A 144179-nucleotide genomic window follows, 5' to 3' on the forward strand; every position below is an offset into this window, starting at 1 on the left:
ATTTGAAAAGTCTGAAACAAAGGTACTCGTGGCATTGGCAGTTAGTTTGGTGTGATTGTCCGTACTGTACCTGACGCGGTTTCTAAGGGGTGTTTAAAGACTGTTTCTTTCATTTGTATGCAGATCGGTTGTTGAAATTACACTGAAAAAGACGAGCTGTAACACTGTCATGCAGCATCGAGCAGCCTTTAATCATTTGCCAACCCAAGTTGTTGGCACTTTGTTCCCCAACATGCCAATATAATTTCCCCTAACAGGAGATGTGACACCAACTATTGGCTTTTGTTGAAGGTGTACAGTATGGAATAACACTAAAGTGACTTTAAAATATGCGACAGAAAAACATTGAAGCTGAACACACATTATAACTGTCTATTTAAAAGATGCTCCATGTTTAAATCTAGCTAGGACTTAACAGATTTGAATCAATTTTGTATTTTTGTATAAAACTGTAAATATGTTTTTTAAAGAAAAAAAATGTTGCAATGACTTTCTTTTGTAAAATAAATAAATAAATAAAAACAAAAATGTTTTTTTTTTTTCTCTCTCTCTGCTCAAGGTTTACATGATTAATTCCAAACCTTTGTATATTTTGGAGCTGTGCGTCACCTTCAGTCTTGTATTTATTTGAGAGGGGAATAACATTGTCAAAACTCCATTATTCTATATCTAATTCACTTCAACAGCTCATCAGGCTGCTTTGTAACTGTGCATAGACAAAAAAAAAAAAAAAAGCCAATAAATGTGACTGCATTGAAATGAAACACCTTTTGTGTGACACGTCATTTGTTAAGACCAAATGTAATGAGGGAAATTCTCCAGTAGATGGCGATATTTTTGTTTAGTTTCCAAAAAACGCGCCCTCTCGTGGGCGGAAGAGAACATTCAGCATTGCAGACAGTGGAACTACATGCATACAAGTTACCGATATGAAAATTATAAAATTCAAAATTACAAGGTTGCAAAACATGAGAACAGCAACATATAGATTTTGGGCTAAGCAAGTTTTTTTATGGGGCAAAAAGTCATCATCTAGTACAATAATACTTGATCTTCAGTAAATTTTTGGGGAAACAAATGCATGTTAGAATTCATCACCTTTTTCAGGTTGGAAACATATATTCATTCATGGTCTGTACCCACTTACTCCAATCAAGGGTCATGTTTAGGGGCAGATGCAGGGGCAACAGGACACCAGTCCATCACAGGGTCACATATAGACAAACATTCATGCACACCTATGGTCGATTTATAGTCACCAATTCACAGAACCTGCATGTCTTTGGAAGTGGGAGGAGGCACCCCGAGGGAACACACTGGGAGGACATGCAAATGCCACACAGAAGGGACGAGGTGTGAAGCGATCCCATGACCTTCTTGGTGCGGCAACAGTGCAAACCACTACTCCACCGTGTCACCCCTGGAACCATTTAGACTCACTGAATCCATTTAATGATATTGGTCATTTGTGATTCCCACAACTAAATCTGAATAAGTGAAGTCTGTCTGCAAAACAACATGCTTATTTAGGGTCTGCTTCTTTCTCTGCCCCTGATCAAGGCAGCATCTCTACCCACTGCAGTTGCATTGTGTAATTAGGATGGGTTAAATGCAAAAGACACATTTCACTGTATGTACAATAACAATAAAGGCTCCATTCTACTCTAAATATTTAGTTATTACAAACTAGCCATGTCTTGTTCATCAGTCATTTAACCTTTGATCTAGTACTAGATGCTTAAATCATTTGGTACATCTGTTTGACTCCAACATAAGAAAAACATTATCAATAATAATAGTCTTACCTCTGACAAACCTCTTAAAGCCACAGTGCATCCAGAAAGTATTCACATCGCTTCATTTTTTTCCCCACATTTTGATATGTTCCAGCCTTATTCCAAAATTGAGTAAATTCATTTCCCCCCCCTCAACATTCTGTACACAATACCCCATAATGACATGATTTTTTTTTTTTTTTTTGCAAATTTATTAAAAATAAAAAAAGAAGAAAACACATGAAGAGTTCAGATGCAAAACCCAGGTTTTTTTTTCAAATGGAGAATAATGCAGTTGAAAATGGAGATTTAAAGGAAGCCCTATTCGGAAATGCACAGACTCATCAATAAAATGGAAACAGTTTGTTCAAATTCTTTCATATTTTGCACACTGATGGTCCCCTTGACAACCAAGTACATGTTGGCCTCAACTAAAAATTTATGGTTTTGGAGATACTGGGTTTTGCATCTGAACTCTTCACATGTACTAACACTCTTTGCTTAACACTTTGTTGATGCAATTACAGCCTCAAGTCTTCTTGAATATGATGCCATAAGCTTGGTGCACCTATCGAACAGTTTTGTCCATTTCTCTTTGCAGCACCTCTCAATATGTCACGTCATATTCAGTGTACGTAGACATTGTTTGACCTTTACTTTGGAAACCAAGCATTCAACACAGACAAGTGAATTCCATTTATCACCATTCTTGCTGTTTTGAACCCCATAACATTATGCCATAGATAGTCCAAACTATACCTTTTTGGACGCTTTATGAAGGATCTTTAGGAAGGTTCCCAGTTGCAGTCCCTCTCATTTGAGAGTAAAATGTATGATCTGAGCATTCTGGATACAGGAAACTGGTCATCGACACCTGACATACGGCATGGTGAGGCACAAGCCAAACAGCTGTGCAAGTGGTTCAACCTTTGTGAAGAGCAAGCAGTTAATGGAATGTTCTGTAATTTGTGTTTGTAGCATGGCCCAAGCAGAGTGTCACCCCTTTGAGTCTGGTCTGCTTGAAGTTTCTTCCACAGAGGGCGTTTTTCCTTACCACTGTTGCTCTTGGGGTTAGGAAGGTTAGAACGTGCTTGTGTGAAGCACCCTGAGGCAACTCTGTTGTGATTTGGCGCTATATAAATGAAGATAAATTGAAATAGAAGTTTCCTGGAGAACCCAGAGAGTGAGCCTGAATGTCTAAAGGCACCTTGACACATGCATTTAACTCCCGCTCTGCCACGCAATTCGTTATGCCAATGCGAGCCGCTTTGTCCTGCTGGATGCTGCCTTATAATTATTTTGCAGCAGATTAATCACTCTCAGAACTTGGCTGATGAAACCACCTCCAATCGCTCCCAGAACCACAGAGGAATTTTCTACAGCTGCAGCTTTTCTCATACACTTCATGACATGGAGAAAACATTTGGAATCGTCTCAAAGGTAATAATTTATATTTATGTTGTAATTCCTTCTTATGACTATTTGTAAGGTTGTGTTTATTATAGATTCAACCTATCGTCATAATCGTTCAGATGAGCCGCGCTGTGATGTGCTGCGATGCGTTGACTCATCGACTCGCCATGAGTGTTTTTGAATAGGTTACGCAATGTTCACGTGTAGTTCACAAAATGCGTGCCAGAGATTATGAACATTTCAAAATTTTCTTTGCGCACTTCCACTCAGCCATGCACAGTTTACAAGTTTACTCTCTGGCATGCCAGTGCAGGGATCAAATTCCTGCAAATGACAAAGTATCTTAACACCACTCGTACAATGCATGCAGACCATACCTTTTGCAGCACTGCTGAACGTGAAAGGGCCTTCAGTCTCATGAATTATATTTGCACAGATAAGAGATCTACACTATTGCTGTCTAGTGTTAGTAATTTGATGATGATCAGCATCAATGGACCACCTGTATCACTTTTGCATCCTTGTGGCTGATGCTGCCTCCTAACATGCCCTAACATCACCAGTCTTTTAGAATGCTCTCAAGATGTATACTGCAGGATGGGCCTGAGTGAATGGGATTCAGAGGTTTTCTCAGTACATGAATAAAAAAAAAAAACCTTTTAATCTGAATCCCATTGACTCATGCCCAGCCTTCAGAATACATCGAGAGCATTCTGAAAGAGTGGTCATCAACATGTTAGGAGGTAGTATCAAGGTGATGATGGTGCTTATGAGGTGTTGCTCCAAGATGGCTGTTGTTCTGAGATATGCTGCTCTAGGACGGGTGAGTACGAGTATAGAGACAGTATACCCACTACAGTAAAAAATAGGCAATACCACTGGTAGCAACAATGTTGATGTTTGCTCGTTTGACATCTTGCTTAGCCTTTGAGGCAGTATTGATGTTGATTCCAGCATTCATTGCCCACTGGGTGTCACCAAACACCTGTTGATGATTCAGGTTTTTGAAGATGTCACATCCTTGGCTTTCCATATTGATTTCCGTTGGATACAGAGTCACACTTGTATAAAGGGGAATGAAAAGATCTATCAACCAGGTAACGCTGCTCCAGCTTGAGGTGGAGACTGTTCTATGACCATATTTGTCCCACCGTGCATACATCTGTAAATATACTAGGACGCAGTGGCAATGCTGCTGGGACAGTCAAGTGGCAAACAAGATGCGTGATGGAAATACCCTTCCGATGTATCTGGCAAAGAGCAAAGTTCTTTCTAAGTAGGTGTCGTATTGGCCACAGTTGCTCTTTTTGTTGAAAGGTGAACTTGCCCCAGAACAGATTTTCTTACTGCCTTTTTGCACCTCTAATGACCAGGTCCAGGTACTCACCGACAGCCTGGATATTAGTCTTGAGTATTCGCCCTACTAGGATGCAGCTGATGGTTAATGGTGTTAGGTACAGCTTTCGTCGCTGAGCAACAAGCAACTAGTACTGAATTCTACTGAACCTGAGTCCTGGAAGTACCTTATCTGGCACAGAGAGTAGTGTAATATAGATATGTTTTTTATTGAAATCTAGAAGCTACCATGGTGTCCTTATATGCTGGGGTCCCAAACAATAAAATCATGTTAAAAAAATGTTTAATTGTGAGAATACATATCAAACATATTTAAACTTTTTTGTTAGCTTACAGTAAAAACTTGTATATACACGCATGAAATGCTGTGGAGTACTAGAAGATGACAAGGCATTAAAAGTACAGTATACATAGTTGGTTATTGTGCAGTCGACGTCAGTGCTTCTCGACCGGCTCCATACAACACCACAGTTTCCATTTCTCCCTGCGTAATCCAAATATAATGACCAAATCAAGTGTGGGCAGAGCCGGGAGAAATGGAAAACATGCAATACTTGTGGCCACGAGGAGCACAACTGAGAAGCACGGACCTAAATTGTAGTAATGAATGTAAAATGCAAATGATTTAACACTTCTAAGATACAACTCCTACTAAAACCTGAGTTTCACAATAAAGCAAGACAATTTCAAGTATTAACTTATTACAACTAAAGGAGAGTAACAGTATGAACGCTACAGTAGAAATGATTTGGTTTGAAAATGTTCTGAAATGTTCAGAAAATCTGTAATTCTGCCATTAAAAACAGATAAATACTTTGAAAAGAGAACATGTGACAGCATCCTGGTAGACGGAACACAAACATTACAGGCAGAAAACATTTGATTACATTTAACGCTCGACACAGATTGATACATTATGTTACAGTATAAAATAATAATAATAATAATAAAAACTGGCTCGACTTTATACAAAACAACTTCTGTAATTTTCTCATGACAACTAACTTTCAGTACAGCACTACCGAAAGTGATATAGTTTAACAGTTTTGTTATCCAGTTGTTTTTAATGTATCCTATCAGAAAATCAAAAATCATAAAAACAGTGCAGCCAAATATATGCTTAACTGAAACAAGTATATTTGAATGTCTGAAAGCATATTGGTTTATTGTGTGTGTGTGTGTGTATATATATATAAATGCATCCAGAAAGTATTAGCGCTTCACTTTTTCTGTTTTTATGTTACAGCCTTATTTGAAAATGGATTAAATTAATTTTTTCCCTCAAAATTCTACACACAATACATCATAATGACAATGTGAAAAACATTTTTATGAGATTTTTTTGTTCATTTATAAAAAAAAGAAAAAGAAATCACATGACACCTAAGTATTCACAGTCTTTGCCATGAAGCTCAAAACTGAGCTGCTTCCTGTTTCCACTGATCATCCTTGAGATGTTTCTACAGCTTAACTGGAGTCCACCTGGGGTAAATTCAGTTGACTGGACATGATGTAGAATATATAAGGTCCCACAGTTGACAGTGCATGTCAGAGGACAAATCAAGCATGAAATCAAAGGAATTGTTTGTAGACCAAGACAGGCTTGTCTGAAGACATAAATCCGAGGAAGGGTACAGAAACATTTCTGCTGCACTGAAGGTCCCAATGAGCACAGTGGCCTCCATCATCTGGAAATGGAAGAGGTCTGGATCCACCAGGACTCTTCCTAGAGCTGGCCGCTCTAAAATGAGCAATTTTGGAAGAAGGTCCTTAGTCGGGGAGGTGAACAAAAACCCGATGGTCACTCTATCAGAGCTCCAGCATTCCTCTGTGGAGAGAGGAGAACCTTCCAGAAGGACAACCATCTCTGCAGCAATCCACTGTTTAGGTCTGTATGGTAGAGTGGCCAGACGGAAGCCACTCCTTAGTAAAAGACACATGGCAGCCCACCTGGAGTTTGACAAAAGGCACCTGAAGGACTCTCAGACCATGAGAAACAAAATTCTCTGGTCTGAAAAGACAATGATTGAACACTTTGGCGTCAATGCCAGGCGTCATGTTTGGGGGAAACCAGGCACCATCCCTGCAGTGAAGCATGGTGGTGGCAGCATCATGCTGTGAGGATGTTTTTCAGTGGCAGGAACTGGGATTGAGGGAAAGATGAATACAGCAATGTACAGAGACATCCTGGATGAAAACCTGCTCCAGAGCACTCTTGACCTCAGTCTGTGGCAACGGTTCATCTTTCAGCAAGACAATGACCCTAAGCCAGGGGTGGGCAATCATGTGCCATGAAGGGCCAAGACACAGCAGGTTTTCCTTGCGATCAATCACCTCAGCTGGTGATTTCATTAATGATCAGGTGTTTATGTTCAGGGGAGAAGCTCATCAGCAAACCTGAATATCTCTGGAGAGATCTGAAAACGGCTGTGTACAGACGCTCCCCATCCAACTTGAGGTGCTGCAAAGAGAAATGGGCAAACCTGCCCAAAGATAGGTGCACCAAGCTCATGGCATCATATTCAAGAAGAATTGAGGCTGTAATTGCCAAAGGTGCATCAACAACGTATTGAGCAAAGTGTGTGATTTCATAGTTTTTTATTTCTAATAAATTTGCAAAAATGTAAAAAAACAAACAAAAAACAAATCCATGTTGTCATTATGGGGTGCTGTGAGCAGAATTTTAAGGGGAAAAATGAATGATTCTATTTTGGAATAAGGCTAACATAAAATGTGGAAAAGGTGAAGTGCTGTGAATACTTTTTGGATGCACTGATGTGTGTGTATATATATATATTTATAGACACACACATGCACAAACAAACAGTATTGCTAAACATTTTGTTCCAAAATAAGATATGCACAGTTTCAATATGTATGGTGTCTGGTCTGTCAAATCAAAGGTGTGCACAAAATTCAGAAACAGAGCTATTAAAACACTGCATAAATGCTGTCAGGCACCCACTTTTTTAAACAGCATTTTGGAAAAGACCTCTATTTGTAAAGCAGCACTCTGGCTGATCGCACTCGTCAGTATTAATGCTCAGAACTACAATTCACCAGCTTTTATAAACTAAACACGACAATCAAGAAGCAGTCACAAATGTTATTGCATTAAGATGCAGCGTTCACTGCCAATACCTGAACTTATTTTCAACTGAGGGTAGATCATCCAACCTGAAATCCTGTCTTAGCTCAAGTATTGCAACATGACTTCCCCATAAACAAACATCGAGCAGGAAAAAAACTCCAACAAAAACAAAAATATCCTGGGAATTAGTCTTTGCTTTAATTCCAAGGGTTACATGAGAAAATGGTATCAGTCCCCTCTCAAATGAAGATGGAACAGTTTGGAACAGTTTGTTTACTATAAACGAGCCAACAGCTAGCCTCATCTGATTAAATAAAAATGAACAGTAAGTTCACCTGCACTCTTCCATAACACAGTCACTCTGAGTAATGTTTAAATGAAATGATGATGTCTTTTTAACAAGACTAATCTTATTATTTACTTAAGCCCATAAAATAAATATGAAAGTTATTTTACATTTGAGGTGAATTACTTTATTGTATTTTTTTTGTATAGTGGTTTCTTCAAAAACCCTGTCAAACATACTGCTCAATAATAATTTGAATTAATTAATTTAACAGTAAAGACAGAAGTCTCATACCTTGACTGTGGGTGATGGTAAACTTAGTGATGCTAGCTAGCCAAGTGAAATGCAGCAGTTTGATAAATCAGAAGGCAAAACTGAGTATTCTCTGAGAATTAGTAATGAGTCCCCAGATGAACGTCCAATCCTTGATATTTCCCCAACTGTGTTTGTTTCTGACTGTGAGATGGGTGATGCATTTATGTACGACTCTAAAGACACTGCAGCATTTCCACTTACAATAATCAATCACTTCCATAGATCACACAATTTGTTTTTTGTCTTAATTACAGATGTGAGCACTATCTTACTTGGATTCAATTTATCCATCCTCAAGGTTATAGTGCCACCCTCTGTGGTTGAATTGAATTACACATTATTCAGAATGAGACTAGTACTGACCCAGTCATAGGTATATTGGTGATTCCTGAAGAATTGCATTACACAGCTGGTATCAATTAAAATAATTCAGTAACCAGTGTAGTCAGACTTCTTAAGACAAATAAAATACCACGCTTTGCAAAAGCAGCAAATTTGCTTTTCAGAAGATGATCAACTTAAGTGATGTCTTAGAGTTTTTTAACACTTACTACTGTAAAGTACTTCATTTAATTTCCACAGTTATACACATTGCCAAAAATAATATGAGTAATACTATAATAATGAGTCAATACAGTGCCTCCAGGTTTTAGTTATATTAAAGACATTCCATTTCTGTTTTATTTGTGCAACTTTGCAGTGACAGAGAAGATGCCCACTAACAATGGTGTGAATACAGTGTGTGAGTGACTGTAGGTTGACATACTCAACAACTTCAGATTTGTAATAAAGTCATAATTAAGCAAACACATTTTGGAAACAAGCCTTAAGATGCGTATAAGAAGAAGACCTGGCAACACTGTTGCCATCATGATGGAACATTTGATACTTTTGTGCATTTGACCAATGATGACTTGTGTCAACAGTGAACCAACCCCCCCCATGAATTTATCTGATACTCAGCTTCTCAGGTTCTTTTTGGAAAGAAAGCAAATACGCAGGTTGCCCAAAATGTTGAACTATATAAAAACAACCATATCTGTGCACAAGGAAAAGAAGCAGGTAAATAGGTGAAGAAATTATGGTTGCCATTTGTTAATCATGAAGCTAAAAGGCATCAAAGCCCTTTTCAAGCATGCACGGTGGATGCTGGGAGCATTATTTTTTTCCCCCCCTTTCATTCACACATACAGTTCATCTTTCTAAGAGCAAAACTGCCTCACAGCTCTGCTAAATTATGATTATTTAGCAGACAAGTTAAAGCTACAGTGTGTAGAGTTTAGGGGTGTTTATTATTTGAAATGGAATACAGAATTCATAACTGTGTGTTCATTCTTGTATAATTAGCAGCAACAATGAACCAACGTCTTTTCGTAAACTTAACATAAGGCCTTCATATTTACACAGGAGTGGGACTTCTCATGGAGGCACTGCCACACTTGTAAAGTGTGGACAAACTTATTTCATACTTTCCCATTTTGCAGCGCAGCAGAAAGAATAAAAGAGAAATCAGTGGTTGCTGCCCTGTACACCCACTCCATTGGTTGCTAGTGCAGGCCAACAAGTTTGAGAACCCTCATTTTGTGAAATGAAGGATCATACACTGCTCATCAGAACAAAAGGTAAAAGAGCATGAATCCTGTTTGGCAAAGAAGCCAAACCTTAGAGCGAAGCAATATTTTGATCAGTATTGGCATAATGCAGTCTGCAGCCTAACCACTAGATGACACTAAATCCTGCACACCGTAGCTTTAAAAGCGTCAATGGACTTGTGTGACTGGTTGGGTTACTGTATGTAGCTGTACCATAATCCTACATGAACCTTTATCAGCAACATGACTGCATTTATGAAATTCAGTCATCACAGAGTTTGAGATAAATATCACACGGCGTACTGTAATCTCCTTTGACATTATCAGAGGAAGTAAAATGAGGAAAGGATGGCTACAGTAGCATGAAGTGAGTGCATGCCTGAAAGGGCTGTCTACATAATAAATATCCACAATAAATTGCTGTTTATGCTCATGTATCTGACACTCATGTATGTGTACCTACTTGAATGTGAGGAAAATGATGCTGTAAATAAAAAATACATAGTATTCAGGTGGGTTTGTACAGCACTACATCCCTGTGGTGTAGACGAGTGATTGCCGGCCAGACAGCGTGACTTCCATCCTCCTCTATTGTTTGGACTGTTTCAGCTTCTCAATGTGATGACAGAGCTTGAGCGCCGGGCCCAGCTTCAGTCCCATGTACTTCATAATGACATCACTGCGCAGCAGCAACAGGGCCTTGCCATCAATCTCCTGCGGAGAGACGAGCACGCCAACAGCTGATTGCAAATCCTCTGAGGAAAAACTCAATCAAAATGCTGACAGCTTGATTATGTTTTGAAGGCTGATAAATGCAAAGTTATTTGTGATAAAAAATGAAGAGGAATCTGAGTGACACTGTAGAGTACAATTTAAAAAGTACCCCACCGTTTCTGAATTTCATTTTATTTAGACGTGGTGGCAGGGATGCAAGTCATATCCCAAGTGGTAGTGGCTGCAGGTAATGTATGAACAATATATTGCACTACTACTATTATTATTATTACTAACCCAGTAGCGCCATGCAGTAATGATCCAAATCATATCAGTGTTTTCACTTTCTGTGGCTACAACACACAAGAGAGATCTCACAGGATTTCTGCCATACCAAGATGGTAGTGTTCATGGCAGTATGAGCAGCCACACGTCTGTTAAAAGTGATGGATTTTCAGTTTTCAAACTGCCTTTTTTTTTTTACAAACGAAAAAAAATGACATATTTACAAATATATTTATTTGTAAAACCCACCACACGTATCAGTAACTGTGTGTTATACCAACCAGCCAACCACTGACGTTAGGAAAATAATGTACCCATAATGCAATGCGGCATGTGTGTCTCAACCATATTATGAACCAATAAACCAATTGTTTGCTTGTCTGTGTATTTTGAAAATTCAAGATTTGGTGGATTATTTTACGATACAGACCATGAACAAAGTTGTTTAAAATGAGGGAATTCAGTTATCATTTGCAAGGAACACATATTCGAGAGAAGAAAGATTCAAACTGTGGTTAAAAGTCATTGTATTTCTGTAAAAGGTGTTAGAATCTGGAATAATTGTTCTGATAGTATTAAATCATCTGGTACATTGGTAGGTGTCAAAAGACTATAAAAAACACGTAATTTCTTACTATAGTACGCTATATTAGGCTAACTGATTTGTGGTTCTTTTTTGTTCATTTGTAAATCATATTACAGATTGTTTTGTTCTGTTTGTTACGTTATTTTTCTGGTTGGTACTTTGTTCTGAGTGTATTTAAATGTGTATAGTAACTGGTGTAGGGGTGGGCATTTACAGTAGTGTTCAGAATAATAGTAGTACTATGTGACTAAAAAGATTAATCCAAGTTTTGAGTATATTTCTTATTGTTACATGGGAAACAAGGTACCAGTAGATTCAGTAGATTCTCACAAATCCAACAAGACCAAGCATTCATGATATGCACACTCTTAAGGCTATGGAAATTGGGCTATTAGTAAAAAAAATAGAAAAGGGGTGTTCACAATAATACAACCCCTGGCAAAAATTATGGAATCACCGGCCTCAGAGGATGTTCATTCAGTTGTTTAATTTTGTAGAAAAAAAGCAGATCACAGACATGACACAAAACTAAAGTCATTTCAAATGGCAACTTTCTGGCTTTAAGAAACACTATAAGAAATCAGGAAAAATAATTGTGGCAGTCAGTAACGGTTACTTTTTAGACCAAGCAGAGGGAAAAAATATGGACTCACTCAATTCTGAGGAATAAATTATGGAATCACCCTGTAAATTTTCATCCCCAAAACTAACGCCTGCATCAAATCAGATCAGATCTGCTCGTTAGTCTGCATCTAAAAAGGAGTGATCACACCTTGGAGAGCTGTTGCACCAAGTGGACTGACACGAATCATGGCTCCAACACGAGAGATGTCAATTGAAACAAAGGAGAGGATTATCAAACTCTTAAAAGAGGGTAAATCATCACGCAATGTTGCAAAAGATGTTGGTTGTTCACAGTCAGCTGTGTCTAAACTCTGGACCAAATATAAACAACATGGGAAGGTTGTTAAAGGCAAACATACTGGTAGACCAAGGAAGACATCAAAGCGTCAAGACAGAAAACTTAAAGCAATATGTCTCAAAAATCGAAAATGCACAACAAAACAAATGAGGAACGAATGGGAGGAAACTGGAGTCAAAGTCTGTGACCGAACTGTAAGAAACCGCCTAAAGGAAATGGGATTTACATACAGAAAAGCTAAACGAAAGCCATCATTAACACCTAAACAGAAAAAAACAAGGTTACAATGGGCTAAGGAAAAGCAATCGTGGACTATGGATGACTGGATGAAAGTCAGTGGGCTCGACGTGGGCACAAACACACCTCCATCACTGCGTGGACCATTTAGAGGAAAACTGTCCGTCCTTATCCGCTCAGCTCCAAACAGAACCGAGCCAAACAGGTTATTCGCAGCAGCACAGAGCAATAAAGAGACATGTGGTATACAAACCGTTTGGACTGCAGTCTCCTCACTTTCTCTCAGATGCAGGCCGCCATGTTCCCCGCAGCTCCGCGCATGCCCGCCCACCGCCGTGCGGCGCCGTAATTCATATTTAATCACCGAGTTTCGCAAACGCACCGCAGACACGTCGTTAAAGAGAACACGGCTGACGTTTGATTTGTTTTGTTGTTGTTTTGTTTTGTGTGACTGTTGGGCAAACGAAAATACAAAGCTTTTCATAATCGCAGCAAAGGCAAAACATACATTTAATCAAGTGTTATTTATTATTATGACAATATTACGACTTTATTCTCGTAATTTACGACTTTATTCTCGAAGTCTTAAAAAAACTCAATGTGGAAGGTTGTGGGGGTTTTTTTGGTCAACCTTCGTGGGATATTCTTGAACAACAGTTTTAGATGTGAATTTAAAAGATGCACTGTCCCTCTAAATCTGTGGAATTATATTAGTTGATGTTTCTATTTTAAATAAATGAAATAAATGGGAAAAATCCATTATAATTTTAAATTTTCAATAATTCAAATCAATTTTATTTATATAGCGCCAAATCACAACAAACAGTTGCCCCAAGGCGCCTTATATTGTAAGGCAAGGCCATACAATAATTACGTAAAAACCCCAACGGTCAAAACGACCCCCTGTGAGCAAGCACTTGGCGACAGTGGGAAGGAAAAACTCCCTTTTAACAGGAAGAATCCTCCAGCAGAACCAGGCTCAGGGAGGGGCAGTCTTCTGCTGGGACTGATTGGGGCTGAGGGAGAGAACCAGGAAAAAGACATGCTGTGGAGGGGAGCAGAGATCAATCATTAATGATTAAATGCAGAGTGGTGCATACAGAGCAAAAAGAGACAGAAACACTCAGTGCATCATGGGAACCCAGCAGTCTAAGTCTATTCAAGACTTCATGCTTTACTCATTTAAAACACAGCACTCCAAACATAAAGTCACCTTGACACTTGCACAAACTTGATCCCCGCATTTCTACAAAATTAAACAACTGAATAAACATCTTCTGAGGCCCTTGATTCCATAATTATTGCCAGGGGTTGTAGTAGCATCTGCTGTTGACGCTACAAACTCAAAACTATTATGTTCAAACTGCTTTTTTAGCAATCCTGTGAATCACTAAACTAGTATTTTGTTGTATAACCACAGTTTTTCATGATTTCTTCACATCTGTGAGGCATTAATTTTGTTGGTTTGGAACCAAGATTTGCTCGTTCACTAGTGTGCTTGGGGTCATTGTCTTGTTGAAACACCCATTTCAAGGGCATGTCCTCTTCAGCATAAGGCAACATGACCTCTTCAAGTATTTTGACATATCCAAACTGATCCATGATACCTGGTATGCGATATATAGGCCCAACACCATAGTAGGAGAAACATGCCCATATCATGATACTTGCACCACCATGCTTCACTGTCTTCACTGTGAACTTTGGCTTGAATTCAGAGTTTGGGGGTTGTCTCAAACTGTCTGCGGCCTTTGGACCCAAAAAGAACAATTTTACTCTCATCAGTCCACAAAATATTCCTCCATTTCTCTTTAGGGCAGTTGATGTGTTCTTTGGCAAATTGTAACCTCTTCTGCATGTCTTTTATTTAACAGAGGGACTTTGCGGGGGATTCTTGCAAATAAATTAGCTTCACACAGGCGTCTTCTAACTGTCACAGCACTTACAGGTAACTCCAGACTGTCTTTGATCATCCTGGAGCTGATCAATGGGTGAGCGTTTGCCATTCTGGTTATTCTTCTATCCATTTTGACGGTTGTTTTCCGTTTTCTTCCATGCGTCTTTTTTTTTTTTGTCCATTTTAAAGCATTGGAGATCAATGTAGATGAACAGCCTATAATTTTTGGCACCTGCATATAAGTTTTCCCCTCTCCAATCAACTTTTTAATCAAACTACGCTGTTCTTCTGAACAATGTCTTGAACGTCCCATTTTCCTCAGGCTTTCAAAGAGAAAAGCATGTTCAACAGGTGCTGGCTTCATCCTTAAATAGGGGACACCTGATTCACACCTGTTTGTTCCACAAAACTGACAAACTCACTGACTGAATGCCACACTACTATTATTGTGGACACCCCCTTTTCTACTTGTTTTTACTAATAGCCCAATTTCATAGCCTTAAGAGTGTGCATATCATGAATGCTTGGTCTTGTTGAATTTGTGAGAATCTACTGAATCTACTGGTACCTTCTTTCCCATGTAACAATAAGAAATATATTCAAAACCTGGATTAATCTTTTTAGTCACATTCTGAACACTACTGTATAAGCTTTTGCTTCAGCCCATACCCTTTCGGCCGCATCCAATTGAGAAACCGTTTGAGTTATTGTTGTATTTTCTTCTGTTATTTTCGATTTGTTTTGTTAGTAAGAAATTCTTATGTTGGTATTTTGTTTATGTGCGTGCTGGATAAAACTTATTAATTCATTCATTCATTCAACGCTAAAACCTTCTAAATTAGTGCATTACTTCAAAACTAAAACATAGTTGATATTTTCACTTTGGAAAACGACAGACGTGACATTAATTTCAATAACTTATCATGAATTAGTTTGTTTAAAATTATAATCATAAGTCAAAACTGTCTCCAGTGAAATGACCGGCAGGTCTGCATGGTGTGAAGAGAAATGATCTTTTTTTAAAAACAATTAGACAGTTTAAATAAATAATTCATTTGTAAAAGGGATGTCATGCAACATATCTGTTTTATTTGTTCTTTAAACGTTTTATCATAAACTGTTTTTCAAATAATGCTAAAGGTTCCATCTACTGTCCTGTCCTCTGTTAACCATTCAGGGCTTTTTTCCCCTCTTTCTTTTTTAAAAGTGAGGACAAAGTGCACCCCAAGAGAGAAAAACTCACATGTTTCCTGAACAGTTCAATGTGAGGGCCCAGAGTGTGGGGGTCGGCCTCCTGCACAAACCGTACGACATCGTCGACTGACCAGGAAGAGGCGTCACTGCCTGAGCTCTCTTTGTCCTGCACCACGTGGTCTGGGCCTGTTGTTGAACTGGGTGCTGCAGATTTGCAAGGGCAAAAGAAAACCAAATCAAATGTGATTTATACACCAATGAACTGACAGAAGCAATCAGATAAAGAAGAAACTAACCACAGTATTTTGATAAAATGTCTCCTATAGAAGTAAAATGCTCGTAAGAACAGGGTAATTACATTTTGGCCTCTTACATCCGTCTCTGTGTGTGACACTACCTTCTACTCTTCTGTGTGAACACAGTGTGCCGAGTTCAGCTGGATTGGAGCTGACGCGCCGCAGGGGCGGAGGCGTCCGTGTGTGTCCTGGGTAAAATGCTCGGTCCTTCTGTGTGATTCGGTATTCCGGTGCAGCGTGAAGAGATCGGGTGGTCGGAGCAGGATCCTTTTTGGAGTCATCATTGGGCAGGCCATTTTCAGTGATAGGCATTGGCTCTGGTGAAAATTGCCAACAGGACACAAATACATTAAAAAAAGAACACGTGACGAAAGCAGAGTCAACATGAGGTTTAAACTGTAGAAAATACCTCATATAAAAGAATAACTGAGGTAACAACTACACAATTTCTTGATAAAAAATTTGAGCTGGATCTGAAGCCATAAACATTGGAAGGATTTTATTTATTTATTTATTTATTTTTACAACATTGTACAAGAACAAAGGTCCAAGTCTTCAGAGTCCTGGTGCTTCTGGTCCTACTTGTTGGGTGTAAGACTTGGACCTTAACCAGTGAGCTCAGGTCTCTCCGGTGGTGAAATCTCATGTCCTGCTGGAATACGTTTGTGTCAAATGAGTAATTAATTGTGAGGGATTGTCAGCTGTGACGCTATGGCCATGTTAGATGTGATCCAGCACACAGGTGCCTCATCGCCAAGTACACCAACAAATGTATCATCTGTCTGTGCGAGACACCGCAGATCAGGGTTGGGCAATGAGGGCCAAGACACTGCAGGTTTTCCTTGCTGCCAATCACCTCAGCAGGTGATTTCACTGATGATCAGGTTTTTATGTTTAGGGGCTGAAGCTCATCAGCAAACCCACCTGCTGAGGTGATTGGTTACAAGGAAAACCTGCACTGTCTTGGCCCTCGTTGCCCACTGCTGCTGTAGATGGTTACTTCAAGATGCTACTACTGGATGGTTGCTAGCCAGGACCCAAAGAGTTTTGGTTAAATTATGAATGCAGCACCAGTGCATGTTCCACCTAGAGCTTGGATAATCTGAGCGATGAGGGCAATGCACCTTTATGGAGGTGTATGCACTCATCAGTGCTCTTCTAACGGTTTTGGTAAAACGCATGGGGTGTTGATTCTCTGTATATAACTGTCCAAAGATTTACCAACCTGACTTGGTTCTGTCGTAGAAGTGTGTGTTGCTATAAGGGCTGAAGGGCTGCGAACTGAACAAACTGTCACTCTCGAGATGCTGACACATGTTCTCGAGAAAACGTAGCACAGAAGAAGCACTAGAAGCAGAGGGCAGCTTCACGTACCGGATGCCATGTTCTGACCGCACTGAAGGACACAAAACAAAACACACACACAGACAGATATTTATTAAGCCATGGTAGTAGCTCAGTGATGATTGTTCCCGTTTTCATGTATACCTGTCTCACACTCACAACTGTAAGCTGCCCAGTACAGCCTTAGTCCGATTTGTTGACCAAAGAGCAGTTCCACTGTAGATGATCTGGATTAGTAGCACCTATGTGGCGTAATCACGTTGGGACACATGCAGTTTTTCCCCCACCTTCTGCAACCCATGACAGATCACATTTTCCACCGTCCGGTCACATGGCTGCATCTATAACCTTTATGCCACCACCACTTCAACATGGCTTTTTTGGTCTGGGTACATGCACATACTGTAAGCACAACTCGGTGAAAACAGCAGATGGCTTTGGGCTAGCACCCTCCCTCTATGAGCTCAAAATAATACTTTCTGCCCAAACAGACAACGAACCCTCCCATCCAAGCCACACGTGCACAAATGCTCAATTTATAACCCCTCCCCACCCAGCCTTTCCCAGCTCAATCCCCGAGGGAGATCCAATCCCAGCATCCCAAACCAGGTTAGACGCACATGTCAACTCTAATTACAGACACAGCACTCGCATCAGCTGCTGCCCATGGCACGGTCTTTCATTCACTTTCTCCTCTCATTCCTGACACTTGCGTACAAACAAAGTCCCATGAGTGTATCCTTAAACCAATTTTACCAAACTTAAACGTACCCAAGTTACATAACTGACCTCTGCGTTTAATAAAGGAGTAATGAAACACTGAAATGAAAAACATAGTTCAAGTTTTTATCTCATTTCTGTACATATATATATATATATTTCATACAGTCTAGTCCCCAAGCAGAGTAGACAGTTGTCTTGGACAGGGAATGCACTACCAATATACTGACCTGGATTCAATTCCAGGCTTCACAATGTCTGTCTGTGTTCTTGGACAAGACACTTTATTTGCATTGTCCCAGTCCACTCAGCTGTAAATGGAAGCTATACTCAGCTAGTGTAACTCAAACTTGGAGATAAGTACCGGCCCGATGCGCATTAGGGCCTGTATAGGTATCACCTTTATAGGTCTTACATGGAGTTGAAGTCAAAGACAGATGTGTTTGTAGTGTGTACACTTTTAGCATTCAGCATTTAGGAATTACAGCAATTTTTAGACTCTGCACTCAGTAAAGCAACAAAGCAAATAGAACTGTTATGGTATTTACTTTGTTACTTACTAAGTGCCAAGTATAAAAATTACTGCATCACATTGCTAATAAGGTTAGACCTTCCCTTGTGAAGCCCCCTGGGGTGACTTATGTTGTGATTTGGAGCTATAGAAATAAAGTGAATTGAAATTGAATTAAACATCAAGTTTACAGTCAGCTTGCTTTGGTCAAGTGGACGATGAATGAATGGCAGGATTCAATGATAGCAGTTGTCCGACTGTCTGGCACAAGTAGAAAACTTTTTCGGACAGTAGGGAATACCTTATTATGCTGTCCAATTTGAACAAGTGCAGTTTTTTTTTGTACTTTATTTTTAGTATCAATTAGTTGAATACTTTATTCTATCAGCATATTTAACACGGAAATTGACCCATGCAAGTGCTGGGGAACTGTGGGTACAAGGCCAGAAGGGCTATCATCATTTTGAAGACGTGACCAACAAAGTGCATTGCGATTTGCTGGCAAAGCACAATTGCATTATGGGAAAAGCAGTTTTAATGCAATTTGGCCGCAGAAAAGTTTTATGAAATTTCATTTCAGACCATGGCTGATGACCTTGAGCAAGGGGAGTGACCGGAAGCAGTGCTTCACGATGGATTTAATAGTTCATGTGCCTTCAAAATGACTCGCATCACGTAACATGATGCTAAGGGCTAACGTTAACGTGATACGTGTATCTGTGTTTCCTCTGCTGCAAGATGCAGAAATCACTGTAAAAATCAGGGCCCATATTTAATCAAGTTTCTCAAGGTGCCATTTTACTCCTAAGTGCTGTGTATTAATGAAATTTACTCCTACTTTCAAACTTAAATATAAATACAAGTCAGCAAATTTCATAAACAAAAGAATGACTTTTATTCTCCCAGTTATTTAAGATAAAGTAGCATGAGAGGTCTCATAAGTAGTAAAACATTGCCAGAGGCCTATGACAACAGTGAAGAGACAGAGTCATACAAGAATCTTTCAGGAAAGTATGACTGTTTTTGAATTTTGAAGCACAGTTAACAACATTTAATTGATTGATTGATGGATTTGGCAAAAACACGATATAACAATGACAATATACATGCACACCACTCTGCATTTAATCATTAGTGATTGATCTCTGCTCTCCTCCACAGCATGTCTTTTTCCTGGTTCTCTCCCTCAGCCCCAACCAGTCCCAGCAGAAGACTGCCCCTCCCTGAGCCTGGTTCTGCTGGAGGTTTCTTCCTGTTAAAAGGGAGTTTTTCCTTCCCACTGTCGCCAAGCGCTTGCTCACAGGGGGTCGTTTTGACCATTGAGGTTTTTACGTAATTATTGTATGGCCTTGCCTTACAATATAAAGCGCCTTGGGGCAACTGTTTGTTGTGATTTGGCGCTATATAAATAAAATTGAAATTGAAATTGAAATATACTCGCCAAGGACGGCACGAAAAACCACAGACTTATTTCCATCCTGGTCTCCAATATAGAATAATTTGAACAGAGTAGGCATCATCTTTGTCAATGACGGACATCGTCTCACTACTGACTTTATGCAGCAATGCATTTTCAGCTGAACCGAAGGTGGTAATGCTGCTTTATTTCCTTGCCACAGGACAAATGGAGTAATGCAATGCTGGTGATTTGGGGCCATCACACTCAGCGATAAGTTGAATTGTCATGGAAACTATTATGAAACTTACAGTTCCACATATTGTGACATGCTTCATTACTGTCACAACAATATGCCAGTGTAAATCTAGCGCCAAAACCCAAAGATATACATAATAATACATCATATTTGTTAATTACTTGTACTTGTAGTTGAATTACTTATAACTAGTATAGCAGTGTTCGGCGGTATTATATTGTGAGCTTATTCGCAGATCTCCAAAACATTTTCTGGTTTTATTTTTGTCCCTCAGCAAATTTGAGCAATTGGAACGAGATGAAAAAAGCAGTGGGCGAGAGGAGGACAAAAATTGAGAATGGGAAAATGAGGAGTTTTGTGCTCCAGCCACATGGAGTGCACAGCCAGGAGAGGCACTGAATGAAAGTGAATTAAGCTACATAGTCTGTCTGCTATTGTGCCACCTCTAGTGCTGTGACAATCAACAAAGAACCTCCAACAGAGCCGGAACAGGGGGAGAAAGCAGTGGATGCACACCTGTCGCTAATCATTTGGGATAAGATCAATACCATTGGTTTTTGGACTGTAGCTGACAGAACAAAACAACAAAATGTAGGCTACAAGAAACACACACACACTAAATTATGGTGCAAGTGAGTACTGAGTTTATCATCATTTCTATGCATATTTTCCCGAACCCAAGCTATATAACCCAAAATGCTGATTTTGTTTAAACATTGTCAGTTGAAGTGCATTTAAGTAATAATGAGCATAACTATTAGGCAGTTTCTTTACATCAAGAAAAACGGGCCAAAAATATAAATAAATTTGACACTGAAAAGTCCAAATTTGTAAAATTAGTTGAGGAATTAAAGCATGCTGTTTAACGGCTCAGATATAATGATAGATAAAATCCAAAATCAGGTTCTTTGGGTACTAGAAGCATCGTTTAAGGCAGAAATTGTACTTTTGGGTATCAAAAAAAAAAAAGAAAATCAGGGTGTTAAAAAAATTTTGGCGCTGACCAGAGTGTCCCCGGACCCCTCATTTTGAAGAAGAAAAAAAAAAAACCCCAAATGATGCATTTTAATGCATTCTGGAGAAATACTATATTTTGACCTTAGAAATCTGATTAGATTTTGCTTCTTTACAGTAATATATTTTCTTTTCTGCCTGACATTATTGTTAATGCAACCTATATCGTTTCTTGCCTTGTTTAAATGTTATTTCTTTAGTTCTTTTCAGGTAATGGCTTCCTTTCTTTGGTGAAGGTTTCCAACTTTCCATGAACCTGTACCTGTCCTGTGCCTGACTCAACTCCCTGCCTGTGCTTCTTTTTTAATCCCTTCTAAGCCTGTATATCTCATCGATGGGAAATTTCACTTTTTATTTATGAGATACTGACAAGCCAAAATGAGGAGGGTGGTAGGAGGTTAAACCCCCTCTAGCTGGCACAGTGCTTCTTTCTGCACCCCTAAACTGTGCAACAATGTAGCTTCTGAATGTTTTTATTATCCTATTCTTAGTCTTTAATTGGACATTGTATGTTTATTTGATTTCTGCATGTTAACAACCTAATCAGCAAATTGATAAACATCTCTTTAAATCTTGCCATAGCATGTGCCACCTACAGCTAGGTCCCAAGGCCTTAGTATGTCACACATACTTAAACTGGTGAGGGAACAAGCATGACTGTACTTTTTGAATGTCAATACTAGTATCAAAATCAACCATATTTAGTCATTTTAATTTTTATTGATCAATGAAATGAAAAACAAGAATTATTCACAGTATATACAAATATGTGTCTACAGTATGAAAGTGAAAAATTCAATAAGTCATGAAAATGATTAACCTGTCAGTCACCCCCCCCAACCACAAAAATAATAATAATGATAATATAAAAAAATTGCAGGCTACCATGATTGCAATTTTCCAGCATAGATGATTCATAATATTGATAAACACACTGTGCTTTATCTGATTTTTACTAAAATAATTGTGAATGATTCGACTGATTCATGAAATGATCCGGGTAAAAACGGAAATGATATGTGTAAAGTGTTGACTACTGGACCGAGCTGTGAAAGAGAATGAGAAGTGGAAAAAAAAAAAACTATGCTGAACTAAAAGATGGACATACAGCATTCTTTAACCAAGGACCACAGAGGGTCCTAGAAGACAGTGAAAGAGAGACTGAAAGAAACTGAATTTCACAGTTACGGATAACTCATGAGTTGCGCGTGCTGTTGTTAACAATAATAAACACTCTCTAAGGAATGTTTAGCCTATACTTGCATTTTGTGCATAAAGTAGGTACATGAAGTTTTTAAATCCTATTCAGTTGCCCAATATTAGAGGTGTATTTAAACTGTGCTCACATGTGTTTAGCCTGCGCTTATGGTACAGCCTTGCGCTTTGGTCACATAAGTCAGACATTGCTCTTTCCTTCTCAAACTACGTTATAATTGCATATTCAACAGTTCAAATTTTTAAATATCCCAGGGGAGAAACCCCCAATTAAATAGGACTTTACATTGCTGGACTAAACAAAAAGTGCCCCCTACCTCCCAACAATGCAAGGCGCCTCCGCAAATCTGTGTCTGGAACAGGGTCTGTACTGATGTTGGCTATTATAGGTTTCCCTGCTGTAAATATCTAGACTAAAACCAAAACAGAAACCGTTACCATTACTCCAGTAGTTTGCCATGATGTTCAAGGTCACTGAATACTTCTCAAACGTCAAAAGTGTTTGTTATACTAAATTTTAGTTTTTAATTTAGCTGTATAATAATTCTGCACACCAACAGTTGCCTAATAATTGTGCAGTATACCATAGACAGTGTAAATAATCAAACCAAAGGACACCTGGTATCACGAAGCAAGCAGTTATCCCTCTAGTATGTTGTATCCTTCACAGTATGTCAGATTTACCTCTGATGACCTCTCCTCCTGAGTGGGACTGGCTCTGCAGGAAGGACAGCAGCACAGACGGCTGGTAGGTACAGTCCACACAAGCCTGGACAGACTGTTGAAGGACTGCATTCACTGGAGCTGGGCCAAAGTGATCTGGGAGCTGTTGTACAAGTTTTCTATCAAGATGCGGCCCGTAGTTACCGTGTTTGTTCACATAAACGCACACTGGATGACACAAATGGAAGAAATTAGTCAACTCTGGTACAAATAAACATGCACAGGTATTTCTGCACTCACTTCAGCACAGTGAAGTAACAGTTACTTTGTTGAATGTATCCAAACGTCAGCCACTGAGCTGCTACAATAAGGTAGCGATGCACATGCTGAAGTGTGTACGCTATTCAGCTTACCTGTGCAAACAACATTTGAGCCGTTGCTGTGGTTGGTCTCTGTGGAAGCGTGGCCGGAGCTCAGTCTGGTCTCTGGTGGTGGTGCTGGTACTGATGACGCTCCCAATGGTTGCACCCCCCGGGATTTCCTCTGGAGCAAAAACAAACATAGCCTGTATTATTAACTACATAATCTACAAAAACTCTGAGCTCACAAGTCATTACCTCTACCAAGGATGACAGGTATGTCAGCTGCATTTGTCTGATAGATGGCAATATTATTCAAAACATAATAAACCAATTTTCACTCAAATTTAAAAGAATATACATCTATGGGTAAATAGAACAGAAATGATTAAAATTGGGTACAGATGTTCAAATGGGAAGGAGTCAGGAAACAAGCTTTTTTCCCCCTATCAAGGTAGACCATATTTACAAAAACAGGATTAAAAGAATTAAAAAGGCACATGAAAACAAAACATGTCGCAGTGCCACTAGGTATTAAAAGCCATTTTAAATAAATAAGTCCTGAGGTATCATTTAAAAAGTGCTGGGTCAGAAACAGTGCGTAAATCGGATGGTAACTTATTCCACAGTTTGGAGCCAGCAACAGCAAAAGCACGCTCAGCCCAGAGTTTATATTTTGACCTCGGAACATCTCAGTAAAGTTAACCGGATGACCGAAATGTCCTACTGGAGGTGTGGAGAGTAGGATGGTGCAAAGTCAATAAAGAAAGCTGTAAAAGAAACATTAAAATTTTTAAAATCAATTCTTAAATGAACTGGAAGCCAGTGGAGTGAGGAAAGCACAGTGGTTACAGGAGCATGTCCAGAAGCGTGCAAGAGACAACTGGTTAAAACCAGCATAAAGTGCATTATAGTCATCAAGTCTGGAGCTGATGAAAGCATGAATGGCCTCAAGATCACATCTACTGAGAAAAGCCATTATTTTTGCCAAAAGACGCAGCTGGAAAAAAAAAAAAAAAACTTGTTTTGACAAGAGTTTATCTGTTGATTGAACCTCAAACAGCTGTCAAATATCACTCCCAAATTCTCAACAGCTGATTTTTAGCCAGATCACCAAAGTTTGAGGATGTTCAAACACAACTATCGCAGTTTTACTGTCACATTTTGAGACAGCCACTGCTTTACATCATAAATACAATTAAATAATGAAGTCAATGCATTGTTTCCATTAGTCCTCATAGGCAGATAGATTTGCAGATTATCTGAATAACAATGTGCTTGATTGTGCTTGGCTATGATTGCCCCTCATGGCAACATGTACAACCCCTGGCAATAATTATGGAATCACCGGCCTCAGAGGATGTTCATGCAGTTGTTTAATTTTGTAGAAAAAAAGCAGATCACAGACATGACACGAAACTAAAGTCATTTCAAATGCCAACTTTTTGGCTTTAAGATACACTTTAAGAAATCAGGAAAAATAATTGTGGCAGCCAGTAACGAATGGGAGGAAACTGGAGTCAACGTCTGTGACCGAACTGTAAGAAACCGCCTAAAGGAAATGGGATTTACATACAGAAAAGCTAAACGAAAGCCATCATTAACACCTAAACAGAAAAAAAACAAGGTTACAATGGGCTAAGGAAAAGCAATCGTGGACTGTGGATGACTGGATGAAAGTCATATTCAGTGATGAATCTCGAATCTGCATTGGGCAAGGTGATGATGCTGGAACTTTTGTTTGGTGCCGTTCCAATGAGCTTTATAAAGATGACTACCTGAAGAGAACATGTACATTTCCACAGTCATTGATGATATGGGGCTGCATGTCAGGTAAAGGCACTGGGGAGATGGCAGTCATTACATCATCAATAAATGCACAAGTTTACGTTGATATTTTGGACACTTTTCTTATCCCATCAATTGAAAGGACGTTTGGGGATGATGAAATCATTTTTCAAGATGATAATGCATCTTGCCATAGAGCAAAAACTGTGAAAACATTCCTTGCAAAAAGACACATAGGGTCAATGTCATGGCCTGCAAATAGTCCGGATCTTAATCCAATTGAAAATCTTTGGTGGAAGTTGAAGAAAATCTTTGGTGGAAGTTGAAGAAAATGGTCCATGACAAGGCTCCAACCTGCAAAGCTGATCTGGCAACAGCAATCAGAGAAAGTTGGAGCCAGATTGATGAAGAGTACTGTTTGTCACTCATTAAGTCCATGCCTCAGACTGCAAGCTGTTATAAAAGCCAGAGGTGGTGTAACAAAATACTAGCGATGTGTTGGAGTGTTCCTTTGTTTTTCATGATTCCATAATTTTTTCCTCAGAATTGAGTGATTCCATATTTTTTTTCCCTCTGCTTGATCTAAAAAAAGTAACCGTTACTGACTGCCAATTTTTTTTTCCTGATTTCTTATAGTGTTTCTTAAAGCCAGAAAGTTGCAATTTGAAATGACTTTAGTTTTGTGTCATGTCTGTGATCTGCTTTTTTTCTACAAAATTAAACAACTGAATGAACATCCTCCGAGGCCGGTGATTCCATAATTTTTGCCAGGGGTTGTACAATGAAAATAGAATAGGGCCAAGAATAGAACCATGTGGCACTCTACAAGAACGGGAGCATTTGATAAGGAGAGTAAGGTCTTACTCGTTCGTTTTAGTGAAGAAAAATCCCTCTCTGGCACTTTGCGCCACAGTTGCACCATCAGATCAGTAAGCGGAGGGAAGCCTTCTCCCCCCACCCATCCACATCGTCTTGGCGCAACAAGTCGAAAAAGTCACAGCGCATCATTAACGTCTCATTTACCACAGACACCATCCGATCCTGGCTGCATGCGATGAAAAGTCAAGAAAAAGTTAAATTTACTCAGTTCTGCATGTGGAGCAGAGACACCATGCGCAAGTTGGGTGACGTGTGCATCAATATTTATATGTAACACTTCAGAGCAAAAAAAAACATTTACGGTACTTATTTACGGTAATTAAAAGTTAAAAAATCTTCCTGTCTAACATCTTTCTGTGTAAATATCTCATGTTACAACCGCAAATCCAATGAAGTTGGGACTTGTGTGAAATGTAAATAAAAACAGAATACAATGCTTTGCAAATCCTCTTCAACCTATATTCAATTGAATACACCACAAAGACAAGATATTTAATGTTCAAACTGATAAACTTTATTGTTTTTGTGCAAATGTTTGCTCATTTTGAAGTGGATGCTTGCAACAGATTTCAAAAAATGCTGGGACAGTGGCATGTTTACCACTGTGTTACATCACCTTTCCTTCTAACAACACTCAATAAGCGTTTAGGAACTGAGGACACTAATTGTTGAAGCTTTGTAGGTGGAATTGTTTTCCACCTACAATGTGGAGACCCACGGCTTATAGACAAGTGCGGCTTATTTGTGTACAATTTCTTTTTTCTTTTTAAAATAGGTGGGTGCGGGTAATATTCAGGTGCGCTGAATCAGTCCTTCAGTTGACATTACGCCGGAGCAGCTGTTGTTTTTGAGGCTGTTTATTGGGAAAATGCTCATTTCTCTACGTTCTCCTCTTCGCTGCTTTTCAGAAGCGGTAGGTCCACAAGAAATGAGAATCATCCTACAATTCCATTCCTGTTTTGTGGGACTAAGTGCACAGCTCCAAACACTGTGCAGCTCTCTGCCGTGCAGATTTCGTTCAGAACTAATAACTTCAAAGCGAATCTTAAGGTTGGTAAGGTTAGACCTTAATTGTGTGAAGCACCTTGAGGCAACTTTGTTGTGATTTGATGCTATATAAATGAAAATAAATTAATTTATTTAAATTAATTTATTTACTTTAAGACTCAATAAAATGTTGTTGACATAGAAAACCTGTAAAGCCTACTTTTAGTACACAGAAAATTCACAAGAGGTATTGATAAGGGAATCAATATGAATAAAATCGTATCAATACCCATCTCGTGTTACCTTTTAACTGGTCGTACAACTGCTGGGAGTGTTTTAACCGGTTCAATACACTTGTGCACCTGCTGGAGACCGATGGAGAGTGATGGCAACCAGGAGGGATATTTGTTCCAACCATGGAGACCCCACTATGACCAGTCTGCAACCCTGGTGAGACCCAGTGAGCGTGACGGCGAGCAGATCGCACATCGGTCGTGGACTCGGTGTAAGTAGCTATCAACACAGCCACATGACACAGGGCATCCCTTTGGTCTTTTCTAGTTGCTGGTGTCTTTAACACTGACAGTATGTGGGATCATGTCCAGAAAGGTGCGCCACAAAGTCAACCAGGCAACAGATTAGCATCCAATGTTCAATACAGTAGAACAGGGAGCACAAGGACACTAAGGTCTTGGACCTTTGTTCGCCTGCAAAGGTATCGACATCACAAAACACCTCGATCCAAGGACCACCCGAGTCCATGAGCTCTTACCAAATGTGCCTTCACCTCAAAGGATGAGGACCCAAAAACAATGACTGCCAATGGCGAAATAAGTCAGTTTCTCAAAAAGTTGAACACTTCAACCAAATCTTAGTTGGTTCAATTCAACTCTGCTGTGTTCAGGTATAGAGGTAAAAACGCAAAAATTCTGCAACTGTTCAACTACTTATAGATCTGACTGTAAGGCAAACTACAACCCCTGGCAAAAATTATGGAATCACCGGCCTCGGAGGATGTTCATTCAGTTGTTTAATTTTGTAGAAAAAAAGCAGATCACAGACATGACACAAAACTAAAGTCATTTCAAATGGCAACTTTCTGGCTTTAAGAAACACTATAAGAAATCAGGAAAAAAAAAAATTGTGGCAGTCAGTAACGGTTACTTTTTTAGACCAAGCAGAGGGAAAAAAATATGGACTCACTCAATTCTGAGGAATAAATTATGGAATCACCCTGTAAATTTTCATCCCCAAAACTAACACCTGCATCAAATCAGATCTGCTCGTTAGTCTGCATCTAAAAAGGAGTGATCACACCTTGGAGAGCTATTGCACCAAGTGGACTGACATGAATCATGGCTCCAACACGAGAGATGTCAATTGAAACAAAGGAGAGGATTATCAAACTCTTAAAAGAGGGTAAATCATCATGCAATGTTGCAAAAGATGCTGGTTGTTCACAGTCAGCTGTGTCTAAACTCTGGACCAAATACAAACAACATGGGAAGATTGTTAAAGGCAAATATACTGGTAGACCAAGGAAGACATCAAAGCGTCAAGACAGAAAACTTAAAGCAAGATGTCTCAAAAATCGAAAATGCACAATAAAACAAATGAGGAATGAAAGGGAGGAAACTGGAGTCAACGTCTGTGACCGCCTAAAGAAAGAAACCACCTAAAGGAAATGGGATTTACATACAGAAAAGCTAAACGAAAGTCATCATTAACACCTAAACAAAAAAAACAAGGTTACAATGGGCTAAGGAAAAGCAATCGTGGACTGTGGATGACTGGATGAAAGTCATATTCAGTGATGAATCTCGAATCTGCATTGGGCAAGGTGATGATGCTGGAACTTTTGTTTGGTGCCGTTCCAATGAGATTTATAAAGATGACTGCCTGAAGAGAACATGTAAATTTCCACAGTCATTGATGATATGGGGCTGCATGTCAGGTAAAGGCACTGGGGAGATGGCAGTCATTACATCAATCAATCAATCAATTTTTTTATATAGCGCCAAATCACAACAAACAGTTGCCCCAAGGCGCTTTATATTGTAAGGCAAGGCCATACAATAATTATGTAAAACCCCAACGGTCAAAACGACCCCCTGTGAGCAAGCACTTGGCTACAGTGGGAAGGAAAAACTCCCTTTTAACAGGAAGAAACCTCCAGCAGAACCAGGCTCAGGGAGGGGCAGTCTTCTGCTGGGACTGGTTGGGGCTGAGGGAGAGAACCAGGAAAAAGACATGCTGTGGAGGGGAGCAGAGATCGATCACTAATGATTAAATGAAGAGTGGTGCATACAGAGCAAAAAGAGAAAGAAACAGTGCATCATGGGAACCCCCCAGCAGTCTACGTCTATAGCAGCATAACTAAGGGATGGTTCAGGGTCACCTGATCCAGCCCTAACTATAAGCTTTAGCAAAAAGGAAAGTTTTAAGCCTAATCTTAAAAGTAGAGAGGGTGTCTGTCTCCCTGATCTGAATTGGGAGCTGGTTCCACAGGAGAGGAGCCTGAAAGCTGAAGGCTCTGCCTCCCATTCTACTCTTACAAACCATAGGAACTACAAGTAAGCCTACAGTCTGAGAGCGAAGCGCTCTATTGGGGTGATATGGTACTACGAGGTCCCTAAGATAAGATGGGACTTGATTATTCAAAACCTTATAATTAAGAAGAAGAATTTTAAATTCTATTCTAGAATTAACAGGAAGCCAATGAAGAGAGGCCAATATGGGTTAGATATGCTCTCTCCTTCTAGTCCCCGTCAGTACTCTAGCTGCAGCATTTTGAATTAACTGAAGGCTTTTTAGGGAACTTTTAGGACAACCTGATAATAATGAATTACAATAGTCCAGCCTAGAGGAAATAAATGCATGAATTAGTTTTTCAGCATCACTCTGAGACAAGACCTTTCTGATTTTAGAGATATTGCGTAAATGCAAAAAAGCAGTCCTACATATTTGTTTAATATGCGCTTTGAATGACATATCCTGATCAAAAATGACTCCAAGATTTCTCACAGTATTACTAGAGGTCAGGGTAATGCCATCCAGAGTAAGGATCTGGTTAGACACCATGTTTCTAAGATTTGTGGGGCCAAGTACAATAACTTCAGTTTTATCTGAGTTTAAAAGCAGGAAATTAGAGGTCATCCATGTCTTTATGTCTGTAAGACAATCCTGCAGTTTAGCTAATTGGTGTGTGTCCTCTGGCTTCATGGATAGATAAAGCTGGGTATCATCTGCGTAACAATGAAAATTTAAGCAATACCGTCTAATAATACTGCCTAAGGGAAGCATGTATAAAGTGAATAAAATTGGTCCTAGCACAGAACCTTGTGGAACTCCATAATTAACTTTAGTCTGTGAAGAAGATTCCCCATTTACATGAACAAATTGTAATCTATTAGACAAATATGATTCAAACCACCGCAGCGCAGTGCCTTTAATACCTATGGCATGCTCTAATCTCTGTAATAAAATTTTATGGTCAACAGTATCAAAAGCAGCACTGAGGTCTAACAGAACAAGCACAGAGATAAGTCCACTGTCCGAGGCCATAAGAAGATCATTTGTAACCTTCACTAATGCTGTTTCTGTACTATGATGAATTCTAAAACCTGACTGAAACTCTTCAAATAGACCATTCCTCTGCAGATGATCAGTTAGCTGTTTTACAACTACCCTTTCAAGAATTTTTGAGAGAAAAGGAAGGTTGGAGATTGGCCTATAATTAGCTAAGATAGCTGGGTCAAGTGATGGCTTTTTAAGTAATGGTTTAATTACTGCCACCTTAAAAGCCTGTGGTACATAGCCAACTAACAAAGATAGATTGATCATATTTAAGATCGAAGCATTAAATAATGGTAGGGCTTCCTTGAGCAGCCTGGTAGGAATGGGGTCTAATAAACATGTTGATGGTTTGGATGAAGTAACTAATGAAAATAACTCAGACAGAACAATCGGAGAGAAAGAGTCTAACCAAATACCGGCATCACTGAAAGCAGCCAAAGATAACGATACGTCTTTGGGATGGTTATGAGTAATTTTTTCTCTAATAGTTAAAATTTTGTTAGCAAAGAAAGTCATGAAGTCATTACTAGTTAAAGTTAATGGAATACTCAGCTCAATAGAGCTCTGACTCTTTGTCAGCCTGGCTACAGTGCTGAAAAGAAACCTGGGGTTGTTCTTATTTTCTTCAATTAGTGATGAGTAGAAAGATGTCCTAGCTTTATGGAGGGCTTTTTAATAGAGCAACAGACTCTTACAGAGTTTAAGTAGCTACTCTGCACTGTGTTGGTATATGGCATTAGAGAACATAAAGAAGGAATCATATCCTTAAACCTAGTTACAGCGCTTTCTGAAAGACTTCTAGTGTAATGAAACTTATTCCCCACTGCTGGGTAGTCCATCAGAGTAAATGTAAATGTTATTAAGAAATGATCAGACAGAAGGGAGTTTTCAGGGAATACTGTTAAGTCTTCTATTTCCATACCATAAGTCAGAACAAGATCTAAGATATGATTAAAGTGGTGGGTGGACTCATTTACTTTTTGAGCAAAGCCAATAGAGTCTAATAATAGATTAAATGCAGTGTTGAGGCTGTCATTCTCAGCATCTGTGTGGATGTTAAAATCGCCCACTATAATTATCTTATCTGAGCTAAGCACTAAGTCAGACAAAAGGTCTGAAAATTCACAGAGAAACTCACAGTAACGACCAGGTGGACGATAGATAATAACAAATAAAACTGGTTTTTGGGACTTCCAATTTGGATGGACAAGACTAAGAGACAAGCTTTCAAATGAATTAAAGCTCTGTCTGGGTTTTTGATTAATTAATAAGCTGGGATGGAAGATTGCTGCTAATCCTCCGCCCCGGCCCGTGCTACGAGCATTCTGACAGTTAGTGTGACTCGGGGGTGTTGACTCATTTAAACTAACATATTCATCCTGCTGTAACCAGGTTTCTGTTAGGCAGAATAAATCAATATGTTGATCAATTATTATATCATTTACCAACAGGGACTTAGAAGAGAGAGACCTAATGTTTAATAGACCACATTTAACTGTTTTAGTCTGTGGTGCAGTTGAAGGTGCTATATTATTTTTTCTTTTTGAATTTTTATGCTTAAATAGATTTTTGGCTGGTTATTGGTAGTCTGGTTGCAGGCACCGTCTCTACGGGGATGGGGTAATGAGGGGATGGCAGGGGGAGAGAAGCTGCAGAGAGGTGTGTAAGACTACAACTCTGCTTCCTGGTCCCAACCCTGGATAGTCACGGTTTGGAGGATTTAAGAAAATTGGCCAGATTTCTAGAAATGAGAGCTGCTCCATCCAAAGTGGGATGGATGCCGTCTCTCCTAACAAGACCAGGTTTTCCCCAGAAGCTTTGCCAATTATCTATGAAGCCCACCTCATTTTTTGGACACCACTCAGACAGCCAGCAATTCAAGGAGAACATGCGGCTAAACATGTCACTCCCGGTCCGATTGGGGAGGGGCCCAGAGAAAACTACAGAGTCCGACATTGTTTTTGCAAAGTTAGACACCGATTTAATGTTAATTTTAGTGACCTCCGATTGGCGTAACCGGGTGTCATTACTGCCGACGTGAATTACAATCTTACCAAATTTACGCTTAGCCTTAGCCAGCAGTTTCAAATTTCCTTCAATGTCGCCTGCTCTGGCCCCCGGAAGACAATTGACTATGGTTGCTGGTGTCGCTAACTTCACATTTCGCAAAACAGAGTCGCCAATAACCAGAGTTTGATCCTCGGCGGGTGTGTCGTCGAGTGGGGAAAAACGGTTAGAGATGTGAACGGGTTGGCGGTGTACACGGGGCTTCTGTTTAGGGCTATGCTTCCTCCTCACAGTCACCCAGTCGGCCTGCTTTCCCGGCTGCTCGGGATCTGCCAGGGGGTAACTAACGGCGGCTAAGCTACCTTGGTCCGCACCGACTACAGGGGCCTGGCTAGCTGTAGAATTTTCCACGGTGCGAAGCCGAGTCTCCAATTCGCCCAGCCTGGCCTCCAAAGCTACGAATCAGCTACACTTATTACAAGTACCATTACTGCTAAAGGAGGCCGAGGAATAACTAAACATTTCACACCCAGAGCAGAAAAGTGCGGGAGAGACAGGAGAAGCCGCCATGCTAAATCGGCTAAGAGCTAGTAGCTACGCTAAGCTAGCGGATTCCTAAAAACACGCAAAGTGAATAATGTGTAAATAATTTAGAGGTGATTCAGCAGAAGGAGTGCTTTAGTTAAGGCACGTAAAGATTACACTGGGAAACAAATCGTAATCTAGATAACTAGATCAATCTAACTGCGCAGATTAAACAGCTAACAGATACAGAAAAACACCGCTGTGCTCCGGAACAGGAAGTGATACAATACCGCAGTGAGAGCCAACCACCAGTAGAGGCCAATAAATGCACAGGTTTACGTTGATATTTTGGACACTTTTCTTATCCCATCAATTGAAAGGATGTTTGGGGATGATGAAATCATTTTTCAAGATGATAATGCATCTTGCCATAGAGCAAAAACTGTGAAAACATTCCTTGCAAAAAGACACACAGGGTCAATGTCATGGCCTGCAAATAGTCCGGATCTTAATCCAATTGAAAATCTTTGGTGGAAGTTGAAGAAAATGGTCCATGACAAGGCTCCAACCTGCAAAGCTGATCTGGCAACAGCAATCAGAGAAAGTTGGAGCCAGATTGATGAAGAGTACTGTTTGTCACTCATTAAGTCCATGCCTCAGAGACTGCAAGCTGTTATAAAAGCCAGAGGTGGTGCAACAAAATACTAGTGATGTGTTGGAGCGTTCTTTTGTTTTTCATGATTCCATAATTTTTTCCTCAGAATTGAGTGATTCCATATTTTTTTCCCTCTGCTTCGTCTAAAAAAGTAACCGTTATTGACTGCCACAATTTTTTTCCTGATTTCTTATAGTGTTTCTTAAAGCCAGAAAGTTGCCATTTGAAATGACTTTAGTTTTGTGTCATGTCTGTGATCTGCTTTTTTTCTACAAAATTAAACAACTGAATGAACATCCTCCGAGGCCTGTGATTCCATAATTTTTGCCAGGGGTTGTAAGTGAAGTGGTCCTCAGATCTTCTAGTGTTCAAAACCAATACAAACGTCTCCCTCCTTTCTTAGGATAAAAACATCATCTGAGGGATGGTCAGATAAGCACAACATAACAGATGACAACTCTTGTGACATCTTACCTTGCTCCCAGGCTTGGGCCCTCTCTTCTTGTGTGGTCTGGGGGCCAGTTGAGCCCCAGAGCTCGTTCGAGCAGGACTCTCTGATGCCCCATTTACTGATGCTGCTGCTGCTGCCTCGGCCGCTGCCTTCAACAAAGCTATGGTCTGAGATTTGGGACGGCGACCTCGGACACCCTTGCGTACAGGGAGGGGTGGCAAGGGATTGGGAAGTCTGTAGGAGGTCTGCATGGAGATGGAGCTGGAAAAGGAGCGACGTGTAGTGAGTGAGGATGAGGTTGAAGAGACGGGGGTGAGGAGGGCACCAGGAAGGGTGACTGGGAACATAAGAGAGAGAAGGGATGACAAAAGAAGAGAGACAAAAGAGGGAAAAAAAATTATTTTCAAATTGTAATCTGCAGGAAAGAGATAATGACAATATTTTATGTAAATTATGCAAAAACGAGTGCCAAGCAGCATGGAAATCCATTTGGGGAATGTCCAAGGTTACATTGCTATTTAACAGGTCACACATGTCAGCGTAAATGAAAACTGCATGCAAAGGGGCAGGTTAATACTCCACATTATTCAGGGGTGTTTTGTAGGCATATCATATGCAAACTCATTTGAGGTTATCACATGAACCATCCATGTACCGAATTTGGTGAACCTGCTGTTATTTCTTCTCAAGTTATGTTCACCAAGATGACCTGATGCAAACTGATGCAAGCGTGGCTGCCATTCTACGCCTACAGCCCCTCCAAAACAGGTGAGGAGGGTTAAGTGACTTACCCAAGAACACAATAGCAACATGCAGATTTTTGACTGGCTGGGAGGTGGATTTGAACCGCCAACCCTTCGGTCATAAGATGGCTTGCTTTACCAACTGAGCTACTGCCGCTCCACCTTGAAAAGTAGATCATGCAATCCATATGCAAACTCACCCGTGTCCCTCATAAGAGACACCTATACACAAAGTCCAGTGGGCTGCTGTCATGTGTCCTCAGGTTATCGTGTTCACAAGCTGCGTGATGGATGGACAGACGGACAGGCACATGGATAGACTGAAGGATGGAAAAGCAATTGCTGTAAGCCCGTCCCCCCTAGAGGAGGGTTTGTGATTTTCATAGACAGGATTTCATGGTACAGTCAGGGATTGGAGGGTGTTGAGTTTGAAAGTCTACAAATGACATCTGTGCTTTTTTGCGGAAGATGTGGTTCTGTGGCTTAGACAGTGACCTCCCAAGTACACTGGGCAAGTTTGAGGCCAAGTGTAAAGTGAGTGGGATGAGGACCAGCATCACCACATGTGAGGCCAAGGTCCTATGTTGGGAAAGGGTGGACTGTCCCCTCTGGCTCAGGGAAGCGTTACTGCACCAAGTGGAGGAGTTCAAGTATCTCAGGGTCTTGTTCATACATGGGGGGTAAGATGGAGCACTACACTGATAGACTGATCGTGTTTGACGTCCTGCAGATGCTGTTCCAGAGGACATAACCCACTTCCTAGAGGATGGCATAATAAAATTAATAAATTTTAAAAACCCACTAAAAAAGCATTTACAATGTCAATGTTTCTGCACCTGTGGAGTGTGTTTGAAAGTATTCATTAAATGACCACTAAAATGATCAGTACTGAGGAAAGAAATCCAATACTATTTCAAGTTGTGACGCTGTCGCAATGGACTAAAAGGAGGAAAAAAAAGCATTAAGGAGAGAGAGAGAGAGAGAGAGAGAGAGAGAGAGACCCACATTAACAGCGTCACCACCACTCTTCTGTCTTCATCCTTCTTTGGCTTGACTGTGTGCTGTGTGATATAATCACATAATCAACACAGTGCATGTGTGTGTGTGCACAAGAAGGAGTGCATGAGTGAGAAAAAAAAAAAGAAAGATCTGCATCTCCTGTTTCAATACAAACATATGGTGAGGCATGAACAGGGATCTGGGTGCAGACAGAAGCTCCCATGGGGTGGAGGTGGCTTTCATTCGAGCTGGCACGGCTAAGGCGATATGGGGAGGTTTAAGGCAGTCTGTTAGCAACCAGCCGGGGATCTCGAAAAGCTAAGAAATTGGTAAATGAGTGAAAGTAGGTGTAGAATGGAGTAGAGTTTTGTTTCAGGGGGTGAAGGCCCACTGAGTAAAAAGAAGTGGTCACATTTGACCAGACACTCTAATCTACATGCACACACACACACACACTGATGGCACAACCACAATCGCACCAAAATTTTGTCTGAGTACCAATCGACAGCAGGATTGTTTCTCTTTATTTTACAGTAAAAACAAAGACAAAAACAATTATATTACAGCAACATTACTGAACATTTGACGTCAAAAAAGCAAGACTCTTTGGCTGCTCCCTTGTTTTTTTGCACTCAGGGTTGCCACAGCAGATCTGAGGAGGATCTGCATGTTGAATTGGCACAATTTTTACACCGGCTGCCCTTTCTGATGCAACTCCACACTACATAGAGAAATATGGCAGGGGTGAGGTTTGAAACGGGAACCTACCGCACTGAAACCAAGTGCACTAATCACACAGCCACCAACATCTGATCTCAAAATAATGGATTCAAAATTATTTTGACAGCACACCGACTTACAAATGCAAGCACAGTGTGTCTTTCTTTACAAAGGCACAGATTGAGAGCTTGACATAGCACCGTGTAATTTTGTGTGCTGGGTGGGAAAACCTCTCGCGAGAACTGTGTTTTGCTTTACAGCATCCTGTCACACACCAACAACCAGATAAGAAGATGTGTCTCAGTACAGACATATTGTGGCAGAGCTAGACACTGGATAGATGTTAATCTCTCTCTGGCTTTTGCTGTAGCTTTTGTTCAGAAGACTGTCAGATGTTGAAAAGGAAAGGTGACGTAACACAGAAGCAATTTATGCAGAGTTTACAATGCTTTGGAACATGTTGCAGGTGCCCATCAAGGAATAAAAGTATTTTTTTCAGACTATCAACTATGTTTTCTCTAATTCTTTCAAAAGTAAAACTCCTGTGCAGGGTCTACCCCGCCTCACGCCCTGTGACTGTTGGGATAGGCTCCAGCCTCCCCAAGACCCTTGATTGGATTAGTGGGTATAATAAAATGAATGAATGAATGAATATACCGTCTTTGGTGGAACTGTGGTTTGTACTAGTGAATCATCTAACATTGTAGAAGATGTGTTTTTGCTTAACAAAAAAAGTCACTGCTAAATTACTACATTTCCTCTTGCAGAGAAAATCTATTTACAAAAACAATGTGAAAATAATGATGTAATTGAAAAATCAATCACCAAAAAGTGAGGGACTAATTGTGCTCCATGTGAATGTGGGCTGTTTGTATCCCAGCCACTGTAGGGTGCACAAGCCAGTGCATTCCAAGTACCAGTCCAAAGGCCGGATAATCGAGCCCGACTGCAACAGGAAGGGTATCTGGCATATATTGTGCCAAATCAAATATATACACTTCACAGATCTGATTTCCATAGTGGATAAGTCAAGGCCCAGATTAGTAAATACCCACCAAACGTACCATTGTACAGCAGGCAGAAACTATGCTACTGTCAGGTGAGGGAGCAGTGGGAAGTGGAAGAAGGCTGGATATACTGTATGGGGGCGTGAGTCTTTGGATGTTGACACTATGGTAAAGCAAGAGAACTCACTGATGTGATGAAAAGGAGAAAGGTAAACATGTACAAGTGGGCCAAACTGAAGAAGAATGAGGCCAAGAACTATTTGCAGTGCACTGTTTTTAAAACGTCCGACCCCATTATGACACACATCTACGAGACAAATACGTCAAGGTACATTGTGGAAAAAGGTGGGTTCACCCCTAACAGCTGAAGAAACTCAAAGCATAAAAGTGAAAGTTTACACATACTCATTCTGAACATCAATACCACAGTGATGATTGGCCAAGTGGTGACATGGTGCAGCCACAACAGCCTGGACCTGAACGCTCTAAAAACAGTGGAGATGGTTGCAGATCTCACAAGGAAACCAGCCTCACCTGCAGCCAGCACAAAATCATGTCTCAGAACCTCATGTGGGAGCTAAATATCAGCTCCCACATCAAGAAGGCCCACAGAGGAAGCACTTCCTACAGCAGCCAAGGAAGTATGACTAGCAAAAGGCAATGACTTTTCACTTCTACACTGCCATCATTGAGTCCATCTTCTGCTTCACCATCACCATCTGGTACACTTCCACTGGGGACAAGGGCAGACTGCAGCGTATCATTCATTCTACTGAGAGGGTGACCCCATAAGACCTGTACACTACCAGGATCCTAATGCCTGGTTCACATGGCAAGATAATTAGGCCGATATTGTACCCGATCTTCCCCTTCTGGCAATCTTAAGGACGCACTGACAATCGTGATGACGCTAAAGATAATCTTATCGGATATTCCTGCCGTGTATGGTGTGTTAAGAGCACTCTGATCTGCTCGGAAGGACGTCAGGAGCGCTCCGATCGCAAATCGGAACATTCAACATGTTGGATTGTCTTGGCCCGATATCACAGCGTGTGTGGTGTCCTCTGACCACAAACGAGCACACAGCCTGCTGAATGTGACGTGCAGCCAATCAGGAAGCAAGATGACGGATGCACAGAGCGAAATCTAAAATTAAAACAGCTGTTATGGCTTACCAGAAAGTCCAGTGGTTGTGCTGTCTCCACTCCTTTAAAGAACACCTTTTCTTTTTCTTTTTGTATCGTTTTTTTCCCTCTGTTGTAAATAGTCCACAAACTCTCTGCGTTTGTTTACTCTGAAGCCACGTTTTATCTCAAGAGATTTTGCGAAATTTCCTGTCTGACCTGGGAATGTTTGTGTGTGAAATCTGTTTGTGCGTGGTGTGTTGTTTTTACCATGTGGCTGCACACCACACACTGTACGACCAACACTGTTAAATCTACAATTTTTTTTATCTTCACGTGTGTGGTCTATCAGGTTTTGGAAACCTACAGATAATTTTAAAATTTTGCCGTGTGAACCAGGCTTAAAGAGTACTAGGAGGACTGTGGTTGGCCCCTCACACCCTGGCCACAAACATTTTGAGGAACCACCCTCAGGCAGGTTGTTGCAGTCCATCAGCAACAACCATATCTCACAAAAGCAGCTTCTTCTATTCTGCAATCAGCCTTGTCAATAAATCTTGATCACCCCTCCCCCACAAAAAAGCAAACAGACCAGGGGCCTCATGTTCAAAGACTTACATGGATTTCCTACTAAAACATGGCGTACGCTAAAACCCAGAAACTGGCGTACAAACAAAAATATCCAGATGCATCGACATGTGCGTACGTATGGATCCAAGCACTTTCCGTTTGTACAGATGTACCAAACTCCTCCCTCTCCACAACCCTATTTAAATATGCAAATTCATGTAAATAAGCCCTGGCACATGGGATTCCCCTCTGTCTGATAATTCCACCTGAACAAAGAAAAGAAATTATACCGAGTGTAAGCTACAGATGATTGGATAGTTTATTTGGTTCACTGTCAAGCAGAATAAACATGAAGCGGAAATAAAGTTAGAGGGAGTGTGTGTGTGAGGCCATAAACACTGTGGGCTCAGAGCAGCGTGCACACACTGAAGTTAAAACAAATGTGTGTCACAGATGATAATGTGTGACATTCACAACATTACACATGCATTTATTGACAAATACTGAACACAGGGAGATAATCGGGGGCTTCTTGAGAAGCACTGCAGTTCTAGTTTCATCATCAAGCTAAACAAAAAGACGTTAATAATAACAAAAAACATATTTGAATGCACACATGCCCAATCTGCCCGTGCTGGTTTTCATTCAGAACAATTACATGAATAAACTATATGCTCATTGAGCCTCATCGCACACCATGCCAGCCCTAGCCTGTTCCCAATCCAAGCCAATGCATTTGCTCATCACACAAGATTTGTACATTGATGGAATGAAAATGTTCCCTATAAACAAAAACAAATTCAGCATGTGATGGCGTCTTATATAGCAACGTGTGTGCAGTCAATAGCTCCGATTACATTAGGGAAACTTGCTCTTGTTGCAAATTGAGCTGTAATGATGGATATATGATGTAGCTGGTTGACATTTGGATGATTGCGTTCCACACAGCTGGCATGACTCAGCTCAAGGTTGACTGGACAAATGGCCAGCTCAAGCTGGAATGTCCCCATTACCAGGGCACCCAGCATGGTTAACACCAGTGTGGGTACTGACAACTGCCTGGCTCCTCACTGTTTTGCGTTCTAGGACCAACCGCAGTTCTGCGCGCAACTCCAGTAACAGTGACCTTGGTAACTGAAATTGGCTTATGAGCCAATTATCATCATTTGCAAGTAAATCCTGGCGTTCCCTGAATATACGCTCATGTTGGACCTGCCATTTGCAAGGTCCTCTAACAATGCTAACACAATCATTGTTAATGCCATTTTCCTCATCACTTTGCAATTCTTTGGGTGGACATAAAAGCATATCAAACACGTGGGTGTGTTAATTTTTTTAATTTATTTTCATTCATATAGCGCCAAATCACAACAAAGTTGCCTCAAGGCACTTCACACAAGTAAGGCCTAACCTTACCTATTGTTAATTGTTCAGAAGTGTCTCTCTGGTCTGCACATCTGACTTCTTGTTTTCACACTATAACAGTTTCCCAGCATCACCTGTATGTCTTGGCAGTGGTCCAATAGCTATACAAACATGCATACACCAGCCATGATTTTTGTGGCACACTGCACATTTCCACGGTTATGTCACTTTTGATACATCTGAACGTTAGCGTGGAGACGGCTGTATGCCACATTCTTATGTGTACATGAGGCCCCTGGACTCTATCTTTTTGCAGATGATACGGTCTGTGCTTCCACTGAAATAGTGATATACATTCTTGTATACGGGTACACTTCTCATATTCGGTGTATATTTTGTAAAATGGTCTCTTTAACATCTCAATACCTTTTTTTGTACATTTCTGTGTATCTTTTTTTAAGGCTGCCCCTAATGTACATCCTAATAAGTGGAATTCTATCTTGCCTGCTCTTCCCCCATCAGCTACTGCAGTACATTTCTGTGCATAATATTCATCACTCAACTTGGCCCTCTGTACATATATAGTACATGAACTTATACTCAACAAAAATATAAACGCAACACTTTTGGTTTTGCTCCCATTTTGTATGAGATGAACTCAAAGATGTAAAACTTTTTCCACATATGCAATATCACCATTTCCCTCAAATATTGTTCACAAACCAGTCTAAATCTGTGATAGTGAGCACTTCTCCTTTGCTGAGATAATCCATCCCACCTCACAGGTGTGCCATATCAAGATGCTGATTAGACACCATCATTAGTGCACAGGTGTGCCTTAGACTGTCCACAATAAAAGGCCATTCTGAAAGGTGCAGTTTTGTTTTATTGGGGGGGGATACCAGTCAGTATCTGGTGTGACCACCATTTGCCTCATGCAGTGCAACACATCTCCTTCGCACAGAGTTGATCAGGTTGTCAATTGTGGCCTGTGGAATGTTGGTCCACTCCTCTTCAATGGCTGTGCGAAGTTGCTGGATATTGGCAGGAACTGGTACACGCTGTCGTATACGCCGGTCCAGAGCATCCCAAACATGCTCAATGGGTGACATGTCCGGTGAGTATGTCGGCCATGCAAGAACTGGGACATTTTCAGCTTCCAAGAATTGTGTACAGATCCTTGCAACATGGGGCCGTGCATTATCCTGCTGCAACATGAGGTGATGTTCTTGGATGTATGGCACAACAATGGGCCTCAGGATCTCGTCACGGTATCTCTGTGCATTCAAAATGGCATCAATAAAATACACCTGTGTTCTTCGTCCATAACAGACGCCTGCCCATACCATAACCCCACCACCACCATGGGCCACTCGATCCACAACACTGACATCAGAAAACCGCTCACCCACACGACGCCACACACGCTGTCTGCCATCTGCCCTGAACAGTGTGAACCAGGATTCATCCGTGAAGAGAACACCTCTCCAACGTGCCAAACGCCAGCGAATGTGAGCATTTGCCCACTCAAGTCGGTTACGACGACGAACTGGAGTCAGGTCGAGACCCCGATGAGGACGATGAGCATGCAGATGAGCTTCCCTGAGACAGTTTATGACAGTTTGTGCTGAAATTCTTTGGTTATGCAAACCGATTGTTTCAGCAGCTGTCCGAGTGGCTGGTCTCAGACGATCTTGGAGGTGAACATGCTGGATGTGGAGGTCCTGGGCTGGTGTGGTTACACATGGTCTGAGGTTGTGAGGCTGGTTGGATGTACTGCCAAATTCTCTGAAACGCCTTTGGAGACAGCTTATGGTAGAGAAATGAACATTCAATACACGAGCAACAGCTCTGGTTGACATTCCTGCTGTCAGCATGCCAATTGCACGCTCCCTCAAATCTTGCGACATCTGTGGCATTGTGCTGTGTGATAAAACTGCACCTTTCAGAGTGGCCTTTTATTGTGGGCAGTCTAAGGCACACCTGTGCACTAATCATGGTGTCTAATCAGCATCTTGATATGGCACACCTGTGAGGTGGGATGGATTATCTCAGCAAAGGAGAAGTGCTCACTATCACAGATTTAGACTGGTTTGTGAACAATATTTGAGGGAAATGGTGATATTGTGTATGTGGAAAAAGTTTTAGATCCTTGAGTTCATCTCATACAAAATGGGAGCAAAACCAGAAGTGTTGCGTTTATATTTTTATTGAGTGTATGAGCATTACCTTTATGTATTGTCATTATTATTCAACTCAACCAATCAAATTGCTTGTATGTGATCACATACATGGCAACAACACCACATTCTGATTGTGTCTCAAATTTGTTTACATTTAGTTTGTTACTTGTTGCCTCTGTAAATGGACGGACTGATTATAAAAATGGCCTTAGTTCCAAAATATTTACTGCAATGTTTTTGTTAAAGCCCTTACAGTCTACACGATAAATGACTTGACACCCCGCCCAATTTTAACTCCATTGTGTTGGTACACAGAAGCAAAAATCCAATACTTGGTATTGTCCAAATACTTATGGACCTGGCTGGACATGCAGACTGCTCCACACCAGAACATGGAGGAGAAACGTGATGAGAACATGCATAAAACTATACTTATGTTCTCATTCAAATCTAAAAGTACAAGCTCTAAGAAAGCCAGCATTGGTGGAGGTACAAGTGTGAATCTGAATATTTTAACCAATCTTTCTGCTGTGAAAAATTGACACTGACCAGCACCGTGTTTGTCTCATAAAGAACACAAGACTAAACAAAACTAATTTAAAGTTATCCAACTTGTTTTCAGTGAACAAGCTAGATTAAATGTGAAAATAACTGTTGTACCCTAATCCTGAGTGAAGCATTCTTGCTAGCTATGCTACGAGAGAAAACACACAAAAAAAACAAACACATGGTACTGATCACGACTATATAATTCCCACTCGACCCTGTGACCCCTGTAAGCCACGGCCCAAGGAAACATGCCCGTTGTGCATGTGTACGTTTGAAACAGGGTCGCTGAGAAGAACGCCAGCTGAATGGGGGAGGGGCTCCACAGATTTCTAATTACACGCCCCCACCATTACACACACACACACACACACACACACACACACACACACACACAATTGATTGTGGTGAATGTCACAGAAAAACCCAAACAAACAAAAACAAGAAAAGCAAAACAAAACTTTTGTTCTATGAGCAAACGTAGACAGTCACCTTTGACCTGATCATCTAAATTCAAGCAGGAAACTTTTTTTTTTTTTTAAAGGAAGAAAACTCCATCCGAATCCAGTCAAATGAAGTTGAGACTTGACTGGACTAAGGAATAACATTCCAGACCCGCTTTAGAAAACAATATTTAATTCTGTAAGCTATTACTTCATGCTTTACTCATTTAAAACACAGCACTCCAAACATAAAGCCACCTTGACACTTGCACGAATTTGATCCCCACATTGGCACAGAATTTTGCACGCCAATGAGTAAACTAAATGTAAACTGTGTGAGGTTGTGTGCCAGTGTGCACTGTCATGCAGTGACACGCATTGGTCCAATTAGACCAAGAACCAACTGCACACACTGTGATGACCGCGTACTCAGCAATGCGGATAGCGAGCCCATCGCCAGTCTTGATACATTTCTCATCTCAACAGTGAAGGAGCTACTCCTTCAACATGCCTGCCAAGAATTTAAAAAGAATAGCAAGACCAGCCATGGCTGAAACACTTGAATAAGAAGAAATTGAGAGAGGGACAGCTGGAGTCAGAGGTTACAGAGATGGAGGAGGCTATTCCTCTCCCCTCATCCTCCTCAAGTGTGGAATTTCCAGCACCTCCAGGAATGAATGGAAAAACGCAATGTGTGCCATTTTATGTAGAATGGCATCAAGTGGGACAAAGCGGGACCAAATAATGGCACGACTGCTTCATGCATACGTGAAGTGGCTGTGGCAATGCATGCCTTTGCAGGCGCAACTGCACGTTGTGCATACCACGTCAGACACTGTACGTAAACAATACCTGAACGAGGCGTAAATCAGTCGTGCGATAGCATGCCATTACGTACCGATGCACCCCGTTTTCGGTCACGCGTTGCGTGAAAAGTGCATAACTTAATGCATAAGCACGACGTGAACAGGGTGCGAACAGGGCTTCACGCTTTCAAGCATAACACCTAAATGACACGTATTGGCACGATGACAAATTGTGCAGCAGTACGGAGCCAAAATTTGTGCAAGCGTCAAGGTGGTTTAACAACAGTAAGTCCTGTTTAATTAGGAGGAGACACGGACTTTCACTGAGGAAGTCGTTTCAACACTGTTGGCTTGTTGGCAAGATAACTCAAAAACAGGGGTGCCGGGGGGAAAAAAAAAAATCGATTCATCATGTTCGAGTCGCGATTCTTATTTATTATGATTCTGAATTGATCCAAAATGTCCAAGAATCGATTTTTAAAAAGCTTTTTTTTCTTGCTTACTCGCTGCGTGTACTGTTTGGCAACGGCTTCCGTAGTACAGCATCCCCGCGAAGGGAGGGTCCGGCGTGCTTCAAACATTCGTGAGCTGCAGCTTAGCATGGCGGACGAAGAGCTAACTCAGCCAGCACCGTCTTTGCTGAAGGCAAATGTTTGGGTGCATTTTGGATTTTATTATTTGCTGCGTAAGAAGGAGCTTGACATGACTTATGCAGTGTGCAAAATCTGCAAAATGAAAGTCAAGTACTTCGGAAACACTTCAAATCCGCAAGCCCACATGCTACGCCATCACCCGGAGCTAAAAGAGGGGAGCAGCGGTATCTGCCGACTACTGACCAGCGCTTCGCTAAACTGCCAGCCAACTCTGAACGAGCAAAGCAGATAAGTAAATTTACATCTAGAATCACTTGATTAACCTTGTAAAGCTGCATTTTCTTAAACATAAACATTTTTTAAGTAATATAACTATTTCTCAGAGCTCTTTGAATCAAAAATCAATTCTGAATCGAATTGTCACCCCAAGAATCGGATTCGAATTGAATCGTGAGTTGTTGTACGATTCACATCCCTACTCAAAAATATGTAAATCAACTTTCTGGGGGGTTAAAAAAAGTTGAGAAAGAATACAAAGTAATAAATCTGTGGGAAAATGTGCAAAATGGGATTAGTAAAGAAACTTATTTTCTGAGCTGGGCACTGAATGTTCCGTGTAATGATATCCATTATCCTTACAATGTTCTCAATTCAGTCATTCGCTGTCATCATCATAAACAAGGAAGATCTGAAAAATCATATTTGATATTTTACAGTGAACAGGAAGGCTGCCTGTTACTTCTACACAGAAATTAATATACAACTTCCATTTCATGGCTCTGTGTAGTTTTCACTTCCCTTTTGCTTGTCTCGCAAAACAAACGCATCAAAGCGCCAAAGACATTTCTTCTTCCTGTACTGAGCCGACAACTGACTGAATTCATCTCAAAAAAGAACAAAGTTTGCATTTCAAGTATTTCCACAAAAGGTGTAGATTGATGTAATATGTTTTGGGGCTTTTAATTTGCTTGCAAACACCAATATTTCTGCATTTCATTACTGTATTCTGGTATACCAAAGCATGATACAGATTTCCAAACACAGCAAAACATCAAGTGGAACGTGTGTGTGCAAGTGGAAGTTGTTTTAAATGTTTCAACACAAGGCAAAAGAAATGTTAACGCACCCGGCAACTGCTTCTGATAAAAGCAGAACTTTACTATAATCGTTTCTAGTGTCTTAGCAGAGAAAGACTGAACAGTACAAGTGGTCATGTCTGAAACAACAGAGCTGCTTCCTGGTTTTGTCTCTGAAACAACACTTGTCTGAGTTTCCGCTCCTTTGTCTGGTTTTCTTACGACTAACTTTCTATGCTATGCAGTCATTATTTGTACATCATTACCTAATTTCTTTGCTGCTTCCTCACTTCTTTCCATGCGACTCTCCCCTCTGTTTGCTCCGGCCGGCAGTAGTCCACAACAAAGCCCCACACTGCAGCTACTGCTACTGCTGCTGAAGCTGCTCCGAAGCTTCCCTCCCAATGAATGAGCAGCAGGAGGAGCAGAAGGCAGGGGCGAGACTGCAAAGGGCCTAAAGTGTGTGTGTGTGTGTGCGCGCGCACGGGGGGGGGGGGGGGGGGGGGGTGCTTTATTCATGTTATCTATAGGCCATAACGGCAGTTTACATCAGTCACCTGCTTCTCAGCAAAGCTTTGGGGGAGGAGGGGGAGATGATGTGGGGGGGAAAATGCAAAATGGGTTAATGTGCAGCGGGGAAGGGGGGGCGGCGGGAGTTTGGAGTAAAAGGTTGATCTGGATCAGAAGACTCCTTATTGAAATGGGTGGAAAGAGGGGCAAACGCCTTGAGTACAGCGCAAGCTGGCGTTCATGCACGCAAACAAAGCAACTTTTCACACACACACAGGCCCAGGAGGAGTTCCCCCCCAATGTAACCTTAGCCTATTCAGGCATTCCCCGATGAAAGATAGCAAACTCTAGTGTCAGGAAATGCTGGCATAGTCAGATATCACCTGCTATTCTCTGCTGAATAATGTGAAGCACAGCAGTCAGCGGAATCATGGGAAGTGTCCCCTTGAACAAAGACATCTTAATCTGCTACCACAGGACAAGCATGGCTGTCAATATTTACTTAAAAAAAAAAAAAAACCTTTAATATTAGTATTTGCAGTTCAGCATTTACTAAAGAAATAATAATAATGACTTGGATTTATAGAGCGCCTGATTATTGCTAAGATACCTAAAGTGCTTACAAGTTGCATTATTATTCATTCACTTGCATAAATATAGATTAAAGACATGGAGCCGACAAAATTGTAGTACTATCAGAACCTCTAAAAAAAAAAAAAAAAGCAGAGATAAATTTGCACATGATGATTTTACCATTAAATGGACTGTTGACATTGTTTATAGTATTTAAAAAACAATGTCCACAATTACCATTTCCAATTTATTTCCAAAGTAGAATAGAAGACTGAAAACAGCTGAATGGGACAAATACTAATATAACGCTGCACAGACCAGACAATAACAAATTCAGAGTGCCCGTTATAACTGACAGAAACTCCATTGTTCATGCATTATTCAAAATGCAAAATTTTGCATTCTAGCCCAAGTTAATGCCAAAAAGGAGATAAAAAAAAACAGTTAAAAGAAAAAAATAAATAAAACAAGACATGTTGTTGAAGGCTTGCTGTAAACAAAAACAATATAAGTACACATCCTGGCCTGGAATTCACAATAGTTTTGTGTTCTATGGATGCATTCCAGATCATCATGTTACAATTCTAATTACCTCCAACAAACGAAGGATGAGGGCAGAGGTAACGTGACAATTGTTGTCCGTTTATCTGCGTTTTTACAGTATCTCAACTTAGAACTTTGATGTTTTTGCACAAAATTTGGATTCAACCTCCAAAATTTGCTCTACTTGTCTCTAACCCAAAGGCAATCTAAGTTAAGTACAAAAAGACAAAGTGACCCCTTCATGACCCCTGCAACTTTATTCTAATAAGCAAGCATCTCTCTCTCCCCCTCCCTCCCTCTCCCTCTCTCTCTCTCTCCCTCTCTCTCTCCCCCACCCAGAATTCTGGCTCTCACAGACCTGTTAATTTTTCTTTAAGAAGCCCTCTTATTCTGCACTCTTTACCTGTATTAACTGCACCTGTTTGAACTTGTTACCTGTATAAAAGACACCTGTTCACACACACAATCAATCACACTCCAACCTGTCCACCATAGCCAAGACCAAAGAGCTGTCTAAGGACACCAGGGACAAAACTGTAGACCTGCACAAGGCTGGGATGGACTACAGGACAACAGGCAAGCAGCTTGGTAGAAGACAACAACTGTTAGGATTATTTATTAGAAAGTGGAAGAAACACAAGATGACTGTCAATCTCCCTCGGTCCGGGATTCCATGCAAGATCTCACTTTGTGGGGTAAGGATGATTCTGAGAAAGCTCAGAACTACACAGGAGGACCTGGTCAATGACCTGAAGAGAGCTGGGACCACAGTCACAAAGATTACATTAGTAACACATGATGCTGTCGTGGTTTAAAAAAACTTGCAGGGCAGCAAGGTCCCCTTGCTCAAGCCAGCACATGTCCAAGCCTGTTTGAAGTTCACCAGTGACCATCTGGATGATCCAGAGGAGGCATGGGAGAAGGTCATGTGGTCAGATGAGACCAGAATAGAGCTTTTTGGAATCAACTCCACTTACCATGTTTAGAGGATGAGAACAACCCCAAGAAAACCATCCCAACCGTGAAGCATGGGGGTGGAAACATCATACTCTGGGGTGCTCTTCTGCAAAGAGGACAGGACGACTGCACCGTATTGAAGGGAGGATGGATGGGGTCATGTATTGCAAGATTTTGGCAAACAACCACCTTCCCTCAGTAAGAGCACTGAAGATGGGTTATGGCTGGGTCTTCCAGCATGACAATGACCCCAAACACACAGCCAGGGTAACCAAGAGAACAGGGCACAGCCTGTTCTCACTGCTGCCCTCAGGAAAGAGGTACCAGTCCATCAAGGCCCGCACATCCAGATTCAACAACATGTTCTATCCAAGTGCAATACGAGTATTGAATGCACATTAGCCTTCAGTCTGCACCATTCATTGCATTTATTTTTTTTATAAAGGTGAATGCAATTAATAGCACAGACTGTTATTTATATACACCTACTGGCTCCCTTGTAAATACATGTATATGTTCTTATTTGTCTTTTTTATATTTATATTTTTTTCTATTTACTTTTACACCTTTGCACTACAGGAGTTGTCTTTTAATTTAGTTGTACCTTGTGTATAATGACAATAAAAAGCATTCTATTTTATTCTATTCTATTATATTCTAAGGAGGGGCTCCGTAAGAAGCATTTCAAGGTCCTGGAGTGGCCTGGCCGGTCTCCAGACCTGAACTCAATAGAAAATCTTTGGAGGGCGTTGAAACTCCAAACCTGAAAACTCTAGAGAAGATCTTTATGGAGGAGTGGACCAAAATCCCTGCTGCAGTGTGAAAACCTGGTGAAAAACTACAGGAAACGTTTGACCTCTGTAATTGCAAACAAAGGCTACTGTACCAAATATTAATATTGATTTTTACAGGTGTTCAAATACTTATTTGCAGCAGTAACATACAAATAAATTCTTTAAAAAAAAAATCATACATTGTGATTTCCTGATATTTTTTTTTTTTTTTTTTTTTAAGATTACGTCTCTCACAGTGGACATGCACCTAAGATGAAAATTTCAGACCCTCCATGATTTATAAGTGGGAGAACTTGCAAAATTGCAGGGTGTTCAAATACTTATTTTCCTCACTATATATATTTATTTTTATTATTAAAGCTTAAAGGACTTGATGTAACAATCCCTTGAATGAATCATCAGCACAGCTTCTTACTTCGTATACACACACACACACACACACACAAGTTGCAGCTGTGAAAATGTGCCCCAGAGACAGCCCAGCACATATTTGCAGGTTGCAAGATGGGACAGCATACATCGAGAGGAACACCCAAAAGTCGGGAATCATGTTCAGGAACATTTGTGCCGCATACAGATTATAAGTCCCCAAGTCCCGATGAGAGACACCACCAAAGGCGGTTGAGAATAACAGAAATTCAAATTTCAGACAGAAAAGCAGCTGCTGGCCAACCAATCAGACATAGTGGTGGCTGACAAGGGAAAGAAGACTGCATTTATGATCGATGTGGCAATGCCAGTTGACAGCAACATCAGAAAGAAGGAACACGAGAAAATAAGAGAAGTACCTAGGGCTGAAGGAGCAACTGAAGCAGATGTGGAAAGTAAAGTCTACAATGGTTCCAGTGGTAATAGGAGCACTAGGAGCTGTAACCTCCAAATTGGAAGAGTGGCTCTGGTAGATTCCAGGCATAACATCAGAGGTCTCTGTCCAGATGAGTGCTGTCCTAGAAACAGCTAACCCAGCAAACACATAATGTTTTGGTAACATTATATATTGGTTATATTGAGATTATGATAATCAGAATGTTTGTAGAACATTTGATAACGTTAGACAAGTCATGTTTATAGTTGAGGGACGTTTGACAGATATATTAATTCAAGTCTCAGTCTTTCTTATGCCAAATTTCTTTCAATGACTAGTGTGACTTTAGGTAATGTTACCAGAATGTTCTGGAAACATTTGGATGAAACATCTTTTTTGGATGAAACATCTTTAAGTGACTTTATGTAACGTTGTCAGAATGTTCTAGGAACCAAAAAGAAACTTTCCTTAAAAACATTCCCAGAATATTAGGCCTAACGTTCCCAAAATGTTTGTGCTAACGTTACTTCCAAACATTCTGGTAACCCCCCCACCACCCAAATAAATAAATAAATAAATAAAAAAATAAAAACCTTTTCTCTGAAAAATTCTGAGAACTTTACAGCTAACATTCTGACAACATTTGATAAATGTTCTTATAATGTCTTAGGAACTTTATTTTGTTAGCTAGGAAGATACTGCGCCAAACCCTCAAACTACCAGGCCTGTGGTAGAGGAACCAAGCTCGAGGAACACACATACCACCCTACACAGGGAGACATCTCACCTCAATGAGTGAAAGGGGCCTTTGAAAATCAGGATTCACTTCAGAACATCACACCAGTTATCTTCAATTTCAATCATGTCTTAATTAACATGAACACAGATGGTAAACAGTTCTCAAGCCCGTGATGTTAACGAGCTCTCAACAAGGTGAACTGACGCCAGGGTTAGCAGAAATAACGACGACAGTGACAATCCCAATCTCAGCTCAGTGAAAACTGATCTCTACAACATCATAAATGAAATAAAAAAAATTAAAAGCCAAAACAAAGGTGTACAAAAGCATGTATACCTTTAAGTATAACACAACTAAATCACTTTTCTAGCAAGTTTCCTTTAGACAATTCAGTCACTGAATATGTTTTGTATTTTATTTACATCAATTTTCAAGAAATAGAAACAGGAAGGTACTGTATGGTAAATCTGTCTATAGGAGGCAGTTCTCAAAAACTGAGTGACTGTGCGCGGAGACAAGTGAGGAAACTGCCAAGACACACAACTCAAAAGCAATTATAGCTGTCTGTGGTTGTGACTGGAGAAACCGTGCACAGTGCAACTTTTAACTGTTGCATCGCCATTCGTATATAACTTCATGTTGGACTGGCACAGTAGTGCAGCAGATAACCGAAACAATCCTGCAAATGGTGATACAAGCACCAAAGTCGGCACAAATACTCCTTAGACATTACTCTTTTGAAAAAAACTGACTAGCCAGTTGAATTTTCAATAGGCAGCCAGGTAGGGGTCAATTAAAGAATTACACAGGGGTCAAAATTAAAAATGCCCCAATCAAATTGAATACTACACGACATTATTTCTCTGACCATAACGATTCCAAAAAGGTATAGTTTGGACTATCTATAACTGAATTTGCAGGAGTTTTTGGGGTAAAAACAGCAAAAAAGGTGACAAAGGTCAGTTTCAGTTTGTACAGTGGTCAAAAGTTAAAGCTGCTCCAATTTTGGTAAAAAGTGATAGAAATTATTAGATGAGCTAATACAATTAATAAATGGAATAGTTTTGATTGTGTTGAATGTTTGGTCTCCAAAGTAAAGGTCAAACAAGGTCAACATCCATTGGATTCTATGACGTGACATATGATACCCTGTAACATAACTAAACATGACATGGTCCAAACTATTCCTTTTTAAAACCCTATTAGCGCCACCAGGTTGGATGGGAAGCGTCGGTGCAAAGCCATTTTCAGATCTCTCCAGAGATGTTCAATCAGATTCAGGTCTGAGCTCTGGCTGGGCCACTGAAGGACATTCACAGAGTTGTCCTGAAGCCACTCCTTTGATATCTTGGCTGTGTGCTTAGGGCCACTGTCCTGCTGAAATATGAACAGTTGCCCAGTCTGAGGCCAAGAGCGCTCTGGAGCAGGTTTTCATCCAGGACACCTCTGTACATTGTTGCATTCATCTTTCCCATAATCCTGACAAGTCTCCCAGTTCCTGCCACTGAAAAACATCTCCACAGCATGATGCTGCCACCACCATGCTTCACTGTAGGGATGGTGTCTGGATTCCTCCAAACATGATGCCTGGCATTCACACCAAAGAGTTCAATCTTTGTCGCATCAGACCAGAGAATTTTGTTTTTCATGGTCTGAGAGTCCTTCAGGTGCCTTCTGACAAACTCCAAGCGGGCTGCCATGTACCTTTTACTAAGGAGTGACTTCTGTCTGGCCACTCTACCATACAGGCCTGATTGGTGGATTTCTGCAGAGATGGTTGTCTATCTGGAAGGTTCTCTTCTCTCCACAGAGAAATGCTGAAGCTCTGACAGAGTGACCATCGGGTTCTTGGTCACCTCCCTGACTAAGGCTCTTTTTCCCTGATCGCTCAGTTTAGAGGAGCGGCCAGCTCTAAGAAAAGTCCTGGTGGATCTGAACATTTTTCATTTACGGATGATGGAGGCCATTGTGCTCATTGGGACCTTCAAAGCCGCAGAAATGTTTCTGTACCCTTCCTCAGATTTGTGCCTCAAGACAATCCTGTCTCAGAGGTCTACAGACCGTTCCTTTGATTTCATGTTTGGTTTGTGTTCTGACATGCACAGTCAACTGTGGGACCTTATATGTAGACAGGGTGTGTCTTTCCAAATCATGTCCAATCAATAGAATTTACCCCAGGTGGACTCCAATTAAGCTGTAGAAACATCTCAAGGATGATCAGTGGAAACAGGATGCACCTAAGCTCAATTTTGAGATTCATGGCAAAGGCTGTAAATACTTATGTACATGTGATTTCTTATTCTCTTATTTTTAATAAACTTGCAACAATCTCACCATGGGTGCAAGGACATCAACTCACTGAAAGAAAGAGAGACAGTCTGAAAGCAGACAGTTGAGTCTATGTTTTTTCTTCTTTCAACACGTCCAAAAAAATCCAACTCATGAACCGAAATCATGTAAACCCGGTTTGTCCAACTGTCAGATAACTGAAGTACATGTAAACGTGAGAGATCAGATTACTGCAGTTATCTGATTACTAACAGTTATGTGGTTATTATGCCCATGTAAACGTGGCTGGTGTTGTTGGCCTGCTCCATTTAAAGCCACATGCATCCTGAACAGTGGACACCAACAATAGGGCAAAGGGCAGGAAATTGATGAATGTGAAGTGATTGAATGGATGAACAGCATACATGAGGATGACAGATGTAATGCACCTGGAAAACTTCGTCAACCCCCCCCCAGTTTCAAAATAAAGAGGCAGACAAGTAGGGCCATTTGTCAACATGACTTTGACTGATGACAAATGTCTAAACATCTGTGAAAGAAACTAAACAGCTAAATCTTCACCATTAAAGCTCCAACTTGAGTCTAAATCACAAACTGTCACATTTGTTTAACTGCTGACTACAATTACTATATAATTAAAAGATGAGGGTTAATTATCATTCTATTTGCATATGTTAATAACAATAAAAAAAAAAACCTCTCGAACTGCTTACAACACTGTTTTCCTTAAATGGTATCTGCAACCATGGGGGGGGGGACTATGTAAACACAAACGGAAGGAATGTGGGGCCTCAGACAAATTTGGACATACAGAGAACCCTCAGAAAACGTATGAAACACTTTAATATTTACAAACTAGCAACTTGGAAGTATGCTTCAAAAGCTCATGTCTAAATCTGTTGCTGAATCTTTGAGATCAGGAATGGAAGCTTTCTACAAATATTTCAAATAATTAAATATTTGTGTTATATGAGCTGAAGACCATTAACACAGCTCAATAACAATGACTGATCAGAACCTCTCGTGGAAATAAAGTGAAACTCAGCACCGCACCAAAGTTGTTTGTGTGTGTGTCTGTGTGTGTGTCTGTGTCTCCAGCCTTAACCCTCTGCTGGTTATAGTGCATTTCTCTCTAAAAATCTGAGTAAAATGAGTCCTTTCACACACTAGGACAGCCTACTTTGAGTTAAAAACAAACAAACAAAATCAATTAGGGGAAAACATTAACAAAGTGCAGAAAATGATAGGCTGCTCAGCTAAGACGCTTCAAAATGGCAACCAAAACCAGACAGGCGTGGAAGAAAATGGAAAACCACCATTCGAATGGATCGAAGAATAGCCAGAATGGCAAAGACTCAGTCAATGATCAGCTTCAGGGTGATCACAGAAGGTCTAAAGTTACCTGTGAGTACTGTAACAACAGGGGCATTTCATGTGTCAGTGCACATGCCCAGAGAAAGAGAGAACGAGAGCGATTTGTTTATGTACTAAAATGCGGCAGGAGAAATCCACTTGTTTCTAAGCGTTGCATTCTTAGGAAAAACAGAGAAATAAAAAGTGATTAAGGATTTGGAGCTTTACTCACTTGTTAAACACACTGCTATTATATGGAATACAACAGTGTGTTCATTGTGGCCAGCCTAAGGCACACGTGCAATAATCATGCCGTCTAATAAGCATCTTGATATGCTACTCCTGTGAGGTGGGATGGATTATCTCAGCAAAGAAGTAGTGCTCACTAACACAGATTTAGACAGATTTGTGAACAATATTTGAGAGAAAAGGGTCTTCTGTGTATATAGAATGTTTGAGGTCTTTGAGTTCAGCTCATGAAAAATGGGAGCAAAAACAAGGGTGTTGCATTTATATTTTTTTCAGTGTGTGTGTAATCTGTTATCTATATTCATTGATTTTAAAAGGTCAACTATGTTTTGTGGCTCCAGATGAATTTTATTTCGTAGGAGATAAGGTAAAAAAAAAGCTCTTGACAGTCAAGGTTGCAGAACCCTGGACATGACTTTTACAGCTTCGTTTGGGCTTTCGTGTATGGATGCACGCACCCCCCCCCCCCCCCCCAGTCACCACAGGTCTTACCCCATAAATCTCACAGGGGGAGCTTTATGTGGAGTGAAAACTCAGCATCAAAGCACACCCAGAATGAGGCTTGAAACAGATTGTGGAGAAGAAAAAAAAAATCATGCAATTTCTGATTGCTCAGACTTGCAGCATGGAATCAGACTCAAATCAAATATGTACGTAAATTGGATTTCTAATGGCAGTCAGAACAAGGCCTAAGACTGTGCAGTATTCATCATGCCTTCTTTTACTTTGGTCATCATTGATGCAGTTGAAGGTGTTTTAAACTCTAATTTTATATATACGGTACATATTAATACAGCAGCAAATATTTTCTAAGTTCATGGCTTAAAGCAGGCAAAGAATGAAACAACACTCCCTCAGCACACTGAGCTTTTCTGACCTGCATTTACATTTAGCATATGAGACTTCCATGTTTGTACCATTAGTGCATGCAAGTAAAACTGTTGCTCCTCCCCATGTTCATAAAGAGACAGCTGTACTCACTGCTCACCACATAGCTGTTGCATTTTTATTTTTTTTTTGATGGCAGACAATAATAACATTGCAGTAACATATCCTAAAAGCCTATTTACAGGCTACAGTTGCCACTAACCAAGGAAGTGGTCAGGCTAGAATGCACATGCGTGCTTTTCCACACACACACAGAGCCGCCGTCAGATGGGATAAAAGGCTCCAGCTGCTATTCATTGTGTTCACTGTGGTGTGGCGTTTTGTATACATTTCCAACAGGCTGCATTTGTATGACATCTAAAAAAAGAAAAAAACAAAAAAACAAACTAAACTTCTATCATCTTTACATGGTCAACAGATGAAGTATCTAACTCTGCAGGAGCATGTGCAGCGTGGCTAAAGTTCCCGCTGGCTCTTTCATTAAAAAAGATCAAATCCGGAATTACATATTGACAATGTTTTACTGGCTTCAAATGTGTGGCATATTGAAATCTCATCGTGAAAATATATTAAAATGTCACTGCAAAAATATTAAAAGGTTGGGTGTCTGCGCTTGCATTCTTAGCAAATTTAGTGTGAACTAGTTGCAGAATTACTGAAAGTGGAGCATATCCGCGCACATAGAGATCGCCATTTCTGGGAAAGATGGACACCGATGTTTGTGATCAACCCCACCTTTTTTTTTTTTTGGTGAATTTCATGTATTGTTCCATGAAATGAACCACTAACATGTTATAGAAGCTTATTAGAACAGTTTTCTTGAAGTTGCTATTGTTGAGTGATGTAAATACGACATTTGAATGAGCTGTGATACCGCTGTTTACAGGAAACGTGGATGCCCAGGTCTGTTTATGCAGATCATAAAGGCTTTAGCAAAATTTTGTAAGAGACACAGCTTCTTATTCAGTCAAATAAATTATAAATAAAATAAATAAATATGTTGTAGAAGTTTACTGGTGTTCTGACGAGCCATCCTACTTTGTCGAAACGTCCTACCGTATGCTGAACGTATAGATGCATCTGAATAGTGACTTACAATAGTTACAAATTCAGTCATTTAGTCATCTGCAGTTTCAAATGATGTAGAAACACCAAAACTGGAATGCAGGACTAATCTAAACAGACCTTTATTGGCGACACCAAACACACGGAATCCACAAAGCTAACACCATGCTTACACAAGTATGCCAATTTTAATTTTTTTTTATTTAATTTAACCTTTATTTAACCAGGTTAGTCCCATTGAGATCGAGACCTCTTTTGCAAGGGAGTTTCCAATTCACCTAACCTGCATGTCTTTAAATACAGAGAATATAAATCAAAAAACAAGCCACGGACAAGACGTACCGAATTTTTCGGACTACAAGTCGCACTTTTTTTTTTTTTACATTTTGGCCAGGGGTGTGACCTATACTCCAGAGCGACTTATAAATGAAAAATATACCGGTAGATTCTCAATTAATTTACCGTAATAAAACAATTTTACGTGACAGAGTCGCTGTATGTTTTAAAATAGCCACCGGAAACGGAAATGCAATGCATCATGGGCACTGTAGTATGGCGGCCGCCCTATAGGTCACGTTGGTCACGATAACCAATAAGAGAACAGAACATTGGACGCGTATTCCTCACCTCACCCAGACAATGATTGTGAAACAGCGTGTGAAGCAGACGAACACGGTGCTTGCTGTTATTCCGGGAGGGTTAACAAAACAGCTTCAGCCCTTGGATATTAGTGTGAGCAGAGTGTTTAAGTTGATGCTGAGAGCTGCGTGGGAGTACTGAGTGAGCGACGGCAGAGGATTAGCGTCTGCACTTGGAAGGAGCTGGCGTCGACACCACGGGGAGGTCATGAGCTGCGCATCCCCATATCATCCATTCCCATGAATTTCTTCTGTCCAAAATTGTGCCCTAAAATCAACGTTTTAAATTGCATTTTGCATTGACCTTTTCCACATCGCTGTTAAAACTTTGGCAGCTTATCGCTTCCAGGTCAAATTTATCATGCATGACCCTTGGGTGTACCCATGATTCATTGCACACGGTGATTTAGTGATTTTGTCTATTATGAATACGTCCCTCAACAAAATGAAAACCCATCAAGACAAATTTTATCATTAATGTCTCTGTGTAGCAAATAAGCACAATCACTGTGCATTAATGGGAAAAGTTTATAACTTCTAGCATAGTTAGTGCAATAAAATATGGAGTTGAAATTGTCTCAATATTTGTAAATGCACACAGGGTGATCTACAAATAATCATTGATTTGCAAATGTGTTCAGATATCCACAAATGCAAATTTCATATTTGTAACTTGTACACTCAAAAATATAAACGCAACACTTTTGGTTTTGCTCCCATTTTGTATGAGATGAACTCAAAGATCTAAAACTTTTTCCACATACACAATATCACCATTTCCCTCAAATATTGTTCACAAACCAGTCTAAATCTGTGATACTGAGCACTTCTCCTTTGCTGAGATAATCCATCCCACCTCACGGGTGTGCCTATATCAAGATGCTGATTAGACACCATGATTAGCGCACAGGTGTGCCTTAGACTGTCCACAATAAAAGGCCACTCTGAAAGGTGCAGTTTTATCACACAGCACAATGCCATAGATGTCGCAAGATTTGAGGGAGTGTGCAATTGGCATGCTGACAGCAGGAATGTCAACCAGAGCTTTTGCTCGTGTATTGCATGTTCATTTCTCTACATCGAAGGAGATGTGTTGCACTCCATGAGGCAAATGGTGGTCACACCAGATACTGACTGGTATCCCCCCCCAATAAAACAAAACTGCACCTTTCAGAGTGGCCTTTTATTGTGGGCAGTCTAAGGCACACCTGTGCACTAATCATGGTGTCTAATCAGCATCTTGATATGGCACACCTGCGAGGTGGGATGGATTATCTCAGCAAAGGAGAAGTGCTCACTATCACAGATTTAGACTGGTTTGTGAACAATATTTGAGGGAAATGGTGATATTGCATATGTGGAAAAAGTTTTAGATCTTTGAGTTCATCTCAGACAAAATGGGAGCAAAACCAAAAGTGTTGCGTTTATATTTTTGTTGAGTGTAAATTGGTCTTTGCAAATAATGTTGTATTTGCAAATATAAAACTTAATTTGTTAAAAAAAAATTACATTTGTAAAACTGGAAATTGTATTTGTGAATTGAGTTTCAGCATTTGTGGATCACCAATTACACACATTCATCCCTTTCCTCTGCAACGTCATTTTGAGACATTCTTTTCGCAAACACAGATCCACAAACAAATGCTGACTGATTTACAAATACACACTCATGCACACTGGATATCCACTAGATGGCAGTGTGGTTCCATTCATTGATGTGGCAAGGTGAAACTATATGCTCCCGGATGACTCTTTAATCGTGATCGCTCCTGAGTTTTTAAAAGCGTTCTTTTTTTATGACATCATGCAAGTTTTATAAGTCCGCGGACGCTGATCTGTGCAGATACAAATCAGTTTCCTCGGATCCGCAGAGTTTCGAGAATAAATGCCACTCAAAGCCTGGCTGTTGCGACAGTTGTCGTAAAGCAGGACTGGTTGGTTGTTGCGGTGACACAGTGTGGTTCCTGTGTGATGTTCCTGTGTGTGATGCTTAGCTAAATGTAGCATGTGTACATCGCAAACTTTTAGAACTTTCAAGTTTTTAAAAGAAGAATTTTGCAGCATGTCTGTGTCACGGAGCACGCACAGGCGCAATGCTGTTTAATACGCTTATTTGAACCACTGCGTTAAAGAGTACAACACTAACACCCCCGCCCCCCTCCCCATGATGAAATCCGCGGACACATCATAATTTTAAAAAATAATTGACCTTGCAGACAATATCACCATATAGATACCCATCCATCAGACCCCTCCATTACGGTAATGTGAAATGATTTATTCTGAAATGTCGGTCTTCTCTCATCCGGGAGCATATAGTTTCAGCTTGCCACATCAATGAATGGAACCACACTGCCATCTAGTGGATATCCAGTGTGCATGAGTGTGTATTTGTAAATCAGTCAGCATTTGTTTGTGGATCTGTGTTTGCGAAAAGAATGTCTCAAAATGACGTCGCAGAGGAAAGCAATGAATGCGTGTAATTGGTGATCCACAAATGCTGAAACTCAATTCACAAATACAATTTCCAGTTTTACAAATGTAATTTTTTTTTTTTTTTTTTTTACAAATTAAGTTTTATATTTGCAAATACAACATTATTTGCAAAGACCAATTTACAAGTTACAAATATGAAATTTGCATTTGTGGATATCTGAACACATTTGCAAATCAATGATTATTTGTCGATCACCCTGTGTGCATTTACAAATATTAATGAGACAATTTTAACTCCATAATAAAATAATGTTTATGTTCAGATGTGGAAAGAAGTTGGATTTGACATCCAAGGACTATGAGGAGTCCTTGGCTGCCACCTTATCGTGGTGGGGGAGTTTGCATACCCGGATGATCCTAGGAGCTATGTTGTTGGGGTATTTGTGCTCCATGTAGGGTCTCCCAAGGCAAACAGGTCCTAGGTGACGGGTCAGACTAAGGGCAGCTCAGAACCTCCATGACCAGTGGAAGATCAAGGACCGAGACGTCGCCTGGTATGGCGGAGCCGGGGTCCCACCCTGGAGCCAGGCCTGGGATTGGGGCTCGCTCGCGAGCGCCTGGTGGTCGGGCCTTAGCCCATGGGGCCCAGTCGGGCTCAGCCCGAAGGAGCAACGTGGGCCCGCCCTCCTGTGGGTTCACCACTTGCAGAGGGGGCCATGGGGGTCGGGTGCAGAGAGGATTGGGTGGCGGTTGAGGGCGGGTGGCCCGGCGGCCCGGTCCATGCTCACAGCCCCTGGCTGTTGGGACGTGGAATGTCACCTCGCTGGGGGCAAGGAGCCTGAGCTTGTGCGGGACGTTGAGAGATACCGACTAGAGATAGTCGGGCTCACCTCCACGCACAGCATGGGCTCTGGTACCCAACTCCTGGAGAGGGGCTGGACGCTTCATTTTTCTGGCGTTGCCCACGGGGAGAGGCGGAGAGCTGGGGTTGCATTGCTTATTGCTGCCCAGCTCAGTCGCCATGTGCTGGAGTTCACTCCAGTGAACGAGAGGGTCGTGTCCCTACGCCTTCGGGTTGGGGACAGGTCTCTCACCGTTGTCTCGGCCTACGGGCCGAGCAGCAGTGCAGAGTACCCGACCTTCCTGGAGTCCCTGGGAGGGGTACTAGATAGCGCTCCGACTGGGGACTCCACTGTTCTCCTGGGGGATTTCAACGCCCAGGTGGGCAGCGACAGTGAGACCTGGAGGGGGGTGATCGGGAAGCACGGTCTCCCTGATCTGAACCCGAGTGGTGTTCAATTGTTGGACTTCTGTGCTAGTCACAGTTTGTCCATCACGAACACCATGTTCGAGCACAAGGGTGTCCATAAGTGCATGTGGCACCAGGACACCCTGAGCCGGAGGTCGATGATCGACTTTGTAGTTGTATCATCTGACCTTTGGCCACGTGTCTCGGACACTCGAGTAAAGAGAGGGGCAGAGCTGTTGACCGATCACCACCTGGTGGTGAGTTGGATCCACTGGGAGGGGAGGAAGCCGGTCAGACCTGGCAGGCCCAAACGTATCGTGAGGGTCTGCTGGGAACGACTGGTGGAACCCTCTGTCAGGGAGGTCTTCAACTCCCATCTCCGGGAGAGCTTCTCCCAGATCCCGGGGGAGGTTGGAGACATGGAGTCCGAGTGGACCGTGTTCTCCACCTCCATTGTTGATGCGGCCGCTCGTAGCTGCGGTTGCAAGGTCTCTGGTGCCTGTCGCGGCGGCAATCCCCGAACCCGGTGGTGGACACCGGAAGTAAGGGATGCCGTCAAGCTGAAGGAGTCCTACTTATCTTTGTTGGTAGGTGGGACCCCAGAGGCAGCTGACAGGTACCGGCAGGCCAAGCGTGCCGCAGCCTGTGCGGTCGCAGAGGCAAAAACCTGGGTGTGGGAGGAGTTCGGGGAGGCTATGGAGGAGGACTATCGGTCAGCCTCGAAGAGATTCTGGCAAACCTTCCAACGCCTCAGGAGGCGGAAGCAGCTCTCCACCGGCACTGTTTACGGTGCGGGTGGAGAGCTGTTGACTCTGACTGGGGATGTTGTTGGGTGGTGGAAGGAGTACTTCGAGGATCTCCTCAATCTCATCGTCACGTCTTCCGAAGAGGAGGCAGAGACTGGGGACTCGGAGGAGGACTCATCCATTACCCAGGCAGAAGTCACAGAGGTGGTTGGAAAGCTCCTCGGTGGCAAGGCTCCTGGGGTGGATGAAATCCGTCCTGAGTACCTTAAGTCTGTGGATGTTGTGGGACTGTCTTGGCTGACACGCCTCTGCAACATCGCGTGGCGATCGGGGACAGTGCCTCTGTCTTGGCAGACCGGGGTGGTGGTCCCTCTGTTTAAGAAGGGGGACCGGAGGGTGTGTTCCAACTATAGGGAGATCACACTCCTCAGCCTCCCCGGTAAGGTCTATTCCAGAGTACTGGAGAGGAGAATTCGACTGATGGTCGAACCTCGGATTCAGGATTCAGTGTGGTTTTCGTCCTGGTCGCAGAACACTGGACCAGCTCTACACACTCCTGCTCGAGGGTTCATGGGAGTTCGCCCAACCAGTCCACATGTGTTTTGTGGATCTGGGCGCTCCCTTAGAGATAGGGTGAGGAGCTCGGTCACTCGGGAGGAGCTCGGAGTCGAGCCGCTGCTCCTCCATGTCGAAAGGAGTCAGTTGAGGTGGCTCGGCATCTTTTCCGGATGCCCCCTGGATGCCTCGCTGGAGAGGTGTTCTGGGCACGTCCCATTGGGAGGAGGCCCCGGGGAAGACCCAGGACACGCTGGAAGGATTACATCTCTCAGCTGGCTTGGGAGCACCTTGGGGTTCCCCCAGAGGAGCTGGGGGAGGTGTGTGTGGATCGGGAGGTCTGGGCGGCTTTGCTTGAGCTGCTGCCCCCGCGACCCGACTCCGGATAAAGCAGAGGAAAATGGATGGATGGATGGACTATGAGGAGGTCAAATCAGAGATGGCCACAAGTCCACCCTGTCTAATGTCCAAATGCATTTACCTTTGGTAGCAGATCAAGGTCAAAGTGAAATTATAATATTTTCTAATAACATTATCCAAAATTTTAAGAATTAACAGTCCCCAGAACAGAAGCAAAGTGCAGTACACCTGAGTGCAGCTTACCACTCTCCCTGATGCATCAAAATCGTGCCATGAATCAAATCTAATGACACTGCAAGAAAGGGTGCAATGGATGCTGCACTTTGCTTCTGTTCTAGAGACTGTCAGACCTTGAAAGTGTGGATATGCTTGCTAATGAGCAAATTATGTAATTTGACTTTGACCTTGATCTACTACCAAAATTAAGTGCATTAGAACACAGCAGCCATCTTGGATTTGGCCTCTCATGGTCCTCAGAGGTCAAAAGAAGCATCCCTCCACATCTGATAGTAAACCTTATTGTATGCTAGATGTTCCATACTTCCTCATTAAATGCACCGTTGTGTGTGTGTGTATATATATATATATATATATATATATATATAGTGTGATCTTATCCGCTGTACTATGTGTGTCCTCCATAATAAAAATAAAAAAAAAACTTGATTGTCCAGACACACTGTAATCTGAAATGTCTGTGGAACAAGAATATCTGATTGAAAATATTCACTGGAAACAACTGTGAGCTGCAATTCATTTTGATGGGACCTAGTAATAATCTAGGTTTATCTGGATACAAGACACTGAAGATGGGGTGAGGATCACCAATTTGTGAACAACTGTGTGAAAAAAATTGTCCAACAGTTTAAGAACAATGTTTCTCAAAGTGCATTTGCAAGGAATTTAGGGATGCCATCATCTATAGTCTGTAATATAATCAGAAGATTCAGAGAATCTGGAGAACCTTCTACACGCAAGCGGCAAGGCCGAAAACCAACACTGAATGCCCATGACCTTCGATACCTCATGCGACACTGCATTAAAAACCAACATCATTGTGTAAAGGATCTTACCACGTGGGCTCAGGAACACCAGAAAATCACGGTCAGTTAACACAGTTTGTCGCTACATCTACAATTGCAAGTTAAAACTCTATATTTGCGAAAAGCAAAAGCCATACATCAACAACATCCAGAAACGCCTCTGCTTTCTCTGGGCCCGAGCTCATTTGAAATGGACAGACACAAAGTGGAAAAGTGTGCTGTGGTCTGATGAGTCCACATTTCAAATTGTTTTTGGAAATCATGGACGTCGTGTCCTCCAGACAAAAGAGGAAAAAGACCATCCAGATTGTTACCAGCGCAAACTTCAAAAGCCAGCATCTGTGATGGTATGGGGGGGTGTTAGTGCCCATGGCATGGGCAACTTACACATCTGTGATGGCACCATCAAATTGTATGGCCTTGCCTTACAATATAAAGCGCCTTGGGGCAACTGTTTGTTGTGATTTGGCGCTATATAAAAAAAAATTGATTGATTGATTGATCAATTCTGAAAGGTACATCCAGGTTTTGGAGCAACACATGCTGCCATCCAAGCAACGTCTTTTTCAGGGACGTCCCTGCTTATTTCAGCAAGACAATGCCAAGACACATTCTGCATGTGTTACAACAGCGTGGCTTCGTAGTAAAAGAGTGCGGGTACTAGACTGGCCTGACTGCAGTCCAGACCTGTCGCTCATTTAAAATGTGTGGCGCATTATGAAGCGCAAAATACGACGGACTGTTGAACAACTGAAGTCGTACATCAAGCAACAATGGGAAAGAATTCCACCTACAAAGCTTTAACAATTAGTGTCCTCAGTTCCCAAACACTTATTGAGTGTTGTTAGAAGGAAAGGTGATGTAACACAGTGGTAAACATACCACTGTCCCAGCTTTTTTGAAACGTGTGCAGGCATCCATTTTAAAATGAGCAAATATTTGCACAAAAACAATAAAGTTTATCAGTTTGAACATTGAATATCTTGTCTTTGTGGTGTGATCAATTGAATATAGGTTGAAGAAGATTTGCAAATCATTGTATTCTGTTTTTATTTACATTTTACACAATGTCCCAACTTCATTGGAATTGGGGTTGTAGAAGGGATGGTGACATCAGCAAATATTAATGGTTTACTTCACAACTCAAATAAGGTGTCTATTTATTCAACTCAGCCTACAACTTGTAGTGATGAAGCAGAGGCATGTTTGGTGTTTAGTGCCAAAAATTGTTCTGTGTGATTCGTAACAGCTGTCCACCAACATCAACAACAAACAACACAGAAACCACGTGTCACTGCAGTAAACTTATCTTATGACTGAGACGTCAGCACATTATAACAGGATGAGCAACTAAACTCCATCTGTCACATAACACATGTATTTGAATCGCCAAGAATAATGTTATTTGTGAACATGGACAATACAAACCTCAACAGTTAAGGTACCTTGACACTTCCACAAATTTGATCCCCATACTGCCATGCAATCTGGCATGCCAGAGAGTAAACTCATTGTAAACTGTGCACAGCTGCGTGCAAGAGTGCAAGGAAAATTTTGAAATGTTCAAAATCTCTGGCACAAATTAATTTTGTGAACTAGATGTAAACATTGCACAATCTATTTGAAAACACTGTGTGCCACTGTGAGTCAATGCGTCTCAATGCCGCAGCACATATGAATGAGTATGAGATGTTACATCCACAATAAACATAATATTTTACAAATACATTATCTACCTCATAAGAAGGAATGAAAACACAACTGTTTTACCATTCCATTACAATATAAATACTATAAATAATTACCTTCGCAACAATTCCAAATGCATTCTCCACCTCATGAAGCACACAAGAAAAGCTTCAGCTGTAGAAATTTTTCTGTGATTCCAGGAGCGATGAGAGATGGTTTCATCAGCCAAATTCTGAGAGCAAATGCGTCATCCACTACGAAATAATTATTCTATATAACATGGTGTCCAGCGGCACAAAGCACGGCATCTAGTGGGACAAAGTGGGTCGCATTCGCACGACATATTGTGTGGTAGTGCAGGGGTTAAATTTGTGCAAGTGTCAAGGTACTTTTTCCACTGATGATCTCATTAGCTGGGTTTGTCACATGTAAATTTAGTAGGTAAAATCTTGTTTTAAAAGGGACAGCTATGGTTTCAAAAGTTTACGTACAATTCTAACGTGCTGCTCACACACACACACACACACACACAGTTCTCCAAATGTTTGTCAAGAGTGTTTTTTCCTTCTCAAACTTGGAATTTGAGAAACAAAATGCACATTATGCACAATGTGCAACAACAATGTGAATACAAGGAAAACAGCACTTACAGAAGTTTCCAGGTGGCTGTAAGTTGTGTTTTGTCAGGGCACACCATCCGACAGGGAAGATATCTCTGGAGTCAAAGGGACACCAGTAGTCAAACGCTCCTCGCCAGCCATCAAACATGATGAAGATCTCCTGCCCTCTGACCTCTCCCACTGTGGCGGGGCAAATCAGGTAGGGGTTCTTCCGGTCCACAGCCTCCAGCTTCATACCAGGTTGGAAGTAGTTTTTAGCAGGATTGAGTGGTTCCTAAAGACAAACAAATAAATACTGTACATCATTTTTTTTATTTTTTACTGTTTTACCGGCTTTACAGGAAGATGTGTCCATACAGTGTCACTGTTGTGCTACATACTAACATTATGGTACTGAAAAAGCATTTACATATCAATATACAAAAAGAGTATTACACTTTAAAAGTAAGAATGAAAAAGTTTCCACTACCCCCCAAAAAACAAGTTTTGAAATAAGGCTGCTCTGATTCAATATATGGTGTCTGACATCTCCCCCTTGTGGTGGTTATTGTAATAGATGGTAACAACAAAAACATTATTATTACATAGGCTCCAAGGGACATTCACTGATTCTATTCATTAGATTGTCTTTAAATTGAGCAATTCCATCCTTGCACTGTGTTTATTGGTTTGTTGCATAAATTATCTTTTTTTCCAAGAATGGAGCTCAGAGATTTGTGCATATGTACAATGTGACAGGAGTAGGATATCTGTTTCATTGGGAAATTATAGTGTCTCAAATACTTATTCAGCATTTGCTAATGAAAGCTGCAGAACAGAAGAGATTTCAAACCAATACTATTCAGGAGCTGCAGAACCAAGATATGATATTTACATCAAGATTACCCTTCAATTACTCACTGTTATCATTACCTTCTTAAAAGCAGATGCAGGTGCCATCTCTGCGCCGCTCAACGTCCGAAGCAGGAACATGGGCCATGAAGAAGCATTCATTCTAAACCCTGCCCACGTGGGGAGAGAAATACTGAAGATTTATTTCAATGTCTCAATGTTACCAATTCCCAAGATCTAATGGGAAATGTAACAGCTGAAAAACTATAGACATCTTATTAATATGTCACTGCTGCACAGTTCATATATAAATTAATTACGTTTAATTAGCAGTGAGACAACTCACGAAAATCAGTCGAGTGGTCAGGTACCATTAGTCATCGACTAGTGGAGAACTAATCTTGACAATAAAATAATAAGGTCAAATTTAAGCAATGAAACTTCAAATTTACTTTTTTTGTGATCAAAACTACGTTAAACACATAAAATTAACACAGAAACAATGTTTGCAGTACTAGTAGATGCAAGATATTTATTCAAAGGCGTTAAGTGAAGAGTGCTGGTTGCTAGTGGATGTGGGACTGTGCAGGTTCCTGCTTGATCTCTGTAAAGTAATCTCTGCAAGGGTACCCTGCCACTGTTTCAGATAGCAGTACAGGAAAATCTGATTTTCTGTACCAGAAGAAAATTAGGCGAGTAATCGGAGTTGTGTCAGGAAGGGCATCCGGCATAAAACCTGTGCCAATTCAACATGCAGATCCACCTTGGATTTGCTGTGGCGATCCCGAGTGCAAACAAGGGAGCAGCCGAAGGGACTTACTTTTTATGCAGTATGAACACCATGAATCTCTCAAACCTGGTCCAGCACATGCAACCACAATCATGAGGAAGACTGCTGAAGTGACAGTTTTCCAGAAGACACTTATGGACACTTTGCAGAAGGAGGTTAAGACACAAAAGGTCACTGCTAAAAGCTCTGGCTATTTAGAATTCTAGAGCAAAGAATATTCATGGAAATTATCTCGAGGGGAAAAATACAATCGGAAAAAAGGCACAAGCAAAAAGGACAACTACAGCCTTGAAAGATTGCAAGGCAAAGCAGAGTAAAGAACTTCGGGGACCTTCAAAAGGAGTGGACTGAGGGTGGAGTCAATGCATCAAGAGACACCACGCACAGACATGTCCAGGAAATGGGTTACAAGTGTTGTATTCCTGGTGCCAAGCCACCTCCTGAACCAGAGAATGGCATAAGTGCCTTCCCTGGTCTAAGGAGAAAAAGGACTTTAGATGCACCTGTATAGTTCTGCACCACCTGGGCAAAGGAGAAAAAGTTAAAATAATCCACAAACTCCTAATTAGTAACTTTAATAAAACAAAAATCTCTAAGTGTTTTCTTTTGTGTCTCACTTGCCTAAAGGAGGCTGCAGCATGTCTCCATTTCTCTCACAAGTTCCTATTGGTTGGATATCTGACGAGTCTATCAGCCGCCAGAAGTCATTGGTGTTGTCACTGCCGTCCAGACGCAGGCGTAGACGAGTACCCATCATGCCCATCACTGTTGCAATACACACCGAGTTGGAGTTGCGAGGGTCTCGTGCCTCAAGTTTCATGCCAGCCTTGAAGTCATTTGTGGGAGGGACTCTGGCCTGTAGTACAGTGGCACATTCAGGTGCTGTGTTGTCCATGTCAGATCATGCATCACATTTTCCTCCATTTACACACAGCGATTCCTACCTTCTACAAATTTAATGTATTCTGTGTGCATTTTAGAAGTCTATTTCAGAGTAGCAATACATCAAAGACAGCGCTCATTTGATATTACTCAATTATTCGCTCATCATTCCCCATGTAACATTAAACGTTTTATTCAGTATACCGAGATTTCAAACACTTCAGAAGTCCATAACAATATATGACTCCAAATTATGACGTCTTTTTGGCCTCTTCATGAAGTCACTTACTTCATGAAGTAAAATTGTATCTTAACAGTTACCTGTTTGAAGCATGTAGGTGAGGCTGCACTGGAGGCGGTTTCCCTCAAATATTCTTCCCAGCTGAACGGTTCTAACAAGAGACATAAAACGTCTCATTACTTAAAGGCTGTAGTGACAAATTGCTCAAGAAAACAGATTTTAGTGATTGTAACAACACAAATAGAAGACATATAGTCGTTATGTTTTGAAAAGCCCATAAAATGAAGTATGGATTCACAATATCTTTAAATCAAATCAATTTTATTTATATAGCGCCAAATCACAACAAACAGTTGCCCCAAGGCGCCTTATATTGTAAGGCAAGGCCATACAATAATTACGGAAAAACCACAACGGTCAAAACGACCCCCTGTGAGCAAGCACTTGTCAACAGTGGGAAGGAAAAACTCCCTTTTAACAGGAAGAAACCTCCAGCAGAACCAGGCTCAGGGAGGGGCAGTCTTCTGCTGGGACTGGTTGGGGCTGAGGGAGAGAACCAGGAAAAAGACATGCTGTGGAGGGGAGCAGAGATCAATCACGAATGATTAAATGCAGAGTGGTGCATACAGAGCAAAAAGAGAAAGAAACACTCAGGGCATCATGGGAACCCCCCAGCAGTCTAAGTCTATAGCAGCATAACTAAGGGATGGTTCAGGGTCACCTGATCCAGCCCTAACTATAAGCTTTAGCAAAAAGGAAAGTTTTAAGCCTAATCTTAAAAGTAGAGAGGGTGTCTGTCTCCCTGATCTGAATTGGGAGCTGGTTCCACAGGAGAGGAGCCTGAAAGCTGAAGGCTCTGCCTCCCATTCTACGCTTACAAACCCTAGGAACTACAAGTAAGCATGCAGTCTGAGAGCGAAGCGCTCTATTGGGGTGATATGGTACTATGAGGTCCCTAAGATAAGATGGGACCTGATTATTCAAAACCTTATAAGTAAGAAGAAGAATTTTAAATTCTATTGTAGAATTAATAGGAAGCCAATGAAGAGAGGCCAATATGGGTGAGATATGCTCTCTCCTTCTAGTCCCTGTTAGCACACTAGCTGCAGCATTTTGAATTAACTGAAGGCTTTTCAGGGAACTTTTAGGACAACCTGATAATAATGAATTACAATAGTCCAGCCTAGAGGAAATAAATGCATGAATTAGTTTTTCAGCATCACTCTGAGACAAGACCTTTCTAATTTTAGAGATATTGCGCAAATGCAAAAAAGCAGTCCTACATATTTGTTTAATATGCGCATTGAATGACATATCCTGATCAAAAATGACTCCAAGATTTCTCACAGTATTACTGGAGGTCAGGGTAATGCCATCCAGAGTAAGGATCTGGTTAGACACCATGTTTCTAAGATTTGTGGGGCCAAGTACAATAACTTCAGTTTTATCTGAGTTTAAAAGCAGGAAATTAGAGGTCATCCATGTCTTTATGTCTGTAAGACAATCCTGCAGTTTAGCTAATTGGTGTGTGTCCTCTGGCTTCATGGATAGATAAAGCTGGGTATCATCTGCGTAACAATGAAAATTTAAGCAATGCCGTCTAATAATACTGCCTAAGGGAAACATGTATAAAGTGAATAAAACTGGTCCTAGCACAGAACCTTGTGGAACTCCATAATTAACCTTAGTCTGTGAAGAAGAGTCCCCATTTACATGAACAAATTGTAATCTATTAGATAAATATGATTCAAACCACCACAGCGCAGTGCCTTTAATACCTATGGCATGCTCTAATCTCTGTAATAAAATGTTATGGTCAACAGTATCAAAAGCAGCACTGAGGTCTAACAGAACAAGCACAGAGATGAGTCCACTGTCTGAGGCCATAAGAAGATCATTTGTAACCTTCACTAATGCTGTTTCTGTACTATGATGAATTCTAAAACCTGACTGAAACTCTTCAAATAGACCATTCCTCTGCAGATGATCAGTTAGCTGTTTTACAACTACCCTTTCAAGAATTTTTGAGAGAAAAGGAAGGTTGGAGATTGGCCTATAATTAGCTAAGATAGCTGGGTCAAGTGATGGCTTTTTAAGTAATGGTTTAATTACTGCCACCTTAAAAGCCTGTGGTACATAGCCAACTAATAAAGATAGATTGTTCATATTTAAGATCGAAGCATTAATTAATGGTAGGGCTTCCTTGAGCAGCCTGGTAGGAATGGGGTCTAATAGACATGTTGATGGTTTGGAGGAAGTAACTAATGAAAAGACAGAACAATCGGAGAGAAAGAGTCTAACCAAATACCGCCATCACTGAAAGCAGCCAAAGATAACGATACGTCTTTGGGATGGTTATGAGTAACTTTTTCTCGAATAGTTAAAATTTTATTAGCAAAGAAAGTCATGAAGTCATTACTAGTTAAAGTTAAAGGAATACTCGGCTCAACAGAGTTCTGACTCTGTCAGCCTGGCTACAGTGCTGAAAAGAAACCTGGGGTTGTTCTTATTTTCTTCAATTAGTGATGAGTAGTAAGATGTCCTAGCTTTATGGAGGGCTTTTTTTTATAGAGCAACAGACTCTTTTTCCAGGCTAAGTGAAGATCTTCTAAATTAGTGAGACATCATTTCCTCTCCAACTTACAAGTTATCTGGTTTAAGCTGCGAGTTTGTGAGTTATACCACGGAGTCAGGCACTTCTGATTTAAAGCTCTCTTTTTCAGAGGAGCTACAGCATCCAAAGTTGTCTTCAATGAGGATGTAAAACTATTGACGAGATACTCTATCTCACTTACAGAGTTTAGGTAGCTACTCTGCACTGTGTTGGTATATGGCATTAGAGAACATAAAGAAGGAATCATATCCTTAAACCTAGTTACAGCGCTTTCTGAAAGACTTCTAGTGTAATAAAACTTATTCCCCACTGCTGGGTAGTCCATCAGAGTAAATGTAAATGTTATTAAGAAATGATCAGACAGAAGGGAGTTTTCAGGGAATACTGTTAAGTCTTCAATTTCCATACCATAAGTCAGAACAAGATCTAAGATATGATTAAAGTGGTGGGTGGACTCATTTACATTTTGAGCAAAGCCAATTGAGTCTAATAATACATTAAATGCAGTGTTGAGGCTGTCATTCTCAGCATCTGTGTGGATGTTAAAATCACCCACTATAATGTAGCATATTAAAAAAAGGATAGGAAAAGAAAAAAGCTTACAAATGAGTCAGATGATTACAAATGATGAAATTTTCAGAATTATGGTCATTTTATGTTGAGGCTAACCAAAAGCATTATGCAGAAACTTTGAACTTTAGACTTGTAATTTTAATTAACTTACTTCAATTGAATTGTACATGTAGTAGTAGTGTTTTTTGTTTTTTTTTTACTGTGTGCCTTCCTTTGACTGAGTTTGTGTAAGATAACCTTCATGCTCAGATCATGTCAGTGTCCTCTTGTTTCCTGTCTTTTGTCCAGTCTGTGTCTTGTTGTTGTAGTAGTTAGTGACCCCTATGTAATGTAGTCTGTTGTCGTATGGTAAGCTCCTGTGACGTTTGTGCATTTTTATTGTAAATTATTTAATTTTTATAGTCTGTCAGGGACTACAGATGGAAATTAGCCCATGGCTATAATCTGACATATTTACACTTTATGTGTTCATTAATATGTGTTGTCCCTTGTAAATAAATAAATGAAATAAACGCAAAAGATATGTCAATATAAAGAAAAAGGACTTGGAAAAGTAAGAATTATTATTTCTATTTTGTTTTTTATTCTCCTCTTTCTTTTTCTCATTTTAGCTAAGCTTATTTATTTTAGTCATGAAGATTAAGTGTCTTGGTAATTTTTGTCTTTTGTCACAACACACCCAATGTTTTACAGTTCTGTTTTATCAATAACAAAAAAAGTGAATGAAACGTTGGGAATGGAATTGGCCACCGGCCACATTCTAGTTGTGTGACCATGAGAGAACACAATGTATGTCCTGCAATTTTCGCAATGTTTCAAAATAAAAATCTGAAAAAAAGCTCTGTAGTACCATTTTTTAAACAAAAACTTCAAATAATTACTGAAATATTTAGCTATATGTATTATTTCTGCATTAGTCGTTGAGACTAATTCATAAATGATAAAGTGTAAATGACAATAAATTATAATAGTGATGTTACAATCAAACATTTTGATTCTTTTCAATGGTTCAAAGTGAACCCAGTCATACTTGTGAGTCATTCCTTTTAAATACAGTAAAACTCACATATAATGGATTCAGGTAGACCAGCGAATTTTGATAATTTGAAGACTTTAAGAGACTTTCTGTCCTCTGATGCACTGAATGCATGTTGTGCCACTCACATGGAGAGCCGGAGACAGCCGTGCCGCGGGGCTGGTGGAGTACCACTCGAAGGAGCACCAGCTGATGCACCAGTTTCAACATGGCGGCCAACCCTGTCCGCTACACCTGTGGCTTTTTATGTGAATGTAGATTTTTATTTTTTATAAATAGAGTGCTTGAGCAGACAGGTATTAAAGAATAAAGGTGGAAAATCCCGCTTTAAAACATAAAATAAAAATCCTGTGTGCCTGTGGAGCAATCTGGTGTTACATCTATGTTGGCAAAAGCCTGGGATTTTGTATCCAATATATAATGAATATTTAATAGAGAAATAAATAAATTACCATTTGTCATTATTAATAGTATTAGACCAGATTGTGGGGAATTCCATTTGTGTCACCTCCATCTCACCAGAAACTCTGTTCCATGCACTCCCTTTGTCATCTGGTTCAGATTAATCTGGCTCAAACCTGTCTTGTGATCACCAGATATAACCACCATGTTATCGTTTGACGTGTCTGTCTCATATGAGCTTCAGACACACAAAGTAACGTTTTTCCTTGGAGTTTCTTATGGAAAAAAAGACAGCAATTCCAGCACAGTGATCCTGCAGGAGTACCTTTGATGTCACACCAAGATTACCACGATTCAGCTGCTTTTGGCCTCACAAGACCAAAATAGTGCTGCGGCAGGGGTAATATTTTGCCTAAATAATGTGCATTAAGATCACAATTCAAGCACTTTTTTTTTTGTCCACAACAGAACAAAAACACACACACTATCACAAAATAATGTAAACCACAGAAAAAAAATAAAAATGAGTTACACTTAAAAACATATTAATCTAATTTTATCCTCATTTTATTGGCACCCAGTGGTTTCAGAATTCATTATAAAATTCCAATTTTAACATTTAAAGCACTGCAGGGTCAAGCACCTATATACACAGAATTTTTTTTATAAACATCCAAGTTCAGTCTCTCTTTAAGGTAAACGACAACATCAAAACTTTGGAATGAACTGCCCGACAGTCTTTGTACTATGGATTCTGACATTTGAAAACATTTTTGTTCAGACAGGCATTAGGTTTGTAATTTTATTTTATTTCTTTAGCCTTCCTATCGTTTTCTCTTTTGTATGCTTTGCGTATCATTTTATTGTGGTAAAGTGGCCTCTGTGTGTGTGTGTGTGTGTGTGTGGCTTCGATCACGCAAAAACTGGGGAGAGCTGACATTTGCCATTTGATATTGTTATGAATTATGGGTCAAGGGTGAATGCTGCAAAAACAGAAAGTTGATAGGAAAAATATTTTTGGAGAAATTAGCAATTTCAGCTAACCAGTAAACAATGGACATTGTGCTGCAATGCACCATGGGAGTTTGGGGTTTGGTGTTTAAATGTTGTTACGGTGGTTCATGTACATCTAACAGTGCTGTTAGTGTTATTGATATATTGTGTTTTTGTAGTTTAAATGGTTTAGTCAGTTTAGTGAATAGAATAGAGCCTTTATTGTCATTGTACATACATATACAGCGAGGAAAATAAGTATTTGAACACCCTGCGATTTTGCAAGTTCTCCCACTTAGAAATCATGGAGGGGTCTGACATTTTCTTCTTAGGTGCATGTCCACTGTGAGAGACATAATCTAAAAAAAAAAAAAAAAAAAAAATCCGGAAATCACAATGTATGATTTTTTTAAATAATTTATTTGTATGTTAATGCTGCAAATAAGTATTTGAACACCTGTGAAAATCAATGTTAATATTTGGTACAGTAGCCTTTGTTTGCAATTACAGAGGTCAAATGTTTCCTGTAGTTTTTCACCAGATTTGCACACACTGCAGCAGGGATTTTGGTCCACTCCTCCATAAAGATCTTCTCCAATCTTTCAGGTTTGGAGTTTCAGCTCCCTCCAAAGATTTTCTATTGAGTTCAGGTCTGGAGACTGGCCAGGCCACTCCAGGACCTTGAAATGCTGGTTGTGTGTTTGGGGTCATTGTCATGCTGGAAGACCCAGCCATGACCAATCTTCAATGCTCTTACTGAGGGAAGGAGGTTGTTTGCCAAAATCTCACAATACATGACCCCATCCATCCTCCCTTCAATACGGTGCAGTCGTCCTGTCCCTTTGCAGAAGAGCACCTCCAGAGTATGATGTTTCCACCACCATGCTTCACGGTTAGGATGGTTTTCTTGGGGTTGTTCTCATCCTCTAAACATGGTAAGTGGAGTTGATTCCAAAAACCTCTATTCTGGTCTCATCTGACCACATGACCTTCTACCATGCCACCTCTGGATCATCCAGATGGTCAATGGTGAACTTCAAACGGGCCTGGACATGTGCTGGCTTGAGCAGGGGGACCTTGCTGCCCTGCAGGATTTTAAACCACGACAGCATCATGTGTTACTAATGTAATCTTTGTGACTGTGGTCCCAGCTCTCTTCAGGTCATTGACCAGGTCCTCCTGTGTAGTTCTGAGCTTTCTCAGAATCATCCTTACCCCACAAAGTGAGATCCTGCATGAAATCCCAGACCGAGGGAGATTGACAGTCATCTTGTGTTTCTTCCACTTTCTAATAAATAATCCTAACAGTTGTTGTCTTCTACCAAGCTGCTTGCCTGTTGTCCTGTAGTCCATCCCAGCCTTGTGCAGGTCTACAATTTTGTCCCTGGTGTCCTTAGACAGCTCTTTGGTCTTGGCTATGGTGGACAGGTTGGAGTGTGATTTATTGAGTGTGTGAACAGGTGTCTTTTGTACAGGTAACAAGTTCAAACAGGTGCAATTAATACAGGTAAAGAGTGCAGAATAAGAGGGCTTCTTAAAGAAAAAATAACAGGTCTGTGTGAGCCAGAATTCTTGCTGGTTGGTAGGTGTTCAAATACTCATTTGCAGCAGTAACATACAAATATATATATATATTTTTTTTTTTTTAATCATACATTGTGATTTCCGGATTTTTATTTTTTTTTTAGATTATGTCTCTCACAGTGGACATGCACCTACAATGAAAATTTAAGACCCCTCCATGATTTCTAAGTGGGAGAACTTGCAAAATCGCAGGGTGTTCAAATACTTATTTTCCTCACTGTATACATACAATGAAATGTGTCCTCTGCATTTAACCCATCCTAATTACAGTTAGACATAATCTAACAAGGAGGAGCAGATGGCAGCCACAGTGCAGCATCCAGATAGTGTTTAGGTCAGGGGCAGAGAAAGGAGCAGAGCCTAAATAAATGTTTTTGCTTGTGGGAGGAAACCGGAGCACCCAGAAGAAACCCACACAGGCACGGGGAGAACATGCAAACTCCACACAGAAAGGGTGGGAAGTGATCCCACGACCTTCTTGCTGTGAGGCACTAGTGCTAACCACTAAGCCACCGTGCCAACAACATGACATAGTCATGGTGTCATGGTGTCATTACCAACAATAAAGACTTAAAGACTATTGCTTTAGAGGTCTACTGTTACCATCTCTGTTTGCAGGTGTATGAACATTAAAAGCACCTTCTTGCAGCAGAATGCAGAAAATACAAAATGCTGTGTGTGCAACTCGGGGCAGCAGACACTTGCCATCTGGTACGTTTATGTATTTTGGGTCAAGGATGAACAGCGCCAAAATGGAACGTTGATAGGACTAATATTTTTGGAGAAACTACATATGCTAATTACATTCCAGATTAACATGCCATTCCAGCAGGGGGTGGCAAATCATCTTTATATTAAAAGCATGAGTACGTGCATGTGTACATGCTTGTGTGAGTGATTTTATTTAGTAAGTTTAATGTAAGTACATATTCTAATTATAAACACATGGATGACACAAGAAAGTGAAAACACTTATTTCCATTGTGGTCCATTTAAAAATCAAATAAAACAAAAGTAATAATAAAATATGAAAATAATAACAGTGTGTATATGGTAACAAGAACCTAAACAATTTATAAATACATTAACAGGATACCTCTATCTCTATCCATATAGAGATATACTGTTAATGTTAGAGATAGGGTGAGGAGCTCGGTCACTCGGGAGGAGCTTGGAGTCGAGCCGCTGCTCCTCCACATCAAAAGGAGTCAGTTGAGGTGGCTCGGGCATCTTTTCCAGATGCCCCCTGGACGCCTCGCTGGAGAGGTGTTCCGGGCACGTCCCATTGGGAGGAGGCCCCGGGGAAGACCCAGGACACTGTGGAGGGACTACATCTCTCGGCTGGCTTGGGAATGCCTTGGGGTTCCACCGGAGGAGCTGGAGGAGGTGTGTGTGGATCGGGAGGTCTGGGGGGCTTTGCTTGAGCTGCTGCCCCCGTGACCCGACTCCGGATAAAGCGGAAGAAAATGGATGGATGGATAACAGGATATAAAAGGGCTTATTTCCTCTTCTAAAAATTGCTGAGATAAGGTTCCAAAAACATTCTGGACTGACACGTCATTCCAACTCATCATGCGAGCTTTGCAGAATTTATTACCACCCTTGAAAAAATGACAGTTACCTATTTTACAAACACTACCCAATCTAGAGCCGGTGCATTCCCACAAGCAACACGCTAGTTTTTCTTGTATGACGTGTTGTACTAATGATTTTGTTCAAGTGCATTGTAAGGGCCTTTGTGATGGTCTGTGAAAGGGGCTATATAAACAACTTTTACTTACTCACTTATTGTTATCTACTCACGCTTCACCAAGTTGAAGCAGCGGTTCTCAGCATAGCTCAATTTCTCCCCAGTTCCTGTCAGTTCTGTTCATTCTTGCTCGTTTTGGGTCTTTTGAAATGTTTCTTAAAGTACAGGTTAACTTGTCTTACAATCTTTGTCATGTGAAAACATTGTTCGCAAATCACGCTTTTGCGTGCTCTTCTCACTGTCGTGGCTTCCTTCTGGACATAAATAAACACTTTAATGAGTTGCAGGCACAGTAACTTAATTTATCGCAAATGATAATAGATGTCATCCACTTCAATACATTTAATTAAAAAAGAAAAAGGCCGATATGCTTTCATGCCCGACACAGGCTTTCTCCATTCTACTGCACACTGAACATGATGCAGCTCACTAAATAAAAGCTACTGCAGGCATGTTTCGAGGAAGAAAACAAATGCTATGTCCATCCAATATGAATATGTTTTTAACCCTCCAAACTTCATCAATGACATCAAATGACAAGGATCTATTCAGTTGCCATATAATGGACACTAATGCAGCACAGCACCCACATGTAAAGTTTGCAAACTGTAGGTGTGCCACCATTTTATCAGGACCACCTACACACAAGAGTCTAGATGCTCCCATTAAAAAAATCCTCAACCTTCCCATGAGGGGATAGTAATAAAAAATAATAAATAAAATAATTGTAAAAATTATGTGTACAGGAGAAGACAGTCTTCAGAGCTGCCATCTTATGTACAGGGGGGCAAAAAAGTATTTTCCCTGATTGTGCAACTTCTCCTACTTAGAAAGATGAGAGAGGTCTGTAATTTTCATCATAGGTACACTTCAACTATGAGAGACAAAATGAGAAAAAAAAAAAAATCCAGAAAATCACATTGTAGGATTTTTAAAGAATTTAATTGTAAATTATGGTGGAAAATAAGTATTTGGTCACCCACAAATAAGCAAGATTTCTGGCTCTCACAGACCTGTAACTTCTTCTTTAACAAGCTCTTCTGTCCTCCACCTGTTACCTATATTAATGGCACCTGTTGGAACTCGTTATCTGTATAAAAGACACCTATCCACAGCCTCAAACAGTCAGACTCTAAACTCAACCATGGCCGAGACCAAAGAGCTGTCGAAGGACACTGGGAAGAAAATTGTAGATGTGCACCAGGCTGGGAAGAGTGAATCTACAATAGTCAAGCAGGTTGGTGTGAATAAATCAACTGTGGGAGCAATTGTAAGAAAATGGAAGACATACAAGACCATTGATAATCTCCCTCGATCTGGGGCTCCATGCAAGATGTCATCCCCTGGGGTCAAAATGATCATGAGAACGGTGAACAAAAATCCCAGAACTACAACCCCTAGCAAAAATTATGGAATCACCGGCCTCGGAGGATGTTCATTCAGTTGTTTGATTTTGTAGAAAAAAAGCAGATCACAGACATGACACAAAACTAAAATCATTTCAAATGGCAACTTTCTGGCTTTAAGAAACACTATAAGAAATCAAGAAAAAAAGATGGTGGCAGTCAGTAACGGTTACTTTTTTAGACCAAGCAGAGGAAAAAATATGGAATCACTCAATTCTGAGGAAAAAATTATGGAATCACCCTGTAAATTTTCATCCCCAAAACTAACACCTGCATCATATCAGATCTGCTTGTTAGTCTACATCTAAAAAGGAGTGATCACACCTTGGAGAGCTGTTGCACCAAGTGGACTGACATGAATCATGGCTCCAACACGAGAGATCTCAATTGAAACAAAGGAGAGGATTATCAAACTCTTAAAAGAGGGTAAATCATCACGCAATGTTGCAAAAGATGTTGGTTGTTCACAGTCAGCTGTGTCTAAACTCTGGACCAAATACAAACAACATGGGAAGGTTGTTAAAGGCAAACATACTGGTAGACCAAGGAAGACATCAAATGGGCTAAGGAAAAGCAATCGTGGACTGTGGATGACTGGATGAAAGTCATATTCAGTGATGAATTTCGAATCTGCATTGGGCAAGGTGATGTTTCTGGAACTTTTGTTTGGTGCCGTTCCAATGAGATTTATAAAGATGACTGCCTGAAGAGAACATGTAAATTTCCACAGTCATTGATGATATGGGGCTGCATGTCAGGTAAAGGCACTGGGGAGATGGCTGTCATTACATCATCAATAAATGCACAAGTTTATGTTGATATTTTGGACAATTGAAAGGATGTTTGGGGATGATGAAATCATTTTTCATGATGATAATGCATCTTGCCATAGAGCAAAAACTGTGAAAACATTCCTTGCAAAAAGACACATAGGGTCAATGTCATGGCATAGGGTCAATGTCAACGAGCAGATCTGATTTGATGCAGGTGTTAGTTTGGGGGATGAAAATTTACAGGGTGATTCCATAATTTATTCCTCAGAATTGAGTGATTCCATATTTTTTTCCTCTGCTTGGTCTAAAAAAGTAACCGTTACTGACTGTCACAATCTTTTTTTCTTGATTTCTTATAGTGTTTCTTAAAGCCAGAAAGTTGCCATTTGAAATGACTTTAGTTTTGTGTCATGTCTGTGATCTGCTTTTTTTCTACAAAATTAAAACAACTGAATGAACATCATCCGAGGCCGGTGATTCCATAATTTTTGCCAGGGGTTGTACATGGAGGGACCTGATGAATGACCTGCAGAGAGCTGGGACCAAAGTAACAAAGGCTACACACTACACAGAGAGGGACTCAAATCCTGCAGTGCCAGGCGTGTCCCCCTGCTTAAGCCAATACGTGTCCAGGCCCATCTGAAGTTTGCCAGAGAGCATATGGATGATCCAGAAGAGGATTGGGAGAATATCATGTGGTCAGATGAAACCAAAATAGAACATTTACATCTGCATGGAGGAGATCTGCATGGAGGAATGGGGCAAAACACCAGCTACAGTGTGTGCAAACCTGGTGAAGACTTACAGGAAACGTTTGACCTCTGTCATTGCCAACAAAGATTATGTTACAAAGTACTGAGTTGAACTTTTGTTATTGACCAAATATTTATTTTCCACCATAATTTACAAATAAATTCTTTAAAAATCCTACAATGTGATTTCCTGCATTTTTTTTCTCATATTGTCTCTCACAGTAGAAGTGTACCTATGTTGAAAATTACAGACCTCTCTCATCTTTCTAAGGAAGAGAACTTGCACAGTCAGGGATTGACTAAATATTCTTTTGCCCCACTGTAGGTCAGAATGTGTTTGGTTACACTAATGCAAACAGACACAGAAGCAACACTGTAATCTTAAATCTATAAATTAGAATGAAGTCATTTTCAGAAGAGTTGACCTCAGACAGTCAGACCTTTTGTTACTGTATACTAGATATAGAGTTTGATCATACAGTGGTTAAAACAGCAGGTGCACTGGGATCAAAATTATATGTGACGCCATTAAAGGTCATCAAATCAAGGCAACACAAAGCAAAAAATAATTTAAGACATTGATTATTATGCTGACTGAATCTGGAAAATACAATGAGTCAATATATTAAAAAAGAACACTAATTGTGATAATAATAATGTATGAGTCATAGCAGGAGCTGTAACATTATTATTACTTCACCAATTATGATAATGATTAGTAGTATCAGTATTACTACCAATAGCAGAATGTATATTTTATTAAATCATGCAATACAGTAATGCAAAATCTTTATAAAAAAAAAAAAGCTAACCCTGTACGTATGTTCATTATGACAATGAATACAAATCACTTACACAAATATTACAGATGCAATTTAATGGATACATTAAAAAAGTGAATTATGAAGCAGGTACCAGTTTTGTTACATACATCAAAGTTCAAAAATAACCATTTTTGTAAGATTTTGACTTTAATGCACTGGTAGATATACACTTTAATCAAACTTTTAGTATAAATAGCTGGAGTAATCAGACCCTTTAAAAACATTTTCTTGCTAATATATGGGTATGTAACATTCAGTCTATAACTGTATGTTATGAATATGTAAGTCTGTAAATCTAACTTGTGTTATTATGGGCTCTCCCTGTATGGTACTGTACGGTTGCCAGATCAGAGACTTACACAACAACAACCTTGTGTGATACATGATCCATTTTTGTTTTGTTGTTTTTTTGTTGTTGTTGTTTTTTGTTTTTTGGCAGGGCGGGGGGAGGTGATATTACTACTGATTGCAGGGGTGGTGGCCAAGTGGTTAGTGTGCTTGGTTTCAGTGCGGAAGGTTCCCGGTTCAAATCCCAACCATGCCACATTTATCCATGTAATATGGATGTTGTGTCACAAAGGATCCAGTGTAAAACCGGTGTAAAATCAAGATCCAGATCCACTTCAGAGCTGCTGGGGTGACCCCGAGTAAAAACAAGGAAGAAGCTGAAGGGGCTTCCTTACTTACCAATGAAGAATAGCACAGACAAAATAATGAAAAACAACTAACTACCCATTAATATGTACATAAAAAAAATAATTTAAGTGAATCGGGAACGCTCTGAAGAACACTGTGTGACGCTGCTTACAAACATGCGTCCACCTCTGTGTTCTTGACACAACATGAAGCCTCTTAAATTTAAATCACGGACAGGCATCCAAAAACAGACATTTTTCTCCAAAACTCCAGAACCAAGAAACACAGATGAGGAGAAAGGAGAGAGACAGAACTGGAGGTGAGAGCAGCTGATGAGAGAGAAGATGACGAGCACAGAGGTAAGAAAACCTGAGTGCAAGCCTCCAAAATAAAGGCAAACACCGTCGATCTGGCTGGAATCCAGGGTGGCTGAAGAACCCCAAATATAGTTTGTCCTCGTACCAGACTACCTATGTCAAGTTTAAATTGTTTGATCTCAGGCTTGAGCATGCTTTAGTTGCAGCTCATTTACTGTTTTATTTTTGGCAGGCAATAATGATAAAATAACAGTTTTAGTTAAACAACATAATCTTTATTACATCAGAATAAGTGCAGCAATGAATCATGCTCACTGTGTTCATAACATGCCATTCTTGCAAAGTTCTTAGGTTACACAGTTTATGCTAGCATAATAAAATATTTTTGCTATTGTTTATTTCAACGAGTCAAGTCCCCTCCCCCTCGCTTTTTCATTTCTTAGCGCTTTACATTTTTCCCTTAAATGCACTTCGCAGTTTGAATTTTGAGCGAATACCATCGGGCCTGAAAAAAACAAAATCTTGGAAAAACAGTGACCTACATGTCAAATCAATCAATCAATCAATCAATTTTTTTATATAGTGCCAAATCACAACAAACAGTTGCCCCAAGGCGCTTTATATTGTAAGGCAAGGCCATACAATAATTATGTAAAACCCCAACGGTCAAAACGACCCCCTGTGAGCAAGCACTTGGCTACAGTGGGAAGGAAAAACTCCCTTTTAACAGGAAGAAACCTCCAGCAGAACCAGGCTCAGGGAGGGGCAGTCTTCTGCTGGGACTGGTAGGGGCTGAGGGAGAGAACCAGGAAAAAGACATGCTGTGGAGGGGAGCAGAGATCGATCACTAATGATTAAATGCAGAGTGGTGCATACAGAGCAAAAAGAGAAAGAAACAGTGCATCATGGGAACCCCCAGCAGTCTACGTCTATAGCAGCATAACTAAGGGATGGTTCAGGGTCACCTGATCCAGCCCTAACTATAAGCTTTAGCAAAAAGGAAAGTTTTAAGCCTAATCTTAAAAGTAGAGAGGGTGTCTGTCTCCCTGATCTGAATTGGGAGCTGGTTCCACAGGAGAGGAGCCTGAAAGCTGAAGGCTCTGCCTCCCATTCTACTCTTACAAACCCTAGGAACTACAAGTAAGCCTGCAGTCTGAGAGCAAAGCGCTCTATTGGGGTGATATGGTACTACGAGGTCCCTAAGATAAGATGGGACCTGATTATTCAAAACCTTATAAGTAAGAAGAAGAATTTTAAATTCTATTCTAGAATTAACAGGAAGCCAATGAAGAGAGGCCAAAATGGGTGAGATATGCTCTCTCCTTCTAGTCCCCGTCAGTACTCTAGCTGCAGGATTTTGAATTAACTGAAGGCTTTTTAGGGAACTTTTAGGACAACCTGATAATAATGAATTACAATAGTCCAGCCTAGAGGAAATAAATGCATGAATTAGTTTTTCAGCATCACTCTGAGACAAGACCTTTCTGATTTTAGAGATATTGCGTAAATGCAAAAAAGCAGTCCTACATATTTGTTTAATATGCGCTTTGAATGACATATCCTGATCAAAAATGACTCCAAGATTTCTCACAGTATTACTAGAGGTCAGGGTAATGCCATCCACAGTAAGGATCTGGTTAGACATCATGTTTCTAAGATTTGTGGGGCCAAGTACAATAACTTCAGTTTTATCTGAGTTTAAAAGCAGGAAATTAGAGGTCATCCATGTCTTTATGTCTGTAAGACAATCCTGCAGTTTAGCTAATTGGTGTGTGTCCTCTGGCTTCATGGATAGATAAAGCTGGGTATCATCTGCGTAACAATGAAAATTTAAGCAATACCGTCTAATAATACTGCCTAAGGGAAGCATGTATAAAGTGAATAAAATTGGTCCTAGCACAGAACCTTGTGGAACTCCATAATAACTTTAGTCTGTGAAGAAGATTCCCCATTTACATGAACAAATTGTAATCTATTAGACAAATATGATTCAAACCACCGCAGCGCAGTGCCTTTAATACCTATGGCATGCTCTAATCTCTGTAATAAAATTTTATGGTCAACAGTATCAAAAGCAGCACTGAGGTCTAACAGAACAAGCACAGAGATGAGTCCACTGTCCGAGGCCATAAGATCATTTGTAACCTTCACTAATGCTGTTTCTGTACTATGATGAATTCTAAAACCTGACTGAAACTCTTCAAATAGACCATTCCTCTGCAGATGATCAGTTAGCTGTTTTACAACTACCCTTTCAAGAATTTTTGAGAGAAAAGGAAGGTTGGAGATTGGCCTATAATTAGCTAAGATAGCTGGGTCAAGTGATGGCTTTTTAAGTAATGGTTTAATTACTGCCACCTTAAAAGCCTGTGGTACATAGCCAACTAACAAAGATAGATTGATCATATTTAAGATCAAAGCATTAAATAATGATAGGGCTTCCTTGAGCAGCCTGGTAGGAATGGGGTCTAATAAACATGTTGATGGTTTGGATGAAGTAACTAATGAAAATAACTCAGACAGAACAATCGGAGAGAAAGAGTCTAACCAAATACCGGCATCACTGAAAGCAGCCAAAGATAACGATACGTCTTTGGGATGGTTATGAGTAATTTTTTCTCTAATAGTTAAAATTTTGTTAGCAAAGAAAGTCATGAAGTCATTACTAGTTAAAGTTAATGGAATACTCAGCTCAATAGAGCTCTGACTCTTTGTCAGCCTGGCTACAGTGCTGAAAAGAAACCTGGGGTTGTTCTTATTTTCTTCAATTAGTGATGAGTAGAAAGATGTCCTAGCTTTACGGAGGGCTTTTTTATAGAGCAACAGACTCTTTTTCCAGGCTAAGTGAAGATCTTCTAAATTAGTGAGACACCATTTCCTCTCCAACTTACGGGTTATCTGCTTTAAGCTACGAGTTTGTGAGTTATACCACGGAGTCAGGCACTTCTGATTTAAAGCTCTCTTTTTCAGAGGAGCTACAGCATCCAAAGTTGTCTTCAATGAGGATGTAAAACTATTGATGAGATACTCTATCTCACTTACAGAGTTTAGGTAGCTACTCTGCACTGTGTTGGTATATGGCATTAGAGAACATAAAGAAGGAATCATATCCTTAAACCTAGTTACAGCGCTTTCTGAAAGACTTCTAGTGTAATGAAACTTATTCCCCACTGCTGGGTAGTCCATCAGAGTAAATGTAAATGTTATTAAGAAATGATCAGACAGAAGGGAGTTTTCAGGGAATACTGTTAAGTCTTCTATTTCCATACCATAAGTCAGAACAAGATCTAAGATATGATTAAAGTGGTGGGTGGCTGTCATTCTCAGCATCTGTGTGGATGTTAAAATCGCCCACTATAATTATCTTATCTGAGCTAAGCACTAAGTCAGACAAAAGGTCTGAAAATTCACAGAGAAACTCACAGTAACGACCAGGTGGACGATAGATAATAACAAATAAAACTGGTTTTTGGGACTTCCAATTTGGATGGACAAGACTAAGAGTCAAGCTTTCAAATGAATTAAAGCTCTGTCTGGGTTTTTGATTAATTAATAAGCTGGAATGGAAGATTGCTGCTGATCCTCCGCCCCGGCCCGTGCTACGAGCATTCTGACAGTTAGTGTGACTCGGGGGTGTTGACTCATTTAAACTAACATATTCATCCTGCTGTAACCAGGTTTCTGTAAGGCAGAATAAATCAATATGTTGATCAATTATTATATCATTTACCAACAGGGACTTAGAAGAGAGAGACCTAATGTTTAATAGACCACATTTAACTGTTTTAGTCTGTGGTGCAGTTGAAGGTGCTATATTATTTTTTCTTTTTGAATTTTTATGCTTAAATAGATTTTTGCTGGTTATTGGTAGTCTGGGAGCAGGCACCGTCTCTATGGGGATGGGGTAATGAGGGGATGGCAGGGGGAGAGAAGCTGCAGAGAGGTGTGTAAGACTACAACTCTGCTTCCTGGTCCCAACCCTGGATAGTCACGGTTTGGAGGATTTAAGAAAATTGGCCAGATTTCTAGAAATGAGAGCTGCTCCATCCAAAGTGGGATGGATGCCGTCTCTCCTAACAAGACCAGGTTTTCCCCAGAAGCTTTGCCAATTATCTATGAAGCCCACCTCATTTTTTGGACACCACTCAGACAGCCAGCAATTCAAGGAGAACATGCGGCTAAACATGTCACTCCCGGTCTGATTGGGGAGGGGCCCAGAGAAAACTACAGAGTCCGACATTGTTTTTGCAAAGTTACACACCGATTTAATGTTAATTTTAGTGACCTCCGATTGGCGTAACCGGGTGTCATTACTGCCGACGTGAATTACAATCTTACCAAATTTACGCTTAGCCTTAGCCAGCAGTTTCAAATTTCCTTCAATGTCGCCTGCTCTGGCCCCCGGAAGACAATTGACTATGGTTGCTGGTGTCGCTAACTTCACATTTCGCAAAACAGAGTCGCCAATAACCAGAGTTTGATCCTCGGCGGGTGTGTCGTCGAGTGGGGAAAAACGGTTAGAGATGTGAACGGGTTGGCGGTGTACACGGGGCTTCTGTTTAGGGCTACGCTTCCTCCTCACAGTCACCCAGTCGGCCTGCTTTCCCGGCTGCTCGGGATCTGCCAGGGGGTAACTAACGGCGGCTAAGCTACCTTGGTCCGCACCGACTACAGGGGCCTGGCTAGCTGTAGAATTTTCCACGGTGCGGAGCCGAGTCTCCAATTCGCCCAGCCTGGCCTCCAAAGCTACGAATAAGCTACACTTATTACAAGTACCATTACTGCTAAAGGAGGCAGAGGAATAACTAAACATTTCACACCCAGAGCAGAAAAGTGCGGGAGAGACAGGAGAAGCCGCCATGCTAAATCGGCTAAGAGCTAGTAGCTACGCTAAGCTAGCGGATTCCTAAAAACACGCAAAGTGAATAATGTGTAAATAATTTAGAGGTGATTCAGCAGAAGGAGTGCTTTAGTTAAGGCACGTAAAGATTACACTGGGAAACAAATCGTAATCTAGATAACTAGATCAATCTAACTGCGCAGATTAAACAGCTAACAGATACAGAAAAACACCGCTGTGCTCCGGAACAGGAAGTGATACAATACCGCAGTGAGAGCCAACCACCAGTATATCATCCAAATATATCTGTTTACCATCACAAGATGGCAGCCAATTACACCATAAATCAACCTGGGTCTGGCCTAGTGTTAAACATACGTCTATGCCTCCAGTCATGGCAGATGTGGTACACATTAACTAATCTGCATATTAATTCAATGGTATCACCAACAACATACAGTAAATAATCATAATGTCCACAAATACATTCAAAACTACAATCAGGAAGTTTAACAATTTGGGGGGGAAATGCAGTTCCGGATTAATTTAAATGATCTCTGTGTTGTGGTTTAATAGGATCTTATTTAGAAAGTTCACCAGATGAAAATATGTTTGTAATTATTTGGGAAATTTGAAAGAAGTTTTTTTTTTTACTTATTCAGAACTTGCTAAAAAAAACATCAACTAGTGTGTCTTAAAATCTGTCTTCAAAGAGCTTTTGTAAAGTCACCCCATTACAGAACAGACAAAATTTATTACCGTTACAGCACAGAGTCAAAGGTGGTCAACTAAAAGAAAAAACAAGCTAATAACTCAAAACATCTGGCATTTGACTGCTAATGAAAGAATCTTAAGTGAAGAGGAAGTAGTCAGAGATAAAAATTGCCAACCGTTAGATTTGTCGAGGGCAGAGCCCGCTGTGATGCTGCTTCGTCTCTCCCTCTTGTCCTCTTTCTGATCTGAAATTAAAAACAATTCAGCTGTTCATCAGCAATCGGTAACTACCGATACATACGTCAGGACACAAGCAGGAATAAAGTTGCATTACTTGGACTTGCAAAGAGCCTGAACAAGGGAATGTGCTACGACTCAAAACTTTCAATTATCAGGTAAGAAAGAACAACTTTCTTCTTTTAAAATTTGATCATGTTTGATGTGTTTGTTATAATACTTCTGTTTTTGTTTTATAAGGTGGAGTACATTTGAAAAGTTGGGCATATATCGATAATCATTTAATAACTACACAAATGTACAAACAAACATGCACACTGTCGTATTAGTGAGTCCCTACCTCTATGTGGTGTTCGGCCCATGACAGCCAGAGTCCTGCAGATGAGGTGAAGTCAGGCAGATGGTCTGATACACAAGCTGGGCTAGAAACGGGTTAAAAAAAAAAAAAAAAATCATCTGCAAATTCAACAGCAAAAATACAACAATACACAGAAGGTCTGGTGTAGGAAAGACCTTTAAGAATGCTGATCTTTATAACAAATTTGGGTGTGGTTTTGTTAATGTGGTGATGGAAAAGTAAAAGCGATGACAGGGTGCTCAACTTTATGTTTGGCAAGTTCATTTTGAAATAATTGCTAAATATCCCCATCACAATCTCAATATTCTGAAATTACAAAAATGTAACAATTCTTCAATAGACCACTGTTACATCCTCAATGCACATGCTCAGTAGTGTGTAAATCTCACGACTAAGTGTGAGGTCCCACCTCCACTGTCGGCATGGGGAGCTTGAATTGCCTATTCATCCAAAACACGTACGAATAGCTCTTGCAGCTAATTCCATACTGTGCCATTGTACTATGATCGCCCACGATCCAACAAAGTGCTAAAACAGGATGAAGCAGCTTAATCTGGCTTGCCTCCTAACATGCTGGTTCATAAAGTGCAGACCTGGCAATTCGCCTCAAAACGAAAGTAAATTGCACCCTTGGCCAGACGTTCAGCTGCTTTCAGTGCTTGTTTTACTGTTTTTAAATGTTTGAAAAATATTGAGTTAGTGTTTTTGTTTTTCTTCCTGATAGAAAAGTCCACTGTTTTCTGGCTTTCCTCCCAAACACAGCTATCAATTGTGTGAGGCAGGTTTGAATTGAGGATTACAGCTGATGGCACCAATGTTATCTACTAAATATCGTCTTATTGTTCTGACTGTCACATCTGGGACAAGTTCAAGGGACTTTGTCCACCTTTCTCTGGGCAAGTTACAGGCACCTGTCGCAGTGTTATCCATAGATTCAGTCATCTCTATGTATTTACACGGAGGACACATGCCCACGTTAAAAGGCGCTGTTCCCCACGGCATCCTACATGAGTGACCTGTGGAGTACTGAGTCAGCTCGCATGTGCAAAAGAATGTAACAATGATCTATTAACATTTGAATGTTATTGTGCTGTTTTGTTGTCCCTACATAACCTTGAAAATGTCATCAGTAGAACTTGATTGGCTTTTCCCCCAGTTTGTTGATTGAGGTTCAATTCAAATCTGTTAGCAAACACATCTATAATTATTTGTGTAATTCCAATGCAATAATCCTGCCATATTATCTTTTACTGACATTTTGATTGTTACATTATGGATTTTTTTGACATGTGCCCCCAGTCCCCACAAATCTGTAATCCATCTGTGTCGGAAAATCACCCAAGTACACCCTTATGCTAAATATACACTATCTCACTGTGACCTTGAAATTGACCCCAAGGTCACTGTAATCAACTGGTGTTTGGGATCACCCAAGTACACCCTTATGCTAAATATGAATGAAATTGGGCAACTTGTTCTTGAGATATCGCGCTAACAAATGAAAACGGATGGACATGCTGATCACTATATGCCCCGGTATGAAATACGCGGTATATATAAAAAGTAAAATTTTCAGAATAAATACATTTTATGGAAACCTTAAATAACTGTTTAACTAATTGATTAGTTAACTGACAGAGAACACTTCACTATTTTAGTTGTACCAGCTCTTGGTTTTGTACCTTCTCTTGGTTTAGCTTCTAAGACAATGAGGATGTGCTTCTTTCCAATGTTTCATAATCACTCAACATGACATTCAATATACAGTTGTGCTCAAAAGTTAACATACCCTGGCAGATTTTTTTTTTGGCCATTTTTCAGAGAATATGAACAACACAAAAACTTTTTTTTACTCATGGTTAGTGGCTGGCAAACAACTGTGTTTACTCTTTTCAAATCATAATGACAACAGAAACTACCCAAATTAACCTGATCAAAAGTTTACATACCCCTGTTCTTAATACCGTGTGTTGCCCCCTTTAACATCAATGACAGTTCGGAGTCTTTTGTGATAGTTTGTGGACGAGGCTCTCTGATGGTAAAGCTGCCACTGAATATGTTTCAGACTTTATTTGCATCAATTACAAAGAAATGCAAACAATATGGCACTCTATGGTAAATCTGCATGGAGTAGACAGTTCTCAAAAACTGAGTGACTGTGCAAGAAGGCTTACGTGGCTGTGATTGGAGAAATTATGCACAGTTGCAAGCTTTGCATTTTGTATCACCAGTTATACATCTTCATGATGAAGTGGTATAGAGGAGGATTTTCTTAAAAAGAAGACCTGAAAGTTTAGCTACAAATTGCCAGAAGGTACATCTGAGATGCAAGCCTGGAGTTGATCTGTTTTGGTGAAAGAAAATCCTTCTCTGCTCTACTCCACTATGAAGCTAAGAGTAGTGATGCAAAATGCAAAGCTTGCACTGTGCACAATTTCTCTAATCACAGCCACATAAGCCCATAACTTCTCCTGGCTTGTCTCGGTGTCTTGGTGGCTTTCCTCACTCTTCTCCTTCTTGCACAGTCACTCAGTTTTTGAGAACTGTCTACTCCATGCAGATTTACCATAAAGTGCCATACTGTTTGTATTTCTTTGTAATTAATATAAATAAAGTCCGACATATTTAGTGGCAGCTTTACCATCAGAGAGCCTCTGTTATGTGCTGACGCGAGTCAGAGGAGCGAACCAGTGTCTGACAAGGACCCAGCGCTAAATAAACAGAGAGCGGTTCCAGAAAACAGATTTATTTTACAAGTGCTATATATAAACAAAAGGTGAATTAATGGCCTGGCGGGGTGGAGGATGACGCACTCTTCCTAGCGCCCAAGGGATTGGAGCCCGACAGTTCTGGACCCAGCAATTCCCACCGGCACCCCCCAGGTGGTTAATGAATCGGACAGCGCCTGTTAAGGACGAGAGGTGAGGTAAGTCACTGTTCACACAAATACTGTTTAGGATTCACACCATCAGCAAACACATTCAGGTTCTACTTCAGACTCAAATTAAAAAGACAGCTCTCACAGCCTGTGGAGGACCATCAATCCGCACGCCACGGCTGTGAAGAGCGAATTTACACAATTATCAGAGTAGCTCAAATATTGCTGCGTGCAAGACGCCAAATTACTATTGTTAATTACTCAAAGTCATTTAAGCTTTAGTTACCTCTGAGGTGTGCTGATGGAGCGTGTCCCTCACCCTTCTCCTTAACAGGCACGGTGCGTCAAACCTGGAGCAATCCTCGGCGTCACAGTGTTGGACAAACGGTCGTCACACAGAAGTAACAAGGTTGAGTCCCCAGCACCTTACACAGAGCAGTCATGGCTTAAATGTAGTACATCATTAGGATATCTACTTCAGCTGGAAGTCCTTTGGAACTGCACGTGAACTGCTGATCAGGATATCCACTTCAGCTGGTAGTCCATAATTTGGTTTAAACCTAAAATGATCACTATAATTCCAGAAAAAAGTTTGTGTGATGAATTACTGTAGTTTGTTTTAGTTGGTCCAAGTTTCACTTTTTCAGTGTAAAATGATTCAAGGACTAGTCCGTTCATCTCAAAATCATCTCTACATCAGTGAGTAATACAGATGTAAATTGTTAGCCGAAGCCTTAATTTCTTCTTAGTAAAAAGAACCAGTCTTGTAAATTATACATAATAGATGGAATTTTATCTGTCATATAGCAGAAATACAGTACTGCTGAAGTGCTCACTCATACTGCTAAATCAAAAATAATCCCAGTGTCCAACAATTTCAAAAAGATTAAATGAAATCCATAAACTGGAGAGTTAAAGTTTCTCCATGAGCCAAACAAAGTCTTCTTAAGATGTCTGCATCTACAAAATGCCGTCCTGATGTTCTTCCTAAAGACTGCTCAGGGCTTGCAGTGAATCCCATTGAGTCACAAGTCATAAAGTTTCCAGACTGCAATAAAAAGCTGTTACAAAGTGTTGACGTGGGGTGTCTAACATGAAAAGGCTTCTAGATCTGTTAACTTGCTCAACTTCAGACTGGTTCTGTATTTGCAATGCTCTGAATGCTTCACAAAGGAAGGTCAACTAAAACCACTCAGCCGACAAGGAAGCACTTGGATTTTACAACATCTATCTGCACTAAACCCATCAGCGATCTTGGAACAGTGTAATGTTCACAAATGTTAACAGTGACAAGAACTTAAAACAGTCGTTTGGGTTTCAGGAAATGTTTTTGTACCTTCATCTAAAAGAAGAGCCTGAATTAAAAAAAAAAAAAAAAAGTTTGGTTGGTTGTTTTGTACAAACACAAATCAAATCAAAAGCATAAAAATGTGTTAAAAAAAACAACAACAATGTAATGCATATATTTAGAATGTTATTTTGTACATTTGCACAGTAAATTTAATATTCGCATTAACACTGATCTCTGATCACCATTATTATGGCTGCACGTCATCATCACTACACATAGCCAAATGTCAGAATTTATGTCAACACATATTCATCCATATAATAAAAGGGAAGGAGCCTCTGTGTGTTTGTGTATCCAGAGCATCAATCGAAATCCAGAAAGCGCTGACTTTTGTCCTTTGGCGTACTTATGAATTTTTTATCCATGAGGATTCAAGTCATAAAAACAGCAAGGTGATGGGACCAATACACACTTTCACAATAAGAGCCTGTATTCCAAAATAAGAGCCTGTGAGGTTGCCGCAGACCTGACAGAATTTATCAGTCTGTCCATCCTCTAACATCCCAGACAGCAGATTCAAATCTGGACATTTTCCATATGCATGTGACCCCAAACCCAGAATTAAGATGTTCACACTCTTGACAAAAACAGCAGAATTGTGTCTCAACAGTGTCTCACACAGGCCAAAATAAAAATGATCTAGTGTGAACACCTTAGCATTGCAAATATTACATTTCTTTACATGGAATATTGTCTTGGTTAAGCAGCTTCAGAAAAACTTACTGACAACAAAAAAATATTTTTAGGAAATTGAACACAACTGAAAACAGATTAAACCGTCAATAAAGGCTTTCATAAAAGCCAAAAAAATTTTCTATGCCAATACTTAAAATATGTAGAAACAGACAAGAATGAAAATAATCAAGCAGCAAAAAAAGTGAAAACAAAGTCAAGACTAAAGTAAACTGAAGTAAACTAGAGTAAACTGAAGAACAAGAAAAGGGGACAAAGACAGGAACCCAAACAGGACAGAAACATGACACTAGTACAGGGGAGTTTGGGAGTTCTTTATATGTGTACTACGTATTTGGATTTTCCATTTTTTCTGACTGTTATATCATGCACCAAGAGAAAATAGTAGTAACACTTGTATCTGGCAAATGAAGGACTATAGCTTTCTGATTTTGATTTCACTCTGTAATTGCATACAATGCACATTATAAATTACATATTTAGAGTCTATATGGGTGACAGTGGACAGAAAAGTATTCTCAAATTGATCATTACATTACAGTTAAATAATTTAAAAAATAAGGCAGACATACTATCTGTTCTATATCAAGGATAAATGCAATAATAATTGCAATTACAATGGGTGGTTTCCAATATAGTGCAGCAGATAAGAGAATATTTACAGAGGAATCCTTCAAATGGTGATGCAAGCGCCGAATTTGGCACAAACACACCTTAGACATTACTCTTTTGAAAAGGCAAAGTTGTCCACTTGAATTTACAATAGTAAATTGAAGAATTACACAGAGGTCAAAATTTAAAAATGAAAGGTATTCCATATTATTTATCTGATCATAAAGATTTCAAAAAATGTATCGTTTGGACTATCTATGACTGAATTCCATAGAGTTATGGGGTAAAAGAGCAAAAATGGTGAGAAAGGTCAATTCCAGTTTGTACAGGGGTCAAACATTAAAGTTGCTCCAGTTTTAGTAAAACTTGTAACAATAATTTGTTGGTGCAAATTATTGGTTGAACTAACAGGATTAATAAGTGAAATAGTTAAGACTGTGTGGAGTGCTTGGTCTACAAAGTCAAGGTTAAACAATGTTGACGCCCATTGGCTTCTATGACATGTGACATATGTTACCCCGTAACATGACAACTAAGCATAACACATGATGGAAACTTTTTTTTACAACCCCTGGCAAAAATTATGGAATCACCGGCCTCGGAGGATGTTCATTCAGTTGTTTAATTTTGTAGAAAAAAAAACAGATCACAGACATGACACAAAACTAAAGTCATTTCAAATGGCAACTTTCTGGCTTTAAGAAACACTATAAGAAATCAAGAAAAAAAGATTGTGGCAGTCAGTAACGGTTACCTTTTTTAGACCAAGCAGAGGAAAAAAATATGGAATCACTCAATTCTGAGGAAAAAATTATGGAATCACCCTGTAAATTTTCATCCCCCAAATTAACACCTGCATCAAATCAGATCTGCTCATTGACACTGACCCTACGCCATGACATTGACCCTATGTGTCTTTCTGCAAGGAATGTTTTTGCAGTTTTTGCTCTATGGCAAGATGCATTATCATCTTGAAAAATGATATCATCCCCAAACATCCTTTCAATTGTCCAAAATATCAACATAAACTTGTGCATTTATTGATGATGTAGTGACAGCCATCTCCCCAGTGCCTTTACCTGACATGCAGCCTCATATCATCAATGACTGTGGAAATTTACATGTTCTCTTCAGGCAGTCATCTTTATAAATCTCATTGGAAAGGCACCAAACAAAAGTTCCAGCATCATCACCTTGCCCAATGCAGATTCGAGATTCATCACTGAATATGACTTTCATCCAGTCATCCACAGTCCACAATTGCTTTTCCTTAGCCCATTGTAACCTTGTTTTTTTCTGTTTAGGTGTTAATGATGCCTTTTGTTTAGCTTTTCTGTATATAAATCCCATTTCCTTTAGGCGGTTTCTTACAGTTCGGTCACAGACGTTGACTCCAGTTTCCTCCCATTCGTTCCTCATTTGTTTTGTTGTACTTTTTTTGATTTTTGAGACATATTGCTTTAAGTTCTCTATCTTGACGCTTTGTCTTCCTTGGTCTACCAGTATGTTTGCCTTTAACAATCTTCCCATGTTGTTTGTATTTGGTCCAGAGTTTAGACACAGCTGACTGTGAACAACCAACATCTTTTGCAACATTGCGTGATGATTTACTCTCTTTTAAGAGTTTGATAATCCTCTCCTTTGTTTCAATTGACATCTCTCGTGTTGGAGCCATGATTCATGTCAGTCCACTTGGTGCAACAGCTCTCCAAGGTGTGTTCACTCCTTTTTAGATGCAGACTAACGAGCAGATCTGATATGATGCAGGTGTTAGTTTTGGGGATGAAAATTTACAGGGTGATTCCATAATTTTTTCCTCAGAATTGAGTGATTCCATATTTTTTTCCTCTGCTTGGTCTAAAAAAGTACCGTTACTGACTGCCACAATCTTTTTTTCTTGATTTCTTATAGTGTTTCTTAAAGCCAGAAAGTTGCCATTTGAAATGATTTTAGTTTTGTGTCATGTCTGTGATCTGCTTTTTTTCTACAAAATTAAACAACTGAATGAACATCCTCCGAGGCCGGTGATTCCATAATTTTTGCCAGGGGTTGTAGAACTCGATTAACTTTAACTCTATTAACTCTATGTAACTTTAACGTTCGACCCCTGTACAAGCTGAAATTGACCTTTATCACCATTCTTGCTGTTTTTACCCCATAACAATATTCAGTCACGAATAATCCAAAGTACTGTTTACCTTTTTGGAATCTTTATGATCAGACAAGTAATGTGGTGGAGTTTTCAATATGATTGGAGCATCTTTTAATTTTGAACCCTATGTAATTCTTCAATTGACCCCAACCTGGTTGCCGACTGAAAAGTCAAGTGGACACTCTGCCTTTGCAAAAGGGCAATGTCTAAGGTGTATTTGTGCCAAATTTTTTGCTTGCATGACCATTTGAAAGATCTTTACAGTTATCCACTACGCTAATACTATTTTGACTTGCTTTTAAAACAATTATTATTAGAGTGGCCGTTTTTCCCCAGGCAATGTCACCCACTACAGTAATAATTATGAGGAAAGTGGTTAATATCTGTTGTGGTCACCCTTTGTCCTTGCCCTGTCTGTCCCTCTTGTGTGTTGTTTGTCTGTTTTCCATCCAGGTGGCGCGCTGCAGAGCCGAGGAGCACCTGCAACTCATCATCTCCTCGCACCTGAAGCTCATGAGCTCCTGATCAGGAGTAGGTTACTTAAACCCCAGCTTTGAGCTCAGTCTTGGCCAGATTCTTCCATGACCTTGCCTATGTCAGATTTTCAGCCTGCATGGCCAGTTACTACTTTGAGATACCACTACTTCGACTGTGATACTTCCATGCAATTCTGCTCCATTCATTTAAGTTCCTGCCGCCTCTCATTCTGCTCCTGTCAGTGACTGTCCATAACCAATAACTATATGAACTGTTATGCAGAACTACTAAGAACTTCCAAGTCATTCCTGAAGCAAAGTCAAGCTTAAGTAAACTGAGTCATAAGATGCACCGCTGCTGACCTCTGTGAACAATTCCTGAACTGAATCATTCCTGAACTGTGACCGTTCCTGCATTAACCTGTTTTGCCCCACTGGCAACAATTGTTGCCGAAGTGTATCACTCTAATTTTCTACTCACAATAAAAAAATCTCAAACGTACTAATGCAACTTTTTCCACTTAGAAAAAAAAAAATCTGGGCACAAACGGGTTAAGCCTTCCTGTGAATATTCTTTTGTTAAAGGCTTCCAGCATTACAAGAGCAATAACTCACTTTTGTTCTCCTCGTTTCTCAGAACATCCCTCCCTCCTTGGCTCTGAGTGTCCTACCTGGCTCCGGTTCCTGTACCACACTCCTGGGTTTCATCCCACTCACTAACTCTCAAGCCTGGCTCTGTGTGCACTGCAGCTCCTGGCTTTCCACCGCTACAAGCGGGCCCTGTCTCTGCTCTGCAGGCACCAGCTCCAGCATTATTTACTCCTTTATTAATCCATTATTGTAAATAAATCTCCTTTTGTTGTGTCTCATCCTTGCTCCCAGCATTTGAGTCCATCGCCTGAACCGGTCACGTCCTTTCCTCTAACTACAAATATCGGACTAAGACTGTATAGACAGACTATTATATTCATGGAAAGAGGCAAACATTTAAGAACAGTGGTCGAGTTAAGGTGTGCATCCATTTTTACAAGAGTGACAGTTACTACAACAGCAGCTGCAACAATATCTTGTGACCAAGTATCAGCAAATACACCAAATTCATGTCTGTTCATCTTCATTCACTGTCCTGCAAAACTGGATGTTCCTGTGTGTTTGTTAGCATGTTATTGTGTTCCCAACCTTGACAGAATCACACTGTCAGCGAGTGTGTGTGTGTGTGTGTGTGTGTGGGGGGGGGGGGGGGGCATCTTCTGGGAATCAAGGCTGCACACAATTTCAAATCCAGGTTCAAAAACACAATGCAGCACTTCTAAATCACAGGTGACAAAGTGATGGATGGAAAGTGTTGTTGTTGTTGTCAGTTCAGCTGCTCCCGTCATTACTCAGGGTCACCACAGCGGATAAAGTCAGATCCGCATAGGTATTTGGCACAAGTTTTACGCCTGATGCCCTTCCTGACACAACTCCAGTTTTACCTGGAGACAGCCACCAGTGTTCCGAAGAAGTCTCCCATCCAAGTACTAACCACGGAGGAAGTTTGAATGTTTTTTTAACCCACTAACAGGCACCTTCACTCTGGGGTCTAATGTGCCACTGGTTTAAAACGAGACATTATTTTTTTTTACAGTTGAAGGCTTTGGTATGAACTGGAATCTGACGAATATAAAAACGCACGTTTAAACGTGACGAGAAAAGGTGTGACGCATTTTCATGTGGGTTACGGGCGCATTTTGTGGGCGGGACGGCGCTCATCATTCAGGCTAAACGGTGCTAATGTTGCGGTAAAACTGCGAGCTGACGCTAAACGTTTTCTCATGACCTCCAGCCTGCAACAAGCCTCAGGAAGTAAACAGCAAAACACAACGTGTGATTTATATTCCTATAAACACAACACGCAGTGGGCTCGACGTGGGCACAAACACGCCTCCATCACTGCGTGGACCATTTAGAAGAAAACTGTCCGACCTTATCCGCTCAGCTCCAAACAGAACCGAGCCAAACAGGTTATTCGCAGCAGCACAGAGCAATAAAGAGACAGGAGGTATACAAACCGTTTGGACTGCAGTCTCCTCACTTTCTCTCAGATGCAGGCCGCCATGTTCCCCGCAGCTCCGCGCATGCCCGCCCGCCGCCGTGCGGCGCCGTAACTCATATTTAATCACCGAGTTTCGCAAACGCACCGCAGACACGTCGTTAAAGAGAACACGGCTGACGTTTGATTTGTTTTGTTGTTTTGTTTTTGTGTGACTGTTGGGCAAACGAAAATACAAAGCTTTCATAATCGCAGCAAAGGCAAAACGTACATTTAATCAAGTGTTATTTATTATTACGACAATATTACGACTTTATTCTCGTAATTTACGACTTTATTCTCGAAGTCTTAAAAAAAACTCAATGTGGAAGGTTGTGGGGGTTTTTTTGGTCAACCTTCGTGGGATATTCTTGAACAACAGTTTTAGATGTGAATTTAAAAGATGCACTGTCCCTCTAAATCTGTGGAATTATATTAGTTGATGTTTCTATTTTAAATAAATGAAATAAATGGGAAAAATTCATTATACTTTTACATTTTCAATAATTCAAATCAATTTTATTTATATAGCGCCAAATCACAGCAAACAGTTGCCCCAAGGCGCTTTATATTGTAAGGCAAGGCCATACAATAATTACGGAGAAACCCGGTCAAAACGACCCCCTGTGAGCAAGCACTTGGCGACAGTGGGAAGGAAAAATTCCCTTTTAACAAGAAGAAACCTCCAGCAGAACCAGGCTCAGGGAGGGGCAGTCTTCTGCTGGGACTGGTTGGGGCTGAGGGAGAGAACCAGGAAAAAGACATGCTGTGGAGGGGAGCAGAGATCAATCACTAATGATTAAATGCAGAGTGGTGCATACAGAGCAAAAAGAGAAAGAAACAGTGCATCATGGGAACCCCCCCAGCAGTCTAAGTCTATAGCAGCATAACTAAGGGATGGTTCAGGGTCACCTGATCCAGCCCTAACTATAAGCTTTAGCAAAAAGGAAAGTTTTAAGCCTAATCTTAAAAGTAGAGAGGGTGTCTCCCTGATCTGAATTGGGAGCTGGTTCCACAGGAGAGGAGCCTGAAAGCTGAAGGCTCTGCCTCCCATTCTACTCTTACAAACCCTAGGAACTACAAGTAAGCCTGCAGTCTGAGAGCGAAGCGCTCTATTGGGGTGATATGGTACTATGAGGTCCCTAAGATAAGATGGGACCTGATTATTCAAAACCTTATAAGTAAGAAGAAGAATTTTAAATTATATTCTGGAATTAACAGGAAGCCAATGAAGAGAGGCCAATATGGGTGAGATATGCTCTCTCCTTCTAGTCCCTGTTAGCACTCTAGCTGCAGCATTTTGAATTAACTGAAGGCTTTTCAGGGAACTTTTAGGACAACCTGATAATAATGAATTACAATAGTCCAGCCTAGAAGAAATAAATGCATGAATTAGTTTTTCAGTATCACTCTGAGACAAGACCTTTCTAATTTTAGAGATATTGCGCAAATGCAAAAAAGCAGTCCTACATATTTGCTTAATATGCGCATTGAATGACGTATCCTGATCAAAAATGACTCCAAGATTTCTCACAGTATTACTAGAGGTCAGGGTAATGCCATCCAGAGTAAGGATCTGGTTAGACAACATGTTTCTAAGATTTGTGGGGCCAAGTACAATAACTTCAGTTTTATCTGAGTTTAAAAGCAGGAAATTAGAGGTCATCCATGTCTTTATGTCTGTAAGACAATCCTGCAGTTTAGCTAATTGGTGTGTGTCCTCTGGCTTCATGGATAGATAAAGCTGGGTATCATCTGCGTAACAATGAGAATTTAAGCAATGCCGTCTACTAATACTGCCTAAGGGAAACATGTATGAAGTGAATAAAATTGGTCCTAGCACAGAACCTTGTGGAACTCCATAATTAACCTTAGTCTGTGAAGAAGATTCCCCATTTACATGAACAAATTGTAATCTATTAGACAAATATGATTCAAACCACCGCAGCGCAGTGCCTTTAATACCTATGGCATGCTCTAATATCTGTAATAAAATTTTATGGTCAACAGTATCAAAAGCAGCACTGAGGTCTAACAGAACAAGCACAGAGATGAGTCCACTGTCTGAGGCCATAAGAAGATCATTTGTAACCTTCACTAATGCTGTTTCTGTACTATGATGAATTCTAAAACCTGACTGAAACTCTTCAAATAGACCATTCCTCTGCAGATGATCAGTTAGCTGTTTTACAACTACCCTTTCAAGAATTTTTGAGAGAAAAGGAAGGTTGGAGATTGGCCTATAATTAGCTAAGATAGCTGGGTCAAGTGATGGCTTTTTAAGTAATGGTTTAATTACTGCCACCTTAAAAGCCTGTGGTACATAGCCAACTAATAAAGATAGATTGTTCATATTTAAGATCGAAGCATTAATTAATGGTAGGGCTTCCTTGAGCAGCCTGGTAGGAATGGGGTCTAATAGACATGTTGATGGTTTGGAGGAAGTAAGTAATGAAAATAACTCAGACAGAACAATCGGAGAGAAAGAGTCTAACCAAATACCGGCATCACTGAAAGCAGCCAAAGATAACGATACGTCTTTGGGATGGTTATGAGTAATTTTTTTCTCTAATAGTTCAATTTTTATTAGCAAAGAAAGTCATGAAGTCATTACTAGTTAAAGTTAAAGGAATACTCGGCTCAATAGAGCTCTGACTCTTTGTCAGCCTGGCTACAGTGCTGAAAAGAAACCTGGGGTTCTTATTTTCTTCAATTAGTGATGAGTAGAAAGATGTCCTAGCTTTACAGAGGGCTTTTTTATAGAGCAACAGACTCTTTTTCCAGGCTAAGTGAAGAGCTTCTAAATTAGTGAGACGCCATTTCCTCTCCAACTTACGGGTTATCTGCTTTAAGCTGCGGGTTTGTGAGTTATGCCACGGAGTCAGGCACTTCTGATTTAAAGCTCTCTTTTTCAGAGGAGCTACAGCATCCAAAGTTGTCTTCAATGAGGATGAAAAACTATTGACGAGATACTCTATCTCACTTACAGAGTTTAGGTAGCTACTCTGCACTGTGTTGGTATATGGCATGAGAGAACATAAAGAAGGAATCATATCCTTAAACCTAGTTACAGCGCTTTCTGAAAGACTTCTAGTGTAATGAAACTTATTCCCCACTGCTGGGTAGTCCATCAGAGTAAATGTAAATGTTATTAAGAAATGATCAGACAGAAGGGAGTTTTCAGGGAATACTGTTAAGTCTTCAATTTCCATACCATAAGTCAGAACAAGATCTAAGATATGATTAAAGTGGTGGGTGGACTCATTTACATTTTGAGCAAAGCCAGTTGAGTCTAATAATAGATTAAATGCAGTGTTGAGGCTGTCATTCTCAGCATCTGTGTGGATGTTAAAATCGCCCACTATAATTATCTTATCTGAGCTAAGCACTAAGTCAGACAAAAGGTCTGAAAATTCACAGAGAAACTCACAGTAACGACTAGGTGGACAATAGATAATAACAAATAAAACTGGTTTTTGGGACTTCCAATTTGGATGGACAAGACTAAGAGTCAAGCTTTCAAATGAATTACAGCTCTGTCTGGGTTTTTCAATCAGTCAATCAATTTTTATTTATATAGTGCCAAATCACAACAAACAGTTGCCCCAAGGCGCTTTATATTGTAAGGCAAGGCCATACAATAATTACGTAAAAATCCCAACGGTCAAAACGACCCCCTGTGAGCAAGCACTTGGCGACAGTGGGAAGGAAAAACTCCCTTTTAACAGGAAGAAACCTCCAGCAGAACCAGGCTCAGGGAGGGGCAGTCTTCTGCTGGGACTGGTTGGGGCTGAGGGAGAGAACCAGGAAAAGACATGCTGTGGAGGGGAGCAGAGATCAATCACTAATGATTAAATGCAGAGTGGTGCATACAGAGCAAAAAGAGAAAGAAACACTCAGTGCATCATGGGAACCCCCCAGCAGTCTAAGTCTATAGCAGCATAACTAAGGGATGGTTCAGGGTCACCTGATCCAGCCCTAACTATAAGCTTTAGCAAAAAGGAAAGTTTTAAGCCTAATCTTAAAAGTAGAGTAGTAGTTTTTGATCAATTAATAAGCTGGAATGGAAGATTGCTGCTAATCCTCCGCCTCAGCCCGTGCTACGAGCATTCTGGCAGTTAGTGTGACTCGGGGGTGTTGACTCATTTAAACTAACATATTCATCCTGCTGTAACCAGGTTTCTGTAAGGCAGAATAAATCAATATGTTGATCAATTATTATATCATTTACTAACAGGGACTTAGAAGAGAGAGACCTAATGTTTAACAGACCACATTTAACTGTTTTAGTCTGTGGTGCAGTTGAAGGTGCTATATTATTTTTTATTTTTGAATTTTTATGCTTAAATAGAATTTTACTGGTTATTGGTGGTCTGGGAGCAGGCACCGTCTCTACGGGGATGAGGTAATGAGGGGATGGCAGGGGGAGAGAAGCTGCAGAGAGGTGTGTAAGACTACAACTCTGCTTCCTGGTCCCAACCCTGGATAGTCACGGTTTGGAGGATTTAAGAAAATTGGCCAGATTTCTAGAAATGAGAGCTGCTCCATCCAAAGTGGGATGGATGCCGTCTCTCCTAACAAGACCAGGTTTTCCCCAGAAGCTTTGCCAATTATCTATGAAGCCCACCTCATTTTTTGGACACCACTCAGACAGACAGCAATTCAAGGAGAACAAATTACCAATATTACGCTTAGTCTTAGCCAGCAGTTTCAAATTTCCTTCAGTGTCGCCTGCTCTGGCCCCCAGAAGACAATGGACTATGGTTGCTGGTGTCGCTAACTTCACATTTCTCAAATCAGAGTCACCAATAACCAGAGTTTGATCCTCGGTGGGTGTGTCGCCAAGTGGGGAAAAACGGTTAGAAATGTGAACGGGTTGGCGGTGTACACGGGGCTTCTGTTTAGGGCTACGCTTCCTCCTCACAGTCACCCAGTCGGCCTGCTTTCCCGGCTGCTCGGGATCTGCTGGAAGGGAACTAACGGCGGCTAAGCTACCTTGGTCCGCACCGACTACAGGGGCCTGGCTAGCTGTAGAATTTTCCACGGTGCGGAGCCGAGTCTCCAATTCGCCCAGCCTGGCCTCCAAAGCTACGAATAAGCTACACTTATTACAAGTACCATTACTGCTAAAGGAGGCCGAGAAATAACTAAACATTTCACACCCAGAGCAGAAAAGTGCAGGAGAGACAGGAGAAGCCGCCATGCTAAATCGGCTAAGAGTTAGTAGCTGCGCTAAGCTAGCGGATTCCTAAAAACACACAAAATGAATAATGTGTAAATAATTTAGAGGTGATTCAGCAGAAGGAGTGCTTTAGTTAAGGCACGTGAAGATTACACTGTGAAACAAATCGTTATCTAGTTATCTAGATCAATCTAACTGCGCAGATTAAACAGTTAACGGATACAGCAAAACACCGCTGTGCTCCGGAACAGGAAGTGATACAATACCGCAGTGAGAGCCAACCACCAGTAGAGGCCAAAATATCTAATTCAAGATCGAAAATGTTTTGAAAAATATTTTCTTGGCATATCTGTGAAAAAAAAAATCTAACTTTGTTTATTCTTACAGTTTCAGGGGTATTAATATTTTAATGTTTGCACCTCAAATTTCATGCACAGATTTCCTTCAGACTTGGTGGGAATATTACTTGGATCAATACCTGGAGGTAATTGCAACCCCAGTTGTAATTCTAAGATTATTTGAGGCTCGATGTGTGCTTCTATGTAATCTCTTAATCATAATAATGTCACTGATGTGATTTTAAATCTAATGTTCTTACAAGTGTTAAATTTTGTATCACTTTAATGTATTGATGTGTGTTTTTATTATACTTTGTATATACCTATTAATATACACAAGAAAATGAGTTATGAATTATATAATTCCAGTGAAGTCACATCATTAGGATGGATGACAGCCAACTTCCTATGCAGATCATCTACTCCTAGCTGAGCAAAAGAAAATGGTCAAGAGGAAGGCAGGTGAAATGCTACAAGGACCTTCTGAAGCTCAGCCTCAAGTGCTGCTCCACGGACTAGAAGACCTGGGAAGAACATGTAAGCGTCCAAGCCAGCTGGCGAGCAATGATCCACACGGGAGTGTAAGTCTTCACCAAAAATGCAAATGAACACTACAGAAGAGAAGAGGAAAAAGAAGAAGGAGAGAGGGCAAGATCCTGACTGACAGAAGCTTCCCGCAGCAGCTACATGCAGTGTATGTCAGAAACAGTGCACTTCAAGATTGGGCCTGTTCAGTCATCACTGGGTCTACCATCTCATTGGGGAATAGGCCAAGAGGTCATCTTCCTCTCTGTCGAGGAATTGCCACAATGACAAGGACTTTTTCCATGAACAGTGGACATTTTTCAAGATCTCAGATGGCTCCAGAGTTTCTGTTATCCATACAGTTTTGATCCCACCAGCTTCAATTTTCCATCCATTGCTGAAGAGAGAAGATGATTTATGATTTGTTGAGGCGTTATAGTTGGTCTTTGTGTGTCATGGGGTGGAAACGTCAAAATGCAAGTGGATTGGAAAATTAAGTGCTGAATTTCAATTGCAATTTTCACAAAAACTGCATGGAATTAGAGTTGCTGTGTGTAAGAAAGGCCAACAATGACTGTTTGCTGTTTGTTTCAGGAAACTGGCCAAATTTGGAGTGGACAAAACTCTAATGATTTTATTTTATAGAGCTTTTATTGAGTCTGTCCTGTCTTTTTCTATTACTTGCTGGAATGGTGACCTACCTATCAAAGAGAAAAATGCACTTTTAAAAATTGTTAAGGTGGCCAGTAAGATTGTGGGGGTGAAGTTCAGTACCCTACTGAAATTTTTAACAAACAGGTGCTTAAGAAAGCCTTGTATATCAGTCATGAACCTACACATCCTTTGTTTGCTGAATACAAGTTGTTACCATCTGCCTTGTGTTTTGGAACCCCAAGTGGGTCGAAACAAAGATACAGGAATTCTTTTATCCCCCTCTCTGTTCAAGTCTTAAACTGTAATAACAGGAGGCGGTAGCTCTGGTTAATTTTGGTTATATGACTTATTAATTTATTACTATGACTGCTCGGTTAGTATTTCTTTTATATCTGCAGTTGTACTGTTTTATTGTTGTGTGGTTTGCATTGTATGTTTTATAGTGTTTTTATGTATGTGTACTCCTGCTACGCATAAATTGCCCTTGAAGTTGAACTTAAACTTCCAAACATAAAAGTTTCAAATTAGTACTTCATAATCTGTGCAAAACAATTGTTTGCTTAGTTCTCAACAACATGCTATGAGGCATTAACTTTTGACCTCTGTACAAACTCAAATTGACCTTTCTCACCATTCTTGCCGTTTTTACCCCATAACCTCATAATATTCAGTCACAGATAGTCCAAACTATACCTTTTTGGAATCTTTGTGATCAGACAAATAATATGGTATAGTTTTCAATATGATTGGAGCATTTTTAGATTTTGACCCCTGTGTAATTCTTCATTTGACCCCTACCTGGCTGCCGATTGAAAATTTAAGTGACTGTAAGACATTTGTGTAATTTGGTGACTTGGGCTTAACGGCAAAAACAAGCCTTAGAAACCTTGGTGTTATTTTTGATGAAGGAATGTCTCTTGCTCAGCACGCAAGCAAGCTTGTGAAGAATTGCTTCTTTCAACTGCGAAATATCGCCAAACTTAAACAATTGGTGTCACAGAAAGAATTAGAGGAAATCATCCATGCCTTTGTCTCCATGCGGTTGGACTATTGCAACAGCCTGTTCACTTGCCTGGGTAAGAAGGAGATAAATCGGTTGCAGTATGTCCAGAACTCTGCTGTGAGGCTTCTGAACCGCACCAACAGGAGAGCCCACATCACGCCTATCTTGGAATCCCTCCACTGGCTCCCTGTTGCCTCCATAATTAATTTTAAAATCTTGGTTTTGACTTTCAGAGCACTGCATGGTCAGGCTCCTGATTACATTGCTGACTTGATTCAGCCCTACACCTCAGCCCGCAGCCTCAGATCTTTAGGTCAGAACCTGTTGATGGTTCCTCAAACCTCCTTTAAAACTCGAGGAGACCGATCTTTTAAAGCCGTAGCGTCTCGTCTCTGGAACGAACTCCCTCTGTCCCTGCGATCCCTGGACTCTGTTGAGATGTTCAAAAAGCAACTAAAGACTCTACTTTTTAAACAGGCTTTTCATGGCCAATAATCTTTTAGTACTGAGTGTGTATTTTTACTGTATATTTTCATTGTTTTACCTTGTAAAGCGCTTTGTGAAACCTGGCTGTGAAAAGCGCTATATAAATAAAGTTTACTTACTTAAGTGGCTAACATGCTTTTACAAAAGAGTAATGTCTAAGTATTTGAGCCAAATTTGGTGCTTGTTTCACCATTTGAAAGATTCCTATGTAAATATTCTGTTAACTGCTTCTAAGCAATAGTGTCAAGCCCAAATCATTATTATAGTATTATTATTATTGTTGTTGTTGTTGTTGTTTCTGTTGAGACAGTTGGATTAAGAGTGCAGCATGTATTGGTATGGGTGATCAGAGATGTATCTCCATCAGAAAGTTTGATTTAACGGCAGCGCGCACGGCGCCGGAGCGCACGCAGTGATGTGTCGGTGATCCTATTGGCTGGACGCTGCGTCGCTCACAGGCATGACGACTTTGCTGCGATAATCAGCTGATGCTGAGGCTGTGAACACGGAGCTTCTGGAGAACTGTTGACGGTTCATGGATAAGCCGTCATCGGCGTTATGTCTGCTGCGCCTTCGGTCGCTTCTCCACCCGAAGCTGAGTGAGTATGATATTTGATCACGACGCAGGCCTAGGCTGTCTTTTTTTTTTTTTTCTTCCCCCTCCGTGCACACATCATCATTTTCACGATGCCCTACGATCCACAGCCTGAGCATTCTCACCTCATACAGGCGACACGTCACACCTGCAGGCAAAATCGCTTCATTCATTCACAGATGGATACATTGTTGGATGAGCTTTTATTATTTTGCTGCCGTGCGTAAAGATCCGTGCCAAACCAGATGACGGTCTATTTTGGGAGCTTGTTGTGCAACACTGGGGTGATCACGGTGAAGTGCGTTCTAATGTATGCACTGGCCACTGTGTAGGCTGAGGAACGCGTGGACAGCCGTGGTGGTGCTGATGCGCTCCGCAGAGCAGCGACGTGAGAGACGCAGTTTCGATGCAGAGAGCAGCGTTACGAGCCCTCACCCTCCCTCCACGGCAAGCCATTACATTCACACTGTCACTCTTCCAAACTCACTCACTTTCTGCAGGCACTAACAGGCGTTTGTTGCAACCAGAACGCCTCCATTTATTGCATCCACTCAAAAATCTGCGACTTTATTTCCATTTGCTGTTCTCTGTTTAATGGCTGTCATTTTTAAGGAATGCTGGTATCTGTGTGTAGGTTATTTCCCCCCCCTTCCAATATTTTCCTCAAGTACTGGCGTCCTATAAGCCTCTCTGTTGTTCTCATTCTTTGGTTTTTCATTTCACAGTGGCTGCACCACACATTTGTGTAAAATTTGCAGTATTCATGTATCTTGTGCCAGATGGTTGGGTTTTCCCATTAAATGTCCTCTTAGCTCCACAAGTCAGTGGCTCTGCAGAGAAACTCAACTATGCATCAGTAAAATTCATGATAAAAGTTGGTCATTTCACGTTTGTGTGATATATGTTGCAGAAGCCAATATCTGGAATCCTGTTTAAACATGCCAAAGGCTGTTCACCCAACCGTTGGGCAGATAAGTCATACATTTCCTGGTTCTCTCCCTCAGTCCCAACCAGTCCCAGCAGAAGACTGCCCCTCCCTGAGCCTGGTTCTGCTGGAGGTTTCTTCCTGTTAAAAGGCAGTTTTTCCTTCCCACTGTCGCCAAGTGCTTGCTCACAGGGGGTCATTTTGACCGTTGGGGTTTTTACGTAATTATTGTATGGCCTTGCCTTACAATATAAAGCGCCTTGGGGCAACTGTTTGTTGTGATTTGGCGCTATATAAATAAAATTGATGTTGATGATTGAACATTACACGCACAACCATTGGGCAGATAAATATAATGTCTTATGCATCAATAAAATTCATGCTAAAAGTTGGTCATTTCATGTTTGTGTGATATACACTCAAAAAAATATAAACACAACACTTTTGGTTTTGCTCCCATTTTGTATGAGATGAACTCAAAGATCTAAAACTTTTTCCACATACACAATATCACCATTTCCCTCAAATATTGTTCACAAACCAGTCTAAATCTGTGATAGTGAGCACTTCTCCTTTGCTGAGATAATCCATCCCACCTCACAGGTGTGCCATATCAAGATGCTGATTAGACACCATGATTAGTGCACAGGTGTGCCTTAGACTGCCCACAATAAAAGGCCACTCTGAAAGGTGCAGTTTTATCACACAGCACAATGCCACAGATGTCGCAAGATTTGAGGGAGTGTGCAGTTGGCATGCTGACAGCAGGAATGTCAACCAGAGCTGTTGCTCGTGTATTGCATGTTCATTTCTCTACCATAAGCCGTCTCCAAAGGCGTTTCAGAGAATTTGGCAGTACATCCAACCAGCCTTACAACCGCAGACCACATGTAACCACACCAGCCCAGGACCTCCACATCCAGCATGTTCACCTCCAAGATCGTCTGAGACCAGCCACTCGGACAGCTGCTGAAACAATCGGTTTGCATAACCAAAGAATTTCTGCACAAACTGTCAGAAACCATCTCAGGGAAGCTCATCTGCATGCTCGTCGTCCTCATCGGGGTCTCGACCTGACTCCAGTTCGTCGTCGTAACCGACTTGAGTGGGCAAATGCTCACATTCGCTGGCGTTTGGCACATTGGAGAGGTGTTCTCTTCACGGATGAATCCCGGTTCACACTGTCCAGGGCAGATGGCAGACAGTGTGTGTGGCGTCGTGTGGGTGAGCGGTTTTCTGATGTCACTGTTGTGGATCGAGTGGCCCATGGTGGCGGTGGGGTTATGGTATGGGCAGGCATCTGTTATGGACGAAGAACACAGGTGCATTTTATTGATGGCATTTTGAATGCACAGAGATACTGTGACGAGATCTTGAGGCCCATTGTTGTGCTATACATCCAAGAACATCACCTCATGTTGCAGCAGGATAATGCACGGCCCCATGTTGCAAGGATCTGTACACAATTCTTGGAAGCTGAAAATGTCCCAGTTTTTGCATGGCCGGTATACTCACCGGACATGTCACCCATTGAGCATGTTTGGGATGCTCTGGACCGGCGTATACGACAGCGTGTACCAGTTCCTGCCAATATCCAGCAACTTCGCACAGCCACTGAAGAGGAGTGGACCAACATTCCACAGGCCACAATTGACAACCTGATCAACTCTATGCGAAGGAGATGTGTTGCACTGCATGAGGCAAATGGTGGTCACACCAGATACTGACTGGTATCACCCCCCAATAAAACAAAACTGCACCTTTCAGAGTGGCCTTTTATTGTGGACAGTCTAAGGCACACCTGTGCACTAATCATGGTGTCTAATCAGCATCTTGATATGGCACACCTGTGAGGTGGGATGGATTATCTCAGCAAAGGAGAAGTGCTCACTATCACAGATTTAGACTGGTTTGTGAACAATATTTGAGGGAAATGGTGATATTGTGTATGTGGAAAAAGTTTTAGATCTTTGAGTTCATCTCATACAAAATGGGAGAAAAATCAAAAGTGTTGCGTTTATATTTTTGTTGAGTGTATGTTGCAGAAGCCAATATCTGGAATCCTGTTTAAACACGGCAAAGGCTATTCGCCCAACCGTTGGGCAGATAAGTCATACATTGAACATTACATGCACAACCATTGGGCAGATAAATATAATGTCTTATGCATCAATAAAATTCATGCTAAAAGTTGGTCATTTCATGTTTTTGTGATATATGTTGCAGAAGCCAATATCTGGAATCCTGTTTAAACATGGCAAAGGCTATTCGCCTAACCGTTGGGCAGATAAGTCATACATTGAACATTACATGCACAACCATTGGGCAGATAAATATAATGTCTTACAAAATGCTGCTTGTTGCCTGTAAGATGGTGTTAGTTTGACACAGTTCCCTGGGTATGATGAACCAAACAGAACCACTTTAGATCACAGCCCCTCCACGGGCTGCGAACCCTCCTGCAGCCGGTGAGAAAATATCCGCCCTTTTTACCCGCGTTGAAACCAGAAGTGAACTTACATGCGCGCTCATTGGTTGGTTGTGGTTGGGCGTATATGCTCACGTATTTACTTTACTGAACCAACGGTTGGGCATATAGCCACTCCGTTTAAACACTAGGGGTGGGTGGTCATCAGTGGTATAGGCCTTCATATGGATTGTGCAAAGGCAAAGTCAGTAAGGTGAGGTAGCCCCATACCCTGATGGTCATAGGGGAGGTGTGTCCAGTCTGTTATCGCAAATGAGTTTGGGGTTTTTCTTTTTTTTCTTTATTTATTTATTGTCTCTAAGGCAATAGATTTTATGTGCCATATGAGAAACAGCAAAAACAAACTTCTCCTCTCTTTAGAGTGACACATTTTGTTCCGGTTGATTGGTTGCCTGACAAGGTGCCGCAGTGATGTCACAGCACCTTTCCCAAATGTCACAGATTTTCAACTTAAAGCACTCAGTGCAGCTGCACAAAAAAACATTGAAGTACTGTGAAAAAAGAGGCTGGATGTATTTTTCTCTCTGGAAAAATGATTGTGCTACTCAGAAAAAAACACTATATGGACACAGGGCTTAAATTTAATAAAGCACTTCACTTCTTTACTTAACAAAAAGGTCGTAATTGTTCAGTGTTTTAGTTTTATTGCTTCAGTTTTATTTGTTCTAATTTTTACTTCATCTGCTAACAAACCCCAATAGTCCATTTCTGTGTGTATTGTAGGAGTGGTTAGCTTAGCTTATTAGCTCTTAACCCGTGGTAACTTCCTGAGCATAGTTTAGCATTTACTTCATGCAATAATTTTGTTTCACTTGTGTAATGACAATAAATCATCATTCATTCATTCATTCAAATGTCTGTTTTAGTTGTGCATTGTTGGCAGACAGTAGGGTTGCCAACCGTCCCTTGAAAAACGGAATCGTCCCTTATTTGGAAATAAAAGTGTGCGTTCCGTATTGACCTGAAACGGGACGCAGTTTGTCCCGTATTTCTGTGAGAATCAAAAAGTCTGTAAAATGTCAATGGAATTGACTGGCGCTTTATATGGAAACTTACGGTAAATTTGATCCCAGCCTCTCTCCTGCTTTTCACCAATGAGCTGACAGACACGAGTTGACAATACAGAATCACTCTTATCTCATTGGTCGAGGGACATCTGCTCACAACGTCATGAGCCGACTACGGTCGCTGGACGACAATAACAAAGCAGCATGGCTGATATCGATGCAGACACCAACACTGGCACTGCAGATATGCCTACAGACAGCAATGTCTGTAACGTAGTTACTCCTCCTCCTAAAAAAAAAAAAAAAAAAAAAAAAAAAAAAAAGAATGCAAAAATACAGGGGCGAATGAGAAAAGGAAAATGGCTGGGTGGAAAAGGTGCGCGACAACAGTATTGTTTACTTTTCAGACTTTATTTTTTGCACTTTTTATTACACTAAATGTGTAAATGTGCACTGTTACATTGTTTTGCACTGTTACATTGTTTTGGATGATGCAAATTTTCAATTGTTTTTTTGTTAATTTATACAATTTTAAGTTAAGCACTACAGAGAGATTTATTTTTAAAGAATTTTTTTTTATTATTTTATGCTTTGAAGCAGGACAGAATGCTCATATTGAAATTGTGAGTGAAAATTTATTTTGCACTAAAAATAAATTGCTAAATAATAATTTGTTTTCCACGTGTTCATATTAGAACAAATGCATGTGTGCATCTACTTAAATTCAGGGTCAAGTCAACAGTCAAATGGTTAAAAATCGTTTCACACAGACGCTGGGAAGGGTGAAGGCAATGGTCGGTTGGCCCTGGCGAGGTGTCCCTTATTTATTTTTCAGAGAGTTGGCAACCCTAGCAGACAGGGTGGTCCTGTTAGCATCGTGTCCGTAAGCTAAAGCAGTCTATTTTGTCACTGTAGGTAAATGTTACAGGCACTGCAGATGAGCGTAGTTAAAGGACAGGTAGCACACCCAGTATTATTATCTTAACTCCGCCGGTGTTGGACGACGGCGTTCAGATTATTTGTGATGCGGAAGAAAGCTTGAAAAGCTCAGTGTCCACAATGCCCAGTCCGCAGTCACCTTTACCAACTGTGAACCGTTGTTCCGCCCTTGTGATGCCTGATGATAGTCCTCCCATCTTATGGTCAACTTCCACCCCAATCCCAAGGTTGAAACTGCATGCATTTGTAATAGAGGATTCCATCACTCACAAAGTTAGGTTAGAGATGCCAGGCAATGTTAAATCTTTGCCTGGGGTCAGAGCATTTGACATAGTTTCTCATCTTAGGGTGCTGGCATCACAGACAGACTCAGGATCATGCCGCTAGATACAGCAATGTTGTTATTCATGTCATTTAGTATGTAACAGTCTGAGGTTACAAAGATGGACAAAGAGAGGACTTGTGATCTTGCCAGAAAGATGTGTCAGCATTGACTAATAATCTCTCATCCCCTCCCCTCTCAGAGATTTAAGGTGCATTTACACATAACCAAGATGCATTACGAATGTCATTTTTCTGTCATTCGTGACACATTCCTGACATTCTTAATGTGACTTAACGCATCTGAATAGGTTTCTTAATAGTGCGTGTTGGTGCGTGATATTCTTGATATTCGTGGAGCATGTTTTTGCCTGTCAAAAAATCTTCCACGAATGTCACACACCACCCTCATTTCGTCTCACATTGTGGAGGTCGCAACTGAGCGTATTGATCCGTCTTGATGAGTATTGATCCTTAATAGAATGTGACAACGTTCGTAGTGGTTCCTGTGATGGTTCTTGGAGCCAAAACTGTCACGCGTTATTACGAAGTGACACGGAAACTGTCAAGTTTTGACACGACTTGTAACGCGGCGTCACATTTCACTGCGCGCCACAACGAATCAGTTTTCTGTCACGTGTGCACAATTAAACTCGGCTCCAAGTGTCGTTCCACAGTTCTTGCTGAAGCTCCTCAGGACGCTCCTGCAGGTGTTCCACCTGCTGTTGTAACCGATGAGCGGGAGAACGAGTCTGAGCAACTACAGGAGCGAGAGGAGACTCACGCGCAGCCAGACATCTCTGCACCTCCTCCAGTCCAGCGGAGGAAGAAGCGCGCGCACAATTAAACCCTGCTGCACCACAATCAGTTTGATTGCTGACACCAAGTCGGTTAAAATTCTAATTTCAGTGCTCTTCAGTGCGCTCCTGCAGGTGTTCCACCTGCTGCATGTGCCTGATGTTTGGGAAAATGCGCGAGACGAGAGCCGCATGAAGCCACACATCTGGCTCTGTCCTCCTCCTTCTCTCTGCGCCACTCCATGGCACAGAGCCCAACTACACATGCAGTCACAAAGTTCTTCTGAAAAACTGGAGCAATCTGAATTCGGATGGATGAATATTGGTGTGTGTGTGGAGACAATTCACAATGTGACAAAACTTAACGATGTGCTGTTACGTGCAATAGCGCGCAACAACGCGGAACACTATTCTTGACCGTGCGTAATGGTTCCTGATAATTCTCCAGCAACATGTGCCATTAATCGTAATGTGTGGTAACAGGTTGCAGCAGTTCTTGAGGACACCTGACGCCTTTGCCCCGAATAATCACATTCGTGATCAGCGGCCAAGAATGTGTACTTCGTGGCATTCGTGACTTGTCGTCGTTATGTGTAAACGCAGCATTAGCTTTGTGGATAACTGTGTTGTGTGGGCCGCTGAAGAGGAGGTACTGCTGGCCCACCACCACCAGAGGGCGCCCTGCTTGGAGTGCGGGCTCCAAGCACGAGAGGGCGCCAGACCCAGAAGAAGTGACAGCTGTCACTCATCCTCTGCACCAGCTGTCACTCGTTATCATCACTACCATAAAAGCCGGACTGCAACTCCACCTCCCCGCCGAGAAATCGACTACCAGTACCAAGGTACACTTCTCTGCTGTGATTATTGCGAATAATAATCTGATCTGTTTTGCAGCTGTTTTCCTGTTGGTATTCCTTATCTGGGATTTTTGGCGTTTGGTGTGACTGCGACGGCTTCGCCTCACACCCCAAAACCGATAAGTGGTTGACCAGGAGCTGCACGAGTGTGTGTGATTTGGAGGTGGAGGTGCTCCCTCCCAACTGTGTTTGGACTGTAAATTACTGAGTGTGCGGACTCACACTCATACATCATCTTTCTGTTTTCTGCCAGCAGTACCAGGGTCGACAGCCGAAGACAGAGGCCACCTGGGGACTCGGGACTTGGCGGCTCCGGTGTTCTTCAGACAGTTGGTGGTGGAGGCCGTGTGGGACGCGGCTTCTCTCTCGTCGGGCGTCTTCTATCTTCGAGCCTGCCCACACGTCACCTGGTGTTTATTGACTGTGAGAATTACGACACATTTAGTTGTGTATTATCACAACATTAAATTGTTACCTTTTGGCTTACTCATTGTCCGTTCATTTGCGCCCCCTGTTGTGGGTCCGTGCTACGACACCTTCCCAACAAACTGGACCTCTTTCTGGAGTTGATGTGGCTTGCTGATGCCTGACATCGTTCACCCTACCGGCGAAAGTGCTGCCATCTTATCTGCAAACACAGATAGATATTTAAGGGGAGGGTAACATTAAGAAACCTTACCAAGCCATGGAGCAGGTGATTAGAGAGTCTGCAGGACCTACTACTACTGTGGATATGGAATCCACTAGTTTAGTAGGGAAACTACGGCAGGATAACCACTTTGATTTTAATGCAGTTTATGTGACAGGGAAGGAAATTTTTTCATATTTAGACCATGGCCTGTATCCATCTGTGTACCCACAAACTATCTAGAGTTTCATGTTACGCAAGCTTAGTACCCATTAGAATTTTAGATACTATTAAAATTGATGATGCCATACCAGATGATTGCAAAATGCATAAAAAATTCCAACTTTATCACCCTCAGCCCATGTGAACCATGTAAACCTAAACTGAGATATTTGACCAACATTAAGACAAAATCCCTAGCTCAACTGGATCATCTCCTAAATGTAGTAAGGTTTATAGTTAAGGGTTCATTAATGGTCATTGTCCTCTACATCATTGTTGATGAATGACCTAATATGAGAACATCGTCTTTTGCAAAACCTGGCTGAAACCAAATGTCCCCCTGCCTTTAAAATGAAGCTTCCTCACCCACCGACACATTTAGTCATGCTGCCCATGATGTGAAACAAGGCGGAGGTGTTGTTATAAATTGCAAATCTGGGTTTACGAGGTCTGTCCAAAAAGTATCATACCTTTTTATTTTTTCAAAAACTATATGGATTTGAATCACGTGTGATTACATTAGCCAAGCTTGAACCTTCGTGCGCATGCGTGAGTTTTTCCACGCCTGTCAATTGCGTCATTCGCCTGTGGGCAGGCTTTGAGTGAGCACTGGTCCACCCCTCCCGTCGGATTTCTTTTGTCTGAGAACTTGCTGAGAGACTGCCGCTTTGCTCCATGAAATTTTTTTCAGAAACTGTTAGAGACAGGCAGTTGGAAACCATTCGATAGATTCAGTTGGATATTGGTTAAGATTCTGTCGGCGTCACGCGGATTATGGACTGTTAAAACCTTTTTAAAGACGGCCCACAGCGGCGGAGGGCGCGCAGCGCGCTGAGCAGCCATTCAACAGGCTGGATCGACCAGATCATTTCTAAACTGAATGCTGTGTTGATCTGGGACATCATGTGACTACCACAGAAATGGCAACAGAGCTGGACATAGCACTTTTGTGGCACATTACACTGTTACAGGCGATTTTGTAATGAAAGACAAAAAACAGCAGCAAAAAACACCTCCGTCTTGGAAGTCTCACAGGACATGTTGGGGCATGTCCAGCTGTTACACAATTTCTCGGATACTCACTCGACTGAAAGCCATCGAAAGCTGTCTGAATCTTCTGAATGGTTTCCAGCACGGAGGTGTTTTTTTTTTTTGGTTTGTGAAGCACCTTCAGTAATATATTTAACATGAAATTTATATGAATGGAGGAAACATCATATTTTCACTTTTACTCAATAACACTTTTTATCACAAAAGCTTGCTGTAGTATAGGTCTAATTAGGAAAGATATATAGCCATTAAATATGTAGTGTCAACACAACACTGTAAAAAAATGGTTTATTGAGTTAACTCAATTAATTTTTAGGCAGGATTTGTACACTCCATTAAATATATGTAACTTCAACTCAGAGAATATCCACACAAAACAATTTAATTTACTTTAGTTGGGGCAACATATATAATCACTGGAATAGAAATACTGTCAAAAATTGACTGAACCGAAAAGTGATATCTTTGTTACAAGATATCTTCAGAGTAATCTTGGGTACCGCTGGAATGACTTTGTGTCAAATGAACGGTTACTTAGGGAGACTCAGATGAGAAGTTGTGTAGTTGTGGACCTTTTCCTTGTGCATGATTCAGCACATAGGTGCCTTAGTGTTGAGGACCCCAGTTGCTGGAAAAGGCCAAGGGGATCCTCACGCATCACTGCAGCAGATAAATGATCATTTTCGAGAGGTGGGGATGGACCGGTTGTCTGTCTGGTTGACATCCAGCACGGTCAACATGGTTTTGTGGTATACGTAATACTTGTAGATGTAGTGACATGCAACACCAACACATGCTCCCTTGACTGTCAGTACAAGCAAGCAACAGTGGCCTCACATCATTAGCAACAAGACTTCACAAGCAGCTTGACAGGTTCACTGTCTTTAATAATAGACTTAACAAATGAGTAAATACTAGACAAGTCACCTATTGGCCCATAAATTATACAAAGGCATGAGCTTATCAGAGGGAGAACATAGGTAAGACAGTTTGGAGACAAGGTCAGAGAATCAAGATTGTGATGTCTTTCTGTATACAGGGTACATAGACAGAAGGAAGCTGAGGATAATAAAAGATGAGGTTTACAGGTGTGGTGCAGTAGAACATGGAGGTGGTTGGGATAACAGAGGAAGATGCACAGGACAGGGTGAGATGGATTATATGGTGTGGCAAATGGGAGCAGCCAAAAGATGAAGAAGAATTACATTGCAATAAATGCTTATATTTGATAGAAAATTGGCATTCTGAATGGAAAATTAAATTTCAATATACTTAACACATACATACATCTTCTACCACTTATTCGAGATTGGGTCGCGGGGTACTCAACACTCTACTGTTTAACCCTCTGGGGCCGAAGCCAAAAGTTATTTCGGCCAAAGGCCGAAATAACTTTTTAATGATATGAGATAGAAACATACTTTTTTTTTGCTGAAAAGTTAACTCCGCGGACTTTTGAGCCAGCCATTGGCCATCTTTGTACTCCTCATAGAAGCTGTGTGATGACGTGCGCAATGTGAGTGTCCAATCGGAATTGGTTCACCGTCACATGGTTTTCTAAAATCCAATCGTAGGGCAGATTTACCTCACGTGAAAAGCCAAAGATCGTTTTCAGGAGTGATATGTTACTAGTTGGCCCATTTGAATAGCCCCCTGGGTGCTCCAATGAGTACATACTATTAGTACATACTCAGTGCACCCTGCATCATTACGCACAGTGAAAGTGAGCAGACCGAGAGCCTCTGATGACAATCTCACGTGTTCAAACAAAGAGAGTGTAACTATCAGGATTGCTCCACTACTTTGCATGTGAATGTTACTGGATAACTCTGTTGCTTTTTCTGCGTAAAGCACTGTTTACCATATCAATGGACAACAAAAAGCATAGACCATTTTGTATATATTGTTCAAAATGTGTATTTGCGTTTATTGTTTGAACCTTTTTGTTGTATAGGCTTTCACACAAGACCTCAAATTACCTTTATAAAGTGTCAAAACAGTTGTTTATTATAGTTTGCTGTGTGTTTTGAATAAATGTGTGGAAAATTATTTTTCGCTTTATTTTTTCATTGCCTATTTTTGATTATAAACCTTTATTACACTTATAAAACACAACAAAAACATATATATTCTGAAAGCACAGGTTGGCCTGAAAAAAAGAGCCATAAAACTTGATCGGAAGATGCAGGGAGAGCTGTCAACAGCAATAATAAAATATTTATGCCAGGCGAGTGAACTGTCCAAAAAAAGGCCTCGGACCCCAGAGGGTTAATCTACTAAACATTAATGTATTATTTTCACAGAATTTGTCTATGTCCATTGTGGGTAAAAGCAAAGGAAGTGTGTATCAAACATGGCTCACGGGCCCCACATTGGGCAGCCTTGGTTGAGAGAAACAGAGAGAAAAGGACTGCTTCAGTTTACAACCCCAGTTCCAATGAAGTTGGGACGTGGTGAAAAATTCAAATAAAAACAGAATACAATGATTTGCAAATCCTCTTCAACCTATATTCAATTGAATACACCACAAAGACAAGATATTTAATGTTCAAACTGATAAAATGTATTGTTTTTGTGCAAATATTTGCTCATTTTGAAATGGATGCCTGCAACACGTTTCAAAAAATCTGGGACAGCGGTATGTTTACCACTGTGTTACATCACCTTCCCTTCTAACAACACTCAATAAGGGTTTGAGAACTGAGGACACTAATTGTTAAAGCTTCGTAGGTGGAATGCTTTCCCATTCTTGCTTGATGTACAATATACAGTTATAGACTTTTGATGAGGTGTACCCGTGATTATGCGGACCTGGTCAGGATGGAGTTCACCGAAGCCTTGGCCGAAATTAAAAGTATATAACTGTTTTATTATATGGTAAACAAGAAAATTGGGAGTTTGTCAAACATACTAAAACTGAAAAATCAATCTGAAGTTTCAGCTCTTTATTATTAGTGTCATACTGCACCAACAGGTCCAAAATACTTCATGAGCACAATCTCTAAAGCCCCTTTTACACTGGGGCTGCCTCGAGCTTCCTGTGGTGTCATGACGACACAGGAATGTCTGCGTCAGGTGTGCGCAGCAGGAGGCAAGAATGCAGCCTGCAGGTTCTCTGCACAGAGGAATCAGAGTGCAGTTTGGTTGCAGACAGACTGTGCACTCTGACTTATCTTCTAGTTTATATTTGTGCTGAGCAGCAGGTCTGAGCTCTGAGTTCTGTTATAGTTTATCTTTCTTACTTTGACCGTGAGATGCACGTGCGAGATGCGCGTGAGAGATGCACATGCGAGATGCGTGCGCGCACGAACCGTCGAGTAAATGTTGAGATGTCTGGAGTTATACTTGATGTGGACATGTCCTGTCAGTCAGTCTGAGCAGGACTTTTATGGTCTGTATTTAAACACATTTGTGAGAGAAGACCGAGGAGCTGCTGCAGCCAGCAGCGTTTGCTGCCCTTAGTTTTTACTGCATTGTGTACACGGCGTCGTCATGACGACGCACAACGCAACTCGAAGCGAGCCAAAGTAGGCATTGTATCGTGTTATCTGATTGGTCATTATCGATAGAAGGTGTCGCTCGATTAGCTAGCACTACGCTCACGCGAGGTGTACTCGGCTCCACCAGCGGTCAACTCGGCATGTGGTACAGCTCAGAAAGTGGCGAATGGGCCAATCAGAAGTTGGCAAAATCACATGCCATATAATAACTTCAGTTGTTCAACAGTCCGGGGTCTCCGTTGTCGTATTTTGTGCTTCATAATGCGGCACACATTTTCAATGGGCGACAGGTCTGGACTACAGGCAGGACAGTCTAGTACCCGCACTCTTTTACTACGAAGCCACGCTGTTGTAACACGTGCAGAATGTGGCTTGCTATTGTCTTGCTGAAATAAGCAGGGACGTCTCTGAAAAAGATGTTGCTTGGATGGCAGCATGTGTTGCTCCAAAACCTGGATGTACCTTTCAGCATTGTTGGTGCCATCACAGACGTGTAAGTTGCCCATGCCATGGGCACTAACACATCCCCATACCATCACAGATGCTGGCTTTTGAACTTTGTGCTGGTAACAATCTGGATGGTCTTTTTTCCTCTTTTGTCTGGAGGACACAACGTCCATGATTTCCAAAAACAATTTGAAACATGGACTCATCAGACCACAGCACACTTTTCCACTTTGTGTCTGTCTATTTCAAATGAGCTCGGGCTATTTCTGGATGTTGTTGATGTATGGCTTTTGCTTTGCATGGTAGAGTTTTAACTTGCACTTGTAGATGTAGCGACGAACTGTGTTAACTGACAGTGGTTTTCTGAAGTGTTCCTGAGCTCACTCAGTAAGATCCTTTACACAATGGTGTCAGTTTTTAATGCAGTCCCGCCTGAGGAATCGAAGGTCACGGGCATTCAGTGTTGGTTTTCGGCCTTGCCGCTTACGTGTAGAAAGTTCTCCAGATTCTCAGAATCTTCTGATTATATTGTGGACTGTAGATGATGGAATCCTTAAATTCTTTGTAATTGAACGTTGAGAAACATTGTTCTTAACTGCTGGACTATTTTTTCATGCAGTTGTTCACAAAGTGGTGACCCTCACCCCATCTTTGCTTGTGAACGGCTGAGCCTTTTGGGGATGCTCCTTTTATACCTAATAATCATGGCACTCACGTGTTTCCAATTTGGTGTTCTTTGAGCATTCATCAACTTTCCCAGTCTTTTGTTGCCCTGTCCCAACGTTTTTGAAACATGTTGCAGGAATCCATTTCAAAATGAGCAAATATTTGCACAAAAACAACAAAGTTCATCAGTTTGAACATTAAATATCTTGTCTTTGTGGTGTATTCAGTTGAATATAGGTTGAAGAGGATTTGCAAATCATTGTATTCTGTTTTTATTTCTATTTTATACAACGTCCCAACTTCATTGGAATTGGGGTTGTAAAAATCCTTTAATCCTTCCTGCAGGGTTGTGTGGATCAAGATTTGCCATTCAGAAGATAAATGTTGTTTAGAAGTAAAAAAAAAAAAGCCATTTATTTCTCTGAATTAATAGATTTTGATCAGAAATGCACTCTCTCATGAATACTATTCACTGCTTGCCATCGCCCTCATTCATTTTCTTTTGCAGCTGACTTCATGCAAAATCCTTTCTGCTTTCTTGTGTGGAGGCATAAATGTATTATTTGAATTTTAGAACACAACTAATGTCAAACAAGCAGAAAGTAATGGTTTTCTTTTCTGATTTACCTTTTTGTGTGGTAGGTGGAGCGTGTCGATGTTGATATTCATGTCATTGAGAGCATGTGTGCTTTCGTGCAGCCTCTCCCCTCCACACGGAGGCCATACAGAGTAATTTAACATTTTTTTTAACTTTCAGTTCATTTTATTTTTGTCTTGGTGGATTATGGGAGTTATTGTCATTGAGTGCAGAATATTGAAGACTCAGCTGATGCATGTGGTAAATGCTGATGTGAATGAAGGAGGTGCTGTGATCCCTCTTTGCATCTCTTCTAATGAGTGGCAACATGGGAGCCTCTATACACCTCTCAAATGACCTGAAAACAAAGATTATTCAACATTATGGTTTAGGGGAAGGATACAAAACGCTATCTCAGAGATGTCAGCTGTCAGTTTCCACTGTGAGGAAATGGAAGACTGCAAGCACAGTACTAGTTAAGGCGTGAAGTGGCAGCCCAAGAAAAATCTCAGATAAGCTGACGTGAAGGATAGTGAGAACAGTCATAGTCAATCCACAGACCTGCTCCAAAGACCTACAATCTACAAGTTTAGCCATCGATGTGAAACGGAGATCAGATTGCTAATGTTGGGTGACTAACCTTAGTCGACTAAGTAAGTTTAGTAGACTAAAAAATTAGACTGCTTTATGAAACTAGGCCCAGCTGTCTCTGCAATGGAAGAATTGCACTAATCTGTCACTATTCATCATCATTCATTGTCACCATCAGCCATCATTTATGACAGTCATTCCCAAATTGTAACTGGAGAACTGAGCTCGTAGAGAGGAAACCTCAGCCAACACTAGTTTCCAATTTCACAAATTTTTTCCTTGGTCACAGTCTTGTTAGAAGTGACTTTTCATAAGCTAACATATAATACAAAATATGGATCAAAAGGACTTTTCAGTGTTAATATCAAATATCTGCTAAATCTGCAATACAGATAAGATTGTGCCCGTTTGCACATCATTGTCACAAATGAGAGCGATTGAGGCACTTTTGGTTGAAATATAATGCAAAATGTACACCGATGGGCTTTTCGATATTAAATTCAAATGTCCACAAAATCCGCAATCTGGATCAGATCTCGATCAAACTTTGTCATGCAACAGTGAGTGCCAGTCTGCACCTCACGTTCAAATATGAGAGTGATTGGAGCATGTTTGATTAAGATATCATGAGAAATATACATTAAATGGGGTTTTCAATGTTAAATTTAAATGGCCACAAAATCTCTATTCTGGGTCAGATCCAAATCAAACTTTGTCAGTCAATAAAGGATGCTATCCTACATGATGATTTCAAATATGAAAGAAATTACTTATTTTTTGACAGAGTTATGAATTTCTGAAAATTTGTTCAATGTTAAAGATAAGGATTTTTCCAAGATTTTTCCTGACTTTGACCTTTGACCTATGACCTTGAAAATCAAATCAGTTCTTGCCTATCAGGATATGACTCTTAAGTAAAAAATTTCATAAGGATATATGAATGCTGTGGGCTCCGGGCTGTTCACAAACAGAGGTGCAGTTTTGTTTTATTGGGGGGGGATACCAGTCAGTATCTGGTGTGACCACCATTTGCCTCATGCAGTGCAACACATCTCCTTCACATCATCCGTGAAGAGAACACCTCTCCAACGTGCCAAACGGCAGCGAATGTGAGCATTTGCCCACTCAAGTCGGTTACGACGACGAACTGGAGCCAGGTCGAGACCCCGATGAGGACGACGAGCATGCAGATGAGCTTCCCTGAGACGGTTTCTGACAGTTTGTGCAGAAATTCTTTGGTTATGCAAACCGATTGTTTCAGCAGCTGTCCGAGTGGCTGGTCTCAGACGATCTTGAAGATGAACATGCTGGATGTGGAGGTCCTGGGCTGGTGTGGTTACACGTGGTCTGCGGTTGTGAGGCTGGTTGGATGTACTGCCAAATTCTCTGAAACGCCTTTGGAGACGGCTTATGGTAGAGAAATGAACATTCAATACACGAGCAACAGCTCTGGTTGACATTCCTGCTGTCAGCATGCCAATTGCACGCTCCCTCAAATCTTGCAACATCTGTGGCATTGTGCTGTGTGATAAAACTGCACCTTTCAGAGTGGCCTTTTATTGTGGGCAGTCTAAGGCACACCTGTGCACTAATCATGGTGTCTAATCAGCATCTTGGTATGGCACACCTGTGAGGTGGGATGGATTATCTCAGCAAAGGAGAAGTGCTCACTATCACAGATTTAGACTGGTTTGTGAACAATATTTGAGGGAAATGGTGATATTGTGTATGTGGAAAAAGTTTTAGATCTTTGAGTTCATCTCATACAAAATGGGAGCAAAACCAAAAGTGTTGCGTTTATATTTTTGTTGAGTATAGTAGCGTTGTAGATTGTTGCAACCAATTTGGAAGGCTTTATTCAAATCGTTTGTGATGTCACTGTATGCTCTTGTAGTGGAGCAGTTAAGTATGACTTTTGGCCAGAAATATTCCAAAAAGGTATAGTTTGGACTATATATGACTGAATGTTACGGAGTTATGGGGTAAAAACAGAAATAACAGTGACAAAGGTCACTTTCAATATGTACTGGGGTCAAAAGTTAAAGTTACTCCAATTTTTGTAAAATGTGATGCAAATTATTGGTTGAGTTAATAGGGTTTCAAAAAGGAATAGTTTGCACCATGTGTCATGCTCAGTTGTCACGTTACAGCGTCGCATATGTCACATCCTATAGAATCCAATGTATGTCGACATTGTTTGACATTTACTTTGCAAACCAAGCATTCAACACAGTAAAAACTATTCCATTTATTAATCCTATTAGCTCAACCAATAATTTGCACCACTTTGTACCAAAACTGGAGCAGCTTCAACTTTTGACTCCTGTACAAACTGAAATTGGCACCATTCTTGCTGTTTTTACCCCATAACTCCATAACATTCAGTCATAGATAGTCCAAACTATATCATTTTGGAATCTTTGTGATCAAACACATAATGTGGTATAGCTTTCAATATGATTGGATTATTTTTAAATTTTGACCCCTGTGTAATTCTTTATTGACCCCTACCTGGCCACCATATTGGATTTTCAAGCGGCCCGCACTTTTTTCCTCAAACACTGATTTATGAAGAACATTCATGCAAAATCTGATGCTTGTGTCACCATGTGAAGGATTGTTTCAGTTATCTGCTGCACTAGTGGTGGTGGACTGGAACATCTTGTTTACCGTCAGTTAGACACACCACTGGCATGTGAATGTAGTTTTTCACAATACAGAATCTTGTCTTCACCATTCATCCGATGGAAATAGTCCTTGTTGTGTGTCATGTTTGCTTTGTGTTTACATGTTTGTATGCTTTCCCAAATGGCTGTTGTCCAGCCACCGGTGACATCACCAGGAACACCCTGTTACACTGATCGTGCTTCCCCGCTGTTCAGTGAGGAGTGATGGTCACCAGTAGGATCTTTCTGTTGAAAGCAACAGGCACAGAAAGAGGCAGTTTCTTGGTTGTTGTTGTTGTTTTAATTCATGAATTAATTAAAGATTTATCACCTCGGTGTCAGTTGGGTCTTTGTGGTTCCACATTTTACCATGGTACCACCATGATCATCATTATAGTCCATGTAAGGATGAGCAATAAAACACCCACACAGGGAGGTGATGGTCTAGTGGTTAAGGTGTTGGGCTTGAGTCCAGAAGATCATGGGTTCAAATCCCCGCCTGACTGGAAAAGCACTAAGGGCCCCTGGGCAAGGCCTTTAATCCCCTATTGCTCCCGGTATGTAGTGAGCGCCTTGTGTGGCAGCACCCTGACATCGGGGTGAATGTGAGGCATAATTGTAAAGCACTTTGAGCATCTGATGCAGATGGAAAAGCGCTATATAAATGCAGTCCATTTGCCTTTTACCATTCATAATGAAAGTGCACAAGTGAAGTCTGACACCCAGAAGCTCCGATGTTTTAAAGAAGAGTCAGTGCAATGTCAGTTTTTATTGAGCTACAAGAGCAAATGTGACAGGGCATCAACCATGCAAAGTATTACATATATTTTGTTTGTTATAGTAGAAAAAAAGAAGAACCAAGCATTAATTTGACCAATATGATGCTTGCAACTGGCTGGTACATATACACTCACTGGCCACTTCAATAGGTACACCTTGCTAGAGCCACGTTAGCCCATCTTTTACCTTCACAGCTGCCTTAAAGTGGTAGTTTGACGGTTTTCTACTTCGGTTCATTTATTCACTCATCTTCTACCGCTTAGTCCAATTAAGGGTCACGGGGGGCTGGAGCCTATCCCAGCAGTCATAGAGCGTGAGGCAGGGTACACCCAGGACAGGACGCCAGTCCGTCGCAGGGCCACAAATAGACAAATAAACACAGACACACCCACACACACACCTACGGACAATTTTAAAGAGTCCAATCCACCTAACCCGCATGCCTTTGGATGTGGGAGGAAACTGGAGCACCCGGAGGAAACCCACGCAAACACAGGGAGAACATGCAAACTCCACACAGAAAGGCCACAGGAATTGAACCAACGACCTTCCCACTGTGAGGCAACAGTGCTAACCACTAAACCACCGTGCTGCCCTACTTCGGTTCAATTCTTAGATTTTGCTAGGTTCATCTATTCACTCAGGACAAAAGTGCTGTACTGATTGAGAATGCAAACACTTTCGCAAGCTAACTGGTTCCAAAATTTCATTGTATGGAAAGCTAAAAACACTCAGTAAACCATTTCTTGTCACCAGTGAACTGATACAAATGTCACTGGAAATGTCTGGTAGCATGGAGATGGTAAATATGGGCATTTACCCAACTAAATATAAAGAAACTTTAAAGCAAGTGATTATACAGTTAGCTGCTTACCTTTGCTTCACCATCATCCCATGACACTGCTCACCACTTGGCATAGATTCAGCAAGGTGCTGGAACATTCCTCTGACCTTTTGGTGGTATTGTCATAATAGCATCACACTGTTTCCACACCATTACACCACCAGTAAGGCAGAACAAATCCATGTTTCCATACCATTTCTGCCAAATTCTGACCTGAAAATCTAAAGGTCACAGCAGAAATCAAGACTCAACAGACCAGGCAATGTTTTTTCAATTTCCTAATGTCCAGTTTTGATGAATCCATGCCTAATGTGGACTCTGTTCCCTGTTCTTATTTGACCACTTTGGCCTTCTGTCCCTATTGTTGCCCATTTTCAAAGTTCGATGTGTTTTGCATTCAGATATGGTCTTCTTCATAACTTTGTTGTGATGAATAATTATTTGAGCTAGTGATATCTTCCCATCAGCTTGAAACAGTCTGGCCATTCTTTTTTTGCTTCTTCTTTTTCTTCACACGTTGAACCATCTGTTACTGGATGTTTTTGTTTGTTATTTTTATTGCACCATTCTTTGTTGACAGTAGAGATGGCTGTGTGTGAAAATCCCAGCAAATCAGTACATCTCGCACCAATAACTAAAGTCTCCTGTCCACAAGCGTCCCATTAGGTTGTCGTTGGGTTCCCAATAGAAAAATTGCAAACTCACAGGAAAATCACCAACCTCACCGCAATCCATGTGCAAGCACACATGGTCATCCTGGAGCGCGCTACCCACCATCTAAAGTGTCGGGATAATCGGGAACAAAATTTTGGACGGTTCAAAATTTTGACACCGATAGAAATCATCAAGAACCTGACTATGTCGCTGACAAGCTAGCGGCAGGTTAACCAGCCACCTACAACATCCCAGGAACCCCACAACAAGCTGACGGCATGTTCACCACGGCAAGGCAGCAAGCAGGCAGTGAAATATTCCATCTCATGAATAGGTGTTATTAGTGGCAAGGTCAATGCCAGCTTTAGTTCTGCCCCTTTTTGTGGCTTTGGATGCGGTTTGCTTCCAGATTTCTATCTGGAACCTATCTGGAAGCTGACAGGAACATTTAAACGCTAGGCTTAAACCATTTTGCCCCACTGGCAACAATTGTTGCCAGTGTATCACTGTAATTTTCTACTCACAATAAAAATCTGAAAGGTACTAATGCAACTTTTACACTTATAAAAAAAAAAAAAATCTGGCCATAAATGGGTTAAGCCACATTCAGCGTGACTTAAAATCACCTTCTTGCCCCACTCTGATGCTTGATTTGAAGTTCAACAGATACTACCTTTGACCATATTTACATGCCTTTCTGCCATATGAATACCTGGTGTGGTATTTGTTTGTATAACAGTTGAACAGGTGTACCTAATGACGGGGCAGCTGAGTGTTGCTTAGTTGATGTAAGAAGTGGGCTAGGACATCATGCTTGTCCTGGATGTCGTACTCTGGGTAACAGGTCTTCAAAGATATTGTTCTGGAGGTTTCTACTTAGCAAATGTGCGGAGGTGGAAAAAGTACTGAAAAATTGTAATTGAGTAAAAGTATCTTTACTTTGCTTAAATCCTGCTCAGAGTAAAAGTAAAATTACCCATCTCAAAATTTACTCGAGTAAAAGTACAAAAGTACTTCATTTATAATGTAATTTGAGTAAAAGTTACTTAGTTACTTTCAGTTATTTAATGCAAAAAAAGGATGAGTCATGAATCAAATTCAGCACAAGTTGTTTTAATCAACTTCGAGGCGTATTAAAGTGCACATCCACACTTGTAAAAGCTCTGCTGAGCTCAGTAACATGATCCTCTTACTTCTTCACAACACAAGGACAGTCACAACCTGTACTGTAAAGTGCAAACTATTTTCAGTCCTGTTGTCCAACTGACAACACTATGTTAAGGATAAAGAAAATTAAACCAGAATCAAAGTATTCAAAACACAAAATGCACACAAAATAAAGTGCCCACAGGATCCCACAATTCAAACTAAAATGCCCACAGGATCCCACTATTCACAATAAAATGCCCACAGGAATCCACAACTCAAAATAAACCACAATAAAATGCCCACAGGATCCCGCAAGTCAAAATAAACCACAATAAAATGCCCACAGGATCCCACAATTCAAAATTAAGTGCCCACAGGATGCCACTACTCACAATAAAATATCCACAGGATCCCACTATTCACAATAAATCAAAATAAAATGCCCACAGGATCCCACAAATCTGCCCACAATCTACAACTTTAGACTGAAAAGTTCTTGTTCAATTTCAGCAGCAGCAGCGTGCGCAGGGCAAGGCCACGCAATTGACTTTCAATTCCGGGACACAGGGGTTTTCCGCCCGAATTAAATTTTTTCACTATCAATATCGTACTCAGTAACGTGAGGGGGTTCAAATGTAGTGAAGTAAAATACTTGGGTCAAAATGTACTCGAGTAAAAGTAAAAATTACATATTTCAAAAACTACTCAGAAAATTACAAATTACTCATAAAAAATACTCAATTACAGTAACGTGAGTAAATTTAATTCGTTACATTCCACCCCTGCAAATGTGATTACATTGTTGTTGTAATATTATCATAGGTGCTATTTTGTCTGTCTGTTTTCTGGTTCTTCCTTTACTACTGACAGGCACAGACAGAAACTGACGGTACGTGAAAGGAACCGCTGGTTCCGGTGCAGTAAACTACGTATACTGTTTTCACTCAGATTTGTATTTTTCATGTTTTATCCCTCCACTAAATGTAATCCTGCAGCCTAGACCATGGAAGCTGTGGAGGTGATGTTTTCAGAACTGATACAAAACCCTGCACGTAACATAGACACAAAATATTTAAACAAATCTGCCTATAGGGGGCGCTACAGCAACACATTTGCATTTTGGCCTCTAACTCTCAAACCGTACGTCATACATTTAAATGGTTTATATGAACGTGTTCACTCGCTCAGGCTCAATCTCAAGTAGGCCACGCCAAGATAATTTTTTCACAAATTAGCAAAATATTCAAAACTGACTTTTTGAGATTCAACCCAGACCACTGATCTGATCAACACCAAACTTTGCACACAGAGTCTATTGGACCTCAGAAGCTTATGTTATTAAAATGAGCTTGTTTGGCCTAAACCTACTTGAGAAATAGAGGATGGACTTCCTGTTCTAAGCAGCTAACACAGGAAGTTGGGCCTGTCTTCACAGCGGTAAAGCCAATCAAGATGAACCTCAGGATACTGAATAAGAATGATGCAGACAGGACGCCAGATTAATTTCTTCTCCATTGGACAGTAGGGGTGCCATAAATCTCTAAAGTTTATATCTCAAATATGGCCAATTGGAATTACACCAAATTTCATAAGCGTAATCTTTAGGTAACTCTTACTTGAAATATATAAGTACATCATGATTGGTGAAAGGGGTGTGGCCTTTTGGCTTAATAAGAAATGTGGGTGTGGCTAACACCCTTCATGTTATCAAGCTGAAATTTTGAGGAATGATGTAGACCCTTTCACATTAGTGGCATATTAACTTTTACATTTTTGCCTCCAGGTGGCGCAATAGTAAGGGAAAATGCATTTTTGACCAAAACTTAAAGACAGTACATCGCACAATCAACATTCATACATCCCTGTATTCTTTGGAATGACAAATCCTTTCATATAGTAAAAAATAGTTTTACAACCTCTGCTTTAGTCATGAGTGCTGGTTAAAAATAGCTGTTTTTTCATCTCTGCACGGTCGTTTCACTCTGCTTATCTTTGTTGAAAGAACATGCTATTCTTCTCCATGGTAAGGACAACATCTGATCGTATTATGGGTTTGTTATTTATGGCAGGGGTCCTTAAGATGGCTCTCTGAGGGGGTAAAGTCAGAAGACTGTAGAATATGTTTGCATGCAGTATCCATTGGGATCTCCTTCAGGTGCACCTGTTTTCTGCTTCAATTGTAAATATATCTTTCTGCATCGTATATCTGAATCTTGTCTGCTCCTTGCTCGCTGGTCTCATTTTCTGGTGACATCACAAAAAATACACAACCATGAGTGTCATCTCCACCACAGTCTGCATATACATTCAATGGACACATGTGTTTATGTTGTTAAGATGATGAAGTCCAGTAAATATTAAACTCAGCCTAAGGACACAGAAAAATGTACAAAAATCTGCCTGTTAAATTTTGTAGTAGAGCCATACAAAATTAGATGCATAGAAAAGCATGAAATTCATTTCTCAACCATTTATCCATCAAAGACCAGCAGTGTTGAAAGAAGAATTTTCTGTAATTGTCAGTATGAATAGCTTTAAATGGCAGAGGCTGAGCACTGCAGATGCAATATTTGCTGTGAGAGTGCTCAAGAAGACATGTATAGAAGGCCAGAAGGAGTTGCATTGTTTGTTTGTGGACTTAAAGAAAGCTTATGGCAGAGTGCCAAGAAAAAAGATGTGGTATTGTATGAGGAAGTCTGGTGTGGTAGAGAAGTATATGAGGGAGGTACCGGATATGTGCAACGGCAGTCACCACAGTGAATATGGTGTGCTTGAGATTCCTTGCTGTAATCAAACTTCCTGAGGTTTTTTTTTTCTGAACACTATTCCCAGTGTGCTTGCCCCGGAGATGGGGAAGGTTAAGTCTTATTCAGAAGAAGTATCTTTAAGTGATTGATATTGTGACTGTTTATTTAAAAAATATTCAACTCAATCCATTGCCCATGTGTACCATAAGAGAATATTTCCATCAGTGTTGTTGCTATTTAGTGGAACACTTGCTTGAACAGATATGAAAGTAGATTTTGAATATTGACAAATATACAGACTGTATTACAACAATTTCCTGTATGCACAGCACCTCATGCACGTGTTGGGAGTAATGGCTGTGATTCGGTGGACGTACTGTAAAAGTATGGACGTCTTAATTAAGGTTAGTCTTCTTGCTGGAAAAGTTGGTGTGGCAGCGCCGTTGCCCACATCCATTCAGCTGCAATTTTCCGAGTCACTTGGGCCTCGTGGTGCCTCAGGAAGCGGCCTGTATACAGGGCTTGAACCCTGTGTATACCTGCTGGCAGTGTTATGTGTCGACGCGGATTGAGGAGCGGACCTGCGTCAGACAGGACCCAGCGCTAAAAATAACCAGAAAGCGGTTCCAAACAGAAACTATTATACACCTGTGCTTAAAAGTGTAAAAACATAAAAACAACGTCCCTCTGGTGGAGTGATCCGCGGCTCGCTCTCCAGCGCCCGCAAGGATTAAGGCCGGCACTCCTGGACTTCCTACCACCGCCAAACACCCCCCAGGTGGACACGACAAACTGATTCTCTGTGAAGCAAAGAGATGGTGAGGTAAGTCAACAGATACAACTATATCTTCCAATAAACACACGCTGTCAGCAACACACTCAGGTCAGTGTCCTTTTTTACTTTATGCAAATGAGCAGCTTCTCACAACAAGTGGAGGATCACTTATCCTTCACGCCACAGCAGTGAGAAGCAAACTGCGCAATTCTCTTCACAATTCCAGTATACTGTGTAACAAAACACCAAGTTACTATCAACAATTACTCAAACACTTAATTACCTTTCATGTGTGCTGACAGCATGTGTCCTCACCCCTCCCTGCTTCACGGGCTCGATGTGTCAAAACCCAGGCGCGGTCCTCAGCGTCTCACAAACGAACGTCACAAGGTCGAGTTCCCGGCAGTTCTGCTTGAATCACACATGACTTAAATGCAGAACGCCATCCAATTATCTGCTTCAGCTGCAAGTCGTCCAGGTTGCACGTGAGCACCAATCACAGGTGCTTTCCATGATGTTGATGAGGGTGAAGACTCTTCAGCCAGCACCTTCTTCACAGACAAATCAGCCCTCATGCCACCTGGAGAGCAAAGAAAAGAAAAGAACACCAAAACATCCAGCTACGCCCCCCCCCAACACACAACAGGCAGGCTGTGATAAAATGTATTTTGCAAAAGTCAGGTTAAGGATCGAGCGCCGTGTGAACCCAATCATGGATTATTGATTGAGTCATCGTGGGATGGCCTATTGTAAGAAATGGAGGTGTCACCTTATCTGCTACTTCATCTCGCTCCACTGTTGAATACTGGATCAGCACTGAACTGCATACACTATACACCATAGCGCTCAGTGTGTGTGTGTGTGTGTGTGAACACTGGTACATACAGAGACTCACCATTCACGGATCTCTTTAAGTCTCCCCTGGAATATAATATACATCCACAATCCCATCAAAAGGCGGCCCTGCTCTTCGGCACAAGATTTTTTTACAACGTTAACATTGAAAATGTTTTAGCTTTGGTGAAATGAAGCGCTATAAGCTTGGATGTAAGATGTACTGTTGTGAGCATGCCCAGAACCTGCAATCAGAATCATTTGTAGTCTGCTCTAACCTGCTGAATAATAATATGACACACTTTAGATTGCAGCTGTGTTAAATCTGGCTTAATTTCCTCATTTTTGGAATTGGGAAGGCAATTGGGGCCAAAAATCTGCAGTGAGAGATGGCCCTTACAGACTCTGTGTGTGTGTGTGTGTGTGTGTGTGTGTGTGTGTGTGTGTGTGTGTGTGTGTGTGTGTGTCACACCACTGCAATGGATTGGTGGGTGTGTCACTCTGAGGCAAATAAAATCCAAAGGAGTTCTAAGATATATGCCACAAAATTTAGAAAAAGGCCTGTTTGTGGCCTAAATTCAGAATTGTGAGACCTTGAGCAGGTTTAACATGAACCTTCAACCATATTTAACTACAAAGCACAGTGTGCTTTGTGTTGTTGAAGTTGATACCACTTCCATCTACCAACACCATGCTTTTTAAGCTGTTGTCTTTCCTATAGACTTGTGTTTAATTCAGTGCACTCGGTCCTCTGTGCGCGGTGTTGGAACTTTAATAAACAGTCACAGAAAACTTCCATTTACCTTGTTGGTGTATACCAGGGGTGGCCAAGTTCGGTCCTCGAGAGCCACCTTCCTGACACTCTTAGTTGTTAGCGGCCTTTCGTTAGCAGCCTTTTAATGAGCCTTTCATTGGATTCAGGTGTGTTGGAGCAGGGAGACAACTAAGAGTGTCAGGAAGGTGGCTCTCGAGGACCGAACTTGGCCACCCCTGGTGTATACAGTAGTGTTCTAAATAATAGTAGCGCTATGTGACTAAAAAGATTAATCCAGGTCAAAGTATATTTCTTATTGTTACATGGGGAACAAGGTGCCAGTAGATTCAGTAGATTCCCACAAATCCAACAAGACCAAGCATTCATGATATGCACACTCTTAAGGCTATGAAATTGGGCTATTAGTGAAAAAAGTAGAAAAGGGGGTGTTCACAATAATAGTAGTGTGGCATTCAGTCAGTGAGTTCTTCAATTTTGTGGAACAAACAGGTGTGAATCAGGTGTCCCCTATTTAAGGATGAAGCCAGCACCTGTTGAACATGCTTTTCTCTTTGAAAGCCTGAGGAAAATGGGGCGTTCAAGACATTGTTCAGAAGAACAGCGTAGTTTTATTAAAAAGTTGATTGGAGAGGGGAAAACTTATATGCAGGTGCAAAAAATTATAGGCTGTTCATCTACAATGATCTCCAATGCTTTAAAATGGACACACACACAAAAAAAAACAGAGATGCGTGGAAGAAAATGGAAAACAACCATCAAAATGGATAGAAGAATAACCAGAATTGCAAAGGCTCACCCATTGATCAGCTCCAGGATGATCAAAGACAGTCTGGAGTTACCTGTAAGTGCTGTATTAGAAGACGCCTGTGTGAAGCTAATTTATTTGTAAGAAGCCCCCATAAAGTCCCTCTGTTAAATAAAAGACATGTGCAGAAGAGGTTACAATTTGCCAAAGAACACATCAACTGGCCTAAAGAGAAATGGAGGAATATTTTGTGGACTGATGAGAGTAAAATTGTTCTTTTTGGGTCCAAGGGCCGCAGACAGTTTGTGAGATGACCCCCAAACTCTGAATTCAAGCCACAGTTCACAGTGAAGACAGTGAAGCATGGTGGTGCAAGCATCATGATATGGGCATGTTTCTTCTACTATGGTGTTGGGCCTATATATCGCATACCAGGTATCATGGATCAGTTTGGATACTTCAGAATACTTGAAGAGGTCATGTTGCCTTATGCTGAAGAGGACATGCCCTTGAAATGGGTGTTTCAACAAGACAATAACCCCAAGCACACCAGTAAACCAGCAAAATCTTGGTTCCAAACCAACAAAATTAATGCCTCGCAGATGTGAAGAAATCATGAAAACCTGTGGTTATACAACTAAATACTAGTTTATTGATTCACAGGATTGCTAAAAAAAAAAAGCAGTTTGAACATAATAGTTTTGAGTTTGTAGCATCAACAGCAGATGTTACTATTATTGTGAACACCCCCTTTTCTACTTTTTTTTACTAATAGCCCAATTTCATAGCCTTAAGAGTGTGCATATCATGAATGCTTGGTCTTGTTGGATTTGTGAGAATCTACTGAATCTACTGGTACCTTGTTTCCCATGTAACAATAAGAAATATACTCAAAACCTGGATAAATCTTTTTTGTCCCATAGCACTACTATTATTCTGAACACTACTGTATCTGTTGAGTTTAGACAAAAAAACACAACTTTATGTCTGGATGGGTTATATTACAAAATGGGTGGTCATGTGGAACTGATTTGTGCACCAAGAAATTGACATGCACACGTTAGCCGGAAGGATGATAGAGCTTGTGGAGTTGACATCACACTGTTGTGTTATGTTGTTCACTCGCTGTGGTTGATTGTTGATTGGAAGTCTGGAAGTCTGACTGTTCTTCTACAGGACTCTGTGGTTTCAAACTTTCTGTGGGGAGGGTCCACTAGTCCTAACCTCTTTCTATTATTTGATTTGCTCTCCATGTAGATGCTCTCTGCAAGAAGGCTCACCAGCATATTTATTTTTTTAGGAAGCTGCAGAGTTTTAATGTTAACAATTCTTTTATGCAAATGTTTTATTGAGTCTCTTTTAACCTTTTTCTTTTATTTGGTGGTTTGGCTCCCTCACGCTTAAAAACAAGAACAGACTACAAGGCATTGTGAGACTGTGTGGGAAAATTGCAGGGACTAACCTGAATGACTTGGTAGCCCTTCACCAAACCACAGACCCGTTTAATTATCACAGACCAGAGCCATCCCTTGGCTCACTGGTTCCAGTTAATTCTGCTGGGGCGCAGGTATGCCCTGCCAAAATGCAGGCCTAACAGGTGTAAGTTTTCCTTTGTCCCCACTGCCATTTTCCTGTTAAATAAGTGATCTGTCTTCTCTTTTCTCTGTATTTATTTAGTATTGTCATTGTTGTCTGTATGATTGTGGCAGTGACTGTCTCATTGTTGGCTGCACAAAAATGTCCCCACGGGGATATTAATGATTTTTGAACTTGAATGTGTATATTACAACCTCAAACTGATTTTGAGGTTGTAATACTTTCAAATAGCGAACAAACCAGATCCAGTTCAATTTACAAAAATAAAACATATGATTCTGTTGACACGCACATTAATGACCTTTAATTGTACTGTTGTCTATAATAACTGAAAATCAACAAATAATGGGAATACACCATAATTAAATGGGATTTTCTTTTAATTGTCACACTTTTATGACATTGCTTAGCCTGCTTTAGTGCAACATATAGCCGACCATAAATGTAACAACATCTTCAACATGTTCTCGCTAACACTGGGACTAAGACTAGTAGGACCTGGTAAAGCCCCTTTCACACCGGACCTGCATAGAGTTGCATTGTGCTGCGTATCGAGTACACTGGAATGGCTGCATCATAAAATAAATGTTGTGCACAAGGGGAAGCTTCTTCTGGCCTGCTTCTCTTTCTTTCGTTGTTTTTGAAGTTTCACTGCCACGAAAGTTCAGTGCCATAAATAAAATCTAGCAGTGCAGGTATGTACTGATAAAAAACCTAAAAGGATTTTTGGCTGGACTGGTGTAGGGTAGTGAACAATTGCATAATGTAGTGTTGCATAGACATGCGTAGAGCTCTCCTTCCAGTGCTCTATGCCAATAGTCTGTGAAAAACATTAAACATGTTTCATTTTTTGCGTCCATTTCTCTGACCCCTTTGTATCGATCAGCGTATTGCCACATAGGGCTGTATAGGCTTGGTGTAGTCGGTACACCGCATTGCACAATTCTACGTTGGCCTGGTGTTACAGGGGCTTAAGTTCCAACTTTCTGCAGTGACTGTTGCATTCTCACCTTGAAAGAGAGGCTTCCATTCCACTTGTGGCACACACCTCAAAGGTCCCAGAGTTGTTGACTGTAGAAAAACCTTTATTAGATTAGATTAGATAGAAATTTACTGATCCCTTGGGAAGACTCTCTCAGGGAAACTGAGGTTCCAGCAGCATTGTAAAGCAGCACACAGGTTAAGAAGCACACAGAGCATTGTTAATTCTTCCCCCAGTTCATCTGTAATACTGCCCCTTACGAAGTACAAACTCGAACTATTCCGCACTTTTAAATTTAATCAAAGTCACAGCAAAAATAATCAGGCCTGGGCCCCGCAAGAACCTTTCTTACAGATAAGATCTGCACTTACAGAACCCAGAAAAATGGATACAAGCAGTTTTTATACAAGATTACATATACGTAACAGAGGCGACCCTTATTTCACAAAATCCTTCTCTTATAATTGTAGCCTAACTCTCTTTATCCTAAGTGGTACAAACTGGTAAAATCCAGTTCTACATGCACGGCTTGCCTCTACTGGTGGTTGGCTCTCACTGCGATATTGTATCACTTCTTGTTCCGGAGCACAGCGGTGTTTTGCTGTATCTGTTAGCTGTTTAATCTGCGCAGTTAGATTGATCTAGTTACCTAGATAATGATTTGTTTCACAGTATAATCTTCACGTGCCTTAACTAAAGCACTCCCTCTGCTGAATCACCTCTAAATTATGTACACATTATTCACTTTGTGTGTTTTTAGGAATCCGCTAGCGTAGCGCAGCTACTAGCTCTTAGCCGGTTTAGCATGGCGGCTTCTCCTGTCTCTCCCGCACTTTTCTGCTCTGGGTGTGAAATGTTTAGTTATTCCTCGGCCTCCTTTAGCAGTAATGGTACTTGTAATAAGTGTAGCTTATTCGTAGCTTTGGAGGCCAGGCTGGGCGAATTGGAGACTCGGCTCCGCACTGTGGAAAATTCTACAGCTAGCCAGGCCCCTGTAGTCGGTGCGGACCAAGGTAGCTTAGCCGCCCTTAGTTTCCCTCTGGCAGATCCCGAGCAGCCGGGAAAGCAGGCTGACTGGGTGACTATGAGGAGGAAGCGTAGCCCTAAACAGAAGCCCCGTGTACACCGCCAACCCGTTCACATTTCTAACCATTTTTCCCCACTCGGCGACACACCCGCCGAGGATCAAACTCTGGTTATTGGCGACTCTGTTTTGAGAAATGTGAAGTTAGCGACACCAGCAACCATAGTCAATTGTCTTGCGGGGGCCAGAGCAGGTGACACTGAAGGAAATTTGAAACTGCTGGCTAAGGCTAAGCGTAAATTTGGTAAGATTGTAATTCACGTCGGCAGTAATGACACCCCGTTACGCCAATTGGAGGTCACTAAAATTAACATTGAATCGGTGTGTAACTTTGCAAAAACAATGTCGGACTCTGTAGTTTTCTCTGGGCCCCTCCCCAATCGGACCGGGAGTGACATGTTTAGCCGCATGTTCTCCTTGAATTGCTGTCTGTCTGAGTGGTGTCCAAAAAATGAGGTGGGCTTCATAGATAATTGGCAAAGCTTCTGGGGAAAACCTGGTCTTGTTAGGAGAGATGGCATCCATCCCACTTTGGATGGAGCAGCTCTCATTTCTAGAAATCTGGCCAATTTTCTTAAATCCTCCAAACCGTGACTATCCAGGGTTGGGACCAGGAAGCAGAGTTGTAGTCTTACACACCTCTCTGCAGCTTCTCTCCCCCTGCCATCCCCTCATTACCCCATCCCCGTAGAGACGGTGCCTGCTCCCAGACCACCAATAACTAGCAAAAATCTATTTAAGCATAAAAATTCAAATCCAAATTGGAAGTCCCAAAAACCAGTTTTATTTGTTGTTATCTATCATCCTCCTGGTCGTTACTGTGAGTTTCTCTGTGAATTTTCAGACCTTTTCTCTGACTTAGTGCTTAGCTCAGATAAAATAATTATAGTGGGCGATTTTAAAATCCACACAGATGCTGAGAATGACAGCCTCAACACTGCATTTAATCTATTATTAGACTCAATTGGCTTTGCTCAAAATGTAAATGAGTCCACCCACCACTTTAATCATATCTTAGATCTTGTTCTGACTTATGGTATGGAAATTGAAGACTTAACAGTATTCCCTGAAAACTCCCTTCTGTCTGATCATTTCTTAATAACATTTACATTTACTCTGATGGACTACCCAGCAGTGGGGAATAAGTTTCATTACACTAGAAGTCTTTCAGAAAGCGCTGTAACTAGGTTTAAGGATATCATTCCTTCTTTATGTTCTCTAATGCCATATACCAACACGGTGCAGAGTAGCTACCTAAACTCTGTAAGTGAGATAGAGTATCTCGTCAATAGTTTACATCCTCATTGAAGACAACTTTGGATGCTGTAGCTCCTCTGAAAAAGAGAGCTTTAAATCAGAAGTGCCTGACTCCGTGGTACAACTCACAAACTCGCAGCTTAAAGCAGATAACCCGTAAGTTGGAGAGGAAATGGCGTCTCACTAATTTAGAAGATCTTCATTTAGCCTGGAAAAAGAGTCTGTTGCTCTATAAAAAAAGCCCTCCATAAAGCTAGGACATCTTACTACTCATCACTAATTGAAGAAAATAAGAACAACCCCAGGTTTCTTTTCAGCACTGTAACCAGGCTGACAAAGAGTCAGAGCTCTGTTGAGCCGAGTATTCCTTTAACTTTAACTAGTAATGACTTCATGACTTTTTTTTTGCTAATAAAATTTTAACTATTAGAGAAAAAATTACTCATAACCATCCCAAAGACATATCGTTCTCCTTGGCTGCTTTCAGTGATGCCGGTATTTGGTTAGACTCTTTCTCTCAGATTGTTCTGTCTGAGTTATTTTCATTAGTTACTTCATCCAAACCATCAACATGTCTATTAGACCCCATTCCTACCAGGCTGCTCAAGGAAGCCCTACCATTATTTAATGCTTCGATCTTAAATATGGTCAATCTATCTTTATTAGTTGGCTATGTACCACAGGCTTTTAAGGTGGCAGTAATTAAACCATTACTTAAAAAGCCATCACTTGACCCAGCTATCTTAGCTAATTATAGGCCAATCTCCAACCTTCTTTTTCTCTCAAAAATTCTTGAAAGGGTAGTTGTAATACAGCTAACTGATCATCTGCAGAGGAATGGTCTATTTGAAGAGTTTCAGTCAGGTTTTAGAATTCATCATAGTACAGAAACAGCATTAGTGAAGGTTACAAATGATCCTCTTATGGCCTCGGACAGTGGACTCATCTCTGTGCTTGTTCTGTTAGACCTCAGTGCTGCTTTTGATACTGTTGACCATAAAATTTTATTACAGAGATTAGAGCATGCCATAGGTATTAAAGGCACTGCGCTGCGGTGGTTTGAATCATATTTATCTAATAGATTACAATTTGTTCATGTAAATGGGAAATCTTCTTCACAGACTAAGGTTAATTATGGAGTTCCACAAGGTTCTGTGCTAGGACCAATTTTATTCACTTTATACATGCTTCTCTTAGGCAGTATTATTAGACAGCATTGCTTAAATTTTCATTGTTACGCAGATGATACCCAGCTTTATCTGTCCATGAAGCCAGAGGACACACACCAATTAGCTAAACTGCAGGATTGTCTTACAGACATAAAGACATGGATGACCTCTAATTTCCTGCTTTTAAACTCAGATAAAACTGAAGTTATTGTACTTGGCCCCACAAATCTTAGAAACATGGTGTCTAACCAGATCCTTACTCTGGATGGCATTACCCTGACCTCTAGTAATACTGTGAGAAATCTTGGAGTCATTTTTGATCAGGATATGTCATTCAAAGCGCATATTAAACAAATATGTAGGACTGCTTTTTTGCATTTACGCAATATCTCTAAAATCAGAAAGGTCTTGTCTCAGAGTGATGCTGAAAAACTAATTCATGCATTTATTTCCTCTAGGCTGGACTATTGTAATTCATTATTATCAGGTTGTCCTAAAAGTTCCCTGAAAAGCCTTCAGTTAATTCAAAATGCTGCAGCTAGAGTACTAACGGGGACTAGAAGGAGAGAGCATATCTCACCCATATTGGCCTCTCTTCATTGGCTTCCTGTTAATTCTAGAATAGAATTTAAAATTCTTCTTCTTACTCATAAGGTTTTGAATAATCAGGTCCCATCTTATCTTAGGGACCTCATAGTACCATATCACCCCAATAGAGCGCTTCGCTCTCAGACTGCAGGCTTACTTGTAGTTCCTAGGGTTTGTAAGAGTAGAATGGGAGGCAGTGCCTTCAGCTTTCAGGCTCCTCTCCTGTGGAACCAGCTCCCAATTCAGATCAGGGAGACAGACACCCTCTCTACTTTTAAGATTAGGCTTAAAACTTTCCTTTTTGCTAAAGCTTATAGTTAGGGCTGGATCAGGTGACCCTGAACCATCCCTTAGTTATGCTGCTATAGACTTAGACTGCTGGGGGGTTCCCATGATGCACTGAGTGTTTCTTTCTCTTTTTGCTCTGTATGCACCACTCTGCATTTAATCATTAGTGATTGATCTCTGCTCCCCTCCACAGCATGTCTTTTTCCTGGTTCTCTCCCTCAGCCCCAACCAGTCCCAGCAGAAGACTGCCCCTCTCTGAGCCTGGTTCTGCTGGAGGTTTCTTCCTGTTAAAAGGGAGTTTTTTCCTTCCCACTGTCACCAAGTGCTTGCTCACAGGGGGTCGTTTTGACCGTTGGGGTTTTTACATAAGCGCCTTGGGGCAACTGTTTGTTGTGATTTGGCGCTATATAAATAAAATTGATTGATTGACATACCAAGAAAGAACAAAGGAAAGTGAGAATAAGAATGAAACTAAAAGTATAACCCTAAATAAAATAACTACCTCAACACCAAAACAAGTACAGAAAACAAAGAAAGAAAACCATAATTGAACACAAATATATCTAACAGCATCAAAAGTGAAAGTAAAACACACACACACAAAAAAAAAAACGGTTTGCAAATACCAGACATACTGATCAGTACTGGTTTACTAGCGACTACTGTTCCTCTCCTTCCCGTCCTCTTTCTTCCTGTTACTCCTCCTCCCCCTGAGTGAGGAGTTGTACAGTTTGATGGCCTGAGGGACAAAGGAGTTTTTCAGTCTGTTGGTCCTGCACTTGAAGTAGGTTTACTGTGAACAGCAATGACAGACAGACTTGATTATTTAATAATCTGACAACAATTTATTTAATTGAAAGACATAACAAGGTTTTAGTGTTTTGCATGGTGTTAAATTAAATCAGGAAGCTTTAACTCTGATGTTGTTTAAAAAAAAATATATATATATATATATATATATATTTGTGACACTGCAGCTTATTCCCTCTCTGTAATATCACTCAAATTATTCATGTTTACCTGATTAAACACAGTTCAATAGCCCGGCTCTCGATGTTTGTCTTCTGATCGTTAAAGATTAAACAGTGTTTGTCTTTGTTGAAGTTTTTTAACAGTTTGTAAAGTGCCGCTGCCGTGCACAGTCTGTGCTCTGATTGTAAACAGTCAGCCCGCTCTGGATAAATTTGAATTTCTCTCACTGAAAACACTCCAGTTGACAGTTTGCTGATATCACGTATGACTTCATTAAAACAACCACTTTGCTATACGAGTAAATTCCTAAGCTGTGCATTCTGTTTGATAATGGCTTAAAAAAAAGGAGTGCGTCTACGCTCCGTCTGTGAATGAGCAGATTCCAGAATATTCATGAGCTTCATGAAGACGAGTAGTTTTTAAACTCCCGTTCAAGCCCCCCAAAAAAGATCATTTAAAACAAGCTTTGCAAGAGGAGGAACTAGTGCAGCGAGGATGCTTCATCCATGCACGAGCGGCGGTCATCCACATTTTAAAAAATACCACTGTTTAGTGGTGCTATTTAACTTCACCCCTCCTCAGAATTTTTTTGTTTGTCTTCCGCCTTCTCCATCGGTTCCTTTTTCCATCCAAAATCTTGTTTTTTGGGGGGGTTTTAGCTCAAAGAAAACTGTCTTGTCCCTGCGTGTCCCTAAATTACAGTAATCTGAATGTAGGTTACTATGGCAACAGAACAGCGTCATCACTGAAAATGGAGCAGACTGTCCCGACATGAAACACAATATGTAAAAAAAAAAACATTTAGTGCAGTGATTGTGAACACTGAGGGCACAATGTGGGCAGTGATTGTGAAACACTGAGGGTATAGTTAGGGGAGTGATTGTGGACACTGTGGGCACAATGTGGGCAGTGATTGTGAAACACTGAGGGTATAGTTAGGGCAGTGATTGTGGACACTGTGGGCACAATGAGGGCAGTGATTGTGAGCACTGTGGGCACAATGAGGGCAGTGATTGTGAACATTGGGGGCGCATGTAGGGCTGTGATTGTGAACACTGGGGGCATATTTAGGGCTGTGATTGTGAACACTGGGGGCACATTTAGAG

At 40.8% G+C, this 144179-nt stretch overlaps 1 protein-coding gene and 1 long non-coding RNA gene across 2 annotated transcripts; one reads left to right on the top strand and one right to left on the bottom strand.

Moving 5' to 3' along the window:
* Positions 1 to 7694: 7694 nt before the first annotated feature.
* Positions 7695 to 99414, bottom strand: scml2 (Scm polycomb group protein like 2). Its single transcript, XM_034194718.1, has 14 exons — positions 99351 to 99414; positions 89120 to 89201; positions 88719 to 88787; positions 69409 to 69479; positions 68827 to 69061; positions 67497 to 67585; positions 66615 to 66858; positions 34332 to 34645; positions 23495 to 23624; positions 23103 to 23309; positions 17185 to 17355; positions 16061 to 16276; positions 15713 to 15867; positions 7695 to 10542 (listed from the first exon to the last, which is right to left on the bottom strand). The coding sequence occupies exons 2-14, from the start codon at positions 89139 to 89141 to the stop codon at positions 10417 to 10419; spliced, it is 2049 nt and encodes a 682-aa protein (XP_034050609.1). The 5' UTR covers positions 89142 to 89201; positions 99351 to 99414; the 3' UTR covers positions 7695 to 10416.
* LOC117531615 lies at positions 35925 to 55109 on the top strand. The gene is made up of 3 exons (XR_004566662.1): positions 35925 to 35936; positions 51775 to 51777; positions 54955 to 55109. It is a non-coding gene; the product is annotated as an uncharacterized LOC117531615 (long non-coding RNA).
* Positions 99415 to 144179: the final 44765 nt, after the last annotated feature.

The sequence above is a fragment of the Thalassophryne amazonica genome, chromosome 2 (genome assembly GCF_902500255.1).
Source record: "Thalassophryne amazonica chromosome 2, fThaAma1.1, whole genome shotgun sequence".
NCBI lineage: Eukaryota > Metazoa > Chordata > Actinopteri > Batrachoidiformes > Batrachoididae > Thalassophryne > Thalassophryne amazonica.

Coding starts and splice junctions, on each gene's coding strand:
- scml2 (XM_034194718.1), bottom strand. CDS start 89,141: ATGGGCCGAACACCACATAGAG. Junction 88,788..89,119: donor GGGCCGAACACCACATAGAG/GTAGGGACTCAC, acceptor TTTTAATTTCAG/ATCAGAAAGAGGACAAGAGG. Junction 23,625..34,331: donor GGCCCAAGCCTGGGAGCAAG/GTAAGATGTCAC, acceptor TTTTTGCTCCAG/AGGAAATCCCGGGGGGTGCA.